Source organism: Pocillopora damicornis, chromosome 1, assembly GCF_964200805.1.
Source record: "Pocillopora damicornis chromosome 1, jaPocDami1.2, whole genome shotgun sequence".
NCBI lineage: Eukaryota > Metazoa > Cnidaria > Anthozoa > Scleractinia > Pocilloporidae > Pocillopora > Pocillopora damicornis.
In genome coordinates, this window is record NC_142670.1 from 37,324,838 (window position 1) to 37,461,487 (window position 136,650).

Genomic DNA, 136,650 nt, shown 5'->3' on the forward strand with positions numbered 1-136,650 from the left:
TCACGGTGAATTTCAGTAAGTGCTTTTATAGATTAAGAGCAGTCTCTCCTTTTCAGCTAAGTCCGTCGCGCGAGTCAAAAAGAAAAACATCAGAGCCGCGAGAAAAAAAAAAAAAAGAAAAGAGATGTTAACCCTTTTACTCCCATGAGTGACCAAGACTGAATTTCTCCTTACAATATCAGTACAATATCAAGCAGATAAGTGATGAGAATAAAGAAAAATATTGATTAGGAGATTATAAGTTGATCCAATACCAAATTCTCCAAACTAACATCACAAGAACTATATGGCAGACAGTAAGGAGAATTACTAATGAGATCTTGGGAGGTAAAGGGTTAACGCGCCGCCAGGAGGCAATAACATTTTTTCCTCACTGAATTTTTCGACTCGCTGAAAAGGAGGGACTGCTCGTGGTCTGTTGCTGTTATTGCCGGTTACGCTAAATAAAATACTGTGTTTGGTTTAGAATTTTCATACAGGTTTTAATAGCTTAAGCTCTCTCAAGTCAAATATAAAACAACAGAAACCAATTTTTTCAAAAGAGTTTCTTATTAAAACGTTGACCGAACGCTAATCAATATGATATTCTATACGTTTTGTGTATGTTTACGGTATCAATCAGCATGTTATAATTGCTCTTTCGGACTATCTTTTCTCTTTAAAATCTACCATTTTATGAAGCTACTGATAAAAAACGGTCGGGGTTTGTTTAACAGACTAATTTGCATAATTCTGCTGCCAGGTTAGCAAAATAACCAAAAGGTTTTAAGAGACTAATAACTGCAAGATGTTTTTACATTTATGCTTTCGAACATCGTATTAGTAATTAGTAATTATTTATGGTCCGGTCTGGACTTGAGAAATATCACCGAAGAAAGAAAGAGTAATTTTGACCAATTTCAAAAAGCTTTCAAACAATTGTTTTCAATAATAAATTATGGCGAATCTCTGAATAACATATCAAAATTGAAATACTTTCCAAACCCTCGAGATATCACATAATTTAAGAATCCAAACGTTTTCCTGCTGCATGTAGTATGTTACGAGGAGCAAGCCTATCACCGTGAGAAATTTTCGATGTCACAAGAGGTCAAAAACGGGCCTTATGCAGCTTTGATTATTGAGAGCTCTCAAAAGAAATTTTTAACGTATTTCCAGAAACCAATGTGGTTTTACTTACTTACTCCCAAAGATAGTTTAATAGTTATAGTTTTTGGGCAAAGTTTGAGGCAAACGTTTCTCCGATGCGAAATGCCTTGGACCGCTCTAACAGAGATCGCCACTTAATGTGTGTCTTGGTAAAAATTTTAAACACTTCACCCAAGACACAAACTAAGACTTTTTTTCCAGAGGAAAAAAATGATCTTCATTGCATTCTGAAGTTGGCGAAAGAAAATGCTATGGTGATTTGAAAGAGATGGCACCTTTTAACACAACATTACCAGAAATGAACTTAAAATATAGTTCATCTGAAAGCTTTAAATGCTGTACCAGCAAAAAATATCGACATCACCTTTGTCTGCAACAGCCCGGCAATGAAACCACGTGATCAAAACAACAGACGCAAAACCAAAGGGAGGCATCGTGAAAATGAAGGCTTTCCCTTTAAAATACATCATATACCACTTAGATATATATAGCGACAGGCTATTCGTACAGTGTTGACGATTTTAGGTTGTTGTGCGACTGGAAATTAAGGTTGTGGGTCCTAATTCAACGACCACTGCCCTGATTTGTTTCTGCAACGCAAAGCAGTAAAATATTAATGCTATTTGGCGTTTTTAGCAAAATAAATTATTTATAGGGTGATTGTCCATGCCGCTCAGAATAGATTAGGAAAACCTTATTCTCATGATTTTGAAAGGTGATTCTTTGGCATACGTTTTTTTTTGAGGAACGCTTAGGCGCAATTCCGAACATCTTTAAAGTTAATTATCTGGTTTCTCTTCTTCTAAATAACCATTTCTAGCGGTAGTGAACGCCAAAAACGATAACATGTACTCGTTGTTTTCTAAAATATTATCCGTTTATACCGATGGAATGAGGCAATGTCTTTTCTCCTCAAATGAAAAATTGAAACAACCTATTTATAGGGACGTAGTATTTGTGTGATTTGTTGTAAAAATATCCAATGTTTTAACTGATTAACGTCGTAAAAGGTTCTTGGAAGGGAAAGTAAGGTCATTAGATACTTGAAATTAGTTGCCTTGAAGAAAAGTTGTATTTTCATTCTTTCAGTAGATTGCATTAAGTGTGAATATCTCTTCATAAAACAAACGGATGCGGTGCAGTGTGGGCCCAGCAGGTATCTATTTAGCAGGCGAAATTTAAACTTTAATTGGTAATCTAGTGTTAACAACTGGGTTGAAAACGTAAATTAGCCACCGTAAAGAGTAAAAAAGCTGACGTTTCGAGCGTTAGCCCTTCGTCAGTCGAAACGTCAGCTTTTTTACTCTTTACGGTGGCTAATTTACGTTTTCAACCCAGTTGTTAACACTAAATTACCTGCTATACTCTCCCACCGACGCAGCACCACAGTTTCTTTAGAAACTTACCCCTTTAAACTTTAATTGCTTTGTTAACTTTTGACATGTTTAAAATGAAAGTGTTTCATGTTTTGTTCACTTCTTTTTGTGGTCTCTTGTTTATCCTTAACCCTGTAACTCCCATGAGTGACCAAGACAGAATTTCTCCTTACAATATCAGTATAATATCAAGCAGACAAGTGATTAGAATAAAGAAAAATATCAATGAGGGATTGTACGTTGATCCAATACCAAATTCTCTAAACTAACATCACAAGAACTGTATGGGAGCCCGTGTGTAAGGAGGATTAATAATGCGATCTTGGGAGTTAAAGGGTTAAGTCTTCTCGCGTGGGTACTCTAGATCTAGTAGTTTTGCATACCGGAACTGAAATTTTAAATTGAAAAGAAAGTATCTAATTTTCGGAAGCCGTTGACATGTCCATAATGGGAAACTCTCTCTTAAGATCTTGAGAAATTCCTTTAATAAGGATCCCACTAAATGAACTCAAATCCATTTTCTACTACAGTCAAACAACCATTAAAAAGAAATAAATACTACTGTGGAAGCCCTGAGTTCAATTTCTGCAGTTTTAACACTAAAGGAGTTGACTAAGATTAAAATATAATTTCTGTGTATAAAAACATTGAACTAAGATGCATGATACATATCAAGCATAAAGATTTATTTTTTGTTCACATCGTGATTAGTTTGCTCCAATACTAAATACTACAATATAGTTCTCAGCTAATTTTTGAAAAAAATAGATAACACAAATGTTGTACTCTTTCCGCAACACGCTACAAACAAGTAAGAACAATACAGAGGCCTACAAAAAGTTCAAAACAGGATGCAGAATTCTAAACTGATTTTTTTAAAAAACGAATCAAAGAGGCACCATCTAAACTACTAGGTAGCCATTATTTAAAACGCATAACTCAGATATGTTGCAGGCAGTTGTCGAAACTAAACGTAAAAGTTGCTAGTCAGCAAAATGACATTTAAATGTACTCGTCTCTGAAACAAAAATCGAATCGAAAGCACGCCTCTTCTGACTTCACCCGCTCTTTCTCGTTAAACTTATGTCTGAACCTCACTTCATTAAGGAGATTCTAATTGGTGGAGTGAAGCCATAGAGGGCAAGAAATGCAATATCTTAGGTTCAAAAAATGTATATCCGAGCCTTCATACTCTCCGACCTACCAGTCAGAGGATCAGAGTTTGTAATTTGGTTTATGGCTTGTTAACTTCATTACTAATCACACAAGTACTACGTTATAATTTTTAACGTATAATTCTTATAATTTTTAACGGATCCATAAGTTCAACGAGTAGGACAGGGATGGAGCGCTTTTCGTTTGAGCATCATAACCAAAGTCGTATTCAGTTTGTGTGCTATCCTCTTCAACGAAAGAAGCAGCGTTAGTTTCTGAGATTCCAATGCCGTGATCTGCACGTGCACATTTACTTCCTCCTCCACCAATCATCATGACTGCTCCATCCCCAGTATCCCAGTCACACCAGAAGCCGATCTTGTCAGCACTTTGGATGCTTCCACTGCAATCAGCCTGTTGAAACCCGTCTGTTGACTTGTACTGTCCGCCATATTGAACCGTACAACTTCCCAGACACTGATCGCTGGCCCAGACCTTGCCATTTCTAAAGTCGCCATAACTTGTGATTTTAGATCGGAATGTTTGTCCACCCAAACAGTTACCCGTGGTCTGTAACAGAGGGGTGTGGCTGGGGTCGTCAGTGCGCGTGATCTTAAATTCGCTTCCTCTGACCAACCAAAATGCTGGTGAGATCATATCAGCGTTTACTGATGGATCATTTGTTGTTCCATTGGCAGCTTGCTGGTCATACCACCATCTACCATCGTCACGCATCCAATTCTTGCCATCGCTGTTTGAGAATCGAGCGATAAGGGTCCATCCTTCAAGACTTGCTGTGATATCACAATAGACCTAAAAGTACATTGCAAATAGATTACAATCAAAAGCAGGGCATTTATTATTTTGGTTATAAGTTGGTGAGGAATTGATAAAATACCTTGATAGATATGAAGTACTCTAACAGCTTTAAAACCATAAGATAAAAAATTGAAATATTCACCGGGAGGCTTGGGATCTAGTCGTAACTCTTTCACTCAGTGAGAAGGAGGGGTGGGATAGGAGAGGTGAGAGTGAAAGTGAGAAGGTACCTCTTCACATCAGGAAAGGTTATTCTTTCGCTAAGAGTCTTTTTTTTAATTCAAATGTGTAATTTTTTTAATTGTCATCGCGACTGAATTTTTGACTGGAAAATATAAATAGGTGCAACCCATTGAAAAATGCGCGCTTTCTCGCTGGTATGTGCCACGAAATGTTCTCGACGGAGAAATATTTTATAATCTTTGGATTCCTGGGTGATGCTAAAACGGCGACTATTAACATTTTTTTATTAAAGTTTATATTGTCAGTAAGGCTGAAAGAAAAGTCGAACTACATTGAACTCTTTATTTCGCTTAAAAAAGCTCTCGTCCGGAAAGGAAATAAAAGAGAACACAACAGAAAAATTCAACACCGAACAAAACAAAAACAAACAACAAAACAAACCAAGGACAGGAAAAGTAACAAAAATTGTTTTATCTACGAGATCGTCTTTAAAGCAATAATTCATATTTAATTTATTCTGAATTTGAAGAAAACGACAAAACTTTTAAGTTTGTAAAACATGTTTCGACAGAAACTTCTGTCATCTTCATTTAATTAATGTACAAAGCGTTGGAAGTTGAATTTATAGTGAAAGTGTGAAAATTGAAAGGATATTTTCAACTTAAGATAAAAGAGGCTATTCATATACAACCCTCTTCGAATCAACAATCACACCATGTAAATCTAAAACTATCCTTTTAACCCTCACACTTTCATGCTTTGCCTCTTTCTTGTTGTCGGCATTTATCATAATTAGCATTTTCTACTCACTATAAATTCAACTTCCAACGCTTTGTATATTAATTAACTGAAGATGACAGACGTTTCTGTCGAAACATGTTTTACAAACTTAAAAGTTTTGTCGTTTTCTTCAAATTCTTGACTTGCCTGCTACTATTAAGAACCTTTGGAAGTATTTATTCTGAAAGAGAAATAAAGGCTCTAGACTTACTTTATATCGAAAATTGACCGCGAAAAGCTCGAAGCTTCCGGGAAGTCTCTCCATTCTTTTCTTTGAAACTTCTTCACAAGAATGTACTGAAAGTTGATAAAAAGAAGACATGGATAATGAATAAGAAAAGGGAGGAAATATTTACGAAGATATCAACATGTTTTTGTGGTTCTCGTTCTAGAAAGGGAGGCATAGGAACACACAAGAACAAGAAAGTACACAGAACAGAACTAAACGAAAAACCTAAATCACACCAAAAGTGAAAAATTGTTGGATGCCAATTTTTTTATACGGTCGCCTAGATATTAGTAATGAGATAGCCGCTAGCCTGAATCCAGGCAATATCACGACAAATGTATTAAACTTAGGATTTTTCACATTTCGACGAAGATACCGGCTAGTTACTCATGGGATAGGCCAGGAGCTAGGGCATGTAGTTGTTTGTTTGTTTATTGGTGTTGTTGACCCACTTATTTATTATAATCATCATTTTGAGTCTCTGTTATCATTGATATTGAATCAGAGACGTGACCCCAGTCAGTTTAAACGACGCGCTTATAAATCTTTGATTATTGAAAAGAGCGCTCCGAGATGCTTAACCATGTAACAAGTGTTTGTATTTTTGGAATTCTGTACAGGTGAGGTTAATTTAAGTAGGCTATTGGTGTTACTGTCATGACAGAATTAGTCTCCGGATTGGTATGCAATGAGTATTGGGTAACTGGAATGATGGCAAATCATATTATTGATTGAAAGAAACCTTTTCTCTTGACGACTACTGACGTTGTTGTTTCTGCCAGTCCGAAGCGGTTTCTTGCGCGGCAGACATATGTCCCGTTGCTGTTGAACCCAACAGGGTTGTATTCGAGGCAGCCTTGTTCCTCGAAAGCCAATGATGTATCAGCGGAGTGCGCCTGACGAGCGCGTGACCATTCCACGTTAAGAGGAGGAGAGCCCACAGCCTCACAACAGAGACTTAAAACGGAGCCTTCATCTACGATGACCAAAGATGGTAGTTTCTTGACAAATGTTGGTGGCTCTAAAGGTAGAGTAAAATCGATTCAAAAACCGACATGTAATAAACAACATCATGTGATCAATAGCAACCGTCAGCAATAGCAACTTTTGGTAACATCGGAGAAAACCTTTAGCGTTGAAAATAGCAAGAATATACAACTAAAACTTATTATACTTTTTAACATTATTAAGTAGACATAACTTTTCCCGTGATCGGTATTAAAGGTGCTAAATTACTATCTGAACACACTCAATGTCGACGGCCCACTGTGGAAAGACAAAAATGTGTATTTCATTTACAAGTGGCAGTCTACACTGGTGTTAAAGAAACATATTGTAAAAAATCAGAAAAATGAGGGAGTGATATCCATACCTTTTACTTGTAAAGTGCTGAAACCCGTTAGATTTCTGAGACCAGTGTTAGCTGAACACATATACGACCCCACATGTGACCTTTGTACGCTGTTGATTCGAAGCGCACCATCTTCCACGGTAGCATCAGATAGAGTACCTCCAAGTCTACGCCATGTTATTTTGGACAACGTCTGGCCTTGAACCCAACAGAAAAATATTGCTGTCTCATTGATAAAGACTTCCTGAGATGCTGGATACACACTGATCTTCGGTGGAACGACACATTCTCTGGTTGGTCCCTGAATACTAACCAATCCTCTGTCCCCAGTGTTCCCTTTTAAGCCAATAGATCCTTTTTGTCCTTGACGACCCTTCTCTCCAGTCTCTCCTCTAATACCACGAGCTCCAACGGGCCCTTTGTCACCTTTTTCACCCTTTTCTCCTTGAGGTCCCACAGGTCCTCTAACACCACTTTCGCCTGGAACCCCAGTGGGCCCCCATGGACCTGGTGGTCCTTTACTTCCAGGGGCCCCTTTTTCTCCCTTATATCCGGGATACCCAAGGGCTCCTGGCGGTCCCGGAGGTCCTGCCTGGCATATTCTGTCTGAGGAGTTACAAACTTCATTGAACTTGTTATTTATTTCTTGGCGGATTTGTTGTAAAGTTATAGTTGCTGGCGTTGGACTCAAAGCAGCATTTCTTTTATGTCTTTGGCGATAATCCACATTATGTGTTTCCATTCCGCCTTCAAAATCTGTATATTACACATATAAAGATATTAGCCATTTATATTCTGAAATCAGTATGCAAATTCTCCATACATTTACTAAGACGGTGACAAGGAGAATTAGTTGAACAATCAAAAGGTTCTTTATTTGGTATTTATTTCCTCTATTATCATGACCATAATGCTTGATTCAGGGGTGAAATTCAGGAGAAATTAGATGCTCGTCTTTCTTGGAAACAGTTACACCTTGTTTGATTAAAAAAAATCAAATTTTGAAAACAACATCAAAACATGGGTTGACAGCAACCTGACCATCTATTTACACAATCTAATTGAATTTATCCGACCTACTTCTAATTAGTTCAAAAATAGGTCAAAAGTAACCTTTATTTAACTATGTGCTTCACAAAATGATTGACTGAAATTCCGGCTTTTGCAAGGTGAATTGTAGTTCTTTACAATCTCCGAAGAATTTTTTTGGGGAAATGATTCAGCGTGATTTAATCAAATTTTAAAGTTGGATAAAATGAGTCGATTCGAGAACGGGAATTGGCGATATTTTCAATAACAATTATAATCCAGTGTTTAGGTGCTAGTTTCGTATTCGCGCGACAAAAAAATAAAGAAACGCTATGGTCCAGCGCAAAAGTTTTGACATAAAAATAGTCGGTCGAAAAACTGCTCAAATAATTTGTATGATCCAGTAAAAACTCCATTAATCAGTAGCATCTACTACCTCAGGAACCTCCCACCCCTCCCTGCGTACTAATAGTTCGTCTTCCACCCCTCTCTTAGTAACAAAAGTCTGTCTACCACGTGCACCCCTCCTTGAGTACTGATAGACTGCATCCCAACCCTCCCTAAGTACTAATGGTCTGCCTCCCCCGTGATTAAGCGGTTCAAAAATTGAACCAAAAAAGGGTCTAAAAATTGGTCCACATAAATGGTCCAAAAAATGGTCCAAAAACTAGCCCAATGGTGTAAGGGTCCACTGGTTTAGTCCATATTTCACCTTATGTCCTGTTATCTGTCATTCATTTTCCGAGGTCAGTGGCTGATAGCCTCATAGAGTAATCATCTCTAGATCAAGACGACTATACTACCTTGATGAAAACTTTTTGACACAAAATAATTTGTCACGTCACTTATCTGCTTGAACCATGATGGTTTTGGCAACATGTCTAACCATTTTCGAGCCATTTGATAGTTTATTTTCTACATGATAAACGAAGGAAGCATCGTTCAATCTAATGTAGAGTTTTAGCGATGATTTGGTGGAAATCACATATATTACCCCAAAGAGTAAGAAAAAGGTTTGCAATGAGAATAACGCAATTGTCGCAAAATCTAGACGTAAATGTACAAATAATCTTTTGCAGTACCTTCTCTGCTGTTAAACTTAAGAACGAAATTGTATAGAGACAATGAAACCATTAAATTTGAGTGTGTAATAATCTACTCACTATTGAGCAGTTTACAAAATTTGGGAATTTGGGGTGCCTCTTAGAGTAAATGTTATTGCTACAATGCCCATTCATGCAAAATTACCGTCGTAAACACATTGATCGATGGGGAATGGTATGTATATGCGTTGCTGAGCTTCCATCTAGGAAAGCACCGATAGAAATGGTCGGGATTTAGTACTAAGATTGCCTTCTTTGAATCTATGTTGTGAATTACTGTACCATTAAGATGAAACTAAATCGCCCCAAATTATTGGAGACGGGCTAATTTCATGCGATGAAACCGGATTCCTTAGGGCAAATTATCATCGACTTGCAAATAAAATTTTACTTACCCTTTGACAGTTTCCCCTCGTTACCTGCTCTTTTCCTCAAAACGGCGACCTTAAGGTGACCTTCAACATCTGAAATGCGAAGTTCGTTCCTCTTTGTGTTCCTGTTTATTGTTTCCATCCTAAAGAACAGCGCAACAATCAACAGAATGGAAATGAAAGAAAGAATTGAAGAGTATCTGTGAAAAGCATCGTTTGAGCATTTTGCAGAATGTTTCTTCGTAGAGTCCATTGCAGCTTCAAGAGGATTTGAGTGAACAGCTTCCATGATTAGCAAAGTCTGTACCGTTTCGCCAGCGGGAACCAGTAGTTTATGCTTCGCATCGTATGCGTGAAGTTTAAATTCATCGTTTTGCTCTTAGAGAATCGGGATGGAATTTCATCCTTCTCTGTGTTATTGAAAGAATGTTATTTGTTTGTTTAGTTGTCTTGTTTTTTCCTTTCTCGGTTGGAAAAGGATATGCCCGGAAAGCACGGTTGCAGGGGTCCGCACGCACAGTTTGCGTGGCTTCTTCCATCTGCAGTATCCTTGTGCCCGTTGAAAATTATCGTTTTCCATGATGATATGGTAAAATTCTGACGAAACTAATGCAAATAGTGCCTTATTTGTGTCAAAGTGTATATCGTATTTGCGGGTGACAAGCCATGGAAGTCGTTAAATTATTATTTTGTCACATTAATCATATATTTGTCCGGTTAAGGTATTAACTGAGTCGTTTGTTATCTTTTTTGTTTAGTTGTCTTGTTTTTTCCTTTTTCGGCTCGGAAAGAATATGCCCGGAAAGCACGTTTACAAAGGTCCGCACGCATAGTTTGCTTGACTTCTTCCATCTGCGGTATCTCTGTGCCCGATTAAAATTTTAGTTTTCCTTGATGATATGATAAAATACTGACAAAACTAATGCAGATGGTCCCTTATTTGCGTCAAGGTATAAATCTTATTTGCGGGTGACAAGCCATGGAAGTCGTTAAATTACTTTTTTCACATTAATCATATACTTTTCCGGTTAAGGTATTAGTGAGTTGTTTGTTATCTTGTTTGTTTTAGTTGTGTGGTTTTTTCCTTTTGCGGTTAGGAAAGAATATGCCCGGAAAGCACACTGATTTGCAGAGGTCCGCACGCATAGTTTGCTCGACTTTTTCCATCTGCGGTATCCTTATGCCCGATTTAAATTCTTCTTTTCTTTGATGTTAATGGTGAACTACTGACTAAACTAATGCAAAATAGTGCCTTATTTCCGTCGTAGTATATATCGTAATTGCGGCCATGGAAGTCGTTAAATAAATTTTTCTTGCATTAATCATATAGAATTTGTGAGTTTAACTGTAAGTGAGTTCAAGTCCGGCAGTTTCTTTTGATACAACAACCTTTAAGGGGGGATTCTACCTGAAATTAGCTCAAAATATTGTTTTTTTGTTTTCTTCAGAAATGCGAGGTTCAACTATTCGACTTTACACTGACGATCGTTTTTACCGAAAAATTTTAAAATATAAATGAGAAATTACGTTAGAAAAGAAGAGGTATCTAAATAGAAATCTCGTTTCCATGGCAACCAAAACAGCATTTTTTGTTTCTTACTTGTTTACCAGCCTGTTTGGAGCTCAAAATATGTCAAACAAGCCCGAAACGCCCCTTAGAATCCTTGTGCTATCTTACATGAAGGGGAAAATAAGAAATTGAAAGAGTAACACTGGAGACGAGTGAGAGATTTTTGTGTGAAAGTTGTCACAGTGTATTGCGAAATATTGAACTCCTTTTGTCTCTTTTGTGCTGGAATGACTGGAAAGAAGAAAAGAACCGTTTACAGGAAAACTAGGAAAAGAAAGGGGCATGGAGGAGATCGTAAAAAAGCGCAATTACTGAAGAAAAGCGGTTGCAACAGGAAGAGTGAACCAAACGAACCGACCCCAGGAACTTCGCACGATCAGTCTGATCTGTCAGATTTTGGCGAAGAAAGCGATCAGCTTCCTAGTTCTTCAAGGAAGAAGATGAGATTCCAGAGCTCAGAAGATGAGTCTTCTTCAAGTTCTGATGAAAACAAAAAAGTTTTCGAGGTAGCTGAGGTAGAAAAAGGATACAGGCTCGTTGATCTAAAGAGCTTCTCTTCTGTGCTCTCAACTTTACACAAATGCGAAGAAGGTGAGAAAAATATCACACATCATAAATATGCTTTTCAGCCCCTTGAACCTAAAGAAAAACGATAGTTAGAATTATTTGCAGAAAAGGAGTTTTATTATTGTTTAATCATTTTTTCTGATCTTTCTTCACTGCAACACTTGTACACATTTATGGAGGTGTGAACTAATGCTCCAACATTGTGGTTCTGTTTGGTTCAGTAACTATAGCTAATAGCATCCTTTTCCGTCATGTTTTTAATATAGGAGACCTTACTATTGAAGAAAATACCGCTAGCCGTTATGGACTGATGTCAGATCTCTCCATTCACTGCAATTCTTGTGATGAAAGTACTCCTTGGCAGACATCACCCAACCTTGCCAAGAAAGGCAAATCATTTGATGTCAACCGGAGAGCTGTCTACCACTCAATAGAAACTGGAAGTGGCTACGACGGACTCTCTTCTTTCTGTGCGATAATGAACATGCCTTGTTTGTCAAGAGCTGCTTACTACAAGCAAGTTGATGTAATTTTGGAAGCACTGGAAAGTGAAGCAAAAGAAGAACTAAAAGGTGCAGGCCAAAGGCTCCGAAAGCTAATCATGGAGGAAAATGGCATCTCAGACAGCACCACAATAATTGATGCTGCTGTTAGCTTTGATGGCACTTGGGCCAAAAGAGGTTTCACATCACTAACAGGTGTTGTTTTCGTCATCTCAATTGACACAGGAGAAGTTTTAGACTATCACGTGATGTCTAAATCTTGCCGTAAGTGCTCCCTAAAGAACTCACAATGTGAAGGGAATGTGGAAGAGTTTGAAGAATGGAGGAGGGAGCATGTTGCATCTGGAGATTGTGACATCAACTTCGAAGGAAGTTCACCTGCTATGGAAGCAGAAGGAGCTTCTGTTCTTTGGAATAGATCCATCGAACTTCATAACATGAGGTACAAATGGATGGTGTCAGACGGGGACAGTAAGGCCTTTAACACTGTTCAACATGCCTATGATGACTGTGAAGTTATTAAACTGGATTGTGTAGGCCATGTGCAGAAAAGGATGGGCAAAGAAAGATGTGTACGAGGAAAAACCCAGAACCCAAATGAAAGCATCAACGCAATGGTTTGGGTCCGGTGTCCCAAACATAAACACCATGGAGTGAAAGTTGTCCGGTGTGCTGCTGCGTCTGCAGTCTGCCACTTCCACAGAGGTGCAGAAAGCAGAGAAAGATTGATGGAAAGGCTTTCAATTCCTGGAGGTGCATTTACTGAGGATGCATTTCGACTAAGAGATAATTCAAGGCTTCGGAAAGCTGATAAGCAGGCAACGGCCAAGGAGAAGAAGCGCCGGCAGGGATTGCAGCTTATCCGTACTCAAAGAGAAGCGGCTCTTCGTGAAAAAGAAGATGTTTCATATGAAGCTGGGGCATTCTAACTCTTGCTCTTGCCTATCCTAATTATATTTGAACTTATGGCTACTCATTGACTTCATAATTTGAATACAGGAGGTGTTTAATTTTAAAATCTTGTAACTTTAGGCCTTTTTTTCTCAAAACGTATTTTTTAATACTTGAGAAAAGATTACTCAAGAAGTATGAGAGCTATGGACCTGAAATTTTTAGGGATTGCTGATCTAATTGAGTTATTTGGGATGAGTGAAGGAAAATGCCATAGAGGTCTTTCAAAAGAAATGATTAAACAAATAGTGATCATGTGTTAGATGTGTAACTTGACACCAGTGCTGTGATGTCAAATTTAAAAAATTCTTGAAATCCTTCACTCATCCCAACAAGTATTCAATATTCTTTAGAATAACAGCAAAATATTGGTATTTCATTGAAACAGTTTCTAACAATCTTTACTCAAGTACATATAGGTGAGACACTACAAGTTGTTAATTGAAATGACCGGTGTCAGGTTACATTTGCTGCAGGTGTGACATAACACCTTTTTTTGAAAAATATAGTTCATAAGCTTTCCAGTGATATATAGTTTTAGATAGTTGTGACCAAAACTTAAATTCCTACAATTATTTGAAAAAATGCACTTTTTTTAGGTAGAATCCCCCCTTAACTGGAAAATCAACACTTGACAATGTTAATTTTCACCCATTACTCACGGTGCTATGCGGTAAAAAGCACATGGGTATAAATTATAGCAGCAAAAATTTATTTTTAAATTTTGATTTAGACAAAGGTCTAAGTGCCAGGAATTATATGGATAAAGACATCACACAGATTTCATTTTAAATTATTCATGAAAAATAAACATCGTTTAATTGACCTTTTCATTTCACATGGTAAAAATTTACAATTATTTTGACTGGTAAGCCCCTTTTTTAGCGTTTTTGTCCTTACGTCTGTGCAATCGGAGTAAATACAGCGCAATTTTCTTCAAATCGACTCATCTTGAAAGAGGTCTCTTTGGGAGACGGTTTTTCATTTACTGGCATCAAGGAAAGATCCGCTCTGAATACTAATCCATGCTAGTTTCAGTATTTCATTTACTCGCATCAAGGAAAATCCGCTTTGAAGACTAATCCATGCTAGTTTTCGTTTAAAACAAACACTATCCGTGAATTTGACTTCCATTGAGTAGTAGTAAAACTTTACCAACACCTTTCAAAGCCAAGTGCTGTTGTTAAGAGGAAAATCCTGATTTTCCGCAAATAAAAAATATTTCTGTAGCTTATCTCCACGAGCAGTCCATACTACGGAAAAAATTGGACCTTTTTGAAAGAGAGTAAGACAAAAGCCTAAAAAGATCTCATCAAAGGAATTTTTGGCCAATTCTCCATTTGTGGTCTAGATTTTAGTCTCAGGCCTCCTGATATACTGAACTATTGGATGCTCAATTAATTAATGGCGTCTATTTTCTTTTTAGTCAGGTTTGGTTTACACGTTCTTAGAAAAACTTGAAAATTATTTAGTAGACTATACATGAATTTATGACATACGTTAGACACAATGTGGGCTTCGATTGGTCAAAAATCTATTGTTTATTTGCTGTATACCCACAAAATTCCGTCTTGTGAAACGGCGCCGCACGAGGCTAATTCCCAGATTTTAAATTTGTCAACAGTCTTCGCTTTGGAGGAAAAGAAGAGGACATTTTGAAAATCAAAAAACAACGAAATCTATTTATTCATTTATTTATGCCAACTTAATTGAACATGTATCGTTCTTAAAACATTAAGCAAATCTTACATTTCCTTCTTATGTATCACTAAACCGTCATCAATGAATACCTCATGTCTCCTGAAGAAGATGAGTTACGAATCTGACTTATGGCTGTAAATTTTTGAAAATCATATGTGTGCATTGCAGTTGATCAAACGAATAGAAGCGATCCTCGCAGTTGAAATAAGGCCTGAAAAAATTCGGGCCCGAACGGGATTTGAACCCATGACCTCTGCGATGACCTCTCATGACCTCTCCGGTGCAGCGCTCCACCAACTGAACTAACAAGCCAACTGGGAGCCGGTTATTATGTTGGATCCAAATAAACCTTCCAAGTGGTGAATATACGTGGTGAACACGTCTTTATTTGTGCGAATTCAAGTCACATTTTCATCATTGATAATTTATTTTGCTTACCTTAAATTCTACTTCTCCAGCTTTTGACAGATTTTAGTCATCCAGTAACTGTCTGTTATTCATTATCTGAGCAACCTTATCGCATGAGTCGAAAACAACTGTATGATAAATTCAACTTCAACATAACAGCTCTCTCATTGCGTAGAGTATGATTTCATGAAACTGCTTTCAAGAGGTTCTCAATTAGGGTAACAGTTTGCCGTAAAACAGCAAAAAAGTTTAGCTGCTAGGCGTCAAAAGTGACCAATTTTAACCGTTAGCAGAAAAAAAAATTGATCGTAAAAATTTTTTCAGGTAGCCACAATGGAAGGATATTTAAACAATAGCCACTATTTGGCGCGAAATATGTAAAGATATTTGTCTGGAGCATTATCTATTTCAAGATGCGAGAACGATGCTCGAGGAAAACGATGAGCAAATTAGAGGCTATTGTGTTCATAATCCTTCAAATATTTTGCAACGCGTGTGAAAAATGTTTACGGACAGCTTACTGTATGCAGCGTGGGATGTTCTCTTTTGAGTGTTTTTTGGAACGACTAATGAACAAAAAAGATTTCCCTTCATCTGTAACAACCACAAAACCCTCTCTCATCTTGAATTGAATTTGAAACGTCTTAGAAATGTCTTAGAACAGCGATGTATTCAATAGTGACATAGGAGCACACTCAGGCCACAATGGCTAACGATACAAAGAGTTAAACTTTCCAAGAAATGAGAAAGTTTAATTTGTGACAAGACTGTAGAGGGGAGAGGTCTGCCAGAAGGCCAAAGTTTTCCTCTCGGTCGCACAAAGAATGTAAGGTAGTGCGTGGCTGCGGCATTTTTAAGGATGACTCAAGAATGACTCAAGAATGAGTCAAGAATGACTCAGTTTTTTGTGAGTACAGTCGCCTGACTAGACGTGATGCATGATGTCACGAAGCACCTGCCGTAGAAATTTTCAGGTCGATTGTTGGACACCGCGGCTCAGAAAATATGAGTCCACAATCAGAGGATTGTGTAAGTATGAAATTAGCTCGTGAATCGCAGTATTGTCTTTAAGATTCTTTTTCCAATTCCACTTCCAAATTCCAAATTTTCCACTCACTGGGTTGCGTGACGCTGTCAACTGGAGACTGGGTACGATGCTGAGTCATTTCTACCTCAGCTTTTTTTGCTTAATTGTGTATAAATTCATCAAGCTCGGGTGAGATTTAACAGTTTGTGAAACATACCCTCAGGTCATTCAACGGAAAATGTCTGGTTACGAGTTTCACTACTTCAATGTCCGTGCAAGAGGAGAGGTTGGTCGTCTCGCTTTGTCAGCTGCGAATTTCGAATTCAAGGATCTACGCCATACTCGCGAACAATGGCTCGAAATCAAAGCTTGTGAGTATTGCATTTTCTTGATCAACGTAACGTCGTAATAATTTTCGCTGCGACTTCTCCACTTCAGATTATTTTAAACAGTAGCTCAAGTAAAAGAGAAATTGAAAAAAAAGTATTTATCTCCTCAGACCTAAATCCTATTGATCGATCAGTCGATATTTTGCAACGTTTCAAAATATATAGACACATTGTGAATACAGGGAATTGCTAAAATACATGCAACTGACCTTATTTTTAAAATTTCGATTTGGTTTCTACATAGCTACACGAATGAATCTAGTGAAGAAGTCTTCAGAGTAAAGCTCTACCTGCATAAATTAGGGTATAACGGAGAGTTTATCGGTCACGCAATATGTAAATATTGTGCTGGAATATTCGGATCAACTGACGGCAGTCAGTACTCCTCACCGAGATGTTAAAAACTGTTATTCATCGGTTCTGTCACAAAACCTTAGGCAAACTCTGTCGCCCGGTTAAAAAAAAAAAAAAGGAAAACGTTAGCGTGCCGTGCTAAACTCATGAAGTGCGGCGCTAACATCGATTTTTTTTTTAATAACTTCATTCAAAACATTGACGTCGTCACTTAATGACTGACCGGATATCTTCCCTGAAATCATCGACATATAACAATCATTTTTAACCTTCTTTTGTTTTTGTTTTAGCTGGAAAGCCTCCGCTCGGCCAAATGCCATTTATTGTGACTCCTGAAGGAAAAACGCTAGCGCAGTCTGGTGCAATTTTAAAGTACATTTGCAAAAAAGGAGGTGGGTAACGTTATGAGTTGTGATAAAACTATGAAATACTTGTAGAACCAAATATTGTAAGTCAGACTGGAGAGGTTATTATCAGGAAAACACAATAAAGTGGCAGATAAGGGATTAAATATTGGCAGTGTATGATTTCCCTATTACGCAACGATGATAACTCCGGAATTGAATATTCAGTCACAGATCAGCTACCAAGCAGTTGTTAGAGTCACTTAATGTCTGATATGCTAAGAACAAATTTGTTTCATTGCATACCACAATATCCCCTCCATATGAACCCTCCAAATCAATCCTGTTTTCCTTCCTTTTTTTCTTTTGTGTAAAAACTAATCCTATATTTCTGCGACTTAACAGCGGTCTTTTTAAATAACTCCTTTATCCTTTACAGGCTTGAGTCCAACCGATCCCTGGGATGAAGCAGTAGCGGACCAGATCTGCGGTGGTGTCGACGATCTTCGTCTTGCAGTAGCTAAGGCCCACTTTGAAAAAGATGAGGCTAAAAAGGTATGTATCAGTTGAAAATTCATCCATCTTTGGTTTTCAAATTTGAAGTTTGCTTGGCCAAAATTCTAACGATCACAACCTAAAGCCGAAAAGACAGCCTTAATTTAAACCCAGTGGAGTGACATTGGACAACGTACTGTTCACTGGTTGTTATTTATCCTTTTTCACAACAATTACAAATACTGGATCACATTTAGAGCACTGGCCGATTACATATTAGGGAACAAAAATTTCACCTATCCAAATACAAATAAAAGTTGTAGTCATTGCGCAGGACTAAGGAAGCAGAAGTTACTAATAATTAGATTGTGACTCGTTTCCCCTGTTATGATTGGTTAGTTTTGTGTAAATTACGCCAGTAACGTTATAGCCTTGCAATATGCAATAAGATCTTTTCAACATTAACTCTGTTTGTTTCTGTTTTTCAAAGGAGGAACTAAGGAAAGAACTCCTGGAAACCACGCTGCCCGCCCGACTTGCAAATTACGATGCTCTTCTGAAAGGAACATATTTCATGGGTGATAAAGTAAGTTGCTGAGTTACGGGTGTATTGTACTTGTTATGGGACTCAAAGTAACCTGATGGCTGGTGGACTGAGCTCCAAAACGAAAGGTCTGGGTTTAAGTCCTAAATGGGACTTTGTGTTGCTCGTAAACAAGACACTACCCTTTCACAGTGCCTTACTTCATGTTGTAGTATACTTGGTTTCTGGACAGGGCTTGGGAAACCAGAAGAAAAAAAAATGTCTAGGGATAACCTGAGATCGAATAGCATAGAATTCGAAAAGAGTAAAGATACTCTTAGTCACGTGATGCTAAAGAAACAGGAAAAGGATCTGGTGATAAAGGCCTCGTGTCGTAAGTGCATACTTTACAAAACGGACACCCTGTGCAACATATCTTCAGTAAAGTATTTAATACCTACTACGCATGCTCTAATAAGTCAGAATCCATCGTCTATTGTTTTGATAAACTCATACCTGTTTTGAACCAGCGATTGACTCTACCATCTGCGGGTTTACCGGTGTAACAATCCACTTGGGATGGTGGGTGTACATCGAATTAAAAAAAATGCTGGTGATTTAAAAGCTCTCCTCGAGTTTTTTGAACATCGCGCAGGGACAACCCCCCCACACACCGGAAAAAAACCGGTCTGTTGCTTAAATGCCAATAGGCAATTGCTGGTTTTCAGTGTCACGCCATTCAAAATAGATCAAAATAAAAACCGTTCAATCGATTTAGTCTAGAATCTGGAAATAGAAAGAAGCTAGATATGTAAAGACTCTCGCCAAGATTCATGTCACAGCAATTTTTCTTACGGAAGATATGAGGAGAAACGTTTTTCCCAAATTTATAGAGATTTGTATGGAGCCGCCATGCTGGTGCCCACCTTGATGGGCACCAACATGGCGGCCGGAAACCAGCAGAAACATCTGTCACTGAGTTTTGCTACAAAAGCGTGAATTTATCTCTCTAAGAACTCATAAACGTAACAATAATACTTTATTCTAATACAAGAACTGTTCAGATAGCTGAATTTCCCTAAATAAGTCACCTTTTAAACCAACATAACAGCTCTCTCGCTCGTCATGTAAAGGCCACGTCACGCAAAAGCTTAGAAATTCAAGAGTAGTCTATCACTAAACCAAGAACCCATTTGGAGTGAAAATTTGTCTGAATATTAGTTTTTAGCTGCTCTAATACATCATGAAAGTAAAATCTCAGGAGGATCAATAGTTCTGAAGTCTGAAATTTAGTGACGTCACGTGAAAACCAGCAATAGCCTCTATTTGGCGCGAAAATATGAGCGGTTATTTGTCCGCGGACATTTTCTCTTTCAAGATGCGAACAGTTTCAGCTGTGGAATATTCGGTAAAGTGTTACGTTGAGACCAGTCACCGACAAAAATGATTTGATGGATCATAACTAATGATATTGCGATTAATATTCTAAGGTATGGAGAATGGGAGGCTTAAAAACATAAAAAGGGCGAGGAATAGCACTGTTTAACAGTTCAGAATGATAAAACGAAACTTAATGACTATTATTCTGTTTAACCCATAAATGAATTTGAGACGATATTCAGCTGGATTTAAACTATAGTATGATTTTACGAATATATACATCTTTGTGAGAGAACGGTTGTTTCTCAGACGGTCTTATACTTACCCCTTTTTTTTTTTCTAGTTGACCTATGCCGACATTACCTTCTTCGACTTCTTTAACGGCTTCATGAACAATGGAGCACCTACCGTCCCGGATTGTCTCAGCAAATTTCCAAGGCTGGTGGCGCATTATGAGAAAGTGCTGGAAAATGCAGGAATAAAGGCTTGGGTGGAGAGGCGCCCTAAGAATGACTTCTAAGCAATTTATCTGTGATTGTGAAAGCAGAATGCTTGATTCTCAAATGTTAACCAATGAAATAAATTGCTGAAAAAGTTACCATGATCGTTTACAATTTTCTCAGCTCAGGTCGCTTCTCTGGCCTTTAGGTGCCCACAATCAAAATGACAACGGCCCCTATAGGAATCCCCATACTACATGTTTGTCAGTTCAACATGGAGAAAGATAAAAAAATAGATGAATTAAGAGTTGCTATTTTAATGAAAATAATACCATGTCATTCGGTGTTCTTCTTTTATCTCTAGTAACAAGAGGCCCCCTCCTCCCCAGACCCCTCTCCCCAAAAAGACCAAACGCCAGTTAAAGTTTGAATTAAACAGATCTCACACAGAAAATAACTTTCCAGTTTAGTTTTTTTTTTTTTTCCATCACTTCACAGCTGGTAACCAACAACTGGTTGGAATCACAAAACATTTATCGCTCTGTTACTGGGCGTGTCTCGATCCATTTCTTTATTTCTGGCACATCCAGCACACGTTTGTAATGTGCAGCCAATAACGGGAACTTTTCGAGTGCTTTCATGAGCGTGGGTTCAACTTTTTCCAAAAGGTTCATCAGGTCAAAGAAAATGATGTCAGCATATGTAAGCTGTGAATAGATATAAAATAAATCTGTATTAGCCTGGGATGTAATTTTTGAGAATAAAAAGAGAAGAAGAAGAGGAAGAAAAAAAAGAATAATGATCAAAATAATGATGCTAATAATTATTATGGTGATGGTGATGATAATGATGATGATAGTAATGGGACTTTTGAGTAAATTATACATTCAGCAAATGCACTTATCTATTTGCCATAATCGACGTCGTGATGCATTTTTAAATAGTACAATGGCAAGAGGCTTTAACATCATTTATTCCACGAATAACAATGTGAATAAAATCAAATAAACCTAAATAGAGGATAAGATTAAAAAATTGAAGGAAAGGTCATGCATGCCTTAAATGGATGGTCTTGTACAGGAAACAAATCTTGCATATGTTGACATAAAGATCATACTTGTTTTCATCCATAAACTCTTACCTTGTCACCAGCAAAAAATCCCATGCCTTCGTTGTTGGCTTTCAGAATATTTTCATATTTTGGCAGTCGATTAGGAAGAGTTTCTTCAAAGAATTCTTTCATTAGCTCCGTCTACAAAATAATTTTGACAAACAAGGAAAACAAAAAACCCAAAGTGAAGTAATTGGCCTAAAATTAGTTATAATGAATTGATGGTCAGGGGAAATGAGGGGAGAGTTGGCTGAGTAGGCAAATGGGGATAAGTTAAAACAAAAGCATTGGTATAGTACAAATAGGGAGAGAGAAAGTATAGGAGAAAATAAAGAGAGGGAGGTAGGGAAAGGAGAGGGGGAGAAAAAATAAGAGGGAGAGAGTTAATTAATGAGGGAAAGGTTGCATGGGAGACAAAGGTACAACAAATGAGGCAATGACAGAGGTAGGGGAAGAGCAGGGTAAGGGAGGTAGAAAGGTGGGGGGGGGGGCAGAAAGGAGAGGGAGAAAGGAGGGTGGGAGCTAAAGAGGGACTGCAAAGGAGAAAAGGAAGGAAGGGATACATTGGAAACTGATAACACTAACCATCTAAGGAAGTATGGGAGAAAGAGGGTGGTCAAAAAGTTAGCTGACCAAACTAAAAAAAGAAAAGGAAAGAGCTTACAACAAGAAAATAGGGACAGGCTGTGAGAAAGACAAAAATGGGTGAGACAGGTCTAAAGATAGTGGCAAACAGAAGAGATCTGAAGGTAAGTAGTGAATAAGGTATTGAGATCTGTAAAGACAAGTGATAAAGATCATAAAGTAGAGGACCTGGCACCTTTTTAGCTTCCTCCTTTTCCATATGAGCCTTTATCAAAGCCTGGAAAAAATCTTCAACACCACTCACAATCATATCAGCAATTGCCTCATCAAAACTGTCTGTTGGGCTCAAACCTATATGTAATAAAGCAATAAAGGTTATGTCTGTGGGGATAAATAATATGTTTTGGCCATGACTCAGAGTCATTTCTGCTTGACCTGGTTGGCATGAGTTAAAATGACTCTTAAAAGAACCCAAAACATATTTATGTACAAGTAATACTATCATTATCACTTTGGTGGTCATTGAGAAAATATCAACTGAAAAGAATGACAAACAAACACCAGTCTAACCAATCACCTGAGTATGTGAGCATTTTAGCCGACCAAAAATCTCCTTGTTAGTCTGGAATATGAGGCACAATGCCTCATAGAATGATGAAAATATTTTTTCCCAATAGTTTATTATTCCATCAAAACAGAACATATACAATATCTCTAATATTACTTACAAACATAATGGTATGTTTAAAAAAATGCATTACAAAAGAAGCAATACACTACACCTAACACTAAAGTAAAAAGATTATAATAAAACCACATTTTATCACAGGCAACCCCCTACCCCTCTCTCCCACCCCCTTGAAATTCGTCAATTTTCCTTGTATGTTTGTTGATACTTAGAGAGGCACCAGTTGCACAGTGGTGTTAGTTTAATCATGCCCCTGCCAGGAATTGCACCCATCATGTAATTTTCAATCTCTGATCATTTGTACCAAACAAAACACCACCATGTCACCCACAAAGCTAGGAGAAATTTTTGAATAATCATAGCAACTTTTCAGAAGTTTCATTTTATGTGGTAATGTTTGAGAATCAAGCATTCTGCTTCCACAATCACAGATAAATTGTTTAGAAGTCAGTCATGGCACACCTCTCCACCCAAGCTTTTATTCCCACATTTTCCAGCACTTTCTCATAGAATGCCACCTGCCTTGGAAATTTCCTGAGACAATCCCAGATAGTAGGTTTTCCATTGTTCATGAAGTCAATGAAGAGGTCAAAGAAGGTAATGTTGTTTTGGGTTACAAGGTGAGATTAAGTTAATAAATTATTCACTTATAAAGCACAGAAAATTGAAATTTTTCCTGTGACATAGTGATGGTAATAGATAGGAACATTACTATTGCTGCTTCATAAAGAAAAAATATTCATTTCTTTAGTGATTACTCACCTCCTATTTTGCAAACATACTTCATGATTGCTTGAGACTGACCAAGAACTTTTCCATCTGGGGTCACGAGAAATGGTGCCTGACCAAGAGGGGGTCTGCCAGCTGACAAAAGAAAACACAAAAATTAATTGAGAGAGATAACTAGATGATAAATTAATACATAAGTTAATAGTTAACTGAACTATAGATAGTTACTTAGAGAGATATGGATGATGAAAAACACATGGATTTGAATAAATTTATGGTCAAATGGAAACAAAAAGAAATAACCAGAAAAGGGATGTCTTATCAAAGGAATGAGCAAATAAGCAGGAATTTAACAAAATTAACCATAAGTAAACATGTCAATCACATTATGTTTGTTAAATTAAGACAAAAATATAATGGACATGTGAATAAATATGACATGCATTTAATTCCTTTTATTAACATATCCCAAAGGAGTCTTCAAAACAAGTAAAACCATTTGCCCAATAACCAGATAAAATCTAGTAAGTATAAATTATTATAAAATGTCAAAAACAGACAGCTTGCAATACCGCTAACTATTCAAGCGACTTTGGTTGAAACTTCAGGTGCAGCATCAGTTCATAACTATTAAAGCATTATCTTTAATATTCGTTTTAAATGTTAAAGTATTTCTGGATGAAATCATGTAAATATTCGAGTGGCGGCTCTGACTCTTGTTGACGAGAATATCTACTATGGCATAGTCACGCAATCCTGCTGCGTGATTCAATTAAAATTACAAAGAAACCTAGCCAAACTTGACGCTTTTTTTTCGAATAAAATTGAAAAATAGAGAGAAAGATCAGAGATATTCATCTCTCTGACTACTTCACTTACTAAAAACCCATATCACCTATACAGCCTTTGGTTCTGATGTTTAGTTCTGGAAACTTATAAATTGCATCGTCATCGTTACGAATCAATTATGGAATTTTAAAGATAGGTCAGGTGGAAGGACAGAATGTTAGATTGTCGTCATCCTCCCAATCTTTTTCGCGAAAATTTACTACCTAAGTATTTTTGGGGGGCTCCAAATTCTTATTACTGCATACGTTCTCATGCACTGCATGATAATTCGTACTTAACTGAAATTGAGTTTTATTCGACAAAGAACACACGGTAAATTGAAAGAATCGCTTATCGTGATGATAATGAGGATAGCATGCAGTTTTAGTTGCAGTCTTTTTCTTTTCCCTTTTTTTTTTAGGAGAACAATGTGTATTAGCAATGAGAGACTGCTTTGTCACTCAATATTCAGGTCCTGAACCTTTGAATCGCACACCAACTTTCTCGGTCAAAGGTTAGTTATTTCAGGATAACGTTTTGAACACAAGCGCTTATAATGTCGCGATCTCCATTAAAGATTTTCTACTCACATTCTTTCTCCTTGACCCATTCTTCCCTAGTTAATCGGATGTCTTCGTATTCCATATTCGCAGCAACAAAGGAAAGCCGAACGACCTCTGCCCGACCTCGGGCATCAAAGTAGTAAAGTTTATAGCCTGACATTGTTTCTTCCAAGTGATAATTCGAAGGGTAAGCGTAGCGCTTATATTTACTGATGAACGTCACGTAACTTCTCACGGGGACGTTTTAATTGGTGCTATTTTGACAAGTATGTCATCATGTACTGATTAATGCTAATTTTGTAAATTAAGTCAGCATTGGTTATGCAGTAACTTCTAGCTTTCAAAGCGATTTTTCTTGGCTGTATTCGAAATATTGAAAGCTTAAAATGGTTTTTCCTTTTCTGATTTTCAAATGCCCAGAAATCGACAACCTACGCCATTAATTCCTGTCCGGTGGAAGGTAAATTTGAGTACAGCAGCTGCCTCGCTACCAAAATTAGCAGCATTTGTGTTTCAGCAAGATTTAACATCAAACAAAGTCATCAAGTGTTGCGTGAGTAAACAGTACACCCTGGGGGTTGCTGTGTTATTTTTAGAAGAGATAAGATTCGGAGGTCATTTTTTTACCGCATGGTCTCGATAGCTCTGGACTTTTGCAAACAGAAGACAGTTTGGTTTTCATTAAGGCTAAAAGTCACAACAGTTGCTGGTCATTCTCCCAAAAAAATCGACATTAGCCAAATACAGGATTATAGTTGCTTTTCGAGTCACCGTGACCAGGCATTAATTCAGTACAGCCAATGAAAGCATTTAATTAGTATTGTTTGACAAGTTTCTGTTAGTTTTGGGTCTATTGTATATTTTTTCTAGAAAGGAATTTTAATCGATCATTTTTGGGACAAACATATTTTTTAATTTGGATCGACATTTAGCAGAGTCAGCATTTCGTAATATCGATATCCTCGTTGGAAACGTTTCAATTGGTTCCTTTCGACAAACGTATGCCAATGGTTATATATTTGGCAAAGTAAAGGGATACCATTTCCAACAGGCAATTCAACGACCAATTGTATCTCTCGAAAAACATTTCAATGAATCCTTACCGTGACAAATCTCCACTTATTCCGGATTTGCATTCAATTAGCCGACTCGTCTCTCCCATGGTGACTTTGGAAATCTTGCCTTAAATCAAATAAAACTTAGGTTGAAGTAAGTGAGCAGTCATGCCATTGATCTTTCAAGCTCGTTTACCCTTTACACTCTAACATCAGTATGCAAACTCTCCATACTATGTTCTATACATTTTAAAGGCGCTGACAAGGAGAATTTGTTTGACAATCAAGAGCGTGATCATTTCCTCTATTCTTGTGACCTTTCTATGTGATTCAGAGGAGATATTAAAAGGAGAAATAAGGAAAAAAAAAAAAAAAAAAAAAAAAAAGCTATTCATGTCCACGTGTGTAAACCTCAAGTGTTTTTGCGTGAGTTAACAGTACGCCCTGGATATTGGATTGCTGTATCACTGTGAGAAGAGACAAGATTCGGAAGTAATTTTTTTTTCTGAATGGCCTCGATGGCTCTGTACTTTTGCAAACAGAAGACTGTTTTTTTTTTCATTAAGGCTAAAAGTCACAACAGTTGCAGGTTATTCTCTCAAAGAAACCGACATTTGCTAAATACAGCATGATTGTTGCTTTTAAGTCAAAATGAACAGGCAATAATTCAGTACCGCCAATGAAAGTATTTGATTAGTATTGTTCGACAAGTTTCTGTTAATTGAGTCTTTTTTGGGTCTTTTTCCTTTAAAGGAATTCAATCGATTATTTTTTGGACAAATCTCTTTTTAAATTTGGATCGACATTTAGCATAGTCAGCATTTCGCAATATCGATATCCCCTTTGGAAACTTTTCAATATTGGGTCTATTGAATATTTTTTCTCTCTTGGAATTTCAATTGAATATTTTTTGGACAAATCCATTTTAAATTTGGATCGACATTTAGCAGAGTCAGCATTTCGTAATATCGATATCCTCTTTGGAAACGTTTCAATTGGTTCCTTTCGACAAACTTATGCCAATGGTTATATATTTGGCAAAGTAAAAGGATACCAGCTCCAACCAGCATTTCAACGACCAATTGTATCTCTCGAAAAAACATTTCAATGAATCCTTACCGTGACAAATCTCCACTTATTCCGGATTTACATTCAATTAGCCGACTCGTCTCTCCCATGGTGACTTTGGAAATCTTGCCTTAAATCAAATAAAGTTTGGGTTGGGGTTGGATTGATCTTTTAAGCTTATTTAATCCTTTACACTCTAACATCGGTGTGCAAACTCTCCATACTATGCTCTATACATTTTTAAGGTGCTGATATGGAGAATTTGTTTAACAATCAAGAGCGTGATCATGTCTTCTATTCTTGTGACCTTTATGTGTGATTAAGAAGAGACATTGAAAGGAGAAATTAGATGTTAGTCACTCTTAGGGGTGAAAGGGTTAACCAAGTTATTTACCCGTTCATTCTCAAGATATCATCATCAATTCTCCTTACTGCCTTCCAGACAATTCTTATGACGTTAATTTGGAGAAATTTGTTCAAACTTTCAGTGTTTAACCCCTTGTTTAAATTAGTTTGAGCTTTAGTAACTAAGGTGTTTATAAACCATCTCTTTTAAGTGGCTGATTCAGGTCAGATGTTTGGGATCGCCATTCCGTCAATTCAAAAAATAAATGAAATATATACACCTTTTATTTTCTCCTCAAAAAGTGTTCCTCTGATGAGAAAACTAAAATGTATATAATTCCTATATATTTTCAAATTGCAACGATTTTTAAAACGGGTGAATATATTAATATCATATATATTATATTAAAAAGCTTTTTCGAATAAAAGGTCTCATTAGATCACTTAAACCTATTCAAGGATTCAATATTTCTGATAGCACATGTAAGATCACTCCATATTTTAGGAGGGGCTGCGTGAAAGGAAAGATCGGTGAGCGTAGCGCGCGTGATTTACCCCTGCAAAGAACACAAAAAGGGAAATAAACAAAAAACGAACGTAGCAAAAATAGAGGAGTACATTAGTGCTTAAATAAATCTTATGATTAGTTGAATGAATGAATTAACCACCAAAAGAAGGGCTGAGTCGATGAATGAATAAGTGACAGACAAACCGACTGACTTAAAAAATGTGACGTCTACCTTGTCACCAACAAAGAATCCTTTCCCATCATTATATTGGCCTTAAGAAGTTTTTCAAAGCGAGTGAGAATTCCAGGGGTAACAGCTTTCGCCTCCTCTTGCAATTTAACCTGAATCAAGGAATGAACGGGGAATAAATTAAGTGGCATACATGACGTCCCTGTGGTTATTCTATATTATATCAGCATAAAGACTCATTTTTCAACTGAGTTGCAACTCTAGTATTTAGAAAGAAAAAGACTAACAAACGTTCTTAAAACGCAAAAGACAGCCTGAACTCGACACTGGCTACATTGCGACATTGCAGTAGCGTTTTCGACTGCATGACTGAGCATATACACCACTGAATTGGTTTTGCTTTACTTCGCTCTACGATTGGTCCAAAAAACTTTCGCTACCTTGTCAACCCATCAGGTTTTGCTTACCTTCGCGCTACGATTTGTCCAGAAAACTTTCGCTACCTTGTCAACCAATCAGACGCAAATTGGAGGCAAATCGCGTCGTGCTTTTTGCGTTTTCCCGCCTTTTGGGTCCCTGGCGCGTTTTAACTCTGAGCTCTCATTGGCTTTTGATGATCTTTCATCGCTGTGGTTGGTCGTGGAGGTTACCTTGGTTTTGGTGGTATGAAATAGTCGTAAGACCGCGCTGAAATTCTTTATAACAATCTTATGTACACTGGGCAGCGACGAACTGAAATATTAACTGGAAAAGATGGATACCTTTATAAATATTATAAGGGACTGTTTACCTTTCTTTTGGGTCTTTTTCAAAGAAAGCTGAAGCGTATTTTTCAGTTAAATCAGCAACACCATCAACAATCATGTCTGCCTTACCCTATGTCCAAATCGGTGGAGGGGGTTAGACCTAGGGGAATTAGTGAAAGCAAAACTTAACTCAAAACAAAAGAGCCAGTAAGTATGATGATAAAAAAATGAAAGAGTAGTGGAAGAGAAAGTAAGATGGAAGAAAGGAAAGAACTAAGGAAGTGAGGGACAGAAGGAGTACGGATGGAAGGAATGGAAGGAGGGAGGGAGGAAGGGAGGGAGGAGGGAGGAAGGGATGGAGGAAGGGAGGGAAGGAGGAAGGGAGGGAGCTAGGGAAGGAGGGAGAGAGGAGGGAGGAAAGGAGGGAGGGAGGAAGGAGGGGAGGGAGCAAGGGAAGGAGGGAGGTAGAGAGGGAGAGAGGACAAGAGGATGGAGGGGAAAGAGTGGAAAGATAGGAAGGAAGGGAAAACGAAAGGGTTGGAAAAGAGGGTGAATCAAAAGGAGGAAAAAAGGGAGAGATTAGTTGAGGTAGGGGAAGGAGAGGATTGGGAGATGTGGGGTAGGGTAAGGGAGGTTGGATGAGAGGGGGGGAGAGGATTAAAGGAAGGGAGAATGAAATGCAGTGACAGGGGGATGTGTGAAATGATCCATAAACTGTTCGGGGTAGGATGAGAAAGGAGGGGGGGGGTAGGAGGTTGCCTGTAATGAGCTACGGTTCTGTCAATTCCTGTTTGAAAGGCAGGCAGCAAAACGGCAGCGGTGCAACTCTACAAGAACTCTCAGCACCAACACTTACGGAGCAGACATGGGCAATTTTTCCTCTCCATCTGTAGCTTGACTACAAAATTGTTTAGGGGGAGGTTAGATTGACAGTTTAATGAGAACTGCAAGGAGCTCAGTCAACAAATTTTAAATCTCTTCAGCGTGCCAGGTGCTTAGGTCACTTCTCTTGCTTGTAGGTACCAACAATACAAATAACAATGGCATCCATGGCAATCTACATACTACATGTTTGTCAGTTCACCCTCTTCCCAAACATACAGCAGGAGAAGGATACAAAATAGATGAATTAAGAGAGATAGTTTCTATTTTAATGAAAATATTACCAAGTCATCCGGTCTTCTTCTTTTACCTCTTATAACTGGAGGCCCCCTCCTCCCCACACCATTTTCCCCCAAAGATCAAACGCCAGTTAAGGCTTAAATTAAACAGTTCTCACACAGAAAATAACTTTTCAGTTTAGTTTATTTTTCTTTCCATCACTTCACAGCTGGTAACCAACAACTGGTCAGAATCACAAAACATTTAATGCTCTGTTTTTGGGCGTGTCTCGACCCATTTCTTTATTTCTGGTACATCCAGTACACGTTTGTGATGCGCAGCCAATAACGGGAACTTTTCGAGTGCTTTCGGGGCAGTGGGTTCGCCTTTTTCCAAAAGGTTCATCAGGTCAAAGAAAATGATGTCAGCATATGTAAGCTGTAAATAGATATCATAAAATAAATCTGTATTAGCCTGGAATGTAATTTTTGAGAAGAAAAAGAGAGGAAGAAGAGGAAGAAAAAAAGTATAATGATGAAAATAATGATGCTAATAATTATTATGGTGATGGTGATGATAATGATGATGATAATAATAGGACTTTTGAGTAAATTATACATTTAGCAAATGCACTTATCTATTTGCCATAATCGACGTAATGATGCATTTTTAAATAGTACAATGGCAAGAGGCTTTAACATCGTTTATTCCACAAGCAACAATATGAATAAAATCAAGTAAACCTAAATAGAAGATAGGATTAAAAAATTGGGACGAAGGGTCATGCATGCCTTAAATGCATGGTCTTGTATAGGAAAGAAATCTTGTGTATGTTAACATAAAGATCAAATTTGTTTTCATCCACAAACTGTTACCTTGTCACCAACAAAGAATCCCTTGCCTTCGTTGTTGGCTTTTAAAATATTTTCATATTTTGGCAGTCGGTTAGCGAGAGTTTCTTCAAAGAATTCTTTCATTAGCTCCGTCTACAAAATAATTTTGACCAAATAAGGATAAAAAAAATCCAAGTGAAGGAATTGGCCTAAATTAAGTTAGTGGCACTGAATTGGTGGTCAAGGGAAATGGGGAGAGAGTTGGCTGAGTAGGCAAATGGGGATAAGTTAAAACAAAAGCACTTCTAGTATATAATACAAATAGGGAGAGAGAAAGTATGGGAGAAAAATTAAAGATAGGGAGGTGGGGAAAGGAGAGGGGGAGAAAAGAACTAGTGAAAGTGAGTTAATTAATGAGGAAAAGGTTGCATAGGAGAGAAAGGTATAATAAATGAGGCAATAGCAGAGGTGGCGGAGAGCAAGGGAAGGGAGAGAGAAAGGTAGGAGGGAGAGGGAGTGAGGCATAAGAAGGAAAAGGAGAAGAGGAGAGGAGGGTGTGAAGGACTGAGATGGAGGAAAGGTGGAAGGAAGGGATACATTGGAATCTGATAACACCATCTAAAGAAGCATGGGAGAGGTAGGGTGATCAGGAAGTTAGTTGACTAGACTAAAAGGGAAAGGAAAGAGCTGATAACAAGGCAATGGGGGCAAGCTGTGAGGGGAGCAAAAACAGATGGGACAGATCTGAAGGTAGTGGCAAACAGAAGAGATCTGAAGGTAAGAAGTGAACAAGGACTTGAGATCTGTAATGAAAAGTGATAAAGATTATAAAGAAGAGGAAACAAAAAAACAAAATTGTGTTTATTTGGTACCTTTTTAGCTTCCTCCTTTTCCATATGAGCCTTTATCAAAGCCTGGAAAAAATCTTCAACACCACCCACAATCATATCAGCAATTGCCTCATCAAAACTGTCTGTTGGGCTCAAACCTATATGTAATAAAGCAACAGAGGTTATGTCCATGGGCATAAATGATATGTTTTGGCCATGACTCAGGGTCATTTTAGCCTGACCTGCTTGGCATGAGTTAAAATGACTCTTAAAAAGAGCTCAACACATATTTATGCCCAATTAATACTACCGTTATTACTTTTGAGGACATTGAGAAAAAAAACAACTGGAAAAAATGACAAAAATACACCAGTCTGACCAATCACCTGAGTATGTAAGCATTTTTGCCAGTCAAAATCTCCTTGCTAGATTGAATAGATTTATTCCCAATAGTTTATTTATTCCATCAAAACAGAACATATACAATATCTCTAATATTACTTACAAAAATAAGAATGGTATTATTAAAAAAAAAGACATCACAAAGGAAGCAACACACTACACCTGACACTAAAGTAGAAAGATTATTACAGATTGAACTACATTTTATGACAGGCAACCCCCTACCCCTCTCTCCCACCCCCTGGAAATCCAATCAATTTTTTTTGTATGTTTGTTGATACTTAGTGAGGCACCTTGCACAGTGGTGTTGGTTTAATCATGCCCCTGCCAGGAATTGCACCCATCAGGTAATTTTTAATCCTGGATCATGTGTACCAAATAAAACACCACCATGTCACCCACAAAGCTAGGAGAAAATTTTGAATAATTATAGAAACTTTTTCAGCAGTTTCTTTTATTAGGTAATGTTTGAGAATCAAGCATTCTGCTCCCACAATCACAGATAAATTGCTTAGAAGTCAGTCATAGGGAGCCTCTCCACCCAAGCTTTTATTCCTGAATTTTTAGCACTTTCTCATACAGCACCACCAGCCTTGGATATTTCCTGAGACAAACCATAATGTTCCAAGGTTCTTCATGAAGCCATTGAAGAGGTTGAAGAAGGTACTGTTGGTTTTGGTTACAAGGTGAGATTAAGTTATTGAATTGTTCATTATTCAAGCACAGAAAAATTGAAATTTTTCCTGTGGTATAGTGATGGTAATTGATAGTAACATTACTGTAGCTGCTTCATAAAGAAAAAATATTCATTTCAATAGTGATTACTCACCTCCTATTCTGCAAACATACTTCATGATTGCTTGAGACTGTCCGAGCACTTTTCCATCTGGGGTCACAAGAAAAGGTGCCTGACCAAGAGGGGGTCTGCCAGCTGACAAAAAGAAATAGAAAAATAAATAGAAAGATAGATGATAAATTAATACATAAGTTAATTAACAGATAAATGGATTATAGACAGTTACTTAGAGAGAGATATATTAAGGTAGATAAATAGATAATTACACATGGATTTGAATAAATTTATTGTTAAATAGAAAAAAAAAGAAGTTTCTAGGAAAGGGATGTCTTATCAAAGGAATGAGCGCATAAGCAATGAATTAACCATTAGTAAACATGTTGATCACATTATGTTTGCTTACATGTAGACAAAAATATAATGGACACATGAATAAATATGACCTGCATTTAATTCCTCTTATTAACATATCCCAAAGGAGTCTTCGATACAAGTAAAAGTATTTGCCTGATAACCAGATAAAATCTAGTAGGTATAAACTATTATAAAATGTCAAAAACAGACAGCTTGCAATACAGCCAACTTTTCACGCGCTTTTGGTTGGAACTTTAGGCGCACCGTCAGTTCATAACTATTAAAGCATTATCTTTAAAATTCGTTTTCAATCATGTTAATTTATTTTTGGATGAAATCATGTAAATATTCGAGTGGCGGCTCTGACTTTTGTTGACGAAAATATCTACTATAGCATAGTCACGCAATCCTGTTGTATGATTTAAAATTATTCAGAAACCTAGCCAAACTTGAGGGTTTTCTCTTTCTTGGAATGAAATTGAAAAATAGAGAGAAAGATCACAGAAGCCAATCTTTCTGACTGCTTCGCTTCCTGAAAAACCAAAATCATCTCTATAGCCTTTGGTTCTGACGTTCAGTTCTGGAAACTAGTAACCTGCATCGTCATCGTTACGAATTAATTAGGGAATTAAGATAGGTCAGGTGGATGGACAGAATGTTAGATTGTAGTCATCCTCCCGACCTTTTTCGCGAAAATTTACTACCTAAGTATCTTTTTGGGGGGGCTCCAATTTCTTATCATTACATACGTTCCCATGCACTGCATGATAATTCGTACTTAACTGAAATTGAGTTTTATTCGACAAAGAACACACGGTAAATTGAAAGAATCGATTTTTGTGAGTTTTAGTCGCAATCTTTTTCTTTTCCCTTTTTTTTTTTAAGAGAACAATGTGTTTTAGCAATGAGAGACGATTTTTCATTCAATATGCAAGTCCTGAACCTTTATATGCAAACCAACTTTCTCGGTTAAAGGTTAGTTATTTCAGGATAACGTTTTGAACACAAGCGCTATGTTGTGATCTGCATTCAAGATTTTCTACTCACATTCTTTCTCCTTGACCCATTCTTCTCTGGTAAATCGGATGTCTTCGTATTCCATATTCGCAGCAACGAAGGAAAGCCGAACGATCTCAGCCCGACCTCGGAAATCAAAGTAGTAAAGTTTGTAGCCTGACATTGTTTCTTGTAGATGATTCTTCGGAGCGCTAGCGCAGCGTTTATATGTTGCCGATGGACGTCACGCAACTTCTCACGGTGACGTTTTAATTAGTTTTATTTTGACAAGTATGTCATCATGTACTTATTGATGCTAAATTGATTTCCCGAATTATTTTCGTAAATGAAGTCAGCATTAGTTATGCAGTAGCTTCGTAGCTTTCAAGGCGATTTTTCTCGGCTGCTTTCGAAATATTGTAAGCTTAACATGGTCTTTTTCCTTTATTATGTTTTTCAGATGCCCAGAAATCGACAACCTACGCCATTAATTTCTATCCGGTGGAAGGTAAATTTGAGTACAGCAGCTGCCTCGCTACCAAAATTAGCAGCATTTGGGTTTTGGCTAGATGTACTATACGGTTAAATTAGTGTGGGGAGCACGAAGCAAACGAAACAATCGCTATTTTTGTCCACGCGTGTATACCTCGAGTGTTGTTGTGTAAGTTAATAGTACACCCTGGATGTTGGATTGCTGGGTCACTGTGAGAAGAGACGAGATTCGAAAGTCATTTTTTACTGAATGGCCTCGATGGCTCTGTACTTTTGCAAACAGAAGACAGCTTGTTTTTCATTAAAGCTAAAAGTCCCAACAATTGCAGGTTATTCTCCCAAAGAAACCAACATTTGCCAAAATATAGCATGATAGTTGCCTTTAAGACATCATGAACAGGTATTAAATCAGTACCGCCAATGAAAGCATTTGATCAGTATTGTTCGACAAATTTCTGTTAACTCTGGGTCTAATGTATATTTTTCCTTAAAAGGAATTTCAATCGATTATTTTTTGGACAAATCTCTTGAAATCTAGATCGACGTTTAGCAGAGTCAGCATTTCGTAATATCGATATCGATATCCTCGTTGGAAACTTTTCAATATTGGGTCTATGGAATATTTCTCCTTTAAAGGATTCCAATCGAATATTTTTTGGACAAATCTGTTTTTAAATTTGGATCGACATTTAGCAGGGTCAGCATTTCGTAATATGGATATCCTCGTTGGAAACTTTTCAATATTGGGTCTATTGAATATTTCTCCTTTAAAGGATTCCAATCGAATATTTTTTGGACAAATCTGTTTTTAAATTTGGATCGACATTTAGCAGGGTCAGCATTTCGTAATATCGATATCCTCGTTGGAAACTTTTCAATATTGGGTCTATTGAATACTTCTCCTTTAAAGGATTCCAATCGAATATTTTTTGGACAAATCTATTTTTAAATTTGGATCGACATTTAGCAGGGTCAGCATTTCGTAATATCGATATCCTCGTTGGAAACTTTTCAATTGGTTCCTTGCGACAAACTTATGCCAATGGTTATATATTTGGCAAAGTGAAGGGATACCAGCTCCAACAGGAAATTCAACCATCAATTGTATCTCTCGAAAAAACATTTCAATGAATCCTTACCGTGACGAATCTCCATTTATTCTGGATTTGCATTCAACTAGCCGACTCGTCTCTCCCATGGTGACTTTGGAAATATTGCCTTAAATCAAATAAAGTTTGGGTTGAGGTAAGAGAACAGTCATGCCATTGATCCTTCAAGCTTATTTAACCCTTTACACTCTAACATCAGTATGCAAACTCTCCATACTATGCTCTATACATTTTTAAGGTGCTGACAAGGAGAATTTGTTTAACAATCAAGGGCGTGATCATTTCCTCAATTCTTGTGACCTTCATGTGTGATTAAGAGGAAATGTTGAAAGTAGAAATTAGATGTTAGTCACTCTTAGGGGTGAAAGGGTTAACCAAGTTATTTACCCGTTCATTCCCAAGATCTCATTATCAATTCTCTTTACTGTCTGCCAGACAATTCTTATGAAGTTATTGTGGAGAATTTGTTATTGGATCAACTAATATTACCCTTATTGACATTTATTCTCATCACCTGTCTGCTTGATATTGTATTGATATTGTAAGGAGAAGTTCTGTCTTGGTCACCCATACGAGTTAGAGGGTGAAGCAAAGATCCTCGTTGATGAGCTGAAATGAAGCCTGAAAAAAAAATGCAGACTTCGATGGGATTCGAACCCATGCCTCCCGGATACTAATTGATTGCTAGGTAACTACCAACAGTGCTACGGTACCGCACGTTAGGAAGAGTGCACATTTGAAAGGGTTCTTCTCTCCGCGGATGAACCTGATCATAACGTTTTGCTGTGTTTGCAACCACAAATCTTTCCGCCATTCAACATTCACAGCATGCCAATAGTGAGTTGCATAAGTTTTGTGTGCATGCGTGCAGAACAAGCTTTCGACATTTGCTTGCACCTGCACCGTCGTAACTTGCACCGCTCGCAAAAAGAAAGAAAAAAAAAATCATCATACCACAGTATGAACTTCCCTACTTTAACATGCGTGGGAGGGCAGCGCTCACACGACTGATATTTAAAGCGGCTGGGGTGGAGCGGGGTGTCATTTCAAGACTGAGGAGAATTGAAAACGTGCAAGTTTGACAGAACGATTCACGATTAATCGTTATTTGTTTGCATCGCAAAATTTGCTTCAAGTTGAAGGATTATCCGTTCCTGTAAATCAGGGCGTCATTTGAAATTCGGCCTGGTTTTTTTTAAAGGATTATTTATCTTGAACCTATCCGGCGTTACTTTCGTTCTTTTTGAAATCAATGGTGCTCACGCACAGTGTCTCACCATTAATTCAGTATTTCACTTGCAACTTGTAAAGTCATTTCGCAAAGCGTTTAACTTTCGTTCTTAACCCAAACTGCGCAGATATCTGTTCGCGAAAATCGCTAATATCACCTTTTATTGAGCATTAGGAAATATCGAATTTTGCATGGCCCTTTTAAAAAGGGGTTATATGTTATACGTTTACCATGAATAAAGAAATCGTTGGCACAATCCATTAATTGAGTTCGGATCCAGACAAGAAAGACGTTTCTTGTTTCATTTATTGGCACAAACAAACTTTTCAGTGTTTAAGCACTTGTTTAAATTCGTTTGAGCTTTAGTAACTCAGATGTTTATAAACCATCCCTTTCACATGGCTGATACAGGTCGTGTTTTGAGATGCTCGTTGATGTTTGGGATCGCCATAACACGCTCATAATGAGACATCAAAAGAGGAAAATCTTTGATCAATGCTGGAACCTCCATCTTTTCTTGTGCAAAGAGGTCATTTGCCATGTTAAAGAGGATGATGTCTGCATAGGTTAGCTATACATATACAAAAAAAAAAAAGAAAGAAAGAAAGCACAAAAAATTTTTATCGACTTATATTGTGCAAGCATCAATGTTAAATTTCTAATTGTGCAATGAAATGAATAAACCTCTAAATCTAACTATTAAAACTGAAAAATAATTTAAAAATGGACTAAAATTGACTAGCTAAGAAATATAGAAACATTATATATATATACATATATATATATATATATATACACACACACATATATATATATCCGTCAACTCGAAAAATAAATGAAATATATACACCTTTTATTTTCTCCTCAAAAAGTGAAATATAAATGATGTATATAATTCCTATATATTTTCAAATTCCAACGTTTTTTAAAACGGGTGAGGTTTTTCGAATAAAAAGGTCTGATTAGATCACTTAAACCTATTCAAGGGTTCAATCTTTCCGATGGAACACGTAAGATCACTCCATATTTTAGGAGCGGCTGCGTGAAAGGAAAGATCGGTGAGGGTAGCGCGTGAACTAAGCCTGAAAAGAACACAAAAAGGGAAACAAACTAACAAACAAAAAACGAACGTAACAAAAATAGTGGAATACATTAGTGCCTAAACAAATCTTATGACTATAATTGAATGAATTAATTAACCACCGAAAGAAGGGCTGAGTCGATGAATGAATAAGTGACAGACAGACAGACCGACTGACTTAAAAAGTGTGACGTCTACCTTGTCACCAACAAAGAATCCTTAAGAAGTTTCTCAAAGCGAACGAGAATTCCAGGGGTAGCAGCTTTCACTTTCTCTTGCAACTAAGCCTGAATCAAGGAATGAACGGAGAATAAAGTGAGTGGCATACATGACGTTCCTGTGGTTATTCTATATTATATCAGCATAAAGACTCATTTTTTCAACTGAGTTGCAACTCTAGTATCTAGAAAGAAAAAGACTAACAAACGTTCTTAAAACGAAAAAGACAGCCTGAACTCGACACTGGCTACATTGCGACATTGCGGAAGCGTTTTCGACTGCATGACTGAGCATGAGTTTTGGAACGACACTCAATTAAGCGTTGAAAGTGATACACCATTGAATTGGTTTTGCTTTACTTCGCTCTAAGATTAGTCCAGAAAACTTTCGCTACCCTGTCAACCCATCAGGTTTTTCCTAGCTTCGCACTACGATTGGTCCAGAAAACTTTCGCTACCTTGTAAAACCAATCAGACGCAAATTGGAGGCAAATCGCGTCGTGCTTTCTGCGTTTTCCCGCCTTCTGGGTCCTGGCGTGTTTTAACTCTGAGCTCTCACGGGCTTTTGATGATCTTTCTTCGCTGTGATTGGTCGTGGAGGTTACCTTGGTTTTGGTGGTATGAAATAGTCGTAAGACCGCGCTGAAATTCCTTATAACAATCTTATGTACACTGGGCAGCGACGAACTGAAATATTAAATGGAAAAAATGGATACCTTTACAAATATTATAAGGGACTGTTTACCTTTCTTTTGGGTCTTTTTCAAAGAAAGCTGAAGCGTATTTTTCAGTTAAATCAGCAACACCATCCACAATCATGTCTGCCTTACCCTAAGTCCAAATCGGTGGAGGGGGCTAGACCTAGGAGAATTAGTGAAAGCAAAACTTAACTCAAAACAAAAGAGCCAGTAAGTATGATGATGAACAAATGAAAGAATAGTGGAAGAGAAAGTAAGATGGAAGAAAGGAAAGAACTAAGGAAGTGAGGGACAGATGGAGTAGGGATGGAAGGAATGGAAGGAGGGAGGGAGGAAGGGAGGGAGGAAGGAAGGAAGGGAGGGAGCTAGGGAAGGAGGGAGAGAGGAGGGAGGAAAGGAGGGAGGGGGAAGGAGGGGAGGGAGCAAGGGAAGGAGGGAGGGAGAGAGGGAGAGAGGATAAGAGGATGGAGGAGAAACAGTGGAAAGATAGGAAAGAAGGGAAAACGAGAGGGTTGGAAAAGAGGGTGAATCAAAAGGAGGAAAAAAGGGAGAGATTAGGGGAAGGAGAGGATTTGGAGATGTGGGGTAAGGGAGGTTGGATGAGAGGGGGGGAGAGGATTAAAGGAAGGGAGAATAAAATGCAGTGACAGGAGGATGTGTGAAATGATTCATAAACCGTTCGGGGTAGGATGAGATAGGAGGGGGGGGGGCAGGAGGTTGCCTGTAATGAGCTACGGTTCTGTCAATTCCTGTTTGAAAGGCAGGCAGCAAAACGGCAGCGGTGCAACTCTACAAGAACTCTCAGCACCAACACTTACGGAGCAGGCATGGGCAATTTTTCTTCTCCATCTGTAGCTTGATTACAAAATTGTTTAGGGGGAGGTTAGATTGACAGTTTAATGAGAACTGCAAGGAGCTCAGTCAACAAATTTTAAATCTCTTCAGCGTGCCAGGTGCTTAGGTCACTTCTCTTGCTTGTAGGTACCAACAATACAAATAACAATGGCATCCATGGCAATCTACATACTACATGTTTGTCAGTTCACCCTCTTCCCAAACATACAGCAGGAGAAGGATACAAAATAGATGAATTAAGAGAGATAGTTTCTATTTTAATGAAAATATTACCAAGTCATCCGGTCTTCTTCTTTTACCTCTTATAACTGGAGGCCCCCTCTTCCCCACACCCTTTTCCCCCAGAGATCAAACGCCAGTTAAAGCTTAAATTAAACAGTTCTCACACAGAAAATAACTTTTCAGTTTAGTTTATTTTTCTTTCCATCACTTCACAGCTGGTAACCAACAACTGGTCGGAATCACAAAACATTTAATGCTCTGTTTTTGGGCGTGTCTCGACCCATTTCTTTATTTCTGGCACATCCAGTACACGTTTGTGATGCGCAGCCAATAACGGGAACTTTACGAGTGCTTTCGGGGCAGTGGGTTCGCCTTTTTCCAAAAAGTTCATCAGGTCAAAGAAAATGATGTCAGCATATGTAAGCTGTGAATAGATATCATAAAATAAATCTGTATTAGCCTGGAATGTAATTTTTGAGAAGAAAAAGAGAGGAAGAAGAGGGAAAAAAAAAAGTATAATGATAAAAATAATGATGCTAATAATTATTATGGTGATGGTGATGATAATGATGATGATAATAATAGGACTTTTGAGTAAATTATACATTTAGCAAATGCACTTATTTATTTGCCATAATCGACGTAATGATGCATTTTTAAATAGTACAATGGCAAGAGGCTTTAACATCGTTTATTCCACAAACAACAATGTGAATAAAATCAAGTAAACCGAAATAGAAGATAGAATAAAAAAAATTGGGACGAAGGGTCATGCATGCCTTAAATGCATGGTCTTGTATAGGAAAGAAATTGTTAACATAAACTTTAAGATCAAATTTGTTTTCATCCACAAACTGTTACCTTGTCACCAACAAAGAATCCCTTGCCTTCGTTGTTGGCTTTTAAAATATTTTCATATTTTGGCAGTCGGTTAGGGAGAGTTTCTTCCAAGAATTCTTTCATTAGCTCCGTCTACAAAATAATTTTGACCAAACAAGGATAAAAAAAATCCAAGTGAAGGAATTGGCCTAAATTAAGTTAGTGACACTGAATTGGTGGTCAAGGGAAATGGAGAGAGAGTTGGCTGAGTAGGCAAATGGGGATAAGTTAAAACAAAAGCACTTCTAGTATATAATACAAATAGGGAGAGAGAAAGTATGGGAGAAAAATTAAAGAGAGGGAGGTGGGGAAAGGAGAGGGGGAGAAAAGAACTAGTGAAAGAGAGTTAATGAGGAAAAGGTTGCATAGGAGAGAAAAGTATAACAAATAAGGCAATAACAGAGGTGGCAGAGAGCAAGGGAAGGGAGAGAGAAAGGTAGGAGGGAGAGGGAGTGAGGCGTAAGAAGGAAAAGGAGAAGAGGAGAGGAGAGGAGGGTGTGAGGGACTGAGATGGAGAAAAGGTGGAAGGAAGGGATACATTGGAATCTGATAACACCATCTAAAGAAGCATGGGAGAGGTAGGGTGATCAAGAAATTAGTTGACTAGACTAAAAAGGAAAAGGAAAGAGCTGATAACAAGACAATGGGGGCAAGCTGTGAGGGGAGCAAAAACAGGTGGGACAGATCTGAAGGTAGTGGCGAACAGAAGAGATCTGAAGGTAAGATGTGAACAAGGTATTGAGATCCGTAATGAAAAGTGATAAAGATTATAAAGAAGAGGAAACAAAAAAACAAAATTGTGTTTATTTGGTACCTTTTTAGCTTCCTCCTTTTCTATAAAAACCTTTATCAAAGCCTGGAAAAAATCTTCAACACCACCCACAATCATATCAGCAATTGCCTCATCAAAACTGTCTGTTGGGCTCAAACCTATATGTAATAAAGCAACAGAGGTTATGTCCATGGGCATAAATGATATGTTTTGGCCATGACTCAGGGTCATTTTAGCCTGACCAGTGCTTGGCATGAGTGAAAATGACTCTTAAAAAGAGCTCAACACATATTTATGCCCAATTAATACTACCATTATTACTTTTGAGGACATTGAGAAAAAAACAAATGGAAAAAATGACAAAAATACACCAGTCTGACCAATCACCTGAGTATGTAAGCATTTTTGCCAGTCAAAATCTCCTTGCTAGACTGAATAGATTTATTCCCAATAGTTTATTTATTCCATCAAAACAGAACATATACAATATCTCTAATATTACTTACAAAAATAAGAATGGTATGATTAAAAAAAAGACATCACAAAGGAAGCAACACACTACACCTGACACTAAAGTAGAAAGATTATTACAGAACTACATTTTATGACAGGCAACCCCCTACCCCTCTCTCCCACCCCCTGGAAATCCAATCAATTTTCCTTGTATGTTTGTTGATACTTAGTGAGGCACCTTGCACAGTGGTGTTTGTTTAATCATGCTCCTGCCAGGAATTGCACCCATCAGGTAATTTTCAATCCCTGATCATGTGTACCAAATAAAACACCACCATGTCACCCACAAAGCTAGGAGAAAATTTTGAATAATCATAGAAACTTTTTCAGAAGTTTCTTTTATTAGGTAATGTTTGAGAATCAAGCATTCGATCCGCTACCACAATCACAGATAAATTGCTTAGAAGTCAGTCATAGGGTGCCTCTCTGCCCAAGCTTTTATTCCTGAATCTCCATGCAGCACTTTCTCATACAGCACCACCAGCCTTGGATATTTCCTGAGACAAACCATTGTTCCAAGGTTCTCCATCATTCATGAAGCCAATGAAGAGGTTGAAGGAGGTACCGTTGTTTTTGGTTACAAGGTGAGATTAAGTTAATAAATTGTTCACTAGTCAAGCGCACAAAAATTGAAATTTTTCCTGTGGCACACTGATAGTATTAGATAGTAACATTACTGTTGCTGCTTCATAAAGAAAAAAATATTCATTTCATTAGTGATTACTCACCTCCTATTCTGCAAACATACTTCATGATTGCTTGAGACTGTCCAAGCACTTTTCCATCTGGGGTCACAAGAAATGGTACCTGACCAAGAGGGGGTCTACCAGCTGACATAAAGAAATAGAAAAATAAATAGAAAGATAGATGATAAATCAATACATAAGTTAATTAACAGATAAATGGATTACAGACAGTTACTCAGAGAGAGATATATTAAGGTAGATAAATAGATAATTACACATGGATTTGAATAAATTTATTGTTAAATAGAGACAAGAAGAAATAACCAGTAAAGGGATGTCTTATCAGAGGAATGAGCGCATAAGCAATGAATTAACCATAAGTAAACATGTTGATCACATTATGTTTGCTTACATGTAGACAAAAATATAATAGACACATGAATAAATATGACATGCATTTAATTCCTTTTGTTAACATATCCCAAAGGAGTCTTCGATATAAGTAAAAGCATTTGCTTGATAACCAGATAAAATCTAGTAGATATAAATTATTATAAAATGACAAAAACAGACAGCTTGCAATACCGCCAACTTTTCACGCGCTTTTGGTTGGAACTTTAGGTGCAGCGTCAGTTCATAACTATTAAAGCATTATCTTTAAAATTCGTTTTCAATCATGTTAATTTATTTTTGGATGAAATCGTGTAAATATTCGAGTGGCGGCTCTGACTTTTGTTGACGAAAATATCTACTATGGCATAGTCACGCAATCCTGCTGCATGATTTAAATTTATTCAGAAACCTAGCCAAACTTGAGGGTTTTCTCTTTCTTGGAATGAAATTGAAAAATAGAGAGAAAGATCACAGAAGCCAATCTTTCTGACTGCTTCGCTTCCTGAAAAACCCAAATCATCTCTATAGCCTTTGGTTCTGACGTTCAGTTCTGGAAACTAATAACTTGCATCGTCATCGTTACGAATTAATTAGAGAATTAAGATAGGTCAGGTGGAAGGACAGAATGTTAGATTGTAGTCATCCTCCCGACCTTTTTCGCGAAAATTTACTACCTAAGTACTTTTTGGGGGGGGGGGCTCCAATTTCTTATCATTGCATACGTTCCCATGCACTGCATGATAATTCGTACTTAACTGAAATTGAGTTTTATTCGACAAAGAACACACGGTAAATTGAAAGAATCGATTTTTGTGATGATAATGAGGATAGCATGCGGTTTTAGTCGCAATCTTTTTCTTTTCCTTTTTTTTTTTTTAAGAGAACAATGTGTTTTAGCAATGAGAGACGATTTTTCATTCAATATGCAAGTCCTGAACCTTTATATGCAAACCAACTTCCTCGGTTAAAGGTTAGTTATTTCAGGATAACGTTTTGAACACAAGCGCTATGTTGTGATCTGCATTCAAGATTTTCTACTCACATTCTTTCTCCTTGACCCATTCTTCTCTGGTAAATCGGATGTCTTCGTATTCCATATTCGCAGCAACGAAAGACAGTCGAACGATCTCAGCCCGACCTCGGGTACCAAAGTAGTAAAGTTTGTAGCCTGACATTGTTTCTTGTAGATGATTCTTCGGAGCGCTAGCGCAGCGTTTATATGTTGCCGATGGACGTCACGCATCATCATTTACTTATTGATGCTAAATTGATTTCCCGAATTATTTTCGTTAATGAAGTCAGCATTAGTTATGCAGTAGCTTCGTAGCTTTCAAGGCGATTTTTCTCGGCTGCTTTCAAAATGTTGTAAACTTAACATAGTCTTTTTCCTTTATTATGTTTTTCAGATGCCCAGAAATCGACAACCTACGCCATTAATTTCTATCCGGTGGAAGGTAAATTTGAGTACAGCAGCTGCCTCGCTACCAAAATTAGCAGCATTTGGGTTTTGGCTAGATGTAACATACGGTTAAATTAGTGAGGCGAGCACGAAGCAAACGAAACAGTCGCTATTTTTGTCCATGTGTGTAAACCTCAAGTGTTGTTTTGTGAGTTAATAGTACACCTTGGATGTTGGATTGCTGTTACTGTGAGAAGAGACGAGATTCGGAAGTCATTTTTTACTGAATGGCCTCCAGGGCCCTGGACCTTTGAAAACAGAAGACAGCTTGTTTTTCACTAAGGATAAAAGTCTCAACAATTGCAGGTTATTCTCCCAAAGAAACTAATATTTGCCAAAATATAGCATGATAGTTGCCTTTAAGACATCCTGAACAGGTGTTAAATAAGTACCGCCAATGAAAGCATTTGATTAGTATTGTTCGACAAGTTTCTATTAATTCTGGGTCTAATGTATATTTTTCCTTTAAGGGATTCCAATCGAATATTTTTTGTACAAATCTCTTCAAATCTGGATCGACATTTAGCAGAGTCAGCATTTCGTAATATCGATATCGATATCGATATCCTCGTTGGAAACTTTTCAATATTGGGTCTATTAAATATTTCTCCTTTAAAGGATTCCAATCGAATATTTTTTGGACAAATCTATTTTTAAATTTGGATCGACATTTAGCACGGTCAGCATTTCGTAATATCGATATCAATATCCTCGTTGGAAACTTTTCAATTGGTTCCTTTCGACAAACTTCTGCCAATGGTTATATATTCAACCATCAATTGTATCTCTCGAAAAAACATTTCAACGAATCCTTACCATGACGAATCTCCATTTATTCTGGATTTGCATTCAATTAGCCGACTCGTCTCTCCCATGGTGACTTTGGAAATCTTGCCTTAAATCAAATAAAGTTTGGGTTGAGGTGAGAGGGAAGTCTGCCATTGATCCTTCAAGCTTATTTAACCTTTTACACTCTAACATCAGTATGCAAACTCTTCATACTATGCTCTATACATTTTTAAGGTGCTGACAAGGAGAATTTGTTTAACAATCAAGGGCGTGATCATTTCCTCTATTCATGTGACCTTTATGTGTAATTTATAGAAAATATTGAAAGGAGAAATTAGATGTTAGTCACTCTTAGGGGTGAAAGGGTTAACCAAGTTATTTACCCGTTCATTCCCAAGATCGCAAAGCGTTTAACTTTAGTTCTTAACCCAAACTGCGCAGATATCTGTTCACGAAAATCGCTAATATCACCTTTTATTGAGCATTAGGAAATATCGAATTTTGCATGGCCCTTTTAAAAAGGGGTTATATGTTATACGTTTACCAGGAATAAAGAAATCGTTGGCACAATCCATTAATTGAGTCCGGATCCAAACAAGAAAGAAGTTTCTAGTTTCATTTATTGGCACAAACAAACTTTTCAGTGTTTAAACACTTGTTTAAATTCGTTTGAGCTTTAGTAATTCAGATGTTTATAAACCATCCCTTTCACATGGCTGATACAGGTCGTGTTTTGAGATGCCCGTTGATATTTGGGATCGCCATAACACGCTCATAATGAGACATCAAAAGAGGAAAATCTTTGATCAATGCTGGAACCTCCATCTTTCCTTGTGCAAAGAGGGTATTTACCATGTTAAAGAAGATGATGTCTGCATAGGTTAGCTATACATATACAAAAAAAAGGCACAATTAAAATTGTTTATTAGCTTATATTGTGCAAGTATCAATGTCAAATTTCTAGTTGTGCCGATGAAATGAATAAACCTAAATCTAACTATTAAACCTAAACAATAATAAAAAAATGACTAAAATTGGCTAAGAAATATAGAAACAATATAGCTATATAAATATATATATATATATATATATATATATATATATCCGTCAATTCGAAAAAATAAATGAAATATATGCACCTTTTATTTTCTCAAAAAGTCTCTCTTTGACGAGAAAACTAAAGATGCATGTTATTCCTGCATATTTTCAAATTGCGACGTTTTTGAATTTATATATATCAGTATTTATGTACATATATATACGTTATTTTTTTTATATATATATATTATATTAAAAAATGCTTTTTCGAGTAAAGAGGTCTGATTAGATCACTTGAACCTATTCAAGGATTCAATATTTCTGATGGAACACGTAAGATCACTACATATTTTAGGAGCGGCTGTGTGAAAGGAAAGATCAGTGAACGTAGCGCGCGTGATTTACCCCTGCAAAGAACACAAAAAGGGAAACGTAAAAAGAAACGTAACAAAAATAGAGGAATACATTCGTGCTTAAACAAATCTTATAACTATAATTGAATGAATTAATTAACCACCAAAAGAAGGGCTGAGTCGATGAATGATTAAGTGACAGACAGACTGACTTAAAAAGTGTGACGTCGTACCTTGTCACCAACAAAGAATCCTTTCCCATCATTATTGCCTTTAAGAAGTTTCTCAAAGCGAGCGAGAATTCCAGGGGTAGCAGCTTTCACTTCCTCTTGCAACTTAGCCTGAATCAAGGAATGAACGCGGAATAAACTGAGTGGCATACATGACGTTCCTGTGATTATTTCTCAAGTTAAAAATGAAGTACCAGCATAAAGATTCATTTTTTTCAACTGAGTTGCAACTCTAGAATCTGGGGAGTCCTTGAAACGCAAGAGACAGCCTGAACTCGACACTGCCTACATTGCAACATTGCGGTAGCGATTTCGACTGCATGAGTAAGTTATTTGGGCGACCTTCAAATATGTGTTGAAAGTAATACACCACTGAATTGGTTTTGCTTTACTTCACTCTTCGATTGGTCTAGAAAACTTCTGCTACCCTGTCAACCGATCAGACGCAAGTTGGAGGCAAATCGCGCGTTGCTTTTTGCGTTTTCCCGCGTTTTGGGCCCCTAGCGTATGTTAGCTCTGAGCTCTCATTGGCTTTTGGTGATTTTCTTCGCTGTGGTTGGTCGTGGAGATTACCTTAGTTTTTGTCGTAGGAGATAGTCGTAAGACCGCACTGAAATTCCTCCTAATAATCTCTTGTACACGGCGCAGCGACGAACTGGAATATTAACTGGAAAAGACGGATAACTTTATGAATACGATTAGAGACTGTTTACCTTTCTAGTTGGGTCTTTTTCAAAGAAAGCTGAAGCGTGTTTTTCGGTTAAATCAGCAACGCCATCCACAATCATGTCTGCTTTAGCCTTTTCCAAATTGGTGGAGGGAGTAAGACCTAGGAGAATTAGTGAAAGCAAAACTTATGAAGGAAAGAACGTACGAAAAAGACAAAAAGTATGATAATGGAAAAATGAAAGAGTAGCCGAAGAGAAAGTAAGATGGAAGAGAGGAAAGAACTAAGGAAGTGAGAGACAAATGGAGTAGGGATGGAAGGGAGGGAGGGAGGGAGAGAGAGAGAGAGAGCGTAAGAGGATGGAGGGGAAAGAGTGGAAAGATAGGAAGGAAGGGAAAACGAGAAGGTGAATCAAAAGAAGGAAAAAAGGGAGAGATAGAGGTAGGGGAGGATTGGGAGATGTGGCTGAAGGGAGGTTGGAAAGGAGGGAGAATGGGATGGAGAGAGGATGGGAGAAGATTAAAGGAAGGGGGAATAAAATGGAGTGACAGAGGGAAGGTGAAATGATTTATAACTGAAGGAAGGATGAAAAAGGAATTAAATACATAGATGCTCTTTGAAAATGCACACTTGGATGCAGTTTTAATGACGAGTACTTTATTCCTTTCCTGTTTTGTTGAGAACTTCTTCAAAAAAAAAGAAACCTACCAAATTCATTGCCTAAAAATCTTGCTATAGAAAACGATTGAGATAGCATCACTCCATCAACTTCAAGCACTGGAAGCTGACCAAACGGAAACTCTGAAGCTGCAAGAAATAAAAATATACAAAATAAATACCGTGCATGTTTTTTTTTTTCTATTAGAAAAATATATATGATATATATATATATATATATATATATATATATAGGAAGTCTGCAAGTCGATTTTCGCGTGGAACAGTGCTCAATACGTTGAAGCAGAGCAGAATAAATATTATGAGAGGAAAAAGGACGCAACTACATTTCCCGACAAGCCTGTTTCGTGAATCGCTTCACTCTTCAGGGGTTCGATATATGTCATGGCGTACTTTATGTAGTTGATACTTGTGATTTTAGTGTAAAAATTATAAGGAATTTGAGCAGCTAGGTTCACGCTTTGCGATGCGTCAATGTTGCTGATAGCGATCACTTAAAAAAAAATCTTTTTTCCCCTCATAATATATATATATATATATATATATATATATATATATATAGCTCTTTGGCATACAAAGCTTTGCTTTCATGTCCAAATTGAGCACTCTACTAGGATGAGTCATTGCTGCTAGCATTATGCATGCTCACTAGTTTTTCTAGTTTGAGCACTCTGGCATGGCTTAGATGATCCCACATATGTGAGATCACTTGAGGTATATAGTCTTTCCTCCATCCTAGCATCAGCACTGCACTGATGAGGCCCGGAAGGCCGAAACAGTACTGTCTGCAGTTAGTTATATATATATATATATATACATATATATATATATATATATATATGCGCAGTTCGTAATATTCATGGAACTATCTTGACCTAGAGAGGAAAATTAGAGAGAAGGAGCGTTCCGAGCTTTGAGAAGATGTTAAGATTGTAGGGATATTGTATTAGTGGACAGTAAACGGTGTTTTTTGGTTTTTGCCCTTAAGGTACTTCTGTTTGGAATCCTTAACTAGAGAAACATTTTCTTTATTAATGAACCTCAAAAATACTGTCATTTGACTTCATTACCCTTTGCTAATGGTCTACTTTTTTTTCAATACGAATGAATTGATCGTCAGATAATTTGGTTATCAACTGAACTGACTATGTGAATTGCTCGTCGTAAAGTCTGCAGTCAAAGAGACTACCAAGCTGACGTTCCGAGTGCGATCCCTTCTCCCTTAGTACGCGAGAAGTAATGAAAAAGTTTTGAAGGGTAGAAAATTTCCTCGCGAGAGCGTCCCTTTTTATTTCTAGTTCCGAATTATTACATTCCCATATTTAAATGACCCCCAGTGTGTTTACTTTCTGCAGCGCACCAACGACCTTTGTTTCATGACAGCTACCATCAATACCCTACATTTGTTATGCAACACCTCACATATGCAAATTATGGCTTAACGAGAAACACGGCTTAGCTTATTTAATTAAATTCAAACCATGTTCATAGGCTCTCAAACCACAACTAGCCTAGCGTAAAATTCGATATATGTCATGGCGTACTTTATGTAGTTGATACTTGTGATTTAAGTGTAAAAATTATAAGGAATTTGAGCAGCTAGGTTCACGCTTTGCGATGCGTCAATGTTGCTGATAGCGATCACTTCGAAAAAAAAAAATTGTTTTCACCCGTTCGGAAAACGCGTTCTGAATATTTGGAAACACGGCATCGTTCACGCATTTTCTGAATTTTTCCGACAGGAAAATCCAAAGTTGTCTCTTTGTTTTCGAGTCGGTGAATTGGAGTATTCGTTCCATAAGAATCGAACTCCTTCTTATAACAAATTAGATTTGGAACGTCGCAAGCGCGTTGCAAAATCATATAGCCGCTCATCCCAACGAAAATGAGGTACAAATAATTCAGACTATGAACTGAGCTGAAGTCCAGAAAATGAGTTATCCTGCAACATGCCGCAAAATTTATTTTACAATGCAAACACACGAATGAACCACCCCTACTCACAAGCTTTCAAGGCTCCCCACTCTTCGAATGTCACACGCTTATCATCAAACTCCTTTCCAGCCGCTTTGAAAACCAATCGTGCTGGTTCTCCTCTTCCTCTGATGTCAAAATAGGTGAGTTTATAGCTCGGCATCTTGGTGCGTGATGCAGACAGTTTTAACTCAAATTTGCAAATGAGTAAAAATGACAGTTACTGCAACTGATCGAGCAGGTGTGGCGCGCATGTACTTCAAGAGATTGAATTCACACAACTGAACATTTGCATGACAATAATTAAAAGAATAAGATTTGTGCTCTTTGCGCACCGCTGGTCATTATGTTTTGGAGGTTGCTAACACGCATAATTACCTCTCCTTTTTGTGACTGATTTACAGCAGCAAATCAATTTAAAGGAGTAATGTAAAGGTTCAAATCAAGCAAGGCGAAATCTAAACATTTGTTATTGTTTCTTGCGTCAACCAGCGTGACAGTGTGAGGCATGTCTATGGAAAGACCTTTCTCGAATCACTTTGGTTGGTAATTTTCAAAAATTGATTACAAATTACAAATCTTAACATCTATAGACGGAGGTAAAGGTCAGATAAACCCTCGCAGAGACCTTTTTTCCTAAAAGGCCCAGTAAATTGATTCGTTTATTCTCGTAAATAAACATAAAGAATTTCCCTTGCTACAAGATTGTCATGATGAAGAATACACAAAGTAACGCAAAGGTCTGCTCATATCAGTGTTTCAGGTCGCGCCTCCAACCACTTTTTGACATTTCGGGTCTCCATGGTGCGTTTATTGTGAGACTCCGGCGGATGATATGCTTTTATTTCCTCTGGAACTTTGATCTTTCCCTGTACGAAAAGGTGATTCAGCATGTTGAAGACGGTAATGTCTGCGTACGTGAGCTGAAAATATACAGATGATACAAGTTGATGACAAATATAAATCAAGAAAATTTATCATCTATAGACGGAGGTAAAGGTCAGACAAACCCTCGCAGAGACCTTTTTTCCTAAAAGGCCCAGTAAATTGATTCGTTTATTCTCGTAAATAAACATAAAGAATTTCCCTTGCTACAAGATTGTCATGATGAAGAATACACAAAGTAACGCAAAGATCTGCTCATATCAGTGTTTCAGGTCGCGCCTCCAACCACTTTTTGACATTTCGGATCTCCATGGCGCGTTTATGGTGAGACTCCGGATGATATGTTTTTATTTCCTCTGGAACTTTGATCTTTCCCTGTACGAAAAGGTGACTCAGCATGTTGAAGACGGCAATGTCTGCGTACGTGAGCTGAAAATATACAGATGAGACAAGTTGATGACAAATATAAATCAAGAAAATTTACGAACAAAGAAATAAACAATGAAAGAAATGAACCAACAGGGAATAAATGGATTACGAGTGAATTAATGAATGAACAAATGAACGCGCGAGCGAGTGAGTGCGTGAGTGCGTGAGCGAGTGGGTGCGTGAGTGGGTGTGCGAGAGAGTTAGTGAGTGACTAAGCGAGTGGGCAAGTGAGAGAGTGAGTGAATGAGTGAGTGATTGAGTGACTGATAAAGACTATGAGTGAGCGTGTGAGTGCGTGAGCAGGTGGGTGCGTGAGCGGGTGGGTGCGTGAGTGGGTGGGTGCGTGAGTGGGTGAGCGAGAGAGTTAGTGAGTGAATGAGCGAGTGACTGGGAGTCTGGGAGAGCGAATGAATGACTAAGTGGGTGGATGATATATTTTAATGAACTTTAGAGGAATCATTTCTACTTTCAGCCAAAGCAGACATGATTTTTCACGATTCAAAAGTGAAAACGATGATGATAATGAGTAGTCCAACGGGCTGGAGTAAAACAGAAAAAAAAAAAATAAAGGAGGAAGGATGAAGGATGAAAGGGAAAGAATGGGCGGGAGTGAAAGAAAGGAAGAGGAAGGTGAAAACTCGCTTCTTATCAGGAGAGACACCTTTACCAAATATGATCAAGATTATTTGTTTTTGGCTGTGCATTAGCCTTGAAATCAAAAAGAGTAGTAAACTTTCCTGGAGTATTATTTAATCAGACAGACTCTCTCATTATTTTCTCTTGAAACTTACCTCTGGGAAAGACTGTTCTCTATCAAATTCAAGCACTGGCAGTCGACCAAAAGTGAATTTCCCGGCTTTAAGGAACACAACGAAAATTACCCTTAAAAGGGAACAGTTATCAAAACATATGGTACATTTGGGCATTAATTAGTCTCCCTCGCACCCGTTTTAGGGGAAGAAGCGTTGCGTGACGAGTCTAAGAACCGAAGCGAAGGAGTCTGGGCATTAATAGGAGCTTTTAGTAATAAAACTGTAAGCAGTATATTACAGCGACCATACTGTCATGTTGCTCCACACTGAAATCTATTTTAAAAAAGGCCTGCGCTTTGTAAAGATACGAAAGAGGTTTTAAGTAGCCAATAAAAAAGTTGTTTAGGATGTTTTCAATCGAAACGGGCTCTCGTTAGTATTATTACCGTACTTACTTCTCATTCCCATTTTCTTAATTTCCCGGCCTTTGCCGTTGTGACCACCTTAGATCGTAAAAGACAATAAGTCAAAAAGCTCTCTGTTCATAACATAATAATTATAAAGATCAACAGAATCAAAATTAGCGACCAAGTCCTCTATAACTAATAAGTACAGTTGACGGTAAAAACAATTCATTACCTTTGTTATTTATTTTTTTTTTATCTGAATTTTTCGGCTATTAGTTCGTTACTTTGGAAACAATACAATTTTTTTCGCATTGTTTTTCTATTATTTCAGCAATTTTGTTTGTGCTTATTTCGTTCCCTTTGTTGGTTTGCCATTTTTTTTTTATTCGATTTGTCATTTTTTTTGCGTTTTGAGAGAGGGCTGGCTGCCCGCTTTTGTCGGAAGCTACATGATATAGATGTACAAAAAGAGTCACATTTGTGAAGCTAACAATCTTTATGCAAATTCGGGCTTAAACAGCTGAAGCAGACCGTAAATTTATTTACGAAATTTTAAAAGCATTATTTTTTAGCCCCTGAACCTGGTATCGCAGAAGTCAAAATTCGAGATATTTCATAACGCACCTAATACCAGCCTTTTTCCTGGTAAAAAAATTGCGCAGTTTGAGTGGACAAGGTTTAAAGTTTTGCGACATGATTTAAAAAGCTGTAAGCGAAATCTTTAATTAACGATAGAACACCGTGGCCATCATAGATACAAAAAGGGGAATGAAGGCGTTGAGAGGTTCAAAGATTAATAATCCCTTAAACGAGTAAGCTGAAATTCAAATCATGACCTCGTCTAAAGAAACAAATGACCCTTCATCTTAACGCAAATTTTGAAATGCAAACAAATGATTGAATCGGTCTGTCAAACTCAAAAGCTTTCAGTGCTCCCCGGCTTTCAAAAGACACCCGGTTATCTTCAAACTCTACCCAACTGCTCTAAAAATCATTTGCGTTGCCTCTGCTCTCCCTCGGATGCCAAAATAGGTGAGTTTATACTGTGGCATCACTTTTTTTTTTAATTTGAGCGAGCGGATAAGAATTGTAAATAACGATGACAGAACAGGCGCAAATAAAAAGCTCGTTTTGCACGCATACACACTAAACTTATGCAACTCTAAATTTGTATGATACTATTAAATGGAGGGAAACTTTGCGTCGCAAGCACATTGCTTAACATTTTCAAATAGTTTGAAAAGATGTGATGATTGCTCATAACCCGTAGCGGATCTAGGGGAGGGGTCCGGGGGACACTTTATACTCCTGGGTGAAGAGAGGCAAGAATACAGTTGACACAATAACCCAGCCGGGTCTCGAACCTAGATTTCTGGGCCCAAGGTCCAGCGCACTGACCGCTTTTCCCGCCACGTGTTCACATTTGCTTCAAATTAAAGGTGATTCTGTAGTCATGAAAATAATAATATACTTACAAAAAGAAGTATTTCTTATATCTACTGGTATGTATTTTATTGGAATTCGGAAAACTTCTAGTATAATATCATAAATTTCTCTTGAGATTGACTAGTAAACATAATATTCAAGCCATGTGCATAGTTATTCTTGAAAGTTCCCTGTTCATGATTAGCTACTCTTTCTTCTTGCTGTCAATACACTTTCTATGTTTGCATCCTTTTTAAAGGATGATCTGTAAAAATCATGTTGAGAAGTTACATGTTCTCTTCTTCTAAGCTAGTAAGCTTATAAAGACCTCCCTTCACAACACAGTGTCTGGCCTGGTTTCAAGCCTTTTCTTCACAGCTGGGATATCTCGTACACGCTCATAGAGGCCTCGTAACAAGGGAAAATTCTCTAATTCAGCTGGGTATCCTTTAATCTTGTCCTTAGCAACCCAGCTGTTCAGAAAGTTAAAAAATGATATGTCTGCATAGGTTAGCTGAAGGATAAAAAAAAACAGAATCACATTTAGAAAACTGCAAATTAAAAAACTGAATATTTCAACATCATTCTTAAACCACTGTGTGACAGAAAGAAAATTCAGTATAGAAGAAGACACCCAAACAGAATTTTTAGGGAATACTACTCTGCGTTGTTTCAATAAAAGACTTTAAAACATTCTGTAAAAACTCTTTTTTGGAACACTTTTATTTAAGGAACAGTCTGCTCAAAAAACACAACCTTTTCAAAAATTTGTTCCTTTTACCTTCACATCTGTCACCCTTCAATAACAAATAGCAATTATGAAAATATCACTTAAGAGAGACTACTGGCAGCTCTATTCCAATGCAACTATAAGAGAAGTTAACTAAACCTTCAAGTACCTTTTTCCCTACAAAAAATCCTTGCCCTCCTTCATTTGCTTCAAGTAACTTTTGAAAACTCTTCAGAGCAGATGGTAGGTGAGACTCTAGAAAGTCCTTTGAGAGTTTTTCCTGTATGATGGTATTAAAAGTTATGTAGTAAAAATAAATTGATGTTTTTTTAAGGCCTGCCTGGTAATTCTCTTGTTTCCACTATTTACTCGCCACGGCTTAGTTGACACATTTTCTAGCTGTGACAAAACGCTACATGTAGTGGCAGAGGTATTTCATGAAGTAATAGCCAAAAATTCTCCATATCTTAATAAAAAATTTAGGTCATTCAAATTTAACAAGTGAATTCTTTATATTTGCCACTGAAATCTCCAGTCTCCATTGCTTAATTTTAGTCTCCATTGCATAATTTTAGGCCTTTTTTTGTGTAGAGAGAGAGGAATGGGATTTTCAAAAATAATTGAACAGTGGGAGCAGGGGAACAAGATCCAATATAAAACATTGCCAGCTTTCAGATTTCTAGAATTTTACTCCTCTATCTGATGGTTGAGTCTGGACAATTTTCTGTTAAAGAGGCATGGGAATGGAGTTTTTACATCAGCATTTACTGCTATTTTGTTTTATGAAAAAAGAAGAAAGCACAAGGTTTGTAGCTTTCCTATCTATTGTCAAGGGTCATCAGCCCTTTTTAATGTGTCATGAACTAACCTTGAGTGATGGATCCCTTTCAAAGTGTACATCTCTCTTCTTAGCCCTGATATCCATCACTGCATCTACAATTGCGTCAGCCTTTGCTTTGCCCAAGTTACTATCGGGTGCAAGTCCTGTAATGGTTAATTTATCCAGGGGTTTCAAAAAAAGCTGGTGACCACTGGAGTCTGCTAGCTATTTCATAACATGTTGCAGTTACTCTCACTAGTCAAAATAATTACCTTTTGGCCCTTAGTGAAATTCTCACAGTCACTTACTTCTGCAGAGTCTAACCCCTACTTCATGATATATTGGAGGTCTTATTTACCAGCTCAGGTTAAGTTATTGTTACCAGCACAATGCTCTTTTTGCTAACATTATTATCCTTTTCCTCCTTTGTATGATTATCACTGAGTAACATCCTAAAATTCTCTTCATATCAATTTTTGCACCCTAACATTGGTATGCAAATTCTCCATGCTGTTCTTTCTAGATTTCCTAAGATGCTGACAAGGAGAATTTGTTTAACAATCAAGAGCTTCTTTAGTTGGTGATCATTTCCTCTATTCTCATGACTTGACTGTTTGATTCAAGGGCGATATTGTAGAGAGAAATAAGATGCTAATCACTCTTAGGGACCAAAGAGTTAATACTGTGCAAATGATAGTCTGTGCTTCTGCTTGTTTAAACTGGGCAAAAGTTCTGTTCTTAATAAAATGCCTTGTTTTGGGGGAGTTTTCCTTATTCAAATGTGTCTGAAATGTGGGACAAGGAAACTTAGGCTTATTGCATGAGGTATGTAGACTGTGAATTGTGGCATTGCAGACTGTTACTCATTTTTAAATGCAATAATCTTATAAATAAAATCTCACATTAAGATATTGGAGAGATCTCTGAAAATCATTATTTGAGTTGTCAAGCACAAGTATGGAAACTGAAATTTTTAATTGCAGTTTTGTGGTTTGACTTACAGTCCAGATCACCCTTGCTTTATGTAATGACACAGTGACATTTAATAATAATAATAATAATAATAATAAAGAACTTTATATAAGTGTCAGAGTAATTTAGCCATATATTAGGTAATTGTGGACACTAAAAGAACATTCCAAATACAAAATTAAAACAGGGATACTACAAGTGTTAAAATATATTCTAAAATTTGTAATCATTTTGAAAACAAGGAAGCTCTATGATAAAAATCTGAAAAAAATCTACACTATTTATTAATTTAATATTTGGCTAATTAAAAGAAATTTGTTGTACATTTGTAACTCACCAAACTCATTTGCAAGATATCGTAAGATGGCCACAGACTGGCTAAGAACAATTGGTTCTGATTTGGCATCCTCCTTTATTTCCAGTATTGGCACCTGATTAAAGGGGCACTTCCCAGCTAAATGAACAAGCAGCCAGACAAATGAACAACATTATTCTTGAAAGTCATTGCAAGAAAATATTCAAACTAGGATAAATAACTCTGTATAGAAAAATAAAAGCGGTAATCATTCGGAATATTTAGATCAGTAAGACGATTGACGGTCTGTATCATTTTATTGATGGAACTAGGCACACTAAATCATTTATGGATCAAAACTCTGTAACTCGGCCCCGACGCCAAATTATATGCGTGACCTTGCCGTGTTTTGATTCGATACAATTTGCTTAGAAACATCATTTATTAACATAATTTGCTGTTAACACACTCGTATATTATGAACTGAATTACGTCTAACTTGTAAATTTTACTTGACGATCGATGTATTCGCAGTCTTACACTAATGCACAACAATCGTGCTCTGCTCATATACAGCGCCTGAATTATCATTTCTGTTTCATTTTCATTCACACGTCTACTTACTCGCTTTGAAGGCAGGCCAGTCCTTTTCAACATCGACACAGAAGTCCTCGAATTCGACTCCAGCGATGAGAAAAGCTAGCCGAATGAATTCTCCGCGGCCTCGTGCGCGAAAATAGTAGAGTTTGTAAGATTTCTGAGACATGATAATTATTTCGTGACTTTCAATACTCGTACAGTTAATGAGACCACTAGTTGAGTCACGTGTCAAGAACTGGGATAAGGGTTGACAAAAGTGCGCATGGGGCAGGAGCGGGGAGTGGGGAGGGCCGGAAAAGGCTTATTAATATAATTATTCTCTGCATGTAGGAGTTTAAAGAAATTGGCTGATTTCTGATGAGGTTTTTAGTAGCGTTTTAAAATTTTCTATTTTTTTTTCATTTTTCCTCTTTGTCTGTTAAAGAATGTTCGTTTTAGCCTAAGTTCTCACACGTGGTTACCTCTGCCTATTTTGTGGATCCTTCACTTTGCCAAGAAGCGTTCATCACTTTTAATTTTCAACTTTATTTCATTTTTAAACATAAAATAATTAAAGAGCTTTGTCTGCTCACAAATTCTCCAGTTTTCCATCGTTTAGATCAAACTTAAGTTGTGAATAGAAAAAAAAAAAAAAAAAAAGAAAAAAGAAACAGTAACAACGTTAACCAAAACTAAAATTCATATGGGCAACCCTGGATTCCCCATTGGAGAGAACATAAAGTATCATAAACTAAAAACAAGAACACACGAATAAATGCACAGGAAAACAAAACAAGGAGGAAAGTTATGAACCGACTTTCCATGTGTTTTGAAACAAAACAGTTGGTAAAATTTCCTGTGAGATGAACACAGTAAATGAGCTGATGGCTTGGAATGCCCGCAAGAGTTGTGCTTAATCAGGTCCAAAAAAACAATCAAAGACCAACAACAGTCAAATCTTTTGAGTCGCACTTTATTAACTATGATATTGGACTGGCTGACTAGAGGTTAATTTTGTGACATTATCCCTTGTCTATTGCTGAAGGAAAATCATCCACAGGATAAGATAACGTCTCAATAGATGTAATCCACGAATCCATCTGTCGGATTCTTCAACTTCTCCAAAATCTTCGGCTGCGTTCGGACACGTTCGTACCAAGCCGACAAAGAGGGAAACTTTTTCAAACCCTCGGGAATTCCTTCAGCTTTTCCCTTCATGAAATAACTGTTTAAAAAGGTGAAGACCACGATATCGGCATAAGTAAACTGTAGAAAAACAACACGTTGATGTCAGTTATTGAAAACAACACCCACTCCATTGTTGCCAGCAAGACCGCTGTCGACGATGACATTGTAATCGTCATCATTATCATGTATATTGTCACTGCTTTTTACACCGCCTTAATTGGTCACTCATTGTTTTTGTTTCTATAATTAATATCATTATTTGCATAAACGCTTCGCCATGAGCTTTTCTTAGCCTGCAGTTAAGTACGAAGCCTTAGGGCAACGCAGGCTGACTAGAGGTCTGGTAAGGGGTGTAGGGATGTTAGTGCCACACCCCACGCAAATCTCTACCTGACTCGTCTCAAGTCTTCTTGCAGGTAGAGAAACATGCGTCCTGTAGCGCTAAAAATGAGGACCTACGCGCGTTAAAGTAAAGAATTTAAATTACATCCGTTGATGTTGTATTCGTCATACTTGTGACCGTTGACTCGCCTGTACTGTGAGATAATAAACAGGGCAGTTGCCGGGATAGTTTCTGATTTTAAAAAAATTGTGCCAATTTTTTTTTGGTGTCTAGGGTGAGTCTAATGACTTGATTTGATGTTCACTGTAGAACGTCAATGTTGCGAAATCACGCCTCTTTTTGGCTAGGCAACTGGCAAGGTCTTATTATGAGCGATTCTGGATGAGCCATTCTTCCCGCGGGAAAAGTATGAAGTCGAGCAGCGCGAGCGGGCGCGAGGTCTGTAGGAGTTGTGGGGCTGATTATCAGTTCCAGGTCTCCGGCAAACTTCTCACGGACTCGTGTCTCAAATCTTCTTGCGGGCGGAGAAACACGCATCCAGATACGCTAATATATCGAAGGCCCGCCCTCAGGCCACACTTGTCGGCCTACCTTTTCACCAATGAAGAATCCATTTTTATTAGCTGACAAGATCTTTTCAAAGTATCCACATTTATCTGGAATCACTTCTTCGGTGGCGGTCTTCATAGCTTTTTCCTGATTCATACACGAAGAATAAAAAATTAGGTTTCGCAAACCACAAATTAGTTTGTCTTCAGACCCTACCTTCATGAAAGCTAAGATACGTGGGACTTCAACGCTCGCTCGTTCGTCCGTCCCGGAAGTTAACAACGGGATCATCAAACCTTTCTTTCCGGGTCTTTCTCCCCATACGCCTCTGTTAGTGTGGTCTCTAATTCGTTGACCACGTGAGCCAAAGAATCTGCCTGAGCCTGCTGAAGATTGCCTTCTGGAGCAAGATCTGAAAGTTAAATGCAGTTCGCGTTTGCATAAACATTCGACAGGAAAGGGAAAATGTTTAGGGAAAATGTTTGATAACATTGAATAAAAGGCATCATGGCAAGATCAAATCTATTTCTAAATGACATTTTCATTCAGATCAAAGTGGTACAGAGAAGAATCCAAGTTTTTCCTGAAGTTGAGTGGTTGGCGTATGTCTTCGTGAGAGTTTCGTAGACAACATCTTTCAACTTATTATTCATCGCTAAACCGTAGCTTTTATGTAAGCGCTGCCGTTCTCTTGGTTCGTCACCCAGTCGTCACAAGAATTGGGGATAATTTCATTACGGAGCGGGAATGGGTTGGAATGTTCATTTAACAATCTTCTATTAAACGAGAGTTGATAAGTATGTTTATTAAAAATAAGAGATGATCGTGACTTACTGAATTCCTTAGCCAAATAGCTTAAAATAGCCTTGGATTGTGTGAGGACTGTGCCATCGACCTCGAGGATTGGTAGCTGTCCAGAGGGGCTTAATCCAGCTGACAAAATACCAAAACAAAGAGACCTTTCATTACCTTTTGATTTGGGTCTCCTTACAACGAAACCCCACCTCCATTCCATTTCCCGTGGTACCTTTGAGACCTAGATTAACCAATCGTTCCTCCTCACCCCTCCCTCGGGAGCAGCACAAAGGCTCTCCTATCAGGCACTTAAATCGCATATTTCTTTTTACTAACGATTCGTTTTGTTTGACAATTGATTGTTTCTAAATGACGTCCAAAACAAACAATTGATGACACAAAACTGCTGCGATTAAAAGTGTAATCATTCAAAAGCAATCTGACACTTAAATTTTTTTCGTAGTACAGCGATTTCGATCAAAGTCCTTTGGCGAGAAATACCCGTTCAGCAGTCAGAAACCATCTATTTCTCGGTTAAAGAGATTGTGAAAGCGTTGTTTGAGTAAAAGTGGCATTTCTTTTGCGACAGAAATTGACTGTAAATGTTTGTAAACGCGACCCAACTGGTTATGATTTGCACAAGTTGACAGATTTGACTACGTCAACATCTCCTGAGGTTATACATTAAGATTTAAGATAATTCTCGAGCGAAGCACGCACGAATATTTTCTGCGCAGTCCATCCTACTGCTCATATAGTGTGACGAGGACGATAAACCTCGCACCAAACATTTTGCATCTTATATTCGCTGCATTTTTACATCGGCGTAGAGAACGCCACGTAATTCTTATTATACTCACAGTGTTTCAGCTTTGTAAACCACTCTTCCAGATTTACTAGGATGTCATCGAACTCAACTCCAGCCACCGCGAAAGTTATTCTGATGGCTTCGGCTCTTCCTCTAAGTGGAAAGTATGAAAGCTTATATTTCGGCATCGCCCTAGTGAAGATACGGACAAAGACTGCAAGGGGTCTGAGTATATGACGTGGTTTACTCTCGATGGAGACCGAGATGTGATGAGATGTGATGTGACCTTCGAGGGTCAACAGCGAAAGACAAAGCCAATTAGCGTGGTTAACGTGACTCCAAAGAGATCTGTCAAGCTTGCTTCGACAGAAGTGGGTAGAGCGTGGGGTTAAGGTCGGAATTTGATATTTAGAGATTCTAACATTGTGAATAAACCCTTGTGAACATCTTGTGATATCCTTGCACAACATGCAGATTATTGTGATTTTCACGATGATCTTTATACCGGGATTATATGCATTTCCTAAATGCGTCCCTAAACAAGGCCTTTTTTAAATCTCCGTTATTTTCCTCCCTTTCCCCCCGGGGGATGTGGATTTTTTTAATTCCGAAAAATGCCGCCGTGGCCTTCAAATTCTAGCCAACATAAATATGCATTTTGCTGCATTTTGTAAGACAAAAAAATATTGATAATTGTGGCATACCGATGACTAAATACTTTAAGTGAATTTTAATCGAGCTTTAATGGGAAAAAGGGGGAAGTAGTGGGGGCTTGGAAAGTAATCTAGCAGTACAACCCTCTCTCTTCAAAGGAATCCTAGTCCACGTCAAGAGAACGATAGAATGATATTCTCTTGCCCTTGTTTTTCTTTTATGGAGGGTAGGGGAGGGGGAAAGGGAACAGTGAATCCTAAATGGTGCCTTTTGACCAGATAGAAAAAAAGCACCACACCCTACCCCCACTCCCTTAGTATTCCTCTCTTTGGAAAAATTATAGGAGGTAAGCAACCTAGTAAGAGAACATCGTATTTTTACTTCCTTTGTTTTTGTTTCAAGAAAATTGCCACGCCATCTTAATCACTCGGCAAGAGAGGTTGTAAACAGTTCGTACACGGAGAGACGACAAAGTGATGTTGTGTTTTCAAATTTATTAACCCTATTTGTTTGACTATAAGTGCTGAATTAAAATTACAAAACTATGTTCTAGTTTATTGTGTTTTCCGAGTCTCCTTTTCGTTCCATAACTATGGTTCAAGTATTGCATATCCAGTCACGTGTCCGTTTAGTATGGGTACTCGCCGAGATCTGGTCGCGGAGTCTTGAGCCATTGTTGAATCTTGGGTTGCGTTCTGACCAGTTCGTACCAGGCGTGTAGTTTGGGGAATGCCTTCAACTCCTCAGGAACTCCTTCAGCGCTTCCTTTCAGATAATAGCTGTTCAGGAAGGTGAATACCACGATATCAGCATAGGTCAGCTGTGGGATGTTGATTAGTGTCAGTAAATATGACTGCCAAATGATTCTGTCATTTTATCTGAAAAGCCCATATCGGAAAACGGGCAATCAAATGAGTACTACAATGTACTTACAAATTGCAATCCGTTGCGGCACCGCAGTGCTCTCCATTGTATTGCATTACTCTACAACATAACACTGAATTGTTTTGCACTGCATGGCAGTGGACAATGATATGTTACCTTATCTTCAAGAAAGAATCCCTCCTTGTCGTTGGCCGCCAAAAACTTCTCAAAATATCCGCATTTGTCTGGAATAACTTCCTTGCGAGCAGTTTCTAAGGCTTCCTCCTAGACAAGGGGAAATTATAACATATTAAGTGCTACTGGAAACCAGAAATTCATGCAAATAAAATATGATCGATGGCGTTTTGTCTGAGAGTGAGTGATTTCACTAACCTTCACCGTTGAATCTTCGTGTCTATTAGCTGCGCTTAGCACGTTTTCCAAGTCATTAATTATGTGAGCTAAGACGTCTGCCTGCGCCAGTTGAAAATTATCTTTTGGAGCGAGATCTGAAGGAAAATATGGTTTCTGTGAACGAAGTATATTTCCTTACTGCCCACTTTAATGGAGTATTTGTCAAGTCCTCTTGCCATGAAAATACTCCGTAAGCCGTTCAAAGAGCGCGAAGGAGCGCTTACTCTTCTCGCAAAGCGGAGGTCCCATTAGGGGGTCTGAATATTCATTATCCTGATGATTTTTGGTTTAATTACAGTATCTCGTATCCCATTAATTCCTGTGGTTTAAATCCCGTAATCACTATTTAGTTAAATATCCTGTATCCCTATATCCCTATAATTTTTAATCAAAATCCCGTATAACGATAACCCCTGAGGTGCGTTTGGCCTTCCGAGAAAGAGCGTTGCGTGACGGAACCAAGTAACGGCTGCAGCGGTAACATTAATCAGGAGCGTATGGGCTCCTGCATTAATTCAATACTTACTGAGTTCTTTGCCGACGTAACTGAGAATGACTTTGGACTCCATAAGTACTTTACCATCAACGTACAGCACCGGTAGCTGACGGGAAGGGCTTATTCCAGCTTAAATGAATTAAGAATAAAATATACCAATTTTTGTCGTTAGTTATAAATAAACGCGCTAGTGGTCGTAGAAACAAAGGCACGCATTACTATTTATGATTGTTCAGAAATCTATTTCAGTCATCGTGGCTCGCATTGAGATGTGAAAGAGAACAGCGCTCAGATCCAAATTTGGACGATTCATTTGAACCTAAGAGTGACTTATTGAAAAACTTGAAGACGCAGTTTAATTTCCTTCGAGTCTTCCTTCAGACTCCTTGTTCGAAGTCTCACGTAAAGGCCCATAACTTGCAAGAAAAGTCCGACATACGCGAGGTCTTAGCAGAAATGTAGATTTGGCCGAAATCTCAGGCAAAATACGAGATATACTACCTCATTTTACCTTAACTTATTTATGTCAGGAAAAAATCGGTGCTGGAGCACACCCGGAATTCGGGAGCTAGAGGCCTGTTTGTCAGTCTGTAAATAACCACAGTCACTTTCTTTAAGTGTGAGATTGGGTTGCAAATTAAAATTATACTTGTATCAGCCAAGTGGCAACAATCCTGTCAGGGCATTCAAGTTATTAGATCGCGGCGAATCTTAGGAGAAGCATAAAACCGAAAAAGAAGTCTGCATGGTAAAAACTGGAAGAATATCACAGGCAAACTATGTACTTAGGTTCTCTTGTCTGAATTACAAGAAAATTTTGAAGCAATGATTTCTCCAACCAAATAACAAAATTTATGTACAGAGCACCGTCATCGAGGGTGTGGCGCAGAGAAGGGTGAAACAAAGCGGAACAAACGAAATATGCTTTCGCAATGAATATGAAAGCGATCTTTGCAGTAAAGATTTCGCAATAACCTTGTGGTCTGAAGATTTATCAACATCTATCGTGTATGTTTACAGAAGAAACAAAGAACAACACTCGACACACCCATACAAACTGTAATCTTTCAAGTCAGGCGTCCGTGGTTTGAATATTCTAGGCAACTCAGCTAAAAATTTGACGAATTAATTATTAAAGTTAACAGAGGGTAAAGACTGAACATGAATTGAGGCTGCGGCGAGATCTGCACCGTCACGGTTCAGTGCGCTCCTTTGAACGTGGCTGCGAAGCGATATAATGGCTTGTTTGATTTCGGTAAAGGAACTTGATCAGCTAGGAAATTGTGGAACAAATGTGCATTTAGCGTTGATGAAAAGGTTGTCAGCAGGATATCCCTGCACAAAGCTTCTTTAATACAGCTGTCTCGGGGATATCCAAGCTTTTCAAATACGCAATACTCAAATGACTACTCACAATTCTTGTATTTTGAAATCCAGTCGTCCATTGTATAACGTACGTCCTCGAAATCAACTCCAGCGGCGGCGAAAACCATTCTGATGGCTTCCGCTTTTGCGCGAAGTGGAAAGTAAATCAGCTTGTACGAAGGCATTGTTTGCAGAAGCTGCAGGTAGCAAGCGAAACAAGAGCGTTTTGGGCGAGAAGCGCGTGGCGTCCGGAGACTTGTGATTTACGGATGATATCTTTAGATAGTATCCGATTTCTGAGCTCTTACTTGGTGTAGAAGACACAATTACGTCACAATAGAATTTAATTACAACTGGGAATATGACTCAATCGGAATCTCCTCTTAACTCGTTCCCAGACGTCTTAAAATCGAAAGGAAAAATGCTTGATAACTGACACGTTTATTGCAGCAAAGCTACTGGAATTGGAAATTCCGTCCGTCTATCGTCATGATCAATTTAGAGGAGATACTTACTCTTTAATTACTTTCTACATTCTGTTTTTATTCATCGATCAACTATCTATAAGTTGGTAGAATCATGTAACAGTTGGTGATCATTTGCTTAATTCTTGTTTCGTTAATGTGTGGTTTAGGGGTGATATTGTAAGGAGAAATCAGATTTTAGTCACTCTTAGGGGTTAAAGGGTTAATGATTGTATCCTCGGCTGATTGGTCTTTACAATGCTGTTTCAGGGCGTTTCTCGATCCACTCCTTAATCTTAGGTTCATCTCTGACTTTCTTGTACAGAGTAGTAAGGCGAGGGCAATCTTTCAGCACGTCTGGAGGATCCAGTTGGCCTTTAGCAATGTATGAGTTGTAGAACGAGAAGAAGCAGATGTCCGCAAAGCTCAGCTGAAACAAAAAATGATTAAATGATTATTATGTATGAAGCCACTGAATAATTATATATATGGAAAGAAGAATTCAGAACAAGTTCATAAAGTCTGCCTATAGCGATAGCGGACTAGTCAGGGGAGGGTGGGGGTCACTAGAGCCTTAGTGAGGGGATCAGGTAAATTTTGTTGTGGCAAAACCAAAATCCTCCGACCCCTCTCCCCCAGGTGTTGAATGATATCAGGTCCTAAGGATAAAAATGGTCTCGGAACAAGGTAGACGGTCGTCAAGGTTGCGACCTCTTGAGAGCAGAACCACTTGCCTTATTTCCAACACAGTAGACTTCATCTTTAGAGTTCTTTTCCAAGATCTTTTCGAAGTACTTAGTTTGCCTGGGTAAGGACTCCTTATTAAACTTTTCCATCAGAACTTTCTGTGGATTTTAAAGAAACGAAGAAATTAAAGAATTATTGCAAAGAAGCGATTCGATTGGATATTCTTCAAAACTGAAATTTGAAAACGAAACCTACAATAACATCAATAATGATATTAAGGAAACGATGCAGAAGCAATTTATTTATTGCATCGTTGTAGCTAAAAAAGAGAATTACTTTCAAAGTCACAAATTAACTTTATTAACTTTATTTAATTTCGAAGGGCTGTATACTTTGGAATTTGGTAAAACGATAGAATTTTCGGCTTCTTTCAAAGAATTCTTTCTTTCGGACGTTTACAGTCACTGCGGTGCACACGTTGAATAAAAAAACTGCCCTTTCCATCCCTCCTTCTATATTTTCCTCCTTAGAAGCCCTCTGACTCTCTTGATAAGACAACGAGCAACCTATCTTTCTTAGCCCAGTCCGTTACACGAGTCACAGGAAAACAGCGCAAAAAAAAAAATAAATAAATAAATAAAAAAATAAAATAACTGACCGCCTTGCAAACCATGCTCTTTCCTCCCAGAGATCTTAGGGCGCAGTTCATCTTTTCGTTTCTCTTTCTCTCTCCACTTTTTTTTTGCTCTTTTTCTCTTATTTCTTTTGATTCGCTATATTGATTCATTTGGAGAATAGGAATTTAAGAGTAGATTTGGTAGATTTGTACAATACCTGTTGGGCCGGGTCAGCATGGACAATGGCACGAACGATCTCGTTCTCTAAACCATACACTCCTTCAGCAAACATGTCTGCTTTGGCTTGCTGCAGATCATTACTGGGCATCAAACCTGTAAGGAACAAAAATGGACCTCTTGTTACTTAGAATTATTTCTTAGTCGTGAAATTCACTTTTCGAGAAAAGTTAGGTTACAGATTAGAGAGTAAGCGAGTCTGGAGCGCAGTCCATTCTACATTGAAGTAAATTTGAACACAGAAAAAAATTCTCATATAAAGCCGGAAAACAAATACCACTGAAGTTTCCTTCCCACACATCACAGCGATATGAAATAAAAAAAAGTAAGCTACTCAAAATCACAACAAAAAACAAGTAGAAAACAAAAAACTTTGACGTCAAGCGTTTTCGAAAAGCATATGTTCTACGTGTTACCGTCCTTACTAAAACAAACTCTTGTTTTTTTGTTTTTTGTTTTTTTTTTTCTAATTTCTATGACGCTTTTCATAACTCCGTTTTCGGTGGGTAGTTTATGCGTAAATTTGACGTAAATGTAGGATCAGAAAATACGTTGCGTTTTCAAATTCATCTGGCCTTATATGGACGGGGTCTTACGTTGGCGTTCATATGGATGTCACGCAACGCTCCTTCCAAGAGAGGGCGTATAGCGTGACATCCCAAGGAACGGCTGCGAAAGAGATCACTGAAATACTTACCATGTCGTTTGGCTACAAACCGAAGGATAGCCATGGACTCGCAAAGGGTCACTCCCTCGACTTCAAGGATAGGTACCAGTCCAAAAGGGCACTTTCCACCTGTAGAGAAAACAGCGCTCTTAATATTGTTCAAAAACACATTTATCTTATACCTCATGATACTCGATGTAATCGATGTTCTAAGATTAGAACTTACTTTGTTTCAATGCCAACCACTCTTCGCTTTTAAGATCAAACGGGATACGAACATCTTCATAATCCACCCCGGCGTATGCCAAAACAAGTCTTGTAGGCTCTCCCCTGGCTCGGAGATTGTAGTAGGTCAACTTGTATTTAGACGCCATTTTCGCGATGAACGTACAAGTGTTTACTCAAACCAAATGAGCGACAAAATGAATTAAATACTTGGCTGATTCTCTTATTTATATGCTGATCTAAAGCATATCGAGGTCACGTGCTATGAATATATGTTGACTTTTCGTAACCATTCGATCAGTAATTTCAAACAAGGCTTTTACAAGTTATAATCAAACGCAGGTGACCTTTACTTTTAGGTCGTGAAAAGAAGACTAGATTCATGCATCTCACTTACACCTGCGTGCTGAAAAATTTTCTTTGCTCGCTGACCCATGTTCTGCTTCAGGAGATCCATTGTCTTGCTTCAGACTAAGCATGACTCAGCAAGCTTTGACGCTTCAACGAAAATATTTGCATATGTAAGAATTGAAGAACCTAGTCATGAGCCAATATCCCGAGAGGTTTGTCATCATGATGAAGCTTTCTTCACTTTCTCGAAGTTAGTGATTAAGAATCAATATCTGGAAATTTATTTTACGGAGACTCCTCAAGGTTTTAGATCGCGCTAGATCTGGACGCTAACGTGGCGAGGGGTTTAAAAGTGTCAATAACCGAAAGAAACATGTCATGTTACGTTATGTTATGTTTTGGGAGTAAGTAATAGGAGATTTTTCAAATAAGATTTATCGCTTTTCCTTCGGTAATCTTTTTTGAAAATTGGGCAAGTCCAAACCACATACAGTTCTTATCAATTAGCCTATTTTTTGTTAAAATCTGTCTGAGCTAATCGAATTTATTTAGAAAAATGAAAAATGAAAGAATATAGGTAAAACCGTATGAACGACCTTAAGTTTTTACCATTTCCAAAGGCAATATCATTTCTCGAGAGAAGAGAATATCAACTCAACATTTGATATTCTCTAGTATTTCCACAATGTGGCAGAGAATAGAGACTTTTCGCTGACGGAAAGTAAAGATCTTTAGGTTTTTTTTAGATCTTTTAAAGATCTTTAGGTTTTTTTTTTTAGGTTTTTTAAACCAAAAATCACAATATATCTGCCCGTCACAATAGATGATGTTGCCATGGTAACATCTAAAAATTAACAGAAAAAGCCTTGCTATATCGTTAGCTGAACTGGTAAATCTCTTGAGATGTGTGGTTTGATTCCTAACAATTGCGACAAGAGATCCTTTCTGCATTAAAAAGCTTTCTTTGGTCAAATAAAACATCCCAACGGGAGAAGGACGGGTAGGGGGTTGAGGGTAGGTTAAGGGTGCATTTTTTCATGCCTGCACAGGGAAACTAGGATATATCTCTTTATAATCAGACTTCATAGTTACTTTGATTAGGGTTACAGAGGTTAGGCTTAAGCACTTCAAGTCCATTTTCTCCCCTGTGATGGCCAATTTGAGCATAACGGGAATAGCTCATTATTTGAAAAAAAAAATAATAATAAATAAAGAAAGAAAGAAAATAAAGGAAAAAAAAGGGAATTGGAGAGGCTAAATTAAAGTGATGATATTGATAGCCTTTCTATCTCTGCATTCTTTGTAATTTCTTTCGAGTCTTTCAGTTCTGAAAAGTGGAAAAAAACAACAACTCGCTTCTTGTCTTCTCATATAATTTAATTATTTTAAAATTAAATATTGTCATATCCAGACTGAATAGCATTTCAACCCTATTTAACCACCTGCTTATACATGATGTACACATTTGAAGCGATGTTCATTTTCTATTAACAACTCTTAAATATCTACAGTTTTTGACTTCATCTAAGGCTTCTGCTAGTGATTTACTCTCAATTTTGTCTCTCCTTTGTTGAACTGGACAGGATCTTTTGAAATCGTCTATCAAATTTTTCGCTTTCCTTGCCGTTTTCTCTGAATCTTCAAATTTTCGACGCAAAACATGAGAGACCAGTGGAGTCGAAGATAATGTAGACCCATGGTCGTTACTCTTTCGTCGCGAGGAAAATTCCTCAAACACTGTGTCCTCAACTAAGGATATCGAAGACGTGAAGCTCACACTTTTAGAGACGGAAGGTCTTTCAGCTGAATCAGAATGTTTTTTAGACAGGATCGGCGAGGTTGGCGCACTGCGAGTTTTGATCAGCTCCATTGAAACTGGCCACGATGGCCATGGCATTCGTTTGCGCCGTAGAAATTCTGGAGTTCTCGGAGCAATCGGCGTCAAATGCACCCGCGCAGTGCACGATTTCGGTCGGGTTAGTGATTTTTGAACGGTTGAGTTAGAGATCCTCCTTTGTCTAACATCGTTACAGCTGGGGATGACATAATCCCGGCTAAGTCGCGCTGAATCCAAGTTAGATTGGCCAGATAATGAACTTTCTCCTCTCCTTTTTCCAGACGAGATTTTAGGCAAGGTAATATCTGGCACTGACGCGCATTTTTCCTTGGCATCTTGAGAAAGGATCCTTAATGGTGATGATTTTAGCCGGTGAAGTTCTTGATCGCAGCTCAAGTCATTAAAAGATCGTGACAGACTGCTTAGGCTATGATTTGCCCCATCAACTTTAACGAAAGAACCATTCATTTCATATGCTTATTTTATGGCTCAAGTTCTCGTACGATTTTCTTTCACCGATTTCGTCGGTCCCCCCGCGCCAAGACGAATTAAAGAGTAAAAGACGCTCGCTTTGATTCTATCGATGAGTTTCACCAAAGCAAACTATGATGAAAAAACCGTAGTGATGTTTCAATATTGGTATCAGCACACCTGTTCGTCACACGCCAAATAAAGCCAGTCTCTCCAAACTGTCATCCGAACTGAGAAGCGTAAAAACCCTTTGCGTTTCTCTCGCCAAACTTCATCGCTGGCTCATCATAGCCTCTTTTGATAACAGCAATGAATCCGCTTCGTTACCATCTTTTGTCCTCATTAGATCCGTGTGATTAAAAAGAATCCCTCCTACCCTTATCTTTTCCTCATTTTTGAAGTTTTTATCACCGAACGCCAAATGAAGCAGGCCATTTTATGAATACATAAAAGCGTCACGTGTGTTAATTGTTTTCAGGTAAAAGACCAACCTCTTGGATAAAACAAAGTGAGACTAATCCCGTAATGGATCGATCACCCACTCCAAAATGGTCGCAATAGTTTTCGGTGAATTCGAACATAAGCCTCCTTTTCCTGGAGATCCATTCCTGTCTCTTCTTTTATGAAATAGCCGTTCTTTAGTTGCTAATTATTTCTTGTTAAAGTTTGCACAAGAGGGAAGCACTTGAATAAAGCATCCTGTCGTCTTTGATGAGAAGGCAATAACCTTGATTCTGATCCAAAAACTCTTCGACTGAAACTCTAACTTCAAAGTAATGATCTAGGAAAGATTTTTATTATTTTCGCCAAACCCGCAACAAGAACAAAAAACCAAACCGAAAAAAGAAAAAAAATAAATAAACAGAAAAAGCTTAATATTCATTAAAAGAAAAGCGATGCTTTCGACAGCTGACTCTTTTTTAGATTTATGGCCTATTTTAAATTTTCTGCAAGAAACATTTGGTTTTAAATCATTTAAAATGACTCTCATTTCACTAACTTAAACTAATGCAGCGCGATTCCTATTATAGGCCTAAAACACAGTTGGGCCAAATATCTAATAGAGATATAATTTCATCCTCGTTAAGGTTTGTTTTCACTTTGTTTGTTTGATATTCTTGTATTTTTCAATAAACGTAAAATGAATTAAATTGAAATATTTTGCACAAAAATTGAAGGTAGATAAAAAAAAAGAAAGTAAAATTAGCTCTAACGCTGGAAAACGTATTTTAAGGATGAAGCTTAAGGCAGATGGCACCGGAAAATAATTAGCATCTGAAGGAAGAAGAAAAATAATATTAAAAAATTTGGTTCAGTTATTGTAATCACCACTCAGTGCGCCGAAAAGAGCATCAAAGTGCATTTTGTGTTGAGAAAATTGATATTGAGTCGTGTTGGCCTAAGAGATTTTTTTGTTTTTGTATTCGTGCATTCACTTCTACAGAGCCAGTATGGCTATTATCAATGAAATGAAGAGCTAAGTTAGCGCCTTGGCTCAAGGTTTAGAAGTTAATGACACCCATCAAATATAAACTTGCCGACAATAACATGGTTATTCAACACCGACAGCAACAACCAAGAAAACCCGGCTACAAGACGAAGACCAGGACGGTAACAATACTATTTATCGTCGTGACTCGAATTTCTCAAATAACGGCAATTCCTCAATTCGTTCATCATGTCAGAGAGTGATTTCCCTTGGTTTGTCTCTTGTCTAGATTCTAATTCTGAGAGCCCTGTTGCAGAAACTTTTCTGCTGCCTCTGTCAATCAAAACCCGTGTTGCCAAGGCAGCTTGACTCACGCGTCGTAAATTTGTGATACTATTAACTGAAATATTTCCAGAGCTGGATCCATTCTCAGATTTGCTTCTTGTTCTTAATCCCATGGTGTTTGTGGTCGTTTCCTCCGCTCCTGCTACTTGTCTTAAATAGCTTTCTGTCGGTCTCTGCAGCTCCTCTAATCTAACCTTCGTTAGAATTTTTTTGTCGGGTGATATACCCGTTTTTGGGTTTTCAGGGCTTGCTTTGGTAGTTGCACTGCGGAATCTTTGTGCCGCAATCGCCACAAGCGCCAAGGGACGAAAGCTTCTTAATCCATCTATGTTTTCTCCAGTTTCGCTTTTTGTTGAATTCTGTTCCTTAAAACTCTCTTCATATCGCGATATTCTCGAATTCCGGTTTATCGCTCTTCCGGGGGGTGCTTGCACAGTCGAAATCTTTCTCCTTGAAGTCATGCTTTTGTCGCTCCAGGCGTTTCCATGGTGATGAAGCCCTCCCCTTGCACCTGCTGCTGTTGTTGTCGCGATTGTTAACTCATGCAAATCTAGTTTTCTTTGAGCTCTTGATAAGCTTCCTTTTCTTTGAAAAGTGTTACTGCTTTCTCTACTGGTTTCTACTTCAACTTCCTTCTCCAAGTAAATATTGCTTATTCCTCGTGACAAATCCGCTTCCTCAAGCTCTAGAGTTGAAAATTCCCCAGAAATATGACCTCCGCTTACATTTAGTCCGGCTTTTTGAAATTGTCCATTTGCAATTGATGTTCCAGGTGCTACTCTGGGAATATTTTTATTTTCTTCTTTTCCCTGTGACTTAATATTGATGTCAATATCATTGGGGTGACTTTGAAATCTGGTCCAATTTCCATTTAAAATTTGCCTTCGATTCTCGAGTACTTTTTTGGGAACGCTTGGCAAATTATCTCGTCGATATTTGCTTATGTTTTCCGATGTTTTCTCATTAACCATTCTGGATGGTGCGTCGATACGTAAAGATAAACCAGTCGGCAAATTTTTCTTCGTCACTGAATATTCCGCTTCAGATTTCGTGCAAGATAAATGGTCGTTGAGAGAGCCAGCTGACTTTCCACTCGGTATCTTGGCGTTCAAAAGGCTGCCACTGGATCTACTTTGACTGAATGTATTGCTGTTATCGATACGCGAATTTGAATTTACAGAATAATGGTGAGGATCTCCGGAAGAAGCCGCTAAATCAATATCAAAGGGAGTTAGTTTTCTCCTCGGAACGCTGACAGCTTGGCGCTCTCCATAGTCGGTTTTCCGACCTGAAAAGTCTTCTGGGTCACTCACTTTCCTACCACTGTTTATATCACTAAAAAGCGAGGCTCTACTGCTTTTAGATCTTGTATCGCTTGGAGCAGATACTTTCCGGACTCGGCCATGAATTTCTGGTAGATATGAACTTTCTGCACTTACAGAATCATAGCTGGAAAAGAGGTTGGTACGCGAGGATCGTCTCTGCCAATGTTCCATAACTGTGGCTTTTTCGTTTTCACTTCTGACATTTTGGGCCAAAAAATCCCTTGCTAATGTATTCTGTCTGCTTGAGATCTTTTTGAGGCTTTTGTCTTGCTCTCTTTGAAACTGGTCCAATTTTTTCCGCAGTATGGACTGCTCGTGGAAGTAAGCTACAGAAATCTTTTCTGTTTGCGCAAAATCAGTATTTTTCCTCTTATCCATAGTACTTGGCTTTGAATATTGTTGACAAAGTTTTACTGCAACACAATCCAAGTCAAATTCATGAAGAGTGTTTGTTTTAAACGGAAACTAGCATGGATTAGCCTTCAGAGCGGATTTTTCCTCGATGCGAGTTAATGAAAAACTGTCTCCCCATGATACTTTTCCAAGGTGAGTCGATTCGAAGAAAATTGCCTCGTATTTACCCCGATTGCTCAGACGCAAGGACAAAAACACCACAAAAGGGACTTACCAGTCAGTATATCTGTAAAAATACCATGTGAAATAAGGTCAATTTAATGTTTACTATTCATGAATAATTTACATGAAATCTGTGTGATGTCTTTATCAATGTAATTCTTGGCACTTAGATCTTAGTCTAAATTAAAATTTAAAAAGAAATTTTTTCCCTTATAATTCATATTCGTGTGCTTTTTACCGTTTAGCGTGAGTAATGGGTCAAAACATTGTTAAGTGTTGATTTTCCAGTTAAAGGTTTTTGTATCAAAAGAAACTACCGGCAAAGGTCTTAATAACTTGATCTCACTTAATACCTTTAACTGACAAAAATTTGATTATCTAAAAAAAAAAAATAATAATAATTCAACGACTTCCATGACTTGTCACCCGCAAACACGATATTTAGTATGGCGCAAATAAGACACTATTAGCATTTGTTTTGTCAGTACTTTATCATTAACATCAGGGAAAACAAGAATTTTAATCGGGCACAAGCCGATGAAGAAGTCAGGCAAATTGTAAACTTGCTTTCCGGGCACATTATTTTCCTAACCGAAAACAAAACAACTAAACCAACAAGAAGACAAATAAACACGCAAGTGTTAATATTCTTTCAAAAACACAGATAAATATGAAATTCCATCCCGATTCTCTAAGAGCAAAACGAGAATTTAAACTTCAAGCCTGCGATGTAGAGCATAAACTAACGATTGGTTCCACCAGAAATGGGCGAGACAATAGAAGTCTGCTTCATATTGTTCACTTAAACTTTTATCTTTTCATGAATTGTCTTTAAAGTAACATAAAGATAATGTATACAAGATAAGTGCAGTAATTGTTTTCTTTTTTTTTGTGGTTCACTCGACGGAAAAATCCATTTGCCATATATTTCGTTTTGTAATAGTAAACAGGAAATACGATAAAAGAATACTTTTTCGAAAATAAATAATAAATTAGAACTTTTCAGTATGTTATCGAGTATAATGTAATCATTGCTCCAAAGGCTTAAAAAAAATTAAGGAATTATTCAAATTTACTTGCTTCGGTCAACAGCCGTTCATTTGAAATATTTGAATGCGTTTGTCATTATCATATTTGCTAAACAATTACACCAGTTTCACCTTCATAATATAGATCTAGCTTTTGCTTAAAATTCGATAGGAAATCATTGAGGTTCTTTTGTTTAATTCGCCGTTTGAAATTTCTAGAAGATTAGTGTGCGCCATTCCTCCTTTTTAGACTGGAAGTTTTCTGTTTTATTGATTTCTATAAATAAGTTAAGCTTGCTTCCAAATTTGTGGATCATCATCTAAAAAAATCAAATCAAAATAACGATTGAGAGTGACTCTTTTGTTTCCACAATACGAAATGAAATTGTTTCCCATTTCATGAGTCAGCCATGGCAACTTTTAACTGCATGTGTCACATTCGGTTGTAATATCTTGATTCCCTCGATTTTTAAGTTGTACCTTCCGCTAAATTCGGTTACTTTCTTGGTTTTCCTTGGAAAATCTTAAGTATCGACAACATTTTAAATCATCGATGCCCTTTTCATTGCTCTCTGGAGTAGCATCGTTCACTTCCAATTCACCGTTTTGAGATTTTTGGGAATACTTCGAGGTACTGCTTGATGATTTTTTTTCGTAAACATTTTTAAACCAGGAGAAGGAAGAACCTTCTTCACTTGCTTCTGTCTTAGTAAGAATTTTCTTGCCGGGAAAATTGAGCAGCCTTTTCGGATCTTTCGAGAGGCTGTGTGATGGGAATGCCTGAGTATTAGATGTCGACTTGGGTCGATGAACATAACCTCCTGAATCAGCTGGGGATTCCAGTGGGGTTGTTTTCGGGCTCTTTTCTACGAAACGCGGTGAAATACGTCTTCTTTCCGAGACCTCATCTATGTTTACACCTCGGGTTGAAGTAGAAATATTAATTTTCTTTCGCATCATCTCTTGCGTGGTGATCAAAAGCGGCTGCAGCATTGTAACTGGAGCTGTTTTAGACCTTTCCAGTTTTTTATGTTCTGTAAGCTGCCACTTGGTTATTTGAGCACTGTGTGGCGAGATAGTGGACTTAATTCTCGGTTTAAACTCTTCACGATTGCTTGATGCTCTTTCAGCCGAGTTTCCAATGCTCTGAACGACATGATGCTCATGTTTTAGGGTGGGGAAGGAGCATGTGTTTGTACCAGTGTTTGTTGTCGATCTATCCCCCAGATCTGGAAAACTTTGCGAACGTCCAAGTTTTAACTTTTGTTCGTTAGTAATAGGAATTTTAGTAGAGTTACCATATTCACTTCCCTCTACGCTCTGCAAAGAATGGTTTCCATATAATGGATCTGTCGCTAGTTCTTTCCTAGATTCTCTGATTTCAACAAGTTTGCTAGAAACCTGGGCGATCTCCTTTTTATGAATCTTGCGATAGGCGTTTATCTTCCGGCGAAGAATTTTATCTTCATGCTCTTTTAGGGTAGAAATTCGCTTGGTGGCTGATGGCCCATACGCATCTCGTTCGACAGACTCTTTGGAATCGTGCGAAGACATGATAGAGAATGCTTCTTTTCAGTGAAATTCAGACTGAATAACAATCATTGTGGCATTGCCTGTTTGAAACCAAATACCGATCGAAAATGTCAAAACCTGTTAAATTTGCATTAATTGTTGGCAATTCGTGACTCTTTCCTTAAGCCTAGCACATTTAATCGTGGCCTTTTTTATTACCTTCACTATCTCGCGAAATTTGACAACGATAATCCCCTTTTAGTGTTATATACAAAAAGCTTTTCCTTTATTTCTTTCCTTTCCGAAGGTGAACGTCATTAACTCAGCTTGAAGTTTAATCAATTTCAGCATTTTTGACAGGCAAATTTGCAGCTTACTCGTTTGTTTTGGGGTCGTTGCCGGGAGATTTGAAGGGCTTGTTCAACATTTTTTTACCTCCTAGTGGGCTTCAGGCAATTTTGCCAAGGGCCACCTGCTAAAAATGACTGACTGTTTGTCAATTTCGTTGAGTTGTTAATATCTTCATTTTATTCCTTTCCGAATTTCTTCTGCTCTCAGATTCCATGTTGCTTAAAAGAGAGAAGTATGCCAGTTTTCACATCGTATACTTTACATCTTTGCTGATCTTTTACAGTAAAATTGATGCGCTCATGACAATAAATCATTTCCATAAAAAAATATAAGCATTTCCTGAAGCGTTTGTGCAAGAAAAACATTGAATTGATCTTTCTGAATATTTACATATTTCATATTAATTAAGTATCATGTACCAGCTATTTCATATGAAATGGAAGATGATAGCAGAAAAACTTCCTTTAAACATAACTAATCATTTCTAAAAGTGAATGATGGGCTACTCAAAGTACTTTGAAATAGTGAATGGTTTCGTCAATTGCATTGAATATCTACAAACATAACATGAATTAAGTGGTGTGAATTATCTCTACTATTATTGAAAATATTTCATAACAGACTCTTTCATGTCCTAGTTTCTATCCTCTTTCCATTCTGTACTCCTTTGTTTTTATTTGGTACCGCGGAAATTTATCACATGCTTATTGCATTGGCAGAGACCTCAGAAATGAGCACGTGAGGATGTTGACGTCACCACATCACGCGCTATTAAAGATCGCACTTTGGCCGGCTGAATTAGGGTTTAGTTCAAAAGTCGTTTTCGCTATACAAAATCTCCTTGTGGTAAATCTTCGATTTCCGCTACGTGTTTCTTCAGAAGAGAGCATCAAGCCATAGCGCTTGCCAAGTTAAAACGCTAAAATCTCAGAGTTTGCTCGAAAGGTTCCAGCAATTGTTATGAAAAGTTATGTCTGATCGTCCTAGGATGTTAAGGTCATCGAAGTCAGTCTTACACGTGAGCAGCACTGACGCTTCACTCAAGGAATCAAGGTTCTATTGCGCATACAAAGGACTATGTACTCTTGGAACCGGCAGAGAAGGTATCTTACCTCATGTTTACACGAATCATACACACGTTTCTGTTATGGGAAAGACCTCTGCACTTATTGCTACTTCCTTCTTTTTCTTTGAGAAAAGTAATACTCATGCCTTGCATCAATACAGCCAAATCATTTGTCTGTAAACTTCTTGATCAGTTTATTTTCTTGGCTTTGGTTTGCGATCAATCAGGGTTAAAGACTATACAGCCAAAGAGACTTTCTTAGGAACAATTCTATTAAATGGATTGGAATTTTAAATCTATCAAGATCGCGTTTTCAGTCATTTTATTTACTTGCTATTTGGATCGTGGCGAGTGTCCCCAAGGATGATCAGAAAGGACTTTGTACCATGTTTTACAAATAGCCTTCCTCTGGCTTTAAAAGTTATAAAGTGTGCTCACATTTTTTAACTTGTAAAGTTTGCTTTTTTTTTTATTGAGACATTTACTTTACCTCTAGACTGTTGCCGTGTGAAAACTGGTAGTTAGATGTACAAAAGAAAATTCAAGTGGGAATTGAGGTTTTTGGGCACACTCTTTTATGGAAGACAACGGAAGTATGAAACTGTGAGTAAATTCACCTCTACTTCAGATTTTCAAGTTCACAATGACTCCAGCGACGAATGAGGCACTCAACTCTTACGCGTAATAAGCATAGGCAGAAATATTGTCTACAGAGTGTACAATCTCGAAAGTCGGCTGTTTTCACAACAACTATCAACATATAAATTCCACGTAAATTATGCTTTTTTTTTTAGAAAGGAAACCAGAAAAATTTATCAGCGAAAATAACATGGTCAAAGTCCAAATGGTGGAACCATTGTGTGACGCATTCTCTATTTTCTGTTTATGTTTTGGTTCATTTGCTAATCAATTACGACAGGAACTTCTTGCTTTGAATTCTATCACAGTTGAAAGGAAAATTTTTTTTTTGGACTGAGTTAAGAATTTCGAAATTATATGTACCATTGCGTTGTGTCTTGGATTACGTTTGACCTTTCGGTAGTTTTACGAGTTGTAATTTGGAGAAGCTCTGTTTTCTCCAAGGTTGCATTGTATTAGTAACCATTCTGGGGCGTGCAGTCATGGTAACGTGATATCGAATATCCATGCAGATAACCCGAATAGTCGAATACTTGTATTACAAAAATGGCTCAGAAAACTACACGGATAACGACTCCAACAGCAACAAAAACAATAAGCTTCGGAAATCTTCGAATTCGCCGCCAACAGCAAGCTTCGAAAATGTACGCCACAGTACAAACAACCACTCCCTTTTAGTGTTTGTGATAATACAGAAAGTTCGGCGATCGGTTTGTTACTTTGGGCCCTTGGAAAAGAACATGACAGGTCCTCTTCAGCGAAGCTATATCGCACACCATATATGCTTTATATAGAATTTAACACTTAAATTGACCGTTGAACATCTAAACAAAAGGTGCATGTGATTGGTTTGTGCTGTGTGAACTCTACAAATGAATACGCTTTATTTTCTGAGCTACATAATTGCTATCTACAAAGGTGTGGGCATAGACATACCAAGAAAAGATTTCACTCATATAAGCTATTGATTTCATCAATAAAGGCAGAATTCTTTGAGACAGGAGGCTTTCAGCTCCTGAAACAATTTTCACCCATGCCAATATCGGATCGTCTGCTCTGGACGCCGCTAATTTCATTAAAATAGGGCTTACTTTTGTATAAGTTTTGTTTCGGCTTACACTTGAAGTCTCGGTCGGCGTTTTAAAGTAAATTAATACATGTACTACATTTGAGGCAAAGTTTTCCTCCTGTCCTTTGGCAAAAACGATATGGTCGTGTCCATGGATATTTTCTTGCGTAGAAGACTTGACGTGGTTTCTTTGTAAGATGTAGCCTGCCTTTCCAGCCTCCGTTTTAGAGGGCTTTCACAAGAAGGAGGACTTTTCATAAAAACCATAACTTCGTTTGTACTGTGTGAGCCTTTCAGTTGTCTTTCCGGTGGCAAGCGTTAAATAAATAATTTGTCTTCAGTTTCACGTTGCGTTAACAACCTGTGATTAACAGTGTTCTTGGTTGAATTCCTTACATTTGATGACAGCGAGTTTGGTTTTTCACAGTTTATATCAAGTTCTGAACGATTGTCATTATCCTGTGAAACGTCGTAAAGAGCTGCCTCTTCCAATGGTGAGGCTGTGCGAGAAGAGGGCATGCTAGGCATCCGAGCCCTTTGCGACATGCTTGATTTAAAATGTTCCAAGTTAACTGCATTAGAGCCATTTTCTGCTGGAATGACTGATCTACTCAGTGGTTCAAGAAAACCAGTACTAACTGCATGTACTCTGTCGTTCTTCATCGGAGGTGGAACAATATGATTTTTATGAGTTGGTTGGTTCACAGTCTTACATTCTGAGGGAATTTTTCCAGCCGCTATTGTACCTACATCCATTGATCTCCTCCTACTAAACAGCGTTGGCTTGTAACCAGCAATTGTCCTGAGGTGGTTTAGTGCATCTGATTGCATTTCACCGACGCTGTAACTGCGTCTACGCTCACAGACCCTACCAGAAAAGGAACCCTTTCTTTCTCTCTGTTGGCGTGACAAATCTGTGAACGAAAAACTGTTCTTTACTCTTTCCATTTGATTCTCGTTGGTGGAGCCACTTAGCGGGTTCAAAAATATCTTTTCATTGCTATGCAATCTCGCATCTTCGCGTTGAAAGTTATTTGTGTGCAGAGCTGCCTGGCTCTTTCCAGTTACGTCAAGCGGACGTTCTTTGGAAGATATTTTCTGCCGTTTCAGTATATCATCTGCAGAGATTGCTGTGACGCATTTTAGCTCTTGCATAAACCTTTGCAACTCCCAGATATCGCCCTCGATGCTTTCCATCTGCTTTAGCTTTTCTTTCTCAAATCGGCGCAGCGTGTGCCGCAAATCATTATTCTGTCGGATATACGACATGGCAAGGCTTGGCATGTCGGAAGGCATTTCGCTTTTCTTGATTTGACTTCTCGTAGATGTTCGCCCAAGTTCGAATTCCATATTAGCCCGGCCTAAACGACAAACCTTGACCAGAAGTTACATGTACAATAACGTTCTGATTGTATTTCGTTTGCAAACGTCTAATGTTCTGCTTATAAAGCTGGCGATTAATATTACAAGTAAGACCCTCCTCCAGGTGGGTTCTTTTTGTTAACGTTGAATACTTGAATCGAGGCCTTTGTTGAGGATTTCAATTTGGCGTCTACCAGTTCATTACTACAATAATAACCCAAAAAGTTGATATTGGCCTACGTGCTAAAAACAGAAACGTACAAGAAAGGGCTTTTATATAAGAGCATTATTTCCTTGAGATAATTAGAATATTTGATGGGATTAGATCGTTGCTTTGTACTGTGAGTGAACTGTAAGTCATTGCAAAGATAAAGGTTCTACCTTCAATTTAATTTTTTCAAAGAGTGGTCTATTGTTCTCGCTTGAGGGAACATAATGATCAGAGTAGTTTAAAGAAACGAGCTGAAAACTCTCTTTGCACAGACACATACAAATAACTGATTTAATGCTGTTATTTCTTTGGCAAGTTTAAACCTATTACGATTTTAAATATCTTTCAGAGAAGATTTCAGAGAAGATTTCAGAGAAACGTCTCTTAGGATTTTTATTTAACTTTTAGAAAACAAATAATCAGTAATTGAAAAAAAACCTTTCAAAAAAAGTTCAGGGTTGAGGGCTACAGTCGAGGTCGACTATCATCAAAGAGGCACCAAAGAGGAAAGGATAACACGTAAGTAACGAGGCTAGCTAGGGATTGAAATTGTAAATGACTACAAAACATCAGGTTGGCAAGATGGAAATATACAATGTTAACAATGAAGCAAGTTTCAATCGAGTGTTGAAAGTAATTCAGGATTGAATTGATTTTGCTTTAGTTTGCTCTCTGATTGGTCCAGAAACTCGCGCCACTCTATCAACCATGCCAGTCAGACGCAAAATTAACACCAATCACGACTTGCTCGCCCGCGTTTTCCCGCTCTTCAGACGGTTTTCTTGTTTTTACTTCGAGTTCTCATTGGGTTTTCAGGGTATTTTTCGTTCTGCTGATAAGCCTTTGTGATAACTTTGGTTTTCGGTTTTATGACTCTTATTCGAAAGGCGCTCTGATAGACCAAGAGAGAACAAGATTTAAACGGATTGCAAATTACGAAATTGAAAATAAAGCTATGATTTTAAAAGGCGCACATATATCGTGACAAAGCAATTTTGGCCCCTACTTAATATGTTTGACAACAAATAATTTGTTTGTATAATAATAGTATGCCTAAACTTTTTAATTTTCTCTATTGACTCGATGCGACAGTTTAAAGCTCTTATCTAAACTGAATGTCAGTATTCCAAGAACAATGTTATCTTGTGGGCGGAAATTATAACATCTTAATTACCCCTAGTTCCGTAAACAACCACACAGAGGTACTTAAAATGCATACTAAGCCATCTTTGCAAATTGTACGAATCACAATGTCTGGAACCATTTATTATTTTTTTTCTGTTCTTCTCTTGTGACAAGTTAGAATTTTTTCCTTGGTTAGAATTTTTTCCTTGACTACTAACCATTCAATAGTTTCTTAATCCCAGCGGAAGTTGCTCTTTGTTTTAATGAACGTAACAATCTCTTGCATCCGCCCGATGGCCATAATACCAATTTCAAAAGTTTATAAACTTGGTCAAATTATGCGAACTTAGTTATCTACCTGCAATTAGCGCGAGTAATGAGTCAGTTCCAGACATGAAGAAGTAAGATGTGTCAGGAACTGTTCATGTCGCAACTGTAATCAAAACTCGATAGAGCGTGGTGATGGTAAAAATGTCCGAAAAAGCTTTTAAAGCAAAGAGAAAACTTGCGATTTAAGTCTTAACTACCTGTTGAAAAAGTTCTCATTCGGCGAGAGCGTTCGGGTCAAGTCCTGAAGAGTTGGTTCGATTACGGCTTTCCGAAGATAAAACTAGCTACAAGTCACATGTACATGTTTCCAACTTTTTCAGCAGGAAGCGGAAAATTTTATTACATCCCCGAGGAGCTTTTATATGCTAATTTCTTTCATTTCTAACAATAACGTTTGCTTAGCTTATTACGCAAAATTGTGTATAGTTAGCCTCTGCTTGCTTAACTCAGTAAAATTAATGACATTTCTGTCAGATTTATTTAGACAAACACGAAATTGTAGGTGTTTATCGACTCTTTCACGTGATAACGTGACGCAAAACGCAACATGCAGATAAACAGGGCGATAAATACCATTTAATTGATGCAAGTCTCTTCAAATGATTTGAATCAAAGCGCATCCAACGTGTAATCAATTGTTTGACTTAACTGAAATAGTAAAACGAAATAGGGTTTGTTATTCATCATGTCGCAGAACCGAAGGACGACAAAGAAAATCGAGTTCAACAAGCGGGTTCGTGACATTGTATCGCGTGATAGCAACCGGCTTAGGAAAACGTTTGAAAAGTTTGACAAAGAGTATGCTAGTCGCTTGGCTGAGATCCAGAACATGCAGGAGAAAGTTCGCCACTCTATGAGAAATTTGGCACAAGAAAGGATGCAAATACGCCCTAATTCTGAAATAGCTAATTTCCATCGTAGTGCAAGGAGAGAAGACGAAACAGAAGGAGCAAAATCAGTGCATGACGACCGCCGTAAAGGAAGTAAAATGATGTTCGACAACAAATTGCAACAAAGCGTGGAGGAACGGATGAAGAGCAATTCCAAAGCGTCATTGCCAGGGATCCACAATACTCGTTCCGAACATCTAGAAGTTCCAAATCGTTCACCAACCAGAACCCGGCGTTACTCGTTACCACATCCTCCAACGTTTCTACCTGGAAGCCCGAAAGAGAGCCGAGCGTTTCCGATCCATGCTTCGCTGGCGAGGTCAGGTATTTCATCGTCTTTGCCAAGAGAGGCTTTTGTGAAAAATATTTCTCCTCAAGATGCTTTGCGAAGAAAACAACTTCAAAGTTCAGAAATCGCATGGCAACGAAGGACCGACAGACTTTCAGTTCATGATCTGCCAACTTCTTCGTCAAGCTCCGATTCCCTGAATAGTACCAAAGCAAAGCTAAGTCCTCAGCTTAGTCGTAAAGTTCATAAAGCCGACAGTATTCACAATGAGAAGGACATCAATAGTAAGCCTGACGAAGACAAGAAATCAGAGCATGCAAAATTTACTGAAGATTCAAGTGGAAGCGATACCCTTATGAAAGATATTGAAAGAGAGCCAAAGAGTGTTATCGATCACAATAATACGAGGCCTAAAGTTCTTCTTACTAGAACACGAAGTTCGTCTCTTCCCTGTGACCCAAGTCAGTTGAAAGACATAAAACCCAAAGAAAGCCTAAACTCTGGCGTATCCGGATTTATCGGGTCAAAGGATCATGTCGCTAGTGGCAAACGAGTGTCTTCACTGGCAGTGCCAGTTGCTACTGACCAGAACGAAAACGAATCAGTGTCAAAACCATTTGAAGAGCTTCGTCTCTGTAGATACTTAAGAAGCAGTGACGTAGAGGACTAACTTTGCAGGGCTAGGCTGATGTTTAGAGTGATGCTGATATCAGACGAAATTGAGAAGGTCACATTGAATATTTACTTTCTATCTAACAATATATGTGCTCTCCATTAACTTCCCTTAAGTCATTCCTGGTATTCGGTATGCTTTAATGGGTTACGATTATTTGTTTTTCAAATAGTGATTTTCAATAGACTCGCCTTGATTGAGTTTAACACTTTTTTGTGTGTACAAATGTGGGTAACCTCGACATCTAAATAAACAAACTTAACTGCGTTGTATTTTTAAAGTTTTAAATAACATTAAATTGGCCCTAAGTGAGGTTCAGTATCAAATATGTCTTATTTCATACCAGTGTTTACACTAGAAGACGTCGAAAAGTCGAGTACTCGATGCTATTCACTGAACCAAGACAGAAGGTTGCTTTGAGTGAATGATCAGGTGATCATTCCATCAACTTAGCAACATTTTTTCCCATTTAAAATCAGTTCAATTCTTTTTCATAAGGAAAGCTAAGGAAGTCACTTTTGAAATGTTACCTGGCAAAATAATATTGTTTAAAAAGGCGTATTGGAGCGTAACATCACGTGAATCACAAATCAGTGAGAGCAAATACGTATCCGAAATCACTATTAATAGAAACTTAGTTCACGTTACAGCACACAGGAATACCATATTTCAATTGATGGCATGGCCTGTTATAAGGGAAGCTTTAACTTTGACAAATTCTACATTGACCCACCAGTATCAGCTGTGTGTCGTACAAAGTGTAATTAATCGATCGATGAAAAGGTATCACTCATTATTCAGCGAGCTGTTGTAGTTTTAATATACGTTTATTATCAGTACAACTGTAATTAAGGCGGCAATCCAAAATAAAGCAAGCCGATGATTACATTCGGTTACCTCAATTATCTTATATTTTGGGAAGACGCGGACATGTTGCAAGGAAAGGCGAAAAAAATACACAGAAAATTTAGTTCAAATGTAGAGTTATGGTCCGTTATTGTTATGTACTGTGGTACGAGTCCGATAAATGTATTTGTAAAAGGCAATACTACATTACAGCGGTTAGATGTTTGACTTACAAAATTCAATTCAAAACACTTAGCAACAACTTGTGAACTTTCATAACGTGAACGATATTAGCATAGTAAGTTATGTAATGCATTTTCATTCTCAGAATTTGTACACCTGTACTGTACCCGCTTGCATGTATTGCTGCGAGGTTTAATTATTGCTTTATGTTGAGCTATACGAAATATAAAAGTTAATTTTCTTGGGAATAAAACTTTAGGAGGTGCTGATCACAATGTATCCGAGTCGTTTGACTCTTTCGAAGCGGGACGAAAAGGCGAAGCGTCTCAATGCAAAAGAGGGCAACTTGCTTCAGATGGAAGTGGAGCGATTCGAAAAACAACACAACAAAGAAATGAAGAACATACTTCTCGAGAGACAAATCGCCAAGGAAACTATGAGTGACATCAGGCGGCAAAGAACGTCATCCCTGTTGGCAGCCAGGGCGATTTTGCAAGAAAATGACGTGAGTAACAACAAGAACAACACCATAAGTTCACCAACTTTAGCAGCAAAGCGCAACTCAGAAATTAAGGCAAGTTTAATTTCACATAGCTCCGAAGCTCAAGAGGACGTAGCACATATTCGTAAACCACACCTGCCTCATTTTATTCAAAGATCTCCTCACATTGAGAGAAAAATCTCGGAAGACGTAGCTGTAAATTTATCGCCTTCTACCGGGCGTAAACGTGCCCAGACGTTTTCTGGAACCACAGTTTGTGGATCTGAATGGGAAATCTCGAGTCGAAGTCCCATACGGAAATCACCAAATCTCGGGAGAAAATCCTCGGAAATTTCACATGCGGCGATAATTTGCAAGCCTGAACAACAAAGCTCGTGTGCAAGTCTCACTCTCACACCAACTCTTAGAAGAAAAATCAAGAAAGACGTTGCTACGAGTTGGTCCCCTATCATTGGAACTCGAAAGCGTGCTCAGACGATTTCAGGAAGAACGGCAATTATTCAGTCTGACGTAGAAAACATGAAAATACTAGAGTACATCCCAGTTTGCAAAGAACATCTAAGCCATTCGGATCAGGATGAAGACCTGGCAGATGGTAGATCCAGAAGTCTCAGTGATGGTTCGTCAGATTTCAAATCGAAACAAACGAGTCTCAAGATGGAGAGTGTTCGTAACTCGCCGTGTCTCAGCGCACGTTCGTCATCTTGTTCGCCGCTCGCAGAGAGGAGAATGGTTAGCGTGGATGATGTCGGTCGACTGTTATTAAGACAAAACTCTTTAGACGTTCCATACAAGAGTCCGACCCAACAACGTTGGAAGTTAAGTCCCTCCACTGGCATTGCCAAGTTTCGGAAGGATGGAGCTGCCGCTTTTGCTGTGCAAACACTCATCTCCAACCACCATCGTGAGAAATCAATCTTGGCGGCAACAGAGAAGCTCATCACCGAACGGGAAAAGAGAGAAATGACTTGCAAAGAAGAGCAGCAGAAGAATGTCGATCCAAGAGGAAAAAACTGTCCTAAACGCACCACTGGTTTGAGACAAAGATTGTATACAATTGCCCAGCTCGTTATAGCTTTGAATGCCCTTAAATTGACTGCCACACGGCGACGGCGAAGATTTTCGTTCACTAAAGAGAATCCAAAATGATAACTCAATTAATCCTTTCCATTTTGGGAGTGAAGCCGTGACAACAGCCCCGAATACTGACAGAATTCTAATTCAGGGCAAGCGTTGAAGAAAAATTAATTTATTTTTATCTAAATATTTGATTTCTCACGATCAAAATGTCATGCATACTTGAAAACAAATGCGGCATCTGCCTTAAAGGTTAGGCCAATGTCTTAGTAAGGAAAATTTTGTAAAAATGAAAATAGCTGACGTCGATCAATTCAGTTTGATCACCGTGTTCTCTACCGAGTTTTTTTTTGTAGATATTATGAATCGAATCGGGTTTTCGTGATTGAGAGAAATTGTTTTGATTCATTCGAGTTGTCAAGATTAAGTATCTCTTAATAATAAACAAAAAGTGCCAAGTATAGTTCACATGCTAAAAAAGCTATCTTGCTATCTGCTTGTTGGCAAGTTATCCACTTGCAACAGGAAACACAGATCATTTTGTATGATTAGTTTTTGTCAAAAAATTTATGTTGTGAATTGCTTAGTAGATGAACTCTGAGCCCTGCATTCGGCATTTCTCTCGCAAGACATCGAGAATTAAAGCGGAATTTTTTTCCGACACAATGATTCTTGTTCGGGTTTTTAATTCAACCTTACAGTTCTATCGTTAAATTTTCTTTAACTACCCGGCTAGACCAAGAAAGTGTGTTTTCACCCATTCTGTTAATGAGCTAGATATAAGGCATAGTTATGACACTTAATTTACCCAAACATCAAATTGTCTGCGTTTTCTTCATAGGGTAAATTAAAAGGTCTGTATTGATACCTGTCGTTGCCATCTAAGGAATCGTGATAAGAGGATGGAAAAAACAGAAGAAATTACAGAGGCATATGCCTCTCGTTCTTTCAAGCTGACCAAGGTTCTTCCTATGTAATTGTAGACGGAAGATAGAAATATTTCTATTGCGAAATGTTTGTGACTTGCTGTATACAATTTTAGGCACACTTTCTGACACATTTACGTCTTAACAGTGCGACGAGTATTCTATGCATCATATTCGCAGTTAAGGTTGTAGTTTTTATGATCTCCACGTGCAAACGAATTCACAAGAGAATCAAATGCTCCGTAATATTGACTCCAGCATCAGACGCTCTCGCTCGTGGCATTGAAATTGGATAGTGTGGGTTCGAATCCTCATGGGAGAGAGTTGTTCGCCCAAGTATTGCAAATTTGAATTGATCAAATTAAATACGGTTCTCTATTTGAATAAATAATATTCTACATTGATAATATACTATCTAGACTGGGGATTAAATTCCAGTTTCCAGTTCATCTTTTTACGTGTTTTCTGCTTTGTCATGAACTTGCAACTGAATACTTTGGTATTAATCTGACCTCCTGGTTATTATTTTGAGGGTTAGGTAGATTGAAATACCTCCGAAAGCCTTCCGTTAGGATCATTTTGCACCTTTAATCTACTTGAGGCGACAAATAAATTTAATTTGGGAAAATGTGATATTTGTGTAATTCCTTGGTTGATTACCGATAGGGAATAATCACATTTTATATTTCCCTCTTTTTAAGAAGGTATGTTAAAAATAATTCACACAAGTATAGACAGCTTACGCCATTTATTTTCCGTCGTTTTCAATTCATTTAACATAAAAAAGTTCTCTTAACAAGTAGGAAAGCATGAGTTGTCAGCGCTAGCGTCGATGTCACCGTTCGAAGGTATGAAAAAGGAAAAAAAAATGTCGCATAGCAAAACAAACCTTGATTTTGCCGATTAAGGTCATCTAAAGTGACTTTGTTTTTTACCTCCATTTTAGCACACTAAGGCTTACATGATACCATAACCCCCTGGATCAGAAACCGGAACCCGGCATAGCGGGATTTGCGGTAATTACCAAAATATTAGTGCATTTTTGTCTTATACTTTTAAGATTTGACACACATTATCTAGGACGGTGACTAACCGATTTGTAGAGATTGTCTAGACAGCTAAGTGGATAGAAAAGTTTAACCTTAGCAACAGCTTTTTTGGATAATCGGCGCTCGAAGTGGGGGGCAGGGAAAAGGTGGAGGTGAAGGAGGATTCGGGGGTGTGGTAAATAATCTAAAGCCTTTGCATTGCGTGATTGATATGGAACATGTTCAAACGTGACGAGCATTGCGTGACGAGTGGTTATAAACTAAACAGAATTCTCGAGAAGTTCATATTCCATCGTAGGTGGTTGTACATTAAACAAATCAAACAAGGAAACCTCGACCGTTGCATGTTTCATTCTTGTGTACTGAGCCAAAGGATTGTTGCGCGGGGGTTATAAAACCATGACACATACTGAGATATATTACGATTAGGTTGCGAGATCAAAGATTACCCAGCTAAAAACTGAACATAGTTGAAGTAATGAATGGGAAAGCGTTCGTTTTGACCATAATGAGTACATGTAAATCTATGATGACATACGATGGGACTACCAGAGTCTAGCATGTAGTTTTAGTTCGCTTTGAACTGTAGCTATTATAAGTGCGACGCGAGACAACTAGACAATGGACAACACTCACGGAGATCCATATCGAGTTTCATTCAAATTCTCCCAAACAGAGCAATGATTGAGAGTCAAACTGGTAAAGAGAAATGCTATGTTAAAGAAGAGGGCTCTAATGTAACTCGAGACAGCAAGGGTCGCAGTATTCCTGGTGTAAATACTCTGTTACAATTGGCCGCCGATTTGGCAAGTGTGCCGGTGACAGCTGAAACTAGTGTTGTTTGGGGTAACTTCATACAAAGTTAGCAAGGTCACGTCAACGTCATTCAAAAGAAAACATAGTTGTTTTGAACATCCATCGCGCAGTTCTCGAGTCTGTAAAATGGCAAGCCGTGAAAATCTACCCGATATCCTAAACGAGTTCTTCAAAGCGATTGATGAGATGAATAACACAGTATTGGTGCCCCATCGACTCGTGGACATCCCAGAGGAGAACGAGCTTCCATCTGGAAAGTGCCAATGCCCGACATCGACTGATAATTCTTTGGTCAAGCCTGGAAAAGAGTTGGAAGATTCAGGGCTATTCGGAACTTATCACATGCTTCTAGATATCAAGGAAGAATTGACGACCGGGAAGCCCACGTCGGCTGAGGGATGCTTCCGTTCGCACATCAAAGCCGTAATGGAAAGCATGAAATATCTTACAGGGCTCGCAAGATCCCTGACCCAGAATTATTGTAACGAGGTATACAGAGGAGGCGAAGACAACTTTTTACGGCCGAATAGTTTTTCGTTTGATACGTTGGAAGATCTACGCAAGCAGAATGGTGCAGGGCAGCAAGCCAAAGAGGCATCTCGATTAGGACATAGAGGAAGACAACGGTTTTCTTCGATGTGAGGTGTTACTATATATTGACAAATGTTACATGATCGATCGTTTAAATGAAACCTGAAATTATGGCGAAAGGAGCTCCCATTGTCTTTAGTGACAAAACATAGGACAAACCACGATGGCATAATCGTTCTTTCGCTGACTTATAATTAGACTTGTAAAGGGCTGCATTTCCACGAAATATTCAAAGATCTAGAAAAATTTTCTCAAGGTTTTGCCATGTTGGTTTGGCTTTAAATTCACCGTGCGTAGGCATAGAATATTTGGTAGCGTAACGTAATCATGTATTTACATCGGGTCTAAGACATGTGGAGAACCTAGTCTGGGACTAAAAGTTACGTATTATTTATTCGCAAGTGCAAAGCGTAAACGTGTTTGAAAATCGGAATCTAGGATACTAATGCTGCTAAAAATTCAATATTGTGTAAAAATTCCTGTTCGTGATCATCAATAAATTTCCTGCAAAACTTGTTTTGGAACTGTCGCGCTAATTGATTGACATGTGCCAGTCGATGTGTCATCGATGCCTCGTGCGGGTTTCACGGGAGTTCCGTGTGACGAGAGAGCGATGCCAAGTACTCAGAAAAGGAGGAAATGTCGTCACCACGCACTCATCGCCCATCACAACTGTACAATGATGAGTCATTTTACCCTCACGTGTCTATTCGGTTGTTCCTTTCTACAACGTAACGTCATCCCCACAATATAACAGTTTCAGATACGCACGGTTAAAGGGAAGGGAAGGAGGGGAGGGAGGGAAGGGAGGGGTGGAAGAGGGGAAATGGGGCCAGGTGGTAACAAGAGATTCTGGCCTAATTCAGTTAACACTGTCTGGGTTTTTTTTCCTTTCAGAATCGCGGTGAGCACAACTGTAATGCAAACACGACAAAATTCAAGGCATCTGAACGTTTGAATTGGCGTTTTCGCCGAAAACCAAGGTATTTTGGCTTATTAGCATGTTGGGAAAATGCTCACAAGACGCAATTCCCTATATTACCTGTATTTGTTAATCGCGCGCTGCTACATTTTGTTTCATTCCGATTTAATGAGCTCAAAGCATCTTAAAAAGGTGTAGGTGTAACTTTCCCTGTTAGCTCAAAAATCCAAGTAAGAACACTGAATTACCTATATTTTCATGGCCTGGGATTATGTGATTAGGATGTTTTGAAAGGCAAATGATCGCTAAGAGATTTCTGGCCTCATATCGATTATTGAGTACACTGATTTTTTTTCATACAAACACAGGAGAAGTCGATTGAATCTACGGAATTTCTGGTGAACAGATATCGTATACTCAGTCAATAATTTCAGGTAACTTAAGAAAACAGCGAAACATTTCGGCTGAGTGAGGCTTATACTTAAAATAACAATAACAAAGCGATTTTCACCGAGGAAAAAACTCTAAAGTTTCACTACCGGTCCGGAAACGTTTCACATTAAGTACAGATTAGACATGATTGTAATACAGCAAATTTGCCGCTGGATTCTTTGCACGCAGCTGTGCATTGACGGGGAATTGTCAAAGGTTAAACTTATATTTACCTATCAGAAAAGGTGTTTTCTTAGTCCAAAAAAGGCTCGAGGGCGAAAGATTTAAATTGAGACGGCCCTGATTCTGTTCTGATCGAGGCAAATCGTTAGTTTGCGTAGGGAGCAGAGGAGTTAAATATGATTGTCTGTCCTGTTTAATCGCGTTGACTGACCGTGGATGTATGCGATCATGTTGCGAGTCTGGTGAAACCCTATCTGCGATAGCAGTTGACAAGCGAACCCTTCTATTTGCGGCACGCGCGGTCGAAGAAGCGCACCTTTCGAGGCGTGCGAGGCATGCGATCATGTTGCAAGTCTGGTGAAACCCTATCTGCGATCGCAGTTGACAAGCGAACCCTTCTATTTGCGGCGCGCGCGGTCGAAGAAGCGCACCTTTCGAGGCGTGCGAGGCACGAAATGCAAAGCTAGAAGCCTGTACCAGCGAAGGGATGCAAGGGCATTTTCCACTGAACGCAAAAATTTTAAAATGTCAACATTTCGTTGGCAGAGGGGAGGGGGGTGGGGTTTGGTCGCATGGTTGAACGCCTTTAATACTACAATCCTGCAGAAGCCATGAATCGCTGTTTAGTCAGATAATCAGGTTGATTTCATAAGATAAGCTGAGTTATACAAGCATCTTGATTGGGTCTTGTTTATGGTCTATTGGAGGACAGGCGAAGGGGTGACGTCACCATTAACAACATTTTGCGTTTTAATCATATAAAACAAATAGATTCAAAGTTGCCGTGAGTCTGTACAGTAATAGATCATCAGCGACATTCTGCTGCGCCCCGTGTGCCTCTTTTTTGTTCTAACCACATTTTGGCGTCATCTGTGATCTAATTGAGCCTCCTTTTGGTCCAAAGGTATGCTCGGAATTTTGTCCGCGGCCATTAACTGTTCCTAACCGAGTGCGAAGCTCGAGCAAAAAACTGTGTGCGTTATGGAACAAATAATGTTCAAGGACAAATATAGGTAAATATTTTCTTGCAAAATGGACGATGCTGTGTTATCAACCTTCAAGCTAGCGTGGGATGCTCACTCGTCCGTTTTGAATTTATGGTACGAATTCATGAACAAACAAATATGTCCTTTCTTCTGTGGCAAAAGCAAACCACTCTCTCATCTTGAATCAAATTTTGAACGAAGACTTTTATCGTAGTGAACGAAAATTTGAAAATTTGGGAATATCACCGGATATTTCCCATCTTTAATTGGGAAATATTCGATCACGTGATGCATTTAGACCAGTTGCACGAAAGATATTTGATGGATGAACAGACGCGCGGAAACATAGAGAAAATCAATAATAATAATAATAATAATAATAATAACAATAATAATAATAATAACAATAACAATGTGAGATAGACAGAGAGCCAATACAAATACAGCATAAATCCTGTACGCAAAAAAAAAAAAAAAAAAAAAAATATATGATCACTGAAAAATCGACGGCGTGAGGTTATCGTGGTCGTGACCTCTAAAACATGAACATCTCTTTATTACATGAACTTCGCTATGAACCTTTGAAGTCCGTTTTAGGGAGGTTAACTCGGCTGTGATAATGTGTATTGGTTACGAAAAGAAACTTGGCCATGCATGAACCCTTTTGTTTTTGTTCTTTTTCTTATTTTTAGGTCTTGATTAAGTGGCTGCCCCCACACTTAGCCACCTTTGAAGTTAGCGTCACATTCTGCAGTCTTCAAAATCCACCTGAAACATCTAACTTTATTCCCCACTGTGTCAGAATGAGCCCAACATTCTACTTGTCAGCACCGAGGATTAACTGAAGCAATAGCAAAACAATCGTCGAGTGGTGATCATTCTAGTCGCTCGTTGTGGTTATAATAATAAATCAAAGTATGTACGTTTTTTGACGATATAGACTCACTATCAAACGTACATCGCCCCACAAAAACGTCATAGTATAACTGTCGTCGCAATCGGAAATGACCTTATATCGTGAGACAGACGATTTCACGATAATTTATCGATTTCCTTTTCATTTTTTTACTTTACTTGACTTTGGAAATAAATAACTGCTCAGTAGATATTCTTGACGTCCTTGTATGGTGCCAATATTCTTCTTCTTTCTTTGCACTTAACAATATTACGCGAGTAGGAAGTGGGCAACATTTTACTTGTTGCCGAGTCACGACATGAAGATATTGGCTTTAGAGTTCTGAACGGGTTTATTACCTATCTAACCACAGTCGAATAAAATTTGTAAAACATACTAAATTCACTAAAATAATAAACCATAAAAATTTATTAAAATAATTGAAATCGGTTTTTCCCTTCAATTTTTTTTTTTCATTTTTTTGCCTGTGAAGAGGTATACTTACTTAAGCGTATGGCTTTTAATTATCTTGTATTTCATTCATAATTTCATTAATAGTTTTGTCTTAACACTTATACAAAGATCCAGATAAATTTTGGAAATTTCAGTAAATAACATTTCACTGAGTCTTTGAAATTTCAGGCAACTATCTCTGTATTAAACATATAATCTCTTTAAAGGCCCGGCGGTAGTTGGAGCTTTGGAAAGCATAAATAAATGGATTTAAGATAGAAGAGAGAAGTACAGATAGGAGTGAAAAAGCTATCACTCTGTTCGATAAAGAAATACGCATCTCAAGTTCTTTAACAATTGCAAACGGTAAGTAGGTAACAATGAACACGACAGTCACTATAATGGATAGATGTATTACTCTTTTCTTTTCCCTTGCATCAACTTCAGCTGGGATATTCATCGGCACAATCCTTGTCCCGAAATACAGCGCGCGTATTATTTGAACATAACAGAACAACATAACTATAAGAGGGACCACAATAAAAATTATAAACCCAGTTGTCCAAAATGTGGCTTTGGCAGTTGTACCCCAAGTTCTACCACAGCGGTAAGTCGAACCAACATTGTAGTCAGCGAAGTACACTAAAGGAATCACAGCAGCTAGGACAAAAATCCAAATAGCCAAGATAAAATAGCGAAGGGTCCGTTTTTTTAACTTGAAGCGAGTGTTCAGTGGTTTCACGATAGCGCTATAGCGTTCCAGAGCGATAATAGTCAGTATAAAGGCAGAACACCCAGATGCAGCAGGATAAATTGAGTTAATCTTGCAAATTATAACACCCAGGGTCATGTTTGGAATGGGAAAAGCGGACGCTACTCCCCATGTGTAACCAAGAATATTTGCCACCAAGTCACACGCCGCCAAATTTGCAAGTAAGAAGTTCGTCTTGGTTTGAAGATATCGCCTCTTTCTTACGACTACAATGACCATTAGGTTCCCAATAACACCAACCGGTAGAAGAAAAATTGCTGTGAGAAGGAAAGTCGTAAGGCCAAAAGTTGAGACTCTACGAATATCGGTAGTCTTGTTTGCGGTGGTATAATCAACCGAACCATTCATTTTTGTAGTTTTTGGAAAGAAAATTTAGACGCTATGGCATATAAGCTGACATGTACACAACGACGAAACACCATGGCCGAGCGAAGAACAGAAGCCGTGGTTTCCTAAACAGTATTATACGCTAATCACCGTTTTGGTTCCTGCTATTTTAAGACGACATAATTTCGTGGTTACCATAATTATTGGGTTCTTAAAGTGGCTATAAATTTTTTCAATTTTGATCACTACGGCAACCATTAAATTAATCACTTTAGTTAAGAGACTGAGTGATGATTGTATTATTTTTGTCATTTTTATGACGTGACTGGAGGAATCTCTCAGAAGTGAAAGGAAGAGAAAGAGAAAGAGTGCCAGAAAGAGAGAGAGCGCATAAGTGCGAGAGAAAGAGAGAAAAGAGGGCGAATATTAGATTGGCTAAGGTGCAAACCTGAATAAAATATCGACAGAGGGCAAACCGTCACAAGAGAAAGGGATGGCTCAGCGGTCGCTAGGAGAGAGAACGTTGGCGGGCATCCGTGGGCAGAGTAGACTGGGTAACAAGAAAAAGTTTCAAGCAGAAAAACTTACAACAAATAAACAAACCAACGTAACAAAAACACTCAACCAAAACACTCAAACAAACAAAAATCAAAAACAAACCTAACAGGACAGCATTCATTCAAGAACTTGAATGTACCCTAGGAGACTTAAAAAAAACAATAAAACTCAAGTAGTTCTACACTGCAAGTGAAGTAGAATGCGTGCATTTTCATAACGCTATGAATCAAATCTGCCAACTTAACAAGGATCGAGGGAATTTTGATGTGAATGAGCGGAGTGCTGCTTTTCATTCAGATCGCATTTCGGAGGATATTTTTTTCTGCTGGTACTTTATCAATAAAGAAATGGAAAATTCAATGGGCCTCCCAAACAAACAAATGCACGAGTTTATCAGGCCTATATGGAAAGCAATTCAAAACCGCCCTCGTTTTCAAGTTTTCAATCTGTGTAAGACAGGTGATACGAAGTAACTACATTGTATTGTACTTCACTGTTAAAAACAAATTATTTTCAAAGCATGTGAATTCGGTTTCTGTGAGTTTTGACTGATTATCTACGAGTAACTAATTCTATTTCTTCCTCAGGTTTTTTCGTGTTGTATTTATTCGTAATTCAGACCGTCCATGAACACTATCGCCTCCTTTTTGGGTAATGGAAAGATTAAAATCTGGCGACAGATGTCAAGCAAAGTACCTCTCGCCTGGTATGTTTTGCTTTCCATATGCAAATATAAACCACCAGTGTCTTGACTATAAACAATAGCGGCGTGAAGAACGTGCTCGCTCAAAGCCTCTTATGGACTTAATCTTTCTCTTTACTTGACAACTCTACGCAAAATACACAGTTCTCTACGACAAAATTTCGAAATTCATCGATTTTTAGCGGAGGACACTTTTTTGGTGAAATACTCAGAGATGGATGATGAACGACTTCAGCTTGCCAAACGCCATTCTTTTCCGTATATGAAAGTGTGCACATGGAATATTTTGAAATCGGGATCGGCGAATGAAGTAGAGATAGAAATCCCCAAAGCGGATTCAGTCCCTGTTATTGATTCTGAAGGGACAAGCGAGGAAAGAGAAGCCCGCCTAGAAGCAGCGATTTTGTGGATACGAAAGGAATTGGTAGGTAAAAAAAAAATGTCAAAAGATACCGAAAATTGTGTTGGAAATATATTCAGTTTAGCGGATTTCGGAACGTCAAGCAAAAAATTACTGCGGCATTTCTTTGAGATAACTAAATATTCTCGAACTAAGAGACTTTTTGGCTAGAACTCGTGTATTCTTGCAGCGGACAGGTCGAAACCTGTCACATTTTTATTTTTCCTTCGAGGGGCTGTTTATGTTTCTGCATTTTTGATTACAATGTCGCAAAAGTCTTCATCGTTTCCGACGCGTGACATGCTTGGGATAATAATAGTCACAGATAAGGCCTTAACATAGATCTTCACCATACAAAGATCTAGAATCTATCTCTTCGCCATATGGTCTAATAATTTCTGTTTTAAAAGTCTCCACCTGCCTAGAAAAAGATGGAACTGCACGGATGATAATGTAATATCAATACCCGCGACGAATTACATGATCAAAAAGTCAACGAAACAAATACAAAGTGCACAAAGAGGAACAAAATAAATTTTAAAATATTTTAAATATAGAGATAAAATAAAAGACAAGTCGTCATACTGTCTTTTTTTTAAATTTAATTTAATTTTTTTTTTTGGCGAAGAACACTATCATTGGTCAATAATAATGCACAATACTCTCTGTCTGTAGAAACAGAAAGAACAATAGTGCAATATCGGCAGACTCCAATTGTGTAAATTAACAACAGAGTTATGTTATTCGCAGCCATAACATCCTATTTATAGAAATACAGGTTAGGCACAATATGATTCATCACAAGAGCTGAGAAGCTTAGTAACGTAATCACTTGATCCTTTTAGCGAATCAAACACGGCTAATTAAATGCTTTCGGAATACCTCCTTAATAAAACACACTATCAACAAAGTATCTTGTGTACTCAAAACTAATTGACCTTCAGTTCAACAATGTGTCGCTCAATCTCACTTCGTCTAGTTAGTGGTAAGTGCGGCATGAAAACGTACTGGATTTGGGAAATTTCACACTTAAAATGGGGCTAGAGCTGAGATGAGTATAGATAGTATAACTTGGATGTCCATTATTACGGTACAATGTAAGAAAAATTGAAAATGACATCTGATGCTTCTTCGTAATTAGTTTTTGGCGAAAACAAGCTAATATCGAGAGAGGTGTCACTTCACCGGAATAGAGAGAAATATCGAGGTGTCTACTGTTTCAACAAAAAAAAAAAGTTCGCGCAAATACCGAGCAGAAGCGCAATGGAAAATCGAAAGACTCCAAACTTTAAGAATGCATTTCGGAAGTTCGCCCAATTATTTTTTTTAAACGACAGTGTACAAATTGTTTCGCTGAAGAACAATTCTTTTGAGCTATGGCAGCTTCTGTATGAATATACTGAGCATAACCCAAGCAGGGATGTCGGAGATGGAAAGGTCCGTGTTCCAGGCCTGATCACATCGATGGTTTTTCGTAATTAGTATATGACAAAAATAAGCTAATACCGAGAGAGGTGTCACATCACCTGAATAAAGAGAAACATCGAAGTGCCTACTGTTTCAACAAAAAGGGAAAGTTCGCGTAATTACCGAGCAGAAGCGCGATGGAAAATCGAAAGATTGCAAACTTTAAGAATGCATTTCGGAAGTTCGTCTAAACAATTTTTGTAAAGGCAATGCACAAATTGTTTCGCTCAGCAACAATTCTTTTGAGCTATTGCAGCTTCTGTATGAATACACTGAGCATGACCCAAGCAGGGAAGCCGGGGATGGAAAGGTCCGTGTTGCAGGCCCGATCACATCGTTGTACTGTATTCTTGGGCATGACACTTTGATATTCCGGTGCCTCTTCCTACCAAGGAATACTAATGGCAAGTGCTGAACTGTACATGTTGGGGGAACCTGCCAAGGGCCAGTATCACCCCATCCAGGGGAGTGGGGGGGGGGGGGGGAAAGCAACAGTCCCGGTTGCCTGATGCTACAGAAACCGGGTGAGTTCCGCCAGAAGAGCCACTGGGTTCGTGGTCGTGTTCGCTTAACTGTAGGCTCGTGAGACTAATCTACACTCCTCTGTGTCTTAACAGGCTGATATGCGGCATCAGGACAAGTATCTCACAAGGCAGTTCATTCATCTGAGAGCTACAATCCAACGTATCAAGAGCGAGAGTTTGCTCGATGGGCTGGAAGGAAACACTGACAAGCTAAAGGAGACCTCTTTCCGACATTCGATACCTGGACCTACAATCCGACCGATGTTCGGTAGAAGCATATCTTATATGTAGTAGACAATTGTTGTTCCTGTGTCACGCGCAATGAAGAGTTGCGTTACAATTCTTGATGTGACAAAAAAAAGTTAGAATAATATATCATGCTATAATTTAAGTGCTTCCTTACCGTCGAAATTTCATCGTTTGTGTTTAACAAGTACGTTAAAAGAGAGTAACGCTTGATCGGGGCTGTAAAAATAGGTACCTAAAATAAAACATTGATGGAAAGGGATCACCCTTGCGGTAGCCGAGTCCGTGTCGTTTTAGTTAGTAAATCCAAACATGGTCAATTAGGAGTTTTGTAGAGGATAATACGACAACCGATCTGCTATCATGTAAAAATAGTCAACCACTTCACGATTACATTTTGCAGTTTACCGCAAAAAAATACAATTGATTGCACATATTGAACAAAAGTTCACGAAAATTATTAAATGGGTTGGAGCAGTACACGAATAGCCTCAGACGCTGTGAAAATAGTTAAGTACCATGTGCAATTTACGATTATCGCAAGAAATATGATGAAAATTGTACTAACATTTTAGAGAGTCGTGGATTTAAACCAGAAATCACTTCCACAAGGATTACTCATACGTAGTAAAAAATGACTTCAATTAAAAGCAAGCCAACCATAACTAAATACAAATACTAAATAAATGTATTAGTACATCTCAGTTGAAAACAATTTGAGTTATTTTCCTTTATTATAAATCGCTCCCCATCATATTATCCCTAACAGGTGGGTAAATTTGTGTCAGATTATTAAACTAATTTTCACAGCCACTCCAATTTCTGATAAATTTTGAAAACCACCATTCACTATTATTTCGTGAAAACCGTTTTCTGTAATAATTAAATAAAATATATATCACTTTTCGATTTCGTGCCAAAAACAAGAAAATTGTTTTAGAAACTGATAATTTTGTGGTTATGACAGCAACTTTAATTTATGTTAATTTTGTAAAAACATTATTCAATATTACTTCGTGAAAACCGTTTTTTTTAGTAATTAAATAAAAATATATCACTTTACAATTTCGTGCCAAAAATGATGACAAAAATTTAAATGATACAAAACATGAACAATGTTTTAGACACTGATTATTTTGTGGTTATCACAGCCACTTTAATTTCTTGATCAGCAGGGATTTGCTAAAGCAAAGGCATAGAAAAAACCAGGAAAGATTTATTACTCGACGTTTCGGGGTCATCGTGACTCCATTATCAAGAGACTAGTTTAAAAACATGCAAATAAGGAAAGGTACAAGAATAGCATAAATTAGAATGAACGGCTTAAACAAACACCTTGGCGCGCTTGACTTTAATTTCTGTTAATTTTTGTAATTTTGTAACTTGTGGAAACCGTTTTCTTTAATAGATTAATAAAAATAATAATTTTCCTATTCCGAGCTAAAAATGATAACAAACCTTTCAAAAAAAGACGAAAATGTATTTTTCATTGATTATCTTGTGGTTATTCACCCTTATTTAAAAGCATGAAATTTGGACTAAAACGTAACGCAACGCAAATTACATAAGTTGTAAAAAACTTATTTTGTTGAGTCTCAACGAAAATGTATTTTTCATTGATTATCTTGTGGTTATTTACCCTCATTTAAAAGCATGAAATTTGGACCAAAATGTAACGCGACGCAAATTACATAAGTTGTAAAAAACTTATTTTGTTGAGTCTCAACGAAAATGTATTTTTCATTGATTATCTTGTGGTTATTTACCCTCATTTAAAAGCATGAAATTTGGACTAAAACGTAACGCAACGCAAATTACATAAATTGTAAAAAACTTATTTTGTTGAATCTCAATTCAGACTCAAACACCGAAAAACATAAAAAAGACATACCTAGTTTCCTAGACATAAGGAAAAATAATAATTATAACAAGGAAAACAGTTATTTAAAGGTCAAAACAAAGAACAAATGTAATACTATAAGCCCTGTTCATTATGTAAGACATACCCTGGCCATTCATCTCTCTAACACTTTGCCATCTGACTTACAATTATATGATATCCCTCTCAGTTAAGTGGACGAAAGAACGTCGAAATATCAGCACATCCAGCAACCTGCTCTAGTATCCTTCGTTGTTTCAGTCTTATGTTTAATTCGCTAGTTGCCTTCCTGTGGCATATAACGCACAAGGTCCTCAGATTATCTAATCCACATTCCCCGCCTCCCTCTGACACAGGTGTGATGTGGTCCGCTTCCCAGAACTAGAGTAATCACGAGGAAAAAAAAAAAAAAAGAAAAAAGAAAACCAGATGAAGGGTTTAGTCTTACTTGACTGATCCAACATGAGGGCACAATAGTCGTGCGTGACGGTCGCGCGTGGCAGCAACGCGTGACAGCCGAACGAGTTTGGTTTGATTACTAATAAGGAGTGAGGGGGAGGGCTCTCTCCGCAAGTTACTTTTTTGTCTCCAGCCCTTAATGCGCATTGATAACGAAGATTGTTTTGAACAATACAATCAAAAATCGACAAAAAAAATTGGTAAAATTGGGCCATGTAGATATTTAAAACAGCAAGGTGTTTTTGAACATCCAGCTTACCATTCCCTCCTTTGGCTCCATTATCATTTTCATCAACTTTTGATTTGGCAAAGTCGAGTAATGAGTCTGAGCCAAGAATGCCGGCCGATCTCTGACAGGTAACGCGACGACATTTTGGTACAAGTTATGGGCGTCCATTGAACACAGCTGACAAATTCCTCGTTCTGCTTCAAACAAAGCTCTCCTTGCCGCCGTACCGCTAACACGAACCTAAATTAAAAACAACTCTATTTTAATTATTTTTTTTTTACCAGTTCAAACAGCGAAAAGAATTAAACACATTATAATTGAGATTCCACCTGAACAATGTTGTATTTTGTTATCTGTGATTGCAAAATATTGAATTGGGGGAAGAGGAGTTGTAGCGAAACACAGTCCAACTTGTATTTTACTTCTAAGCCATCCTTGGTGGCTACGTGAATTTCATATGTCGACAAATTTTGTCGCGGATTGTGGTCTGCAGCATGAATACTGTACTTGATAGTTAATTGGATTAACAGCAATATCATAGGGAATTACGAGGTAATTAACTTATCAATCAAATCCATTCCGAGAGGGAAGAGAAAATGTAATTCTTGAATAACAATTCACAGTGAAAACGACTTGGAAATTACTCTTCGGTCATTCCTGTCTTTCCCCTCATTTTCTCTTTCTTGCTAACCCCTTCATCGATGTTCAACTAAACCAACAAATACTGGCGCAAAACGCAGAAATAGGTTCCTTAAAAGCTGTCAATTACCTGATATTCCTGTTTGCAGTCGTGCGAACAAAATCTTGCATCCCAATCTGAGCACCGCACTCTCTTTGCGAACTCCACAGGGCCCTTACAGAACAAGCATAGTGGTACCCCATCAGTCGTCACAGCCTGGTGATAGATCTTATCCTCGCAGATTGTGTTTGAGGCACACATTTGCGTGTTGCTGTTAAGTTCCACGCTCTCTCCTTCGTCTGCACCACCTGCTATACTCTTGGCGTTCTCAGTTTTCCTCTCTGTTTTGTTTTGTACAATTTTGGGTTTCTTAACTACCCGAACTTTTCCTCCTACTTCTTCCGCGGTATTATGGGCAGCCAGAATCTGAGTTTCCTGCAAGATAACAAGTAAAGGAAGAGGAAGGGACAAAGAAATAATCAGACAATGGTTTTTGGAAATGGTTTGATGCTATTCTGGTTTAAAGATTTAATGAATGCAACCGAGAAGTTACAACTCATAGACCCAAAGTTTCGACACTCCTGTCTAATACCTTCATCAGCGATTAGATCACCCCTGATGAAGGCACTAGACAGGAGTGTGGAAACGTTGGGTCTATGAATTGAAACTTCTCGGTTACATTTATCAAATCTTTAACCAGAGATGCATCAAACCATATCTGATTGTCCACCTGGTTGCCTTGTGAACTGTAATATATCATACTTTTTTAAAATTATTTTAACTGAATCAGCAGCAATTCTAATACCATCGACAACAATACCAAAATCAACATCAACAAAATAAGGGAAAGAAATTTAAAAAATATATGACCCTTACCTTTGAAGGGTGTCGAACATAGCTGCATGCTCTTGACAAACCCTGACAAAACCAAATGTAAAATACTTCAACTGAACCGAAACAAAACGTTGTTCTTTTTATTGTGAAAAGATGCGATCATCATAACGGGGAAGAATTAAATAAAGAACTTCTTCCTACAAGAGGAGCCTTGCCTAAGGTTTAAAAAATTATCAGTAATTTCAAAGGATGTCTGAGTAATGGCAATAGAAACAGCAGCACAACCATTACCACAAACACCAGCAACAACAACCACAACAACAACGACATTGTACCCACTAAAGACGGCCAAAAGGCGTCTTCCTTTTGAGGATACAATCGTTCACCTTCCAACCCCTATGAGTCTTTTCCCGCGCGTTGTTGGGTGTATTAAGTCCCGATCATGGAAACGCTTCCAGTCGCTAAATATACCCCCTTTATCAAAGTAAACTAGGAACAAAAATTTTTAAGCAAATGTGTAACGATTTCATGAAAACAAGCCAATGGTTACCTTTCTTGCACACTCATAAGCTTCCAGAGGATCATCAAACACAAGTCCTGATTTTCGGAGTATTCGCTTCTTCCCCTCTCCCATCCTAAACAAAATGAAAACCAAGGAAAAAGTGCGTTGTATTTTGTGAGACCACAAATGAAAGACTGAGTCAACTTAGACGATTCAACTTAGACGATTCTCACAAACTCATACTAAGCCTGCTAGAACGTTCATATTGAAATTCCCTTTACCGAGATCAAATCGGTATGTACGTATGTTTAAGTATGTATAAGTATGATCCAGTCTGATTCAGTTACCATAACAAAGCTAAAATGAAGCAATTAAACTACAATTGACCAAAGTAACCTCGTAATAACGCATAAGGCCTTAATTACCTTCTCCATTTTTCAAGGAATCTTTCAACCTGCCTTAAATTTTCATCATGATGAAGAATGGCGGGTAAATCTTCCATGTTGCAGTTCTTAACATCAGACATGCAGAAATTAATTCCAAGTGGAAGATCATCCTATGCAGAAAACCAAACACCGCAATGATCACGATGCACAAAATCTACTTTCTTATTCTTTATGCTCCAGTTAAGTGTGTGTGTTTGTTTATGTTTTTGCGGTCTTCCTACAAAAACGCCAGCGCTCCCATCCTACAGAATACAAATGCGCTACCGTATCTTATGATTATCATATTTTGAGTCACCCTTAAGCACGGAAGAAAATCTGTTTTACTAATCACACTCGTATTGTCTTTCCGGCTGGATGTAATTTTCCCATAGGGCTCCTTTGAAAAATTATCCTGACATTGCATTAGTTACAAGAAGGGTGAGAAGGAAAAACAAACCAGTAAATGACTCACCTGAGTGTACAAATATAACCGTTCTGTGTAAAGGCTTAAACAGAATTTCAACTTCATCGCCTCAGGGGGAGCGTCTTTTTCATCTTCTTCCTCCTCTTCTATTACTGGATCCAACTCAGGCCTTGAATTATATTCATTTGCTAATGGCGCAGCTTCAGTATTTTCAGGGTTACCTTTAGCATATTGAGGTTTTTGCGCAGCCTTGGGCTTAGCATCTGTCTCTAGCTTCTTCTTAAGCTCCGTGACAGAACAAAAATCGGAGCACTTTGTAAATCCTGGGCTTGTAACTGTCGGACTACTTGAGGCTGTTTCACTACTAGAAGCGGAAGAGCTTATTTCAAAAGAACTCTCTTCTTCCCACCACCGCTCGTCGTCTTCCCATTCTGAACTAAAAAATTTTTCTGCTGCAGCTTTCAGCTCTTCAAGGTCCTCCATAACTTCGTCAATTTCCGAATTTTTGGAGGATGGCAAATGGCCACCAACAATCCCTTCGGAGGATACCGTCGAAGAAACTCCACTGCACTGTTCAGTCGCCAAATGATCTGAAACGTCAAGTTGTTCACAGTCCATTTCCAAATCATTATTGCCAATCTTGCAGCACCTTGCGCCGTGGTCGGTTCTAAGTTGTAGTTCCTCTTGATCTGAGGAAAGAACAGAATCGACTGGACTAGCTACATCTATGCCTTTACCATCAGGCGGTGTGGTAGCCATCAGCTCGTACGGAGCTGCAGAGGAGGACAATGCGTAGGAACACTTAATGGTGGTGTCACTGCACAAAACGTCTGAATCGTATGAAACATCACAGATACCATTTTCTCCTTCGACCTCATCAAGTCTAAGTCGCTTTCGAGGGTTCGACTTGACCTCTTCAGAAATCTCTTCTCTCAAGACTTCATGGCCATACTGCGTGTGATTACTACTTTGTGTTTCACGAGATAGTCCCAATGGTTCTGCTGTCAAGCCTTCATCCATTTCCCGTGGATTCTGGTCTTCTGCATTCTTAGCCCTCTTCCAGCGTCGCCTGTCGCTCGAAGTGGTCTTGCTCGCACTGGCCTCCTTCTCCGTTTCCACTGTGAGTAGACTCTTTTTTGCACTCACCCTCCGGCTTCGCCGTTTTGGAGTCAGACACATTGAACATTCAATCATTTCTGACAAGTTCAAGAAGGTGCAAGCCGCGCACGACCAAGGAGGCAAGCCGGACTCAGCAACTTGACTATACACACTATCATTATCAGTTGATTTAGCTTTACGAATAGTAGATTTAATGTCACTCTTTGAATCACACGGTGGTGTTATCATCGACTCACTCGACAAGTTATGGACAATAGCCTTTCCTGTAGCATGTGGTTCTACAGTTTGCCCAGTGCTTATAGGAGACGTCATTTGGGCAGAGCCAAAGGAAATTTGTGATGACTCATGTTTCACGATTCCACTGATCTTGCCAGAATTCACACAAGTAGAACTGGTATCCATACAGTCTACACCCGTTCCATATAGGTCCATTTTATCTGAAATATATACGTCATCGCGACCTTGTCCACTGATACTTTTGATGCTCAGAGGATTATCGTCGACAGTGCTCGTGGCCTCGTCAATTTTTGCACGAGGTGTGAAGCAGATGGAACATTCCAAAAGCTGCCCATCATTTATAAAAGTGCAAGCACTACAATGCCAATCGGTAGGTGGTTGCTTCCACCTGTTACCTCTCTTTGCCTCTCGATTTTCTGTCTTCTGTTTCGGTTTGTTAGTAGCATTCCGCTTTTTACTGGGCTTCTGTGTGACCGGTACAGGGGCGACCTGAGTATTTTTAAAGCTGTCATCTTGGAAATCATCTGTTGAATTGTCATCATAAGGCACTGCAGTGACGCTAGTATTTCCATCCTCTTTAACCGGAAAACATTCCCTATTTTCAAGAACTTGTGATGAATACTTTGGAGGATTGAAAACATTGTCTCTAGTACTTCTAGTACTCTCTTTTGAAGGTTGGTTCGCTTTCGTTCCATATCCTCGACTGTTACTCCTCTCACATAAAACATATTCATCTACAGTCACCTTATCGTCTAGAGAAACAATGTTGAAATGGGAGGAAACGTTTTGGTCACTTTTCCTTCCTTGATGACAGCATGAAGGCATCTTTGTTCCTGTGTTAGCAGAATCTTTGTCACTTTTATTGCCAGCGTCATCAGAAGAAAGACCACAGGACTTTGTGCACGATTCTGTTCCTTGCTTACTTTGTAACTCTCCAATTTCATCGATTATCTCTGATGTTCTTCTGGGTGAGTCTGACATTTCAATCCCACCGATATCTTTTGAAAAAGATCCTCCCTCGAAATCTTGACAGGACGGATATCGTGAATCGTTCACTGCACTTCCTATTTTGTGTTCCATTATTTCCGTAGTACAATCATTAAAGCTATCTTGATGGTCCTCTAGCAATCTCGATGTCCTTTTACAGACCACTTCTACACACTCTATATCAGCCTCTTGTAAATACGTTAAAAATTCCCGGTCTTTCGGCTTCGAACTTCCACCCAAGAAATCGCTCTTCCCTCCAAAATTGCATTCATCTTCTGCGTTTAAAATTTCAGGTCCATCTCCATTATCAAGATAGCCTCGTAACGTCTGTGATTCCGTTTCAGGATCACTTCCAACAAATTCTACAAGACTTCTGCAGTAGGCTTCTTGTTGACTTTCTCTTGTGGTGGTTTTGCCCTCCACGAACAATAGCTTGCCATTTTTCATTTTCTTCAATTTTACTGTTTTTGGCTTAAGTGGACAGTCCTCCTCCTCTAGAGCTTCTTCGTGAGGTTTAGGGTCAGTTTTAAGATTTTCGCGGTTTTCTAGACTTTCTCTGAAAGGTTTACCGTTTTTCTTGAGTGGCGTTTCTTTAGAGATTTGCATATCGGGTGCTAATGAAAAATGAAAAACTATTAGAAGGCAACCTAATTTCAGAGACCTTAAAAAAATCATCAAAAAAAAGAGGCGTCTGATATTTCCTCGCTTCCAACATAAACACAACACAACATTAACCCTTTAACTCCCAAGATCTCTTTAGTAATTCTCTTTACTGTCTGCCAAGTGATTCTCACCATGTTAGTTTGGAGAATTTGATACTGGATCAATTAGTAATCCTTGGCCTAAAATTGATATATTTCTTTATTCTCATCACTTGTCAGCACGATATTACATAGATATAGTAAGGAGAAATTCTGTCTTGGTCACTCACGGGAGTTAAAGAGTTAAGTACAATATAGAATATGCACCTTCCCAAATAAGGGCATCATCCTTCAGATCATCCAAAGTCGATAAATCCTCCTCTTCACTCTCAAGCACATGTATCAGATCATCTGAAGTTTTCCTGGCCGCACCCATTTTTGCACTTTTGTTTCTATGGACCGTCGTATTGTGACCACTTGCTCTGTTTTCAAAGGAGTTCGACTTTGAAGAAACTGGTGTTGCAACAAAAAAAGAACGAAGATCTCTTTGCCCTTGATCCTTACCAGTCGTTTTTACTGAAAGCTGCAAAGATAGAAAGGTCTTGTAGCAAGTCCAGCAACAGCAGGAAAAAAAGGATTGATTTAATGAAATATTCAATCTTGTTTTCAAGGCAAAACAGTGCATTTGAACCAAAAGGACAAAAAGAAAACTTGAAGTAACACTAAATGTCCCCTGAGCCAATCTCTATTGTCAATTGAATTCTTAATCGCTAAGCTTGACTTACTTGCTCATTTACGAAATCCTCCAGGTCCTCAGCACCTTCTTCCTGGTCTTGGATCCAGGCAGCACATGCTGACAATTTCCGACCTAGATCTTCATCTGCATTCTCTGTCTCAAGATCTTTACATTTCCCATCCAATGTGGTAGTAGTAACGTAGACCTGCAAAGGGAGGGGAAACACGAATGACAGAGCTGTGATCGATTTTAGGTTCTCCTTGGATAGGCATTTTTTGAAATGATGGAATGATTTTTCTTTCAATCAGATCGCAGTGAATCAAAGCGTGCAATCCTCTGGGCCCGGTTGTTCGAAGGCGGTTAGCGATGATACAGGATTAAAACTTTTACCTGTCTATTATTTTTCTTAGAATAAAGTTTTTAATCAGGACTTATGTTTGGAGAGGTTTTACCTTAACGTAAGACACAACTGGAGGAAAAAATATAACCAATTTAAATTGTCTGCAAAGCTACAAAGCTAACTAAAAGAATTGTTGGCGAACTGTCGGTCAACTGAATCGTTCTTTAAACAACGCATCCCTGGAGCAGAAGTCACCTTGATCAAGTGCATGCAATGGAAAAATTTCTGCTGAATGCAGTGCAAAATGTACATAAGGAACAATTATGTCCCTCTTACATACCACGAAAACTACCACAACTATACCTTGCGTCTAATAAGGGACCATAGCGTCTCATCCACTGTCCCTTTGGCAATCAAGTAATGAATGTTAACCGGTAGTGTCTGCCCTATCCTATGTGCTCTGTCTTCAGCCTGTATAATAACACCTGGAGTGTGATGAAGCTCCGCGAACACTACATGATGGGCTGCAGTGAGAGTGAGTCCCTGACGAAGAAAATTTTAAAAAATAATGGAAAACCATGATAACAAAGGCGGACAGACAAATAGATGAATAAATTATACAAAGGAGGTTGTTACCTAAGCAAAGGCTCGATAACACAGGCTTCGCCCCTTTTGGAACTTGTTTGCAATTATCTGACGGAAAATCTATTTTTTTGTTGTGTTAAATCTACTTAAAAACAACTTCCAGTCATGCTGCATACATTTTAATGAACCCTGCAGAATTCCGTGCCTTTGTAGGCCTGGAAAATTTGATTATCTAGGCTTATTGATTATACGAGCCCAATAATATTAATCAGAAAAAAATCGTATCCATTTTGATACTCACAAAAGACGCTGCTTCAATGGAAAGGGCCGCAACGCGTACTTGTGGATCAGTTTGAAATGAGTTAACCAACTCCTAAAGCAAGTATACAGATCATTAGCCTCAACAACAACAAAAAAATTTCAAAACACAGACCTTACATCTCTCGTAACGACAATTGTTTTTAAAGGACCTTTTTTAAGTTGCAGATAAACAAGATTTAATACTCAAAGTGGGAACTTCCTCGAATTTAATACTGGCTGTTGAAGTCAATAGCACAGAAGTGGACAAGTCCAACGGGCGAGAATTCATGACGTATAAAAAAAAAAAAAAGTTGCGAGGAGACCAAAAGGGTCAAGTTACACGAAAACAGTTACATTGAATAGTCTCTTCGACTTCCTCCCTAATACACCCGGCCCTTTATCAGACGTGCACACATGCAGAGCAATTAAAAGAGCATACAGAAATCCTTACCCCTCTAATTCCGGAAGGTACATCACCCGCAATGCAAATGTATTTGAGTTTCAAGGTCACCAACTTTGTCTCGATGGCTTGACGTACAAGACGATGACGGAAGAACACAATGAATTTGCCATCCATTCCCTGGGCCAAGTCTTCAATGTACTTCAGAACTGGACCAATCTTAGGGAAAAAATTGGGCGTATCAGGCAGTGAGAATGAAGCAGGATTCAGGCGATGTATGTCCAAATATTCAAACTGAAGTTCATTTTAATGACTTCGTTAGGTTCGTTTAACGACGTAGCGCGTCGCTGAGTCAATGGCAGAAGCATTGTTCGTAAAAATTTTTGACAAAGTCGTTAAGAAAATGACTTCGTTGAGTTTAGGAGATCATAAATATTACTGAGGAGTAGTTCAGAGGAATTCAAGAGGCAAATTACATCAAAGCCTACCAGCCGACCCCAATTAGAGACTTGGGAAGGTACAACTTTCCAGTGATCAGGCTGGTCTGGTGTCATGTGACCAGACCAAGTTACTATGAACCAGACTCTAGCAGAGATGAAAACCCCATATAAAATATCATTAAAAAAAAAAAGAAAAAAGAAAAAAAAGTAAAAAGCTTCATCAAATTAGCACACCTCTAGCTATTACTTGACAGACACTCTCCATTATTTTAAAGGATTACATACACTTTGACTCCCATGAGTGACCAAGATAGAATTTCTCCTCACAATATCAAAACAATGTCAAGTAGACAAGTGATTAGAATAAAGAAAAATATCAATTGGGGTATTATAAGTTGATTCAATACTAAATTCTCCACACTAATATCATGGGAATGGCATGGCAGACAGTGAGGAGAATTGCTAAAGAAATCTAGAGAGTCAAAGGGTTAAGTAATGAGTCAAACAGAAGTGGAGTGTGGCCAAACTCTGGAATCTTCTCACCTTGACAAGCCCAGTATAGTGATATACAAGTGTTGATAGGCGTCTGATTTCTGTCAGAGGTGACTTAATTGACAGATCATCTGCAACTGCCCCATTAATAATAGCAGAACATTTCCTGAAGTCTTTCATGATCTGCTTCAATTCCTAAACATTTGATAGAACACAAGCTCACATAAACATACTTAACTGGCCTATAGCAAGACAAGAGCATGGGAAATTTTATTGGAACCTTCTTGCTGTCATTCCAGACTCATTTGTATGGAATATACATAGGAGGCAGGAAGCCAATCAGAAAAAAATCACCATGACTTCAACATTTACTGCATTGTAGAGAAAATAGATGATAAGAAATTAATAAGTTGGCATCAGCTTTGTGCAAGGTATGGCATTAACTACAAGGAAATGTACAACACTTAAAAATGATTACATCTGCAATAATTTCCAGAGTGAAAAGATTAAGTGGTGATAATATGCATTCATCTCATCAGGAGTACTCAAGGGAAGTTTTTCATTACAGCTTTAAGTATGAGAAGACAACAGATTATCTGAATCACTTCCAGAAGTTAACAAAAGCACAGTCATAGCTGTTATCTGTATCCTGACTCACTGAGTTGTATTTACTGTTGGACTCTGAGATGTCAAAATAAACTTTTTGTCTTCTCTTTGGTGGTAACTGAGTCAAAACCTATATGAAAAAAAGGAAGAAATTTTTCACAATCTAATTTAGTCAAGTTATTCAGAATGTATCAAATGCTGGCATATCTCTTACGTAACTAAGAAACAGACTGAAAAAAAGGCTGCGAATAGATCTTTTACATCCACTGCACCTTGACTTTGAAGTAAGTTGCCTCTTAAAATCAGAAATGCAGTCACTTAAAACACTTTTAGATCTATTCCTTTAAAGACGCATTTAATTTTTTAAACTTTTGATCAAGGATAGGCGTTTTCCACATGATATTTTTGTAATCTTTTTTTTTACAATTTTTTTGGAAAGAGGATGTATTTTCACTTCATGGATTTTGATCTTTAAGGTGGTTTATGATTGTAATGCATGTTTAATCATATCAACATTTTAACCCTTTAACTCCCATGAGTGACCAGGAGAGAATTTCTCCTTACAATATCAATACAATATCGAGCAATATCAATTTGGGGATAATTAGTTGATCCAATACTAAATTCTCTGAACTAACATTTTATAAATTGTATGGTTGACAATAAGGAGAATTACAGATTTGATCTGAGAGTTAAAGGGTTAATTTGTGAAATAGAAATTTAAAATATCATCATTAACATTAATATTATTAAATTATCATTAATATCATTATCTTTTTTTAATTATCATGCAGTACATACAACTGTACAGTACACCAACCTCTTTCTTAAGCCTTCTTATCATGACGTGAGTTTTCAGGAGATGATACAACTCCTCAAGATTTGAAGCACCACTGTAAAGAGAAAAGTATTATTCAATTGTTGATCAATCCAAATGTATACCAGTTACATAAAGATAAGAATTTAAAAAATACTGATGCATTACATTCATATCGATGAATCAATAAAGTAGTCAATGAATCAGTCAAACATCAAATAAAAAAGATGAATACAAAAGTTGAAAAGACTATATGCAGTGCACCCATATATACCTTGTGTCAAAGCTCCTCTTTCCTCTGAAAAATACATCGCGAGCATTGCAGTACCTCTGAACGAAACGACTGAAAGAACCAAACCTACCTGGACAGATTATGTCCAGCTGAGGAAAGAGCTAGAAAGAAAAAGTGAAAATGTCAATTCAATTTTCTCGAGACAAAAACAGTCCATGAAACAAATGAAAGCATATCTCACAAACCTCCCTTGGTCTAGCAAGTGATGGTGTTCCACTCAACAGAATGGCATGCTTGGCTTTCTTGCAGATTTGAAGCAGATGTTTTGTACGTGCTGATTTTCTGTTCTTTAAGTAATGTGATTCATCTAATATGACAATATTTAACTTGCGGTTTTCCAGAGCTTCAAGTAACAATTTGGAGGTTGCTAAGCTCAGCAGACCATAACCTACAATATGAATCATGGCCTTCCCAAGGTTACTGAAAAAGAAATCAACAAGTGCTGTATGTAAACGTTATATTTTAAAAAGGTTTTTACTCTGCTATGGGATGGACCTTTCAGAAAGGTTTTTTTGCTTTCACAGAGGTTTTAGTCTTGTTTGTTTTCTTGATTTATTTTGGTGAGTTAGTTATGTGGATGTCTTTTCTTTTTTTAATTCATTTTGGTAAAATATTCCAAAAAGAAGGGGTTCTTTTAATGGTAGTCAAAAGAAGGAAATAGGTGGTAGTCGGCAGAAACCCACCAGCTGTCAGACCATTTTGAATTGGCTAAATTGTAAATTGTGATTAAAGACAGAAAAAAGAATTTTTGAACTGATTCTAGAAGCAATACCTAGCTACAAAAGGCACTTGAAGTTGCATCAGAATGCTGCAAATGATGACTCTGAGAGTTACAAATTTCAGTTTTTTTTTCCAGAGAGCATGCCCCGGACCCTACTAGAAGCTAGTGCATGTTTCTTTCTCCATGCCATCTGTCTGCCAAACAAGCTTTATTCAATTCAGCTACCTACACAGTTCAGGTTATACACCCAGTATATTTTCTGTTACATTTCCTAATGATAACCCTGAAGTTTTTGTGCAGAATTTCTCCTTGTCCTGTCAATCATGATCAGAACTGTAAAAGCTGGATAAGTCACCTAATAAACATCTTGATCCAGCTAGGACATTTCTTGCCAGACAAAAAATTCATTGCTGACAAACCTTACATCGCAACCTGATCTAATAAGATTCAAATCATGTGGTTCAACTTCAGGCAGCCATTTTTCGATCTCGTCAATCCAGGAGAACTTGACAGAGGATGGCACCACAATCAACAGTGGCCAGGTATCTTTGTAATAATATGCAATGCTGATTGCTTGAAGGGTTTTGCCAAGTCCCATCTGCACAATATAATGACAATTATTCACAGTTACGGCTTTAAATCAATTAAACCTTTCAATCCCAAGATCTCATCAGTAATTCTCCTTACTGTCTGCCATAAAAATGATCGCTTGCAAGAAGGGAACGGTTAAACCAATCATTGATCATTTGAAGAAATAATATTCAAACAAACCTCGTCTCCTATCAAACATCTGTGATGGGTATAACCACGGATTTCGCACAAGGAGAGAAAGAAACACAAATCAAAATCAGTTTCAGGGTATGCTAAAAAAACATTGATATAAAAGCTCTTCGTATTCAAATCAGTTTAAAATACGTCGCATGCGGGACAATTCAGCACACACAACAATATTGTATAATTTTAAAAAAATGCATAGGGTTTTCATCAAATTCTTTGCTTTTTTACCTTCCTTTTTTTCTAATACCAAACCGGACACCATCTTTTTGAAAATCAAGCAAAGCTCTTCGCAGAGGACGAGGCAAAAACCTCAAGCTCACCGATGGGGTCGCCATTAAATTATTCCCGCCATTGGAAGATGAAGTGTTGCGTGACATTTCGTTCGTGACGGTGTTTGCGGGAGCTTGGAGCCGAGCTAAAGTGAAGGGACTCGCTCAGCGCAGGACGGAAGTACTAACGAGAAGGAAGATTCTAATAATTTGAAGTGTGAGCTTCAAGCGAAAACATACGATCGCTTTTGAATGAAACGACACAAAGGCGAAAAATCTGTTGATAAGTGGTTAGCTGTGAAGTCTATTGTGGCGAAATGAGGCGAAGTAACACCGCGCAGCAGTAATTTTCGACGGTGGATGTCATCGAACGGACTTCAGATATAATTTTCGGTTTCAAACTACTGAAAGGAAACAGCTCGAGTTAACGAGGTACATTAGACAGATATCTTAAGACTCAATCTACAAAGACTTTTTGAAATATATCATTCGTAGCTTGGCTTTCCGGGGAAGAATCCTCAGCTGTTGCATGGAATAAATTGTCGTCTGTAGGCAGCAAAAGACCTCTAGAAATAGTCGTTAAACTTTAAATTCGTTGACAGAGATCAAGAAGACGAAAAATAAGAAACAAATATGAGCCATTTTCAAATTTGAATCGTTCGAAGTTCTTTTAATTATCGAATTCACTCGGCAAAAAGTCGCTCCAAATGTCGTGGGGACAAGTCGATAGTGACAGTTCGTTTTGCAGAACATGAAGTATTGTGCAGAAGTCTTCTTAATACGCTTGAATGTTATTTGATGGGTAGGTCGCAGTGATTCAAACTGGGTTTCAAAAACGAAAAGACGTATTTCTGACTTGTATGGATTCTCTATTTGCAAAGTACTCTAATCGTTCCACAATTAGGAGACAAGGACTGGAAGATAGAAAACTAATTTCGAGGAAACAGAAGGAAATTACATAAAGGATTTGTTTTTCTATATTTCCCTTTCTTTTTTTTTTTTTTTTTTTTTTTTTTTTTACCGTAGTTACCGGATATAACCCTTTGTTAAGTATGTTGTATGAATATGTCTTCGGATTGTTTGTTTTTGTCACTTACTTTGTGTTTATTTGGTTTGTTTATTATGATTTTTGACAAGGGGATGAGGCATTTCACTTTTCTTACGGTTTTTAGGTGTAAGGTCGAGTGTTTTAAACTAATTATAAAAGATAGAGGGGCAACGCTATTGTTCTTAATTTATTTTAGATCTCATGATTGAATGCGGAATGGCTTCAAAAGTGTATTGTGAAGACTCAGAAACCATTGCTTGCCCAAACCAACTTGACTTGTTCTTAACGGAGCTCGCTGACACAAAAGCAAATTTTCCAGACGGTGAAAACGCTCAAATTATCCAAGAAGAGCTGAACCAGATCATACAAGGTACGTTACTGGACCTTTCTGATAAGTACTGTTTGTTTCACAACGCAGTTGTCCAACAGGGAGGCAGTATGGTTGAGGGTACTAAGATTGGACAAGCAGATGAATTTGACTACGTTCTTATTTTACCTGCGTTACAAGAACAATTGGTATGGAAAAATGGTAAAGCCTTTTGTGCGGATGATTATGACATTAACATCCAATCGACGAAGCTTATTTTGAGCATGAAAGAGCTCTGTTTTATGGAAGACATTCTTTGCCCTGATTGGTGCGATCAAGAGGAAAACGAACAAAGGAGGAGAGATCAACTTATTTTTAAAGATGGCAAAAGTCCTTGGAGAGATGAAATCTCCGCCATGGTGTCTGCGGCGATTCATCGATCATTGCTGTCACAGGTTAAGAAATTCCCCCAGTGGCAACATGTCGCCCGATTGAAATACCCATCTGGCAGAACATACCTCCAAATCCTCAAGTTTACTGATGCTGATGGTTCAGAAAGGTTTGTGTCAGTTGACATTTGTTTGGCCATCCAGATTTCCCATAGTACGCCCAACTCTGAACCTCTGCAACTACTATTTGATTTCTGGTCGATTAATACGATTTCGTGCTCACGAAGATCAGAGTCCCCATGGGAATTATCAAAGCTAAGCTCTCTTCCGCTTGACTCGGTCGAAAAACGCTGCTATCGTGTTTTGAAGTATCTCATTCAAACTTTCCTTGAATCTCAACTGGACATGTACACGATGGAATATAAAGCAGTCATCACAACCTACACGCTGAAGACGTTGTTCTTGAAAGTTTTGATAGAAAGTGAGGAGAAATGGGAGCTGCACCAACTTGGCCAAAAGACCCTAAAGATACTTCATTTAATCAGGCAAGATTTGGAAACTTTGAAAAATAAAAAAAATAGTTCTGACCCACCGGTGGAGCACCCTCTACAAGTTTCTATGAACTACTCTGTGCACCCGCGATCTGCCGAACCAGCCCTGTTCCCCCGGTCGAAATTGTTTAACTCTCGTAAATCTTCGAGTGAACCGATTTTCAAGCAACCGGAGGCTATTGAAGATCAGGTTTTTACCCTTATTGAACTTCTTCTCATGGTAAGAGATACTGATGAGGGAAGTCAGCACATCTTGTCTCAAATCAAAGCAATTGAGAGTCTTAAAATACTCCTAAAGGATGGTGCACACCAAGTCTCCGTGATGGAGTTACTGGCAGACCGAGAGAAAGGTTCTAAAAGTGGCCTTTATAACAATTTTTTGTTGATTTGGCACATTATGGAAAGAGAGGATTTCAAGACTTTTATGCGAATGAGTAAGTTTGGCATTTCAGTTCAGCCTGAAGGAAAGCAAGATGACTGTGTAGTGTTTCCGAAAACGTTCTCTATCCTGAAGTATCTAAACTGCTCCCTTTTCAAGAAAGACTCGGAATCTGCTGGAAGCAACAGTGTTGAACTAATGGAGATGGATGTGTTTGATCATGGCGATTGGAATCAAGTGGTTTGCTGGAATGTCAATGAGTCTGTAGACTTACGTTCAATTGTATCAGGAGAGTTCTGCTCCTTTTGTGCTGCACATAAAAAGTAAAAGTTTTCGTTCGAACTAGTTTTTCGTTCGAACTAGTTTTGTTCGGCTTCGTGTGTGATTGACCTCCATTTCATCTTCAGCTGTTGTTTGACATGCCAGTTAGTGTTAACAACTTAGTTGAAAACGTAAATTGACCGCCGTAAAGAGTTTAAAGGCTGACGTTTCGAGCATTAGTCCTTCGTCAGAGTGATAGGAGGAATTGTTGGTTGTGTGTGGGTTTATATGCAATAAATGAAGCTACGCTATTGCTCAATTGCATAGCTCCATTTTCATTAAAACCGTTTAATTATTTTCTTACAGATTCATTGTGAAGGATTACTGTAATTTGCAAAACGATCACTTAACTGAATGCTTCTCTCCCTCGAATAATTTTTCAATCTCCTACATTTAATTTCGAGAAATTTTTGCTCATTTTCACGCACCATGATACTTATTATTTAAACCGATGATAGCGACTTCGCACTTAGCCTCACTTAGTTCTCACGCCGTAATTTCGGCACCAGAACCGCAAGAACTCGGAAGTGGCCTAATGATTTTAACATTAATACAGACCTGATTTACTTATTAAAGTAATTATTTGGAATTTTTATTTCATGTTGTCTTTAGTTTAATGTATGGCTTTTAGAACAGAACGCTAGTGCGGCATTGAAGAATAATATCAACGGCACCTTTTGTGATCGATACGCTGAAGTCTGTGTTTATTTCGGGCAAAGAATCAGTCGTAGGAGTTATGCTAATTACTTGGCGACCAAGAGTTGCTGGACATGAAAGAGATTGAGATGATCGGATGTGGGTTTGTTATTACGGAGGCAAATATAGATCTGCGCACAAATGAACAACACAACTTTAAAGATTTGGAGCCGCGAAATATAGCGTTTTTTGACGAGAAAAGCCTCTGTCTATAATCCCGACTGATTAAAGCTCGGAAATTTGCCGAGCTCAGCGCGCCGCACTTGAGATCTTTGAGCGACTTACCGAGGTGTCGAAAACATTTAAATTCGATTTTAAAAGTTTTCATGTATGTATTCAGCACAGGTGAAAGTTTAGAAAAGGACACAAAGGCCTCTTTTGCAGGGATCCGGTTTTGCACGAAACAAAATTTGAATAAAACAGAAGATGCCTTCCCTCAGAAACATATTAGGTGTCCTCTGTAGGTGGATTGTTTCCTTCTAAAAATTTTTTGGCGTTCTGTCTCTTGCTGTACTCGGCCAGGAATTGGACGAACATTGAACAGCTCTATTCTTGGTATTTTTGAGAAAGCTGATCACTACATGAACTCTGAAGAGTGATATTTCCAGGTAATACTATTGTTGAAACTTATTTCGCACAAATATTGTTTTTCATTTGCGTTTCGAAAAGAGAGTTTCTTCCGAGTCATTTTTGACAATTTAAACGGAATTGCACATGACAACCTTTTCCTGGTCCGTTTGGAAACCGAAACCTAAAATTTTAACGAGAATAACTAATAGGAAAGAGTAATTACCAATTTTATACAGGATTATCTTTTTTTCAGTTCCTTCGCTTTTCAACCGAAACCGTAGACAGCAGTTTATATGTACATATACATATATAATTTTTTTTTTGATACAGCACTCAATATCCAAAAGAACATTTCAAGGACCTGCTCAGTTACATAGCAACTGGAATCTCTCACAAATAAACGAAGCATCTCATAGATAGTCTCTCGAACGCGAGGGACCTGGTCGATTTTTGGTTACTTGTATAAGAACAAAATTACTCCGAGATAAAGCTCCGTACGTGTTTTAATCGCGATTTACATAAAAATGTTGGTTTCGAACGTCAGCGAGCCGCTGTGTACCTGGCCTTTGCATCCGAGTTTAACAGCGTGTTCTGAACCGAGCTTACTCTACTTGCCGCTCCTTATACTGGTCGTGATTCTAACCAGTTGTCTTTCTGTGGCGTCTGTCATGGGCAACGCTCTCTGGATCGCAGCTTACGCTAAGACGCCGGCTCTTCAAACTCCTCTGAACATGTGCCTGCTAAGTTTGGCATCAGTGGGTCTCTTTAATGGTGTCGTGATGCAACCGCTGATCATTTCAGAGGCAATATTCTTCCTGGCCTGTCCGTTGAGAACTTGTTCCCTAGAACATATCGTCACTGGTACAGTGACCTTAGTAGCCGATAGCACTTTACAGAACATCGCTGTCATCTCTATCGATCGCTACATAGCGATTCTTAAGGGTGTAAGGTATTTGCAATTGGTGACCAAAAAGCGTATCGTCATTGCCTTTGGTACCTACGCGCTGTTTCGCGTGTTTTTAAGCGTATGTGTTTTCACAGGAACGATTGATTATGTGGCGCTAGTAATCGCGTCGATAGTTTTCAGCAGTGCAATTGTACTATTTACTTGTGTTAGGATTACTTTTCGTATTCGTCGTCTTAGATGTGTCGTTGTAGGACCAGCCCCGAACCCGGAAGAAGAAAGAAGACGAGCGCACGAGAGAAAAGTTACAAAAACATTTGGCGTATTAGTAGGAATGTTTATCGTATGTTTTGCACCAGCTATGGGCTACTACTTCGTCCTTAAATCGACTGTTGTCGACCCAGTACTTCATGCCATAGTTTGGCGTCTTATTGAAGTAATAATGATGTTAAACCCAGTTTTGAACTTTGCTGTTTATTTTTGGCGGCATGGAGAGAAGCGAGTCGCCGTTCGGAAAGTCATCGGCGACGCTTACGCTGCAGTTAAGGGTTGTAATTGCCATTAGGCAACAGAAGGAGAGAGATACCGTTAAAAATTTTTATTTAGCAATAAATTCAATAATCGCTAATAATGAGTAAGCAGGAACAACGTTTGATTCAAGCTCGTTTACTGGCGTAGAATGTTGAATTTCGTGTGAAATCGTGGGAAAAGTTCTCCTGGTACATATGATTTACCGACGCATGTTTTTTCTCATTGGAAGGAAACATAAGAAGTGCTCTTAATATGCTCTTAACTAAAACAAAAGGTTTAATTTAAGGCCGTCATATCCTTGCAAAAATTATGAATTTTGTGTCTCATTATCCTGAGGCTTGCTTTGAAGCTAGTTATTTTTATGCTCGTCATTCTCAGATTTGTCTTTTATTGAACGAATAAATTTTCCAATTAACAGTCTTTCTGTTATCTCGTCACTGAAATTGTATATTAAATGATTTATTTGATGATGGGGAAGGTGTTAGTAATGTTTCTAAAATTTTCATTTCCAGAATAAGATTCACATCATTTCAATCATTTCACTTATTTTCCTTTAGACGACCTTCTCTAAGCAACTTTCTACCATGGTTAATTGATAGATCGTGAGAGATTGTGAAAGTCAATTTCTAAGCAACATTTCCCCCGACTAACAAGTCAAACTAATCAGAGTGAGCATGGAATTTAAGCAAGCAAGCAATCAATTGCCAGCGTCTACAAACTAAGAAAGTTTAGATCTCGAAAGATTCGAATATGTATCATTATCTCTCGAGCTCTGACTCAATTATACATCTTTTCAAATTCCCCATTGCGGTCTTTCGTTTGACATACAAATACTCAAAACTTTTGACTTAGAAAACATGATTGAATCAAGTTCGTCAATATCCTGCCCACCTACGCACAACACAAATTCTCCTCTAAATGTATATTTTGGAACATTTATTTATGAACTGCAGCTGGTTGGGTGAAGGCTTAAGAGCTGCGCATGCCTGAATTTCTAGGTTCGAGTAACATCTGCTCGGTCTCAGCTAACGACGTAGGCACCTTTTGCTAAACATAATAATAATGAATTTTGTTTGTTCCTGAAGGAAAAAAAATCTTTTGAAGTTTCGAAACACCCACCAGCTTATATTCGACCATCAGACCTCTGGTCTTTTGGTAATCGAGTCTTCTCATCATCCGAGTCTTGACACTAATGATGACTTCCGCTCAGTTTGTCAAAACGGAAGTCGCTACCACTGACATCAGTCCTCCTCAGTTCCACCCAGTTCTACTCACACTCAGACGAGCAGGCCAAGTGCTCGTTTCTCGAAAGTACTGGTAACTTTACGGACCCAGAATTATTATCGTTTAGTTAAGTAATTTGATTTCTCCTTTGCCTTTTTATTTGATTTAAAATTTTTGTTAGTACAATAATCATTTGATTATATTATCTTCCTTTTTATGAAGACCTAGTTTCTTTTCTCGTAAAGGTATATAGTTAGTGGCACGTAATTTTTTCCTCTTCCTTCTTGTAATCGATGGTAATTAATAGCTATTCTGTTATAAAGACCTTTTACATTTAAGACACTTGTCGGTTATTCTAATGTATTTTATATTTTGTATTGCAATTGTAGTTTTGCTATATTGAGGTTAAATATTCTCTAAGGCGTTATACCACTGCTTGCATTGACTACCTGTAGCTAACTGCGAGCAGTGTTCATCTTGTTTTATATTTCAAGCTAGTAATAAAATGGAATATTTTTAAGTCGAATTAAGTCAGTTTCAAAACTGATAATACCTCGATCTTGAACGAAACATGCGCGGAGAACAAAAAATAGCCCTTTTGTTTATTTCCTGTGTGGCCTAACTCGTAATTTTTTATTTCTCTTTTTGTATTGTCATTCAAATGTTCGACGAAAAATCCCCTGAACCTCCAGGTGCACATCAAACAAATAACACTGAGGGAGTATATATTAAGTTTCAGCGACGGTGGGGAGTATATCATGGCTCTGACGAAGGCGGGATAAAGCTTGAAACATCAGCTTTAGAACATCTTGATGGTGGCCAATTAAAAATAAAACAGTAGATAATTACAAATTTAAATAATATTGCAAAGGGTTAAACTTTTTTTTTTCGTTCGTCAAAGAGGGAAAAACAGAGCTTGTGTGTCAGGTGTACTTCGGAAAGCAAGTCGACATTTTTTTTTTTCCGCTAGGTACGGTAATGCTAGAGAGAGATACATTTGCCAATGTTACCGCAACATCTTATTAGCGTCCTATTATAATTTTAAAGCCTATCCCTGTAAATATATTTTATTGACGACGCTTTTTCATTTCTATTGCATTTACAAGCAGTTTTAAACATACGTTTGGAAGCTTACGCTGCAGTGTTCTCAAAACATTTTTCAATAAACACATATCCTATCGCTCAAAGTGCTAATTTCCTGAAGTGTTTGTTGATTCAAATCATCTTTGTTGTCTAGTATCTTTTTTTCGCTCGAAATGGACTGTTCGTCCGCTGCTAAAAGATTAATTAATCAAGAGCGGCAAGTAGCCGTTAAAACCAGGCATGTATCTCTTTGATCAAACCATCGTATACTCTGCGTAAGGTTCGGTTTATACTGGCGTTTCGTGTTTCATTTGATTAAAGATATTACCAAAATCTTTGTGTTTGAGGCAACCGCAGAAGAATCGACATCCAGCAAAGAAATTAATGAATTAATCCACACGGATACATTACATTTACGAACATAAAGAAAGTGGAGTAGGGGTCTTTGTTTACCTAACCTGGACAAGGTTCTGATTAACATAACAGTTGATGTGTCGAATGAATCTGAACGAATGCTAATGACTGGAAGACAACTGCGATAGCATTGTCGTTCCTGTTGTCTTTGTCGTTGTCAAGAGTGAACGATTTTCGTGAAATGTGCTGGCAAACCTTTCAAATATAATGAACTCTCAGCAGGTAGTATCATTCACCCTTTTAATTCCGTACTAGTCCTAGTCCTATCCAAAAATATGCAAAATCTGCAGGTGTTTAAGTCTCGTTGAAGATATCGTCGCCAACGAAACTCAGAGTATTTGCGAGCTGTGAAGACCAGCGCAAAAACCACTCTTCGTCTGATAGCTTTACTTTAATGATGTACCCAGCCATAGAACAGCGTCCTCTAGCACTTGTAATTATCGAGCCAGCGATTTTGGTAACCATGGCCATTCTATGTTCGACGGGCAACTTGCTGATATGCATTTCGATTTACAGAAACCCAACTCTTCGTACAACGACCAACGTGTATGTCTTTGCATTAGCAGTCAGCGATCTTCTGAATTCCATCGTAGTAATGTCGTTAGCACTTGGCGTCCTGATTACTGGGAAATGGCCCTATGGGGAAATTATGTGCAATTTTCATGCGTTTTTCACCCTTTTTTCTGTGTATGTCTCTCCCACGACCATGGGCCTGGCGGCTGTTAACAGATACATTCGAATTGTCAAGTCAAGTCATTATTCCTACATATTCACACCATTCCTTTCGAAGCTTTACGTTGGTGCGGTATGGATGTTCGTTGCAGGGTATGTTGCGATTCCCCGGATGGCCGGTTGGACTGCATATGGCTTTATTCCTGGTTACGCTGTGTGAACTATCATTCACCCAACTGAAGCTGCTAAAATTACACATTACTGTATCGTGGTATCACTGTTTCTCGTTCTCCCCTTCACCCTAGCAATTTTCTGTTACTACAATGTATTTGAGACAATTAAACAACACAACATGAACGTAATAACCTCATTCCAAAGAGTTGGACAAGACGGTCACTTGAGTATTAGAGAGATTAAAATTACGAAGTCTCTAGCAGTTGTCGTCCTAGCTTTTGGATTATGCTGGATCCCATTTTGGATCATCGCTATGACGCAACGTTTTACCGCAAGCGTAGTGCCACGAAATGTGCAACTTGTGTGCACCTTTTTGCTGTTTTTTTCGAGTACAGTGAATCCATTCATTTATGCAGGCACAAACGAGGCTTTCAAGGTAGAGTTTCGCCGCGTTCTACATTGCAGACAACACAGAATAGGTGATCGCGTTCAAATGCAGGACAGCAAAAATGGCTACCCTGTAAGAGTAAAGGTGCGAGAAACATCCACAAAGAGCCAAAAGAAATAAAAATGCCCTATTCTTGATATTTAGACAAGTAACTTCGCTTTAGCACACACGCGAGTTTAAGTTCAAGCCCCATTTCTTTACGTAATCCAATTACTTTAACCCTAACATCAGTATTCATAATCTCCATACTGTTCTCTGTACATTTACTAAGGTGCTGACAAGGAGAATTTGTCGAACAATCAAGAGTTTCTTTAGTTCGTGATCATTTCCTATATCCTAATGACATTGATGTGTGATTCAGTGGTGATATGTGAGGAGAATTTAAATGCCAGTCAAATTAGGGGTTAAAGAGTAAATTAAAGTTAACATGTGAGTTTCATTTCGTCTTTTGTCAACCACAAGTCAAATACTATAGTATTCATATATTAAATAAGGAGAGCCAGCAAACACCGGAATGCTTTCGACACTCAATTGAAGATCGGTCTACGTCACAAAATCATTTAGAGCGATCATAATTGAGTGAGAAAAATCCAGTATTGCGTTGGCCTCCTTTGGAAGAATCGACAAGTCGTTAGGCGGTTTTGACCCGACCTCTTGCATTCGAGTTCCTATCAGCTCCCGCTTGTATTTCCTTTTTTTTTTTGTTTTGTTTTGTTTTCATTGGTCTATGTGATTATTTTGATTTCGTTTCATTACACTCTACATCTAATATTCATGTATGTGGATCAAGGCTGTACAGCTATTGCTCTCTTAGACGACGTTTTATATTCTTTGAATGAGATTTTCATTTGAATGTTTTAATCACAGTCGAGGTGACCGCTTGATCAGTTCGATCAAGCAGTTCGTTCAGTTCGATGTAAGACGACAACCCCATTCCCTTTGTCTGGCTTTCAGATGACAATGCTTTTGTTCCTCCTTAATTCCTTCAAGACTGTGCTTCTTGAGATCGGCAGTCACTAAACAAGCAGGAAACCTATTTCAGACCTTTCCCATTTGGCGCATGCCTATGTTTCTTCATACCTGTCAACAACTGATAGTGACCAGGGCATATTGAAAATCATTTGCGATACGTCCAAATTTCGACCTCTCAAGCATAATCCCATTTTGCTGAGAGAAGGCAAACTACAGAAAAACTCCTCAGAAAATATTTTAATCGTTCTTTTCTTTGTAAATAGACAAGCAAAAAGACAAAAATGAGAATAATTATTCTTACAATAATAATCTAAAATGATGGAAGTTGCAATTAGCGAGATAAGTACGGTGACCTGGAAAAGCTTTTGTAGTAGGGCCATGCAGTGATTGATTGAGTGCCCAGTTTTTTCTAGATCCGTTAAAGAAGTAGACAGGAAATCTTGAGGAATAGAATGAACTCGAGTTATTTCAAAGTTGCTAAAACAGATTGCTCTGATTGCTGAGCAAAATCTTCAGGCTTGAGTTGGATGGATTTTATTGGCCATAAAAAAATTAGTGGTCAGTGGGATTGGACGATTTTTCATGCAAGCGCATGCAAACCCAAAATAACTTTAGGCCAGGTGATTTGGCTCATGAAATGAGACTGAATAGCCTTGAAAATAATCTTCGACAAATGCAGGTACACGTGATCTACTACGGCAACAGCTGACCTTAACTTTTAAACGTAACTGATTTGAAAATTGCTGACAACCTTTACTCTGACGATAATTTCCCTCAGGTCCTCGAATATTCAGTGGTTTTAACTTTCCACGAGCACTCTTAGGCAGCATAAGCAGCTGTTACTCCAGGGTTCAACATCGTTATTAAATTCTGTCTGATGACGCTTCATCTTTACTCAGTGAAAATCGCCTTCAAGTAATTACAAGCTCGATCAGTTGCATTAAGAAGAAGCTAGTTAGTATAATTCTTTCCTTTTCAGTTTGTTACAAAATTACCAAATTGGCTTACCCTCTAGAATAAGAGACTGAACCTCATTTCCTCAATTTCTTTCTAAGAATAAGTGATCCTTATTTCCTCAATTCCAACTTCTACGTACTGTCTGAACAACACCAGTCACCAAAAAGATTTTTGAAACACCTAAAGAATTACAAAAGGTATCATAAGAACTTATGTAGTAGATAGCCTATTAACCAAAACCTACCTTCGCTAATTAGTACAGACTTAGTTTGACCAATCACAAGCATTCCGTTGACAGTGAATCAATAGGAACTCAAACGACGTGAAAAAAATTATAATTAAGTCACACATTTAGTTAACAATATCAGTGCACAGCTTCATAACATTTTCAAGAAAATCAGGCTTTTTCAAACAAAGTTTATGAAAACGGGCGTTGCGCTGCCAGAACCTGCTTGTATTCACAGGAAGGCTAAGAGGACATCTCATGAACTTTTTACCCAGCGAATGTCGAAAAGACAGACGAAAAGAAGTTCAGCAATCTTGCAGGTAAGCTAGGTAACCACTGCGCCAATATTACAATCCACTATTTCAATATCGCAGATTATGGCCTGTTTCGCTTATGTTTCAATTATTTGGTTTGATTTTCGAAGCCGGTTGTGGCATTGATGGTTCCGAAAGATATTTTGTCGATTGTAGCTTTTAAAGACGAGATTTACGAATTAAATTTGACACAGGTTGTGTAATGAACTGGGTATGAATAGACGAAATTCACTGTGAATTAGATTGAAAAGTCAACCGGAGATCATTTCATTTTTTAAAGGCTGTACTCAGTAATGAATCTTTGTGCATGATCTTCTAATCTGGGTACTAGGATGATGATTGTTAGGCTGGAAAGAAACTGATTTTCATCGAAACGATTTGAATTCTATTTGAGTTCTAAAAGATATGGCACTTTCAAGGATGACCATATTCATTATTAAATCTTTGATCTCGATTCTTCTCTTTGATTACTGGAATGATGATAAGTAGGCTAGAAAGAAATTATTTTCATAGAAACGATTTAAATTTTTATTTCAGTTTCAAAAGATATGGCACTTTCAAGGATGTGAAATTAAAATGATTTTTCATTCTCGTTTTAATTGATCAATATTTCACGCTTTTAATTTTACCGCTATTCCAATTGGAGAAAATACATTCAAAGGAAGCAATTATAACACTCTGACTGACTGCGTCTGTGTTTACTTTTGAAAACGGATAGGACATGAACCACTTTGTAATCATAATAACTGCTGAAGACTAAATAACCGCCTATTGGGGACAAAATTTGTTCATTGTGCCAAGTACTAATTATCGCTGACCATCTGGCAGAGGTGCCAAAAAGAGATGAACTTTTTCCAGTAGTTTTCTAACTCAGTCGTCTAAATTTAACAGTGAAAACTCACATTAACTGGGTTGCAGTATACATTTTGTACACTGCCCAATCGAGCATGATTTGTTGTGGAATACCATTGACAAAATGAATCTCACTCAAAAAGCAATTTTCGGAAGTCGACAAAGGAGATGAGTTGTTTCACACTTGCAAAGCTGAGTAAACATTAATTTGTCTGAGCCGTTTCTGAAATAAGGCAGGAAATCGGAGGAAAATTTGCAGATGTTCACAAAAAAAAAAAAGAAAGAAGGTTTTAAACGTACCATAACTACCTTGATGAGTAGATCCATTCTTTGCACACCAAGGGTGCTGCTTGTAAAAAATTTTTATCAGAAACAGCATAATTCAGGCATCGAAGTTGTTAATCTTCATGAAAACTTAACGAGGCTCGTGCTTGTATATTCCAAGAATTAATTATCAAAATTGACTTCTCCCACGAAAAAAAAAACGTTCTATCACCTATGGGATCGACTAATATTTTGTAATATTTTGTTTTGAAAATGTGGACTGGAACCCTGGGTAATAAGTCAATTCTTATACATTTTCTCTTGCTTTTATGGCCGCAGAAGTGATTGAGAATTAAATACTTTCTAGCTTCGCCAAAACCTAATGGAATTCAAATAAACAGATGCTTATATCATCCAAATAATTCTTTTTAAAAGAAAATTGTTTGAGGAGAAAAGCTTCTTTAACTGCTGCACATTGTTTCTTATGCGGCAACTGCCAATTTGCGAGGATTCTTACTTCTAGAGTACTTAATTTTCTGTTATTCCAGAAGTATTTTAAAAATTATTTTATTTAGAAACTGTCTTCTCACTGGGATCTCAATATAACACTGCTGGAACAAAATTACTAGTCATGCAATGCAGTTTTGGATTAAAATGAGTCCTTTATCTCAACAAAATGACTATAATCATAATTCTCATATTTGTTCACGAAAAGACCGTCGCCTAAGAACTGAAGTACACATCGAAGATGAAAAGATGACCTGTCTTTCTTTTCCATCATACTGATTAAAATCAGAAACTGCTCTCTGTTTCCACAGTCTTGGTCATTCTGGTAGCGAAATCCCTAAATGTAAATTTGCTGAAAGTTCATAATCCATCTGAGAAAACACATGCATAAATTTTTTTCCAAGCCTCTTGGAATTTTAATATTTGTCAGAATTCAACAATTATTCCCGCAACTATCCGTCGTACAAAAAGTTCTCCAAGGTAGTCCTGCTTACGTCTTTCAACTATCTCAGGACTCTAAGGAGCCATTAGCCTGATAACAAACTTGAATTGTCACAGACGAAGAGCGAATTTTTGCGTCAAAAAAAAAAAAATGTTTTTGTGTGGCAATTTTCGTAAACATCCTTGTCTTGAGCTTTTTCGCGGAAAGTAGCTGTCTCTGTCGTGAGCATGTGAAAGAAAGAGTGCTCTGTTTCTAAGGAGATAACTGTCAATAGCATAATTGACAAATTCAGTTTGAAATGCATAACTTTAAAACTAGGGACCATCCTGGAGGTGGGACATTAGTCCCCTACTATCCAGCCTTATCCAATTCCAAGGACAGCAGCTAACTGATATCTCTAAGTTCTCAAACCGACGAGACCTGTTCAGAGTGGATTTTTGATGGAACTGAAATTAGAGCGTTAATTGCAAGAATTTCACCATTTCCAGTTCTTCTAAATCCCATTCAGGCCTCTCTTAGTTGATTAACAAACATTGAAAAGTAATCACTAACTAAAACACCTGTCCTCAATAAATTAAACATGCTTTCTTTTCGTGCGCAGATCAAATTTCTGCCCGAAATTTAATTTAAGAATTAGGAGGACGTTATTACAAGCTAACGGTACCAGCGTTTACCAAACCGACATCGTTTGGAGAGACTGAAGGTAATTTTGGGATGCGCTTGCGAAAATAAGGGGAAAAAAGGCAGGGGAAGGGGGCGGTTGGGTAATAATCTGTACACGAGCAATTCGTTTTTGTGCAATTTCAATTAAAACTTTGGCCTCTGAGCTTGCAATCACAGCCCACATCTCCTATGTCTTAGAATTTCAGAGTCTTTTGCTCTACTTTTGACTTTATTTATATCATATATTATCCTACAAAAACTTAACTTATTATATTCTGTCGCTATCAGCTAAGTGATACTGATTCACTTTCGAAATTACCAAGGTCATAGTTCTTGACGAATGACTGATGAAGATGACGCACAGGACGGAATCTTTCAGGGTCATAAAGACAATTTATTTTTCTGTCAGCCTACGGATGCATTATATTCAAATTGACTGAAATTTTCTATTTTCTTTAAACAACTTATCTGTCTCTCAGTAAGACACTATCTCCACCGGTGCGATTCCGTAGGAAACTCCAGTGAATCCATAACTTAGCTTGGGGACGATAACTTAGAGATTTTTGATTTCGTGCGATTTTGAGGGTTGGAAACTACAAAAGTTTAAAATCACTACAGATTGCTGGAGAGACCACTTCAAGGACCTAAAATTTGGACTTAAGTCCAAAACAATGATATTCAAGGGTGAGCCATCACGGGCACACAATATACACTTCCAGTCGCTACTTTCATGTAGAGCTGTTTATCTTTTCGTGAAGAGTGCCTCTGAATTTTAATTATGTGCGAAAGCCATATGGTTTAAAGCAAAGAAAATACAACTGTGGCACAATTCTTTAGTTTAAGATTTCCAGCTTAATTTGTTAAATTTGAAAAACCTAGATCTAGAAGTTGATAACCATCAAAAAAATTTTCCGAAGCTTGATTGTTAGAGAAGAAGGGAAAGTAATGTTTAGATTTCAGTATCTTTACACAAAAACAACCCCGACCCGAAAAAAAAAAAAATGTTTGTTTAATTCAAATTATCCATACATTGTTTTACAGAACCTAATGATTTTAAGCAGGATTAGTGAACAACAAAACAAAATAAACATGTTCAAAGTGTTTCGGACATCATGCATCAGAAAAGTTATAATCGTAAGGAAAAACAATGAGTTGTGAGAAATGGCAATTGTAACAGTAGCTGAGTATGTTTCTCTCTCTCTCTCTCTCTTTTTTTTTTTTTTCTGTGCTAGTCTTGAGAATTTCGTTTATCTTTTCAGATTAAACATGCAAATGAATTGAGAAGTCACTTTTAGATAGTGCATTCATTTTGCCATTAACAAACCATGATAGTATTTCTAATTAAAAGATATGTGGATTAGGCTACAATCTGGAACTTTATCTACGGTGTAAGAAGATTCAAATCTCTTACTTTCTGGCTCATTACTGTGCCTCGTAAATCTCGTACGATGACCATTATTGTTTTTGCATAATGTTCGGTGGTGGTTGCGTGTAGCACTAATCTCAATTATTAATATACTTTTTTTCTTGGCAAATTAACATTTTTCTTTTACCTAGAAAATTATGGCATTTTGCTCGACAATCCAACTTTTATGGGAAGGTTTATGACGTACCCAAGTTTTGCAGAAGCTTGAATAATCATTTTGTTGTCTTATTATCAGTAAGTACTAAATGAAGTTATTTTAAGCAGTGCAATTTAAATTTTAAAACACTCAATTTTGCAACTAAATCATTTTTCAGAAAAAAAAAACGCAAAAGAGGGCCGGTAGAGACCACTTTGATTTAACCAAAAATTTATTTGATGGAAATCAACGTGACAAGGAGAGTTTTACAAGGTGCTGTAGTGTTAGACATACCGTTCTTTAATTTTTTTATGTTATTATTTATTTATTTCGGATTGACTGGGTTTCTTTCTCTTTTTCCTCATTTCTGACAGTGGGTGTATAGGCTTGGATAATAGTGTTGAAAATTGCCACGATACTTCAGTTTAAAATGGTAGCTTTCCTAATAAATAGCTTGAAAATACTTTTAAAACCTGACTAGTGGGTCATTTTACAATGCAGATACGCTGATGTTAAGATGACTATATGCATATGCAGACTTAAGTGTATTTTAGATATTGCCGAAAGCTGCCTGAGGGTGGACGGGGGACTTCTTTCAAAACTTACAAACTAGGTCACATCTTTTGTAGATAATTTGGTTGTATAAAGTGAGTTGATAACGTAAATTGTCCGCCCTAAACAGTTTCTAAAGCTGACGTTTCGAGGGTGAGCCCCTCGTCAGAATATTCGTTTCTTTCGGCAAAAGTAACGGAATCTTCGACCACCTAATTAGAAGTCATCATTAGAGTTGAAACGAAACTCGCTAATTTTACGTATGTAAATTAATTTGCTTGACAATTACCCCTTCTCCAGACTGCCGCTTCTCTATTAATAACAATCTTTGTGTCAACAGTAAATAATTAACCAACAATGTTTTGCAGACAACTATCTCCACTATTTGGACCCGGACCAGAGAAAACTAATGGTGTCGTGCTGTACCTCGCATGAAGTTCTGTCCCGTTACTAATCTTCACCGATCCACGAAACAGCTCAGTCTTAACACAGAGTGGCAGCTGCCTTTGCACGAAGAGAGATCATGAGCTTTCAATTAATGTTGACTTCTATGTTGTTTCTTGCTGGTATGTATGTATACATTTCTATCAGTCACATTAATCACATTCCCTTAGTGTACAATTTAAGATGAAAGTGAAATGTGATCATCGCAGTAAATTTTCCAATTTAAGCAATTGGAAAGAAGAAGCCTGAAAAAAATCAGGGCTTCAACGGGATTCGAACCCGTGACCTCCGCGATACCGGTGCGATGCTCTACCAACTGAGCTATGAAGCCACACATTGGGAGCGAGGTCAATTTATTGAGTTCATATCTTCCCGTACAGTGAAATGATATGAAGTTTTATATGAAACAATTTATATTTGTACTGCGGTTGTAGATGAAAGTGAAATGTGATCATCGCAGTAAATTTTCCAATTTAAGCAATTGGAAAGAAGAAGCCTGAAAAAAAAATCAGGGCTTCAACGGGATTCGAACCCGTGACCTCCGCGATACCGGTGCGATGCTCTACCAACTGAGCTATGAAGCCACACATTGGGAGCGAGGTCAATTTATTGAGTTCATATCTTCCCGTACAGTGAAATGATGTGAAGTTTTATATGAAACAATTCATATTTGTACTGCGGTTGTAGATGAAAGTGAAATGTGATCATCGCAGATATGAACTCAATAAATTGACCTCGCTCCCAATGTGTGGCTTCATAGCTCAGTTGGTAGAGCATCGCACCGGTATCGCGGAGGTCACGGGTTCGAATCCCGTTGAAGCCCTGATTTTTTTCAGGCTTCTTCTTTCCAATTGCTTAAATTGGAAAATTTACTGCGATGATCACATTTCACTTTCATCTACAACCGCAGTACAAATATGAATTGTTTCATATAAAACTTCACATGTACAATTTAAGTAAATCGAGAAATTGTTTCTTAACAATTCAGACCTGATTCTTGATGTTTAAACTTAAATTTCTCAAACGGAAAATATGGAAAGCAACTTTCATCCGAACTGCATGGCTACATCTTTTATTTGGATTCACCTATCATGGATTTCCTGGTGTAGTACTAACCAGCTATAAGTGCATGGTGTAGCGGCAGGCGTATAATGTAATAGTAGAGAGTTTAGCCATACAGGACGAGTACTTTCTGTTTCCTTATAATCGATGAGTGATATTCGTCTTTTCGTTGACGACCTTTGCTTGTTAATTCTTTCCCTTACAACCGGCAACTTAATATTCCTCTAGAAAAAAATTTCCGTCTGACTTTAACTCAGCCTGCTTACGTCTAAATCCCTTATGGACCATAGAAATGAAAAGTCTGAGAGACGAAAATTCGAGGGAGTCATCACAGTTTTTCACCAGATGAGGTTAAAGCAATTAGGGCCGTCCACGACTTCCTTTTAAAAGAATTCTGTGCCATATTTTCTGTAAACAAAGCAACTTTGGAATTCACCTTTATTTAGCAAACTATTTGCACTTAACCAGAGACGCTCTTTTCAGAGGCTCTAACGTAACACAACATTTAATTTTAATGTGTTAACGTTGCCGGGTACACAGCCTTCATCAGGGAATGTGCTAGCCTCCATTTATTGTGTAGAAGTCTCTAGAACCTTGTAGTTAAGAATGGCTAGAACAAAAGAACAATACCACAGAGGTTATCATAACCTGGTATTGTGCCCGCCTGTTTAAATACTCTGAAGAATAGGTACGATGATTTTCAAGTTACAGATTAACTTGAAATTTATCCTGCTTATTTTTTAGAGTATTTTAACAGGATCTTTAATATAAATAACTTAGTTTTAATTTGATCCAAGCTCAGAAAGCGCAATTTCTTTTTCAAATTCCTTAGAACTGCAAAAAGCAAATGGTGCAGCTTCGTATACAGGTAAAAACAGCTTCCATCGTTGGTCTAATGCGGTGACGAATTGTAAAAGAAATGGTGGCGGATTCCTCGCCAAAATCAAAAGCTCAGCTGAACTTCAAAAGGCAAGAACTGCATTCTTACAATACCAAGACCCTAAGGAATACTGGATCGGTATCAAATATGATACAACGAAAGGTGACTTTGTTTGGGGCGATGGAACTTTAGTGACCGCAACTACAGCCTTTGAAACAATTGTCAACAGAGTTGAACAACAATCGGACACTGATAAACGGTGCTTGTATCTTAGTACACAAGATGTACTAGTAGCAGCTGATTGTGAAGCACATAAAAAGTATATTTGTCAAGTTGGTGAAACAGCAGATCCAGTTGAAACAAGTGAGTTATTAAGTTATAATCGGCCATTCTAATCTTTTTCCCCTATTGGTTGTCTTCGGTCTTTTTTGTGTCCCTTTTGTTTTCTTTTGGTTATGTATTATGCTTTTTTTTTTTTTTTTCATGTTTTTGCTTTGTTATTTTTGTTTTTGTCTGCTGTTTGTGTTTTGCTGTTTTTGTAGTTTTCTCTCACATTAAATTGAATTTTACAATCTCCTTTAGGTCAACCGCCCAAAAAGACCAAAAGCAAAATAAAAAACAAGACCAAAACAAAATTTCAGAGATCTCGACATAGGTTCTATAAACCTGAAAGTACAGCTTTAGAGATGGACGTACAGCCGTTAACCAATTCCCTGACACTATGCTATCAATTATGCTATCAGGCTAATTAAACGTGGAATTAGCTCTATGGGCTACATTAAGGTTAATAAAGGTTTATTTTAGCAATAATTTTGTAAAATCTCGAAGAAGCATGACAATTTGATTAAAGAAATATTGTCGAATTACTGACCCAGAGTCTCTACAAAGGCTATCGGAACTTCTACAATTTTGACATCCTTGTTTATTTCTATGTTTATTTGTTTATTGTTTATTCGTTTACTGATAACCACTTAAGCTCATCAAACAATGTACAGGCGACATCAAAGTCAATGTTGTCTGTCATATTATTATCGACAGCAGCGGCAACCACAGCAGTTCCAAAAACCACAACAGCAGCAAAACCAACAACAACGACGACGATACCGACAACGACAACAAATACAAAGGCAAGAATTGGATCCTCTTTACCTCTGACTTTCATGTCGGCGTTATTACCTGTTTCATCACGTTCGGTTTCTCTAACACCATTGCTGCAAAGTACATATTTATCTGTCTCATCAACGAACCTGCCGTCATCGAGTTTGGCCCTTACACCTTCAAAGACCCTCCCTACTATCACCGCTATTACCGCTTCTCACACACCAAGTTTGGTAAAGCTGCTATTTTTTTATTTGTTGACTCCTCTACCCATTCCCTATCAAAATTAGTCTGCTAGTGTCGATGAGTGACAAAATGCGAGGGTATCAGCACTTTATCGAGGAAAAAGTGTCAAACCTTCGTGTAATTCTGTCCGCCTTATTACCAAGAAAACTCGAGGCATTCCCATTGCATTTGGTTTACACGCGAAAGAAAATAAGACTCGTAAATATCCCTCTTACCTTCTTTTGCCGCCACAGTAGCTAGTAAAGTATTATACAATTTGTTAAAATTGCAGGTTGAGGAATATGCAAATGAAATAGAACAGCTCAACGCAAGTGAGCCTTCGTCTCTAGAGGTAATTTACGAATGGAAAACAGGCTCACAAATAGGATGTAGAATTATACATATTTGCTTTATTAAGCTTACGAACTACAGCTATGTTTCGATTATACAATAGTAAATTTGCACATTGGTTCACGGGAGGTTGATGATTTCAAACTGTCTTTCATTTCTCGTGTGTTGGTGTACGTATCAAAAGGGGCATTTCCTAGAATTTGAAAGGCAAAGCGGTTGGCTACCGAGCTGACAGTCAAGACCGATAACCACCAGCATGAATTTGACCCAGGTATTCCCATCAAATATGAAGAAAAATGGCGCTGGATACTATATTTGATACTGGGTTTTACTCACAAAAATTTATCAAAAATAGAGTAGTTATTATAAATGCCTTTTTACAGTAAACTTTGCCTTTTCCTATTTTTATTTCTTGCAGAATGCTGTAAATCTTACCTCTACGCTTGTTAGAAAGGCAAGCACTGCAGACAGCAAAGTCAATATTCTTGTTAGCTTTGAGAAACTGAAAGTCTTTGCTATGAATTTTGCTAGCCTTCACTTGACGCCCCAAAATGGTTCTGAGAGAGAAATTTCTATTGAGCAGGAAGAATTAGGTATCGCTCTTTTCGTTACTGTTTTACAAATTATAGTTGCTATTTCTGTTTTTTTCCTTGTTTGTTTGTTTGTGTTTTAATCTTTTCGGACACCAGTGGTCTTGATTTCATGTTTGTTT

General features: G+C 38.0%; 21 protein-coding genes, 4 long non-coding RNA genes and 1 pseudogene across 30 annotated transcripts in view; 11 read left to right on the forward strand and 15 right to left on the reverse strand.

Annotated features, from left to right (window-relative positions):
- The window catches only part of LOC113664886 (uncharacterized), a 6,873-nt gene extending 5,175 nt beyond the window's left edge, over positions 1 to 1,698 (reverse strand). The window contains exon 1 of the mRNA XM_089209805.1: positions 1,514 to 1,698. Coding sequence (XP_089065931.1) covers positions 1,514 to 1,619 — 106 coding nt within the window. The 5' untranslated portion in view covers positions 1,620 to 1,698. The remainder of the gene's footprint in view (positions 1 to 1,513) is intronic.
- Positions 1,699 to 3,187: 1,489 nt separating this feature from the next.
- LOC113671952 (uncharacterized) lies at positions 3,188 to 9,957 on the reverse strand. Its single transcript, XM_089209624.1, has 5 exons — positions 9,570 to 9,957; positions 7,064 to 7,798; positions 6,434 to 6,712; positions 5,674 to 5,759; positions 3,188 to 4,493 (listed from the first exon to the last, which is right to left on the reverse strand). The coding sequence occupies exons 1-5, from the start codon at positions 9,832 to 9,834 to the stop codon at positions 3,834 to 3,836; spliced, it is 2,025 nt and encodes a 674-aa protein (XP_089065750.1). The 5' UTR covers positions 9,835 to 9,957; the 3' UTR covers positions 3,188 to 3,833.
- Positions 9,958 to 10,942: 985 nt separating this feature from the next.
- Positions 10,943 to 13,664, forward strand: LOC149053644 (uncharacterized). Its single transcript, XM_089209646.1, has 2 exons — positions 10,943 to 11,706; positions 11,949 to 13,664. The coding sequence occupies exons 1-2, from the start codon at positions 11,343 to 11,345 to the stop codon at positions 13,112 to 13,114; spliced, it is 1,530 nt and encodes a 509-aa protein (XP_089065772.1). The 5' UTR covers positions 10,943 to 11,342; the 3' UTR covers positions 13,115 to 13,664.
- A 2,490-nt stretch (positions 13,665 to 16,154) lies between these two features.
- On the forward strand, positions 16,155 to 20,355 carry LOC113675773 (glutathione S-transferase). Its single transcript, XM_027192379.2, has 5 exons — positions 16,155 to 16,643; positions 17,306 to 17,407; positions 17,799 to 17,914; positions 18,345 to 18,440; positions 20,101 to 20,355. The coding sequence occupies exons 1-5, from the start codon at positions 16,511 to 16,513 to the stop codon at positions 20,275 to 20,277; spliced, it is 624 nt and encodes a 207-aa protein (XP_027048180.2). The 5' UTR covers positions 16,155 to 16,510; the 3' UTR covers positions 20,278 to 20,355.
- Positions 20,356 to 20,651: 296 nt separating this feature from the next.
- LOC113675772 (glutathione S-transferase 1) lies at positions 20,652 to 24,925 on the reverse strand. The gene is made up of 5 exons (XM_089209834.1): positions 24,729 to 24,925; positions 23,344 to 23,445; positions 22,129 to 22,244; positions 21,339 to 21,449; positions 20,652 to 20,904 (listed from the first exon to the last, which is right to left on the reverse strand). The coding sequence occupies exons 1-5, from the start codon at positions 24,859 to 24,861 to the stop codon at positions 20,731 to 20,733; spliced, it is 636 nt and encodes a 211-aa protein (XP_089065960.1). The 5' UTR covers positions 24,862 to 24,925; the 3' UTR covers positions 20,652 to 20,730.
- A 4,979-nt stretch (positions 24,926 to 29,904) lies between these two features.
- LOC149053645 (glutathione S-transferase 1-like) lies at positions 29,905 to 34,204 on the reverse strand. Its single transcript, XM_089209824.1, has 5 exons — positions 33,977 to 34,204; positions 32,609 to 32,710; positions 31,420 to 31,535; positions 30,590 to 30,700; positions 29,905 to 30,152 (listed from the first exon to the last, which is right to left on the reverse strand). The coding sequence occupies exons 1-5, from the start codon at positions 34,107 to 34,109 to the stop codon at positions 29,979 to 29,981; spliced, it is 636 nt and encodes a 211-aa protein (XP_089065950.1). The 5' UTR covers positions 34,110 to 34,204; the 3' UTR covers positions 29,905 to 29,978.
- A 2,841-nt stretch (positions 34,205 to 37,045) lies between these two features.
- LOC149053646 (uncharacterized) lies at positions 37,046 to 38,125 on the reverse strand. The gene is made up of 2 exons (XR_016187827.1): positions 38,037 to 38,125; positions 37,046 to 37,328 (listed from the first exon to the last, which is right to left on the reverse strand). It is a non-coding gene; the product is annotated as an uncharacterized LOC149053646 (long non-coding RNA).
- Positions 38,126 to 40,003: 1,878 nt separating this feature from the next.
- Positions 40,004 to 44,335, reverse strand: LOC149053647 (glutathione S-transferase 1-like). The gene is made up of 5 exons (XM_089209938.1): positions 44,117 to 44,335; positions 42,724 to 42,825; positions 41,525 to 41,640; positions 40,693 to 40,803; positions 40,004 to 40,255 (listed from the first exon to the last, which is right to left on the reverse strand). The coding sequence occupies exons 1-5, from the start codon at positions 44,247 to 44,249 to the stop codon at positions 40,082 to 40,084; spliced, it is 636 nt and encodes a 211-aa protein (XP_089066064.1). The 5' UTR covers positions 44,250 to 44,335; the 3' UTR covers positions 40,004 to 40,081.
- A 1,592-nt stretch (positions 44,336 to 45,927) lies between these two features.
- On the reverse strand, positions 45,928 to 51,113 carry LOC149053648 (putative glutathione S-transferase 5). Its single transcript, XM_089209944.1, has 5 exons — positions 50,293 to 51,113; positions 48,319 to 48,417; positions 47,657 to 47,772; positions 46,947 to 47,054; positions 45,928 to 46,207 (listed from the first exon to the last, which is right to left on the reverse strand). The coding sequence occupies exons 1-5, from the start codon at positions 50,423 to 50,425 to the stop codon at positions 46,031 to 46,033; spliced, it is 633 nt and encodes a 210-aa protein (XP_089066070.1). The 5' UTR covers positions 50,426 to 51,113; the 3' UTR covers positions 45,928 to 46,030.
- A 5-nt stretch (positions 51,114 to 51,118) lies between these two features.
- On the forward strand, positions 51,119 to 52,323 carry LOC149053649 (uncharacterized). The gene is made up of 2 exons (XR_016187818.1): positions 51,119 to 51,255; positions 51,412 to 52,323. It is a non-coding gene; the product is annotated as an uncharacterized LOC149053649 (long non-coding RNA).
- Positions 52,324 to 54,221: 1,898 nt separating this feature from the next.
- Positions 54,222 to 57,810, reverse strand: LOC113674646 (hematopoietic prostaglandin D synthase). The gene is made up of 5 exons (XM_027191134.2): positions 57,602 to 57,810; positions 57,020 to 57,136; positions 55,759 to 55,874; positions 55,060 to 55,170; positions 54,222 to 54,674 (listed from the first exon to the last, which is right to left on the reverse strand). The coding sequence occupies exons 1-5, from the start codon at positions 57,741 to 57,743 to the stop codon at positions 54,495 to 54,497; spliced, it is 666 nt and encodes a 221-aa protein (XP_027046935.2). The 5' UTR covers positions 57,744 to 57,810; the 3' UTR covers positions 54,222 to 54,494.
- A 703-nt stretch (positions 57,811 to 58,513) lies between these two features.
- Positions 58,514 to 62,430, reverse strand: LOC149053650 (glutathione S-transferase 4-like). Its single transcript, XM_089209892.1, has 5 exons — positions 61,292 to 62,430; positions 60,471 to 60,569; positions 59,933 to 60,048; positions 59,679 to 59,783; positions 58,514 to 58,822 (listed from the first exon to the last, which is right to left on the reverse strand). The coding sequence occupies exons 1-5, from the start codon at positions 61,707 to 61,709 to the stop codon at positions 58,631 to 58,633; spliced, it is 930 nt and encodes a 309-aa protein (XP_089066018.1). The 5' UTR covers positions 61,710 to 62,430; the 3' UTR covers positions 58,514 to 58,630.
- LOC113674641 (glutathione S-transferase 4) lies at positions 62,373 to 65,397 on the reverse strand. Of its 2 annotated transcripts, XM_027191129.2 has the most exons (5): positions 65,082 to 65,397; positions 63,698 to 63,796; positions 63,151 to 63,266; positions 62,935 to 63,042; positions 62,373 to 62,713 (listed from the first exon to the last, which is right to left on the reverse strand). In XM_027191129.2, exons 1-5 carry the CDS (start codon positions 65,215 to 65,217, stop codon positions 62,522 to 62,524), a joined length of 651 nt encoding a protein of 216 aa, XP_027046930.2. In that variant the 5' UTR covers positions 65,218 to 65,397; the 3' UTR covers positions 62,373 to 62,521. The 2 variants fall into 2 exon arrangements, with proteins under 2 accessions (XP_027046930.2, XP_089066058.1); XM_089209932.1 differs by lacking the exon at positions 63,698 to 63,796 and having other exon boundaries at positions 65,082 to 65,394.
- Positions 65,398 to 65,557: 160 nt separating this feature from the next.
- Positions 65,558 to 68,423, reverse strand: LOC113674644 (glutathione S-transferase). Its single transcript, XM_027191131.2, has 5 exons — positions 67,931 to 68,423; positions 67,735 to 67,833; positions 67,018 to 67,133; positions 66,231 to 66,341; positions 65,558 to 65,926 (listed from the first exon to the last, which is right to left on the reverse strand). The coding sequence occupies exons 1-5, from the start codon at positions 68,076 to 68,078 to the stop codon at positions 65,750 to 65,752; spliced, it is 651 nt and encodes a 216-aa protein (XP_027046932.2). The 5' UTR covers positions 68,079 to 68,423; the 3' UTR covers positions 65,558 to 65,749.
- A 5,904-nt stretch (positions 68,424 to 74,327) lies between these two features.
- LOC113674645 (uncharacterized) lies at positions 74,328 to 76,886 on the reverse strand. Its single transcript, XM_027191132.2, has one exon. The coding sequence runs from the start codon at positions 76,843 to 76,845 to the stop codon at positions 75,778 to 75,780; it is 1,068 nt and encodes a 355-aa protein (XP_027046933.2). The 5' UTR covers positions 76,846 to 76,886; the 3' UTR covers positions 74,328 to 75,777.
- Positions 75,679 to 94,427, forward strand: LOC113674634 (uncharacterized). Of its 4 annotated transcripts, XR_003446535.2 has the most exons (5): positions 77,955 to 78,257; positions 78,717 to 78,823; positions 91,696 to 91,781; positions 93,240 to 93,348; positions 94,014 to 94,427. It is a non-coding gene; the product is annotated as an uncharacterized LOC113674634 (long non-coding RNA). The 4 variants fall into 4 exon arrangements; XR_003446533.2 differs by lacking the exon at positions 93,240 to 93,348 and having other exon boundaries at positions 75,679 to 78,257; XR_016187815.1 differs by lacking the exons at positions 93,240 to 93,348; positions 94,014 to 94,427 and adding an exon at positions 92,089 to 92,262.
- LOC149053651 (uncharacterized) lies at positions 83,642 to 85,696 on the forward strand. The gene has a single exon (XM_027191120.2). It carries the CDS (start codon positions 83,642 to 83,644, stop codon positions 84,803 to 84,805), a length of 1,164 nt encoding a protein of 387 aa, XP_027046921.2. The 3' UTR covers positions 84,806 to 85,696.
- Positions 89,709 to 91,315, forward strand: LOC113674637 (uncharacterized). The gene has a single exon (XM_027191125.2). It carries the CDS (start codon positions 90,334 to 90,336, stop codon positions 90,847 to 90,849), a length of 516 nt encoding a protein of 171 aa, XP_027046926.1. The 5' UTR covers positions 89,709 to 90,333; the 3' UTR covers positions 90,850 to 91,315.
- A 174-nt stretch (positions 94,428 to 94,601) lies between the features above and the next one.
- Positions 94,602 to 95,922, reverse strand: LOC113674636 (somatostatin receptor type 4). Its single transcript, XM_027191124.2, has one exon. The coding sequence runs from the start codon at positions 95,787 to 95,789 to the stop codon at positions 94,863 to 94,865; it is 927 nt and encodes a 308-aa protein (XP_027046925.2). The 5' UTR covers positions 95,790 to 95,922; the 3' UTR covers positions 94,602 to 94,862.
- An 856-nt stretch (positions 95,923 to 96,778) lies between these two features.
- Positions 96,779 to 100,369, forward strand: LOC113674638 (uncharacterized). The gene is made up of 2 exons (XM_027191126.2): positions 96,779 to 97,453; positions 99,514 to 100,369. Exons 1-2 carry the CDS (start codon positions 97,244 to 97,246, stop codon positions 99,709 to 99,711), a joined length of 408 nt encoding a protein of 135 aa, XP_027046927.1. The 5' UTR covers positions 96,779 to 97,243; the 3' UTR covers positions 99,712 to 100,369.
- A 632-nt stretch (positions 100,370 to 101,001) lies between these two features.
- On the reverse strand, positions 101,002 to 114,981 carry LOC113674639 (uncharacterized). Its single transcript, XM_027191127.2, has 20 exons — positions 114,816 to 114,981; positions 114,582 to 114,600; positions 114,230 to 114,408; positions 113,275 to 113,509; positions 113,072 to 113,190; positions 112,801 to 112,873; positions 112,033 to 112,110; positions 111,426 to 111,569; positions 110,494 to 110,661; positions 110,044 to 110,115; positions 109,521 to 109,700; positions 108,867 to 109,022; positions 108,409 to 108,664; positions 105,146 to 108,054; positions 104,674 to 104,804; positions 104,297 to 104,381; positions 103,789 to 103,830; positions 103,003 to 103,347; positions 102,264 to 102,473; positions 101,002 to 101,926 (listed from the first exon to the last, which is right to left on the reverse strand). The coding sequence occupies exons 1-20, from the start codon at positions 114,962 to 114,964 to the stop codon at positions 101,732 to 101,734; spliced, it is 5,745 nt and encodes a 1,914-aa protein (XP_027046928.2). The 5' UTR covers positions 114,965 to 114,981; the 3' UTR covers positions 101,002 to 101,731.
- Positions 114,982 to 115,012: 31 nt separating this feature from the next.
- On the forward strand, positions 115,013 to 118,446 carry LOC113674632 (uncharacterized). The gene is made up of 2 exons (XM_027191119.2): positions 115,013 to 115,288; positions 116,101 to 118,446. Exon 2 carries the CDS (start codon positions 116,106 to 116,108, stop codon positions 117,855 to 117,857), a length of 1,752 nt encoding a protein of 583 aa, XP_027046920.2. The 5' UTR covers positions 115,013 to 115,288; positions 116,101 to 116,105; the 3' UTR covers positions 117,858 to 118,446.
- A 1,071-nt stretch (positions 118,447 to 119,517) lies between these two features.
- On the forward strand, positions 119,518 to 120,724 carry LOC113674635 (trace amine-associated receptor 1). The gene has a single exon (XM_027191123.2). It carries the CDS (start codon positions 119,642 to 119,644, stop codon positions 120,584 to 120,586), a length of 945 nt encoding a protein of 314 aa, XP_027046924.2. The 5' UTR covers positions 119,518 to 119,641; the 3' UTR covers positions 120,587 to 120,724.
- Positions 120,725 to 123,534: 2,810 nt separating this feature from the next.
- LOC113674643 (beta-4C adrenergic receptor-like) lies at positions 123,535 to 124,717 on the forward strand (annotated as a pseudogene).
- A 1,044-nt stretch (positions 124,718 to 125,761) lies between these two features.
- LOC149053652 (uncharacterized) overlaps positions 125,762 to 136,650 on the reverse strand; it is a 13,596-nt gene continuing 2,707 nt past the window's right edge. The window contains exon 2 of the long non-coding RNA XR_016187820.1: positions 125,762 to 126,676. This is a non-coding gene — a long non-coding RNA (uncharacterized LOC149053652). The remainder of the gene's footprint in view (positions 126,677 to 136,650) is intronic.
- The window catches only part of LOC113674640 (adhesion G protein-coupled receptor L3), a 17,000-nt gene continuing 7,199 nt past the window's right edge, over positions 126,850 to 136,650 (forward strand). The window contains exons 1-6 of one of the 2 annotated variants that reach the window (XM_089209847.1): positions 126,850 to 127,042; positions 132,247 to 132,444; positions 134,217 to 134,627; positions 135,306 to 135,595; positions 135,880 to 135,939; positions 136,357 to 136,531. In XM_089209847.1, the coding sequence (XP_089065973.1) occupies positions 132,402 to 132,444; positions 134,217 to 134,627; positions 135,306 to 135,595; positions 135,880 to 135,939; positions 136,357 to 136,531 (979 nt within the window). In that variant the 5' untranslated portion in view covers positions 126,850 to 127,042; positions 132,247 to 132,401. Of the gene's footprint in view, positions 127,043 to 132,246; positions 132,445 to 134,216; positions 134,628 to 135,302; positions 135,596 to 135,879; positions 135,940 to 136,356; positions 136,532 to 136,650 lie in introns of both variants that reach the window. The other variant, XM_089209839.1, reaches the window with a different exon arrangement.

Bases quoted from the DNA above. Each gene is read 5' to 3' on its own strand.
- LOC113675773 (XM_027192379.2), top strand. From the start codon at position 16,511: ATGTCTGGTTACGAGTTTCACTACTTCAATGTCCGTGCAAGAGGAGAG. The intron at 16,644-17,305 runs GTGAGTATTGCA...TTTTTGTTTTAG, and splicing joins ATGGCTCGAAATCAAAGCTT to CTGGAAAGCCTCCGCTCGGC. The intron at 18,441-20,100 runs GTAAGTTGCTGA...TTTTTTTTCTAG, and splicing joins CATATTTCATGGGTGATAAA to TTGACCTATGCCGACATTAC.
- LOC113674632 (XM_027191119.2), top strand. From the start codon at position 116,106: ATGATTGAATGCGGAATGGCTTCAAAAGTGTATTGTGAAGACTCAGAA.
- LOC113674641 (XM_027191129.2), bottom strand. From the start codon at position 65,217: ATGCCTTCGTACAAGCTGATTTACTTTCCACTTCGCGCAAAAGCGGAA. The intron at 63,267-63,697 runs GTAAGTATTGAA...ATTTTCCTTCAG, and splicing joins TTACGTCGGCAAAGAACTCA to ATCTCGCTCCAAAAGATAAT. The intron at 63,043-63,150 runs GTTAGTGAAATC...CCCCTTGTCTAG, and splicing joins ACGAAGATTCAACGGTGAAG to GAGGAAGCCTTAGAAACTGC.
- LOC149053644 (XM_089209646.1), top strand. From the start codon at position 11,343: ATGACTGGAAAGAAGAAAAGAACCGTTTACAGGAAAACTAGGAAAAGA. The intron at 11,707-11,948 runs GTGAGAAAAATA...TTTTTAATATAG, and splicing joins TTTACACAAATGCGAAGAAG to GAGACCTTACTATTGAAGAA.
- LOC113674637 (XM_027191125.2), top strand. From the start codon at position 90,334: ATGGCAAGCCGTGAAAATCTACCCGATATCCTAAACGAGTTCTTCAAA.
- LOC113671952 (XM_089209624.1), bottom strand. From the start codon at position 9,834: ATGGAAGCTGTTCACTCAAATCCTCTTGAAGCTGCAATGGACTCTACG. The intron at 5,760-6,433 runs GTTTCTTTCAAT...ATCAACTTTCAG, and splicing joins AGTAGTCGTCAAGAGAAAAG to TACATTCTTGTGAAGAAGTT. The intron at 4,494-5,673 runs GTAAGTCTAGAG...ATGTACTTTTAG, and splicing joins CGGTCAATTTTCGATATAAA to GTCTATTGTGATATCACAGC.
- LOC113674646 (XM_027191134.2), bottom strand. From the start codon at position 57,743: ATGTCTCAGAAATCTTACAAACTCTACTATTTTCGCGCACGAGGCCGC. The intron at 57,137-57,601 runs GTAAGTAGACGT...TTGTTCATTTAG, and splicing joins CTGGCCTGCCTTCAAAGCGA to CTGGGAAGTGCCCCTTTAAT. The intron at 55,875-57,019 runs GTGAGTTACAAA...TAACCATTACAG, and splicing joins ATATCTTGCAAATGAGTTTG to GACTTGCACCCGATAGTAAC.
- LOC113674639 (XM_027191127.2), bottom strand. From the start codon at position 114,964: ATGTCACGCAACACTTCATCTTCCAATGGCGGGAATAATTTAATGGCG. The intron at 112,874-113,071 runs GTATATATGGGT...TTCTCTTTACAG, and splicing joins AAGAGGAGCTTTGACACAAG to TGGTGCTTCAAATCTTGAGG. The intron at 104,382-104,673 runs GTAATTAAGGCC...CATTTTGTTTAG, and splicing joins TTCCTTGAAAAATGGAGAAG to GATGGGAGAGGGGAAGAAGC.
- LOC113674645 (XM_027191132.2), bottom strand. From the start codon at position 76,845: ATGTCTTCGCACGATTCCAAAGAGTCTGTCGAACGAGATGCGTATGGG.
- LOC113674636 (XM_027191124.2), bottom strand. From the start codon at position 95,789: ATGAATGGTTCGGTTGATTATACCACCGCAAACAAGACTACCGATATT.
- LOC113674638 (XM_027191126.2), top strand. From the start codon at position 97,244: ATGGATGATGAACGACTTCAGCTTGCCAAACGCCATTCTTTTCCGTAT. The intron at 97,454-99,513 runs GTAGGTAAAAAA...GTGTCTTAACAG, and splicing joins TGTGGATACGAAAGGAATTG to GCTGATATGCGGCATCAGGA.
- LOC149053651 (XM_027191120.2), top strand. From the start codon at position 83,642: ATGTCGCAGAACCGAAGGACGACAAAGAAAATCGAGTTCAACAAGCGG.
- LOC113675772 (XM_089209834.1), bottom strand. From the start codon at position 24,861: ATGTCAGGCTATAAACTTTACTACTTTGATGCCCGAGGTCGGGCAGAG. The intron at 21,450-22,128 runs GTGCCAGGTCCT...ATTATTTTGTAG, and splicing joins AAAAGGAGGAAGCTAAAAAG to ACGGAGCTAATGAAAGAATT. The intron at 20,905-21,338 runs GTAAGAGTTTAT...ATCTATTCACAG, and splicing joins GATTTTTTGCTGGTGACAAG to CTTACATATGCTGACATCAT.
- LOC149053650 (XM_089209892.1), bottom strand. From the start codon at position 61,709: ATGTTGTGCAAGGATATCACAAGATGTTCACAAGGGTTTATTCACAAT. The intron at 60,049-60,470 runs GTAAGTCACGAT...TTTAACTTTCAG, and splicing joins CTATTTGGCTAAGGAATTCA to ATCTTGCTCCAGAAGGCAAT. The intron at 59,784-59,932 runs GTTTGATGATCC...TGTATGAATCAG, and splicing joins AGAAAGACCCGGAAAGAAAG to GAAAAAGCTATGAAGACCGC.
- LOC149053645 (XM_089209824.1), bottom strand. From the start codon at position 34,109: ATGTCAGGCTACAAACTTTACTACTTTGATTTCCGAGGTCGGGCTGAG. The intron at 31,536-32,608 runs GTGAGTAATCAC...TATTACATATAG, and splicing joins GTATGTTTGCAGAATAGGAG to GTTTGAGCCCAACAGACAGT. The intron at 30,153-30,589 runs GTAACAGTTTGT...ATCTATTTACAG, and splicing joins GATTCTTTGTTGGTGACAAG to CTTACATATGCTGACATCAT.
- LOC113674635 (XM_027191123.2), top strand. From the start codon at position 119,642: ATGTTGGTTTCGAACGTCAGCGAGCCGCTGTGTACCTGGCCTTTGCAT.
- LOC149053648 (XM_089209944.1), bottom strand. From the start codon at position 50,425: ATGCCGAGCTATAAACTCACCTATTTTGACATCAGAGGAAGAGGAGAA. The intron at 47,773-48,318 runs GTAGGTTTCTTT...TAATTCTCCTAG, and splicing joins ATTTTTAGGCAATGAATTTG to GTCTTACTCCCTCCACCAAT. The intron at 46,208-46,946 runs GTACGACGTCAC...GTATATGTATAG, and splicing joins GATTCTTTGTTGGTGACAAG to CTAACCTATGCAGACATCAT.
- LOC113674644 (XM_027191131.2), bottom strand. From the start codon at position 68,078: ATGGCGTCTAAATACAAGTTGACCTACTACAATCTCCGAGCCAGGGGA. The intron at 66,342-67,017 runs GTATTGTACAAA...TAAAATCCACAG, and splicing joins ATGCTGACCCGGCCCAACAG to AAAGTTCTGATGGAAAAGTT. The intron at 65,927-66,230 runs GCAAGTGGTTCT...TTTTTGTTTCAG, and splicing joins TCTACTGTGTTGGAAATAAG to CTGAGCTTTGCGGACATCTG.
- LOC149053647 (XM_089209938.1), bottom strand. From the start codon at position 44,249: ATGTCAGGCTACAAACTTTACTACTTTGGTACCCGAGGTCGGGCTGAG. The intron at 42,826-44,116 runs GTGAGTAGAAAA...TCTTTATGTCAG, and splicing joins ATGGGTCAAGGAGAAAGAAT to CTGGTAGACCCCCTCTTGGT. The intron at 41,641-42,723 runs GTGAGTAATCAC...TATTACATATAG, and splicing joins GTATGTTTGCAGAATAGGAG to GTTTGAGCCCAACAGACAGT.